The 121177-nt window shown below is 42.8% G+C and overlaps 1 protein-coding gene across 1 annotated transcript; it reads right to left on the bottom strand.

Moving 5' to 3' along the window:
• Positions 1–24728: 24728 nt before the first annotated feature.
• ripk4 (receptor-interacting serine-threonine kinase 4) lies at positions 24729–86276 on the bottom strand. The gene is made up of 8 exons (XM_048541500.2): positions 85972–86276; positions 41858–42149; positions 39767–39912; positions 39135–39184; positions 35054–35212; positions 34319–34428; positions 29499–29751; positions 24729–27144 (listed from the first exon to the last, which is right to left on the bottom strand). Exons 1-8 carry the CDS (start codon positions 86154–86156, stop codon positions 25937–25939), a joined length of 2403 nt encoding a protein of 800 aa, XP_048397457.2. The 5' UTR covers positions 86157–86276; the 3' UTR covers positions 24729–25936.
• Between the last annotated feature and the right edge of the window lie 34901 nt (positions 86277–121177).

The following is a 121177-nucleotide window of genomic DNA, read 5'->3' as shown; positions in this document are numbered from 1 at the left end:
ATCGGCTATCATCAGTCCGAGGAATTGGATGCTTTTCACTCTCTCAACATCAGTCCCATTGACATACATGGGAACATGCACTCCTCCTTTCTTTCTGAAGTTAATGATCGGTTTTAACTTTGGCTAACGTTAATACAGAGCCTATACAGAAGGAATTGTTGGCGGTGACACCTGGAAGCAATGAGAATATTGTAATCCTGGCTAAAATCATCAGACGCACCGAGAGAAACAGGAAGGAGCTCGCAGTTGTCTTTGTTGAGCTGGCTAAGGCATTTGACTTAATCAGACATATGAACCTACTAAAAGCCTTGTATTGCCCCTGTTTGCTGAAATAATTCACCCAGTTTATCTGTGACGTGTACACTGACAATTCAGCAATAGTTGAAGGAAACTATTGCTGAACCAACCCAATAAACATCTTTACAGAGGTCAAGCAGGCAAACTCTCAATTGCCAACATTGTTTGGTATCAGCTGGTTCACTGATTAGGATAGTATTTATTGCCCATCCCTAATTGCCCAGAGGGCAGTTAAGAGTCAACCACGTTGCTGTGGGCCTGGAGTCACAAGTAGGCCAGAACAGGTAAAGGATGGCTGTTTCCTTCCCTAAAGGACATTAGTGAACCAGATGGGCTTTTCCTGACAATTGGGAAATTCATGGTCATCACAAGACAGTTAATTCCAGATATTTTATTGAATTCAAATTCCACCATCTGTCATAGTGGCATTCAAAGCCACGGTCTCAGAGGATTACCTGGGTCTCTCAATTAACAGTGCAAAGACAGAGGCAATACCAGTGGGCCATCACTTCCCTAAAAAGCTCGCAGTAGTGGTATTCAAACCCACACCTCTAGAGACTGGAACTTGAGATCGTTGCACAGCGAAAAGTCCAGCTCTTGGTATACAGAAACATTATAGTCAGAGGCACTTCAGCGACTGAACTAATATTAAGCTATTCAGATTCAACTAGTAGCTCACTTCCATCAGCACGTCATGTTTCAAGTGGCCCCAGTTGTAATGGATTCTGAGACCTTTATACCCCGTAGGTCACAGGCTATAATACAACAATGATATCCTATACTAGTCTCTTAAAGATACACCACAGCTATCTGTGACATAATACAACAAACTTCTATCTCACTAAATTACTGCATCAATATTACTAGTATTGGCTGGAGGACTAGGCTGGAGTTTTACAGATTATACCAGTAGGTGGTGTCTGTTTGGCTTTCATTAGCAGATAATATTTCCATTTTGGAAGTTACCAATGTGAATCTAATATTGAGTAAATGCCAACAGGAGAGAACAGAGCTCGAGTAGATTCTTATGTGGCAGCAGAATGCTCTGGAAAGTTTACGACACACAGGCTACCTTCACAAGACACTAACAGAAATCATCAGCACAGTGTGTTTTAGAACATAGCGAACTTAGTTGAGAAAAATAAATTTCACCATAAAAGTTCAAAACTTTCCAGTTCATTACCTGCCCCATACTGAGGTGGGTGTGGCAATGAGGTGGGCAAATTTCTGCCAGGATTATCTGCCCATACTTTGCCTTGGAAAACTGGTATAGCCAGCACTTTGTCTGGGAAGAGCAAAAGAGCTCCAACTGAAGCACAACATTACAATTTATATGACTCCACTGTTTTTGCAATTATTATCTTGCCTGGAATGTCATCTGAATTTCTTCCGGATTGTATGAGGGCAATTGTGAAACAATCTGCCCGGCAGCAACTGACAGATCACGTGCAAGGCTCAAATTAATTTATCCTATTTAAAGTATACAGAGAAGATATAACTGGATTTCCATCCTGGAAAGATAGGTTAAAATGGACTCCACTCCACATGAATTGCACAAGGCATGTCCCAGTCAATTCCTGATTAAATGCAATCCATCTATGGCCTTGATACTTCAAAAGTAAGATGTCCAATCCAGTAGCGGCTGATTCTATGTGGAGAACAATGGGTTCTCTATGTAAGATTAACTACTTTGCATAATACCATGTCTCTCCTGACTCCTGCAATATGAAGCAAAGGACAAGTTTTCAAAGCTGAAAGTAAAAATCTGAGAGAGAAACAGCCAAGAACATTTCAAGTGTGTTAACAGGGTGTAGAGCTGGATGAACACAGCAGGCCAAGCAGCATCAGAGGAGCAGGAAAGCTGACGTTTTGGGTCTGAACCCTTCTTCAGAAAATGTGTGTTGCTGTTTTCAATAATTCCGCCTGATAATAAAGTTGTTTTATTTCTAGTTTATGCCCTGGAAGGTGGGGCAAAGTACTTGGAATGCGCACTGACATCTTCAAATAATTGAACACACCTTAAACTCAGATTGTATAATATCCTGTTATGGTTAGTTAGCTTTGCTGGGAGCTATTCCAAAGTGTGTTTAAGTAGAGCAATATACCAACTTGTTTTCCTTTAAACTTAATTCAGCCATGTCCTTGAAGTGAAATCTCATGTGACAGAAGTGTTTTCACTTTTTTCTTCTCTCTTCCTTCACTGTTTCTCTCAAAAGCAGGACATTTCAACTCTCCATTTTGTTTTTGAACCTATTGTCAGTGGCCTAGCTAGATATGAAAAAAAAATTGCAATTGTATAGTGCCTTTCAAGATTTCCCATTTATATCCAGTTGGGAGCAGTTATTGCTGTGAGGTGAGGAACTGTAGCAGCCAAATTGTCGGCAGCAAGGTCTCACAAACAGCAGTTTGAGAATGACAAGATCATTTGTGCTGACGAGGTGGACAATCATAATTTCTGACCAGGATTTAGGGGGATCATTCTCCTTCCCCACTTTGACCTAGTGCCATCAAATCTTTCACATCCATCCATGAAGGCATTGATGCCTCATCCCAAAGAAACTAACTCTGAGCATGCAGCCCTCCCTCAGTGCAGCACATGGAGCCTCAGCAAAGAGTTCTGCGCTCAGCTAATGCAGCTGAAAGTTTGCATTACACTGAACCCATCATTCTCAGATCAGAAAAAGTACTAGGGGGAATTCCCCTCTCCTGGACCCCAACTCTGTACTTTAAACCCTGGAGAACGGCCTTGTAGTTTTTTTGTTTATTCATTTGTGGTATCATGGCAACGAGGCTATCACTGGCTGGGCAAGCATTTATTGCCCATCCCTAATTACCTTTAAGAGGATGATGGTGAACTGCCTTCTTGAACCATGCAGTCATTTTTGAACAGGCGATGTTGAAGGAACAGCGACATATTTCCAAGCCAGGATGGTGAGTGGCTAGGAGGGGAACTTGAAGCTATCATTGTTCCCACGTATCTGCTGCCCTAGCCCTTCCAATTGGAAGTGGTCATGGTTTTGGAAGTGCTGTCTGTGGGTCTTTGTCACACTTTAAATTGCTACCAGCCATTGCTTTACCTTTTCCCAACACAGTTTAAAAGGGCAATGTTTCGCAGCAGTCAGGACAGGATAGCAATCCTCCATATCTTCGTTGTTAGACTGGGATTGTGGCTCTAAGTTTCACCATTAACCAACTTGACTTTCCAAGTCACTGAGTTAGGGAAACATTTTGTGAGGTTTGCAGCATTGCACTGTTGAGATCACCCTGTTTATTGGTTTAACAAGGTGAAGGTGGAAACAATGGAACAAAATGAATCACACAAAGACCAATTTCTGTGCTGCTGCCCTCTTTATAGTTAGTGAAGAGATCTAATCATCCATAAAACCTAATACATCCCTTTTGGAAAGTACAGCAGGCTCCCTCCTCCATATTTCTTCAGAACCTTGCCTCTATTATTACCTGTGTCTTATAATTCGGAAACAGGCACTCAGTCCCACTGATCTATTCCAGTGTTTCGGCTCTGTGCAAGCTTAACAACTGAAGATAACAACAATACAGACTGTCATCATTTCTTATTTTTCAAAGTATTGGCTCTGGGGGACGAACCTATCACTGGTGATGGAGAGAGCTGCTGTTTTGGCATCATAGCTGTAAGTCTCTCATGCTTCAGGTTGTCTCAAATGGGGAAATCCTAGACCCACTCCGAGCCCTATCTCTGTAATCCAGCATTTCCCCAAGGCTAATCCACTTAGTCTGCACATCCTTGGACACGACAGGGCAATTCGGCATGGCCAATCCACCTAATCTGCACATCATTGGACTGTGGGAGGGAACCGGAACACAAGGACGAAACATACATAGACACAGGGAGAATGTCAGCCAAGGATGGAATTGAACCCGACACCCTGTTGCTGTGAGGTAACAGTGCTAACAATTGAGCCACCACGATCTCAGTGACATTGGCTTGAATGCCACAAAATGCAGCTGATGGAAATTCAATTCAACTAATAAATCTAGAATTTAAATCTAATCTCTATGAAGAGGCCATGGCAATGTTCAATTGTTGTACACGCCCATCTGGTTCATTATTAAAGCCATTTAGGAAAGGAAATCTCTCATCCTTACCTGGTCTGGTCTACATGTGACTCCACACCCATAGCAACATGGTTGACAGTTAACTGCCTTCTGAAATGGACTAACCAGTCAGTTCAAGGGCGATCAGGGATAGTCAATAATCATTGTACTTATCAGCAATAGCTACATCCTGTGAAATAATTTTCCTTAAAATGGCATATTGCTTCTCTGATGTCAGTGTGAAGGTTAGGAAATGGGTAGAATGACGGTAAAGCGAGGAAGATCAATGAATCTTTGCATTTAGAGGGTGATTCAGAATGAATGGGCGAGTTGTTCACCTCATCCTCTCAATGGTCCAATTTGACCTCTGGCAGGTCAATATCAAGAGCATGACACAGACGCAGGGCGATAAGAATAATTCAGCTTCGCCTGAACAGGAACAAAAAACAGAAAAATCTATTGGGTCACAAGAACAGGGGTAGCAGGGAGGTGAGTATTGGGCAGAGGGTCAGCATGGGGGATGTGTGACACATTGGTATGACTGAGCTCTGAGCTGCTGGACACTTTTCTGTAGGTCTCTGGCCAAAGAACAGGCGTCTATTTCTGATGAAAGGTCTAGGCCCGAAACGTCAGCTTTTATGCTCCTAAGATGCTGTTTGGCCTGCTGCGTTCATCCAGCTCCACACTTTGTTATCTCGAATTCTCCAGCATCTGCAGTTCCCATTATCTCAGAAGACTGTGTTTGATTAACGTGTGCTTTACGAAATAGATTCTTCTGATCATTAAAAATGTGACTGTAAGATACAGTTAGAGCATCAGAACTTTCTGCTGTAAACACAGTACAATATACCTATATGTATAGTCAAATATAGCCCCTTTAAAAATAACACAAATCATTTCACAGCAGTCTTATCAGGCAAAATGTAACTCTGAGCTGCATAAGGAAGATGGATGATCTTAGGCAGCATCTTAAACAAGGGAGGAGACGGGAAAAGTGTTGGAGAGGATTATAAGAGATAGGATTTATAATCAACTAGAAAGGAATAATTTGATGAGGGATAGTCAAAACGGTTTTGTGAAGGGTAGTTCGTGCCTCACAAACCTTATTGAGTTCTTTGAGAAGGTGGCCAAACAGGTGGATGATGGTAAAGCGGTTGATGTGGTGTATATGGATTTCAGTAAAATATTTGATAATGTTCCCCGTGGTAGGCTATTGCAGAAAATACGGAGGCATGGGATTGAGAGTGATTTAGCAGTTTGGATCAGAAAGTGGCGAGCTGTAAGGGTGGTGGTTGGTGAGAAATGTTAATCCTGGAGTTCAGTTACTAGTGGTGTACCACAAGGATCTGTTTTGGAGCCACTGCTGTTTGTCATGTTCATAAATGACCTGGATGAGGGCGTAGAAGGATGGATTTTGTAAATTTGCGGATGACACTAAAGTTGGTGGAGTTGTGGATAGTGCAGAAGGATGTTACAGGTTACAGAGGGACATAGATAAGCTGCAGAGCTGGGCTGAGAGGTGGAAGGAGACTTTGGAAGGAGTAACAGGAATACAGAGTAGTCATGGTAAGATTCTTGGTAGTGTGGATGAGCAGAGGGATCTCGGTGTCCATGTGCATAGATCCCTGAAAGTTGCCACCCAGGTCGATAGGGTGATTAAGAATGAGTACGGTGTGTTAGGTTTTCTTGGTAGAGGGATCGAATTTTGGAGCCATGAAGTCATGTTGCAGCTGTACAAAACTCCAGTGCGGCCATACTTGGAGTAATGTGTACAGTTCTGGTCACCTCATTATAGGGAGGATGTTTTTTTAGATTCCCTACAGTGTGGAAACAGGCCCTTTGGCCCAACAAGTCCACACCGCTCCTTGGACCATCCCACCCAGACCCATCCCCCTATAACCCACACACCCCTGAACACTACAGGCAATTTAGCATGGCCCATCCACCTAGCCTGCACATCTTTGGACTGTGGAAGAAAACCGGAGCACCCGGAGGAAACCCACACAGACACAGGGAGAATGTGCAAACTCCACACAGACAGTTACCCGAGGATGGAATCGAACCTGGGTCCCTGGCGCTGTAAGGCTGCAGTGCTAACCACTGAGCCACCGTGCCGCCCAAATTGTGGAGGCATTGGAAAGGGTGCAGAGGAGATTTACCAGGATGTTGCCTGGTATGGAGGGAAGGTCTTATGAGGAAAGTCTGAGGGACTTAAGGCTGTTTTCGTTAGAGAGCAGAACATTAAGAATTGACTTAATAGAGACATACAAGATGATCAGAGGATTAGGTAGGGTGGACAGTGAGAGCCTTTTTCCTCGGATGGTGATGCCTGGCATGAGGGGGCATAGCCTTAAATTGAGGGGTTATAAATATAGGACAGATGTCAGAGTTAGTTTCTTTACTCAGAGAGTAGTAAGCATGTGGAATGCCCTGCCTGCAACATTAGTAGACTCGCCAACTTTAAGGGCATTTAAATGGTCATTGGATAAACATATGGATAATAATGGAATAGTGTAGGTTAGTTGGGCTTCAGATTGGTTTCACAGGTCGATGCAACATCGAGGGCCGAAGGGCCTGTACTGTGCTGTAATGTTCTATGTTCTAAAGGGAGTTCATTTCAAAAAGTATGACCAGCAACAGTGGAGAAAATTAAATCAGGAGTGGTCAGAAATCGGAGTTGAAACAGTTCAGAGAGGCACAGGGCTGGGACATATTACAGAAATAGGGAGGGGTGAAGCCACGGAGAAGCTCGTAAACAATGATTGGAATTTTAAAATCAAGGTGTTGCTTAACAACGAGCTAGAAAGTACTTTTCCTTTCTGAGAAAAAAACACTTCAAAGCCAATCTTTTTGACAAACTTAATCATCTGTCTTCATATTGCTTTGTGTAACTTGGAGTCAATATTTGTCTATAATATTTTCACACGAGCATTGCTGGTTACTTGCTCTTGAAAAATGTGGTAGTGAGCCACGTTCTCGAGCCACAGCACGCCATTTGGTACCTGGTGTGGTCTAGTGGTGCTATTGCTAAACTATTAGCCGATAGGCCCAGGTAATGTCCTGGGGACTTGCATTCAAATCCTTCCATAGCAGATGGAAGAATTTGAACCAGTAAAAGTCTAGAATTTATTAGATTCCCTACAGTGTGAAAACAGGCCCTTCAGCCCAACAAGTCCACACCGCCCCTTTGCAGCATCCCACCCAGACCCATCCCCCGTAACCCACACACCCCTGAACACTACGGGCAATTTAGCATGGCCAATCCACCTAGCCTGCACATCTTTGGGGCTGTGGGAGGAAACCGGAGCACCCGGAGGAAACCCACGCAGACACAGGGAGAATGTGCAAACTCCACACAGACAGTCGCCCGAGGCTGGAATTGAACCCGGGTCCCATTGGGAAGCTAATGATGACCACCAAACTCCTAATGCTCTCAGACATACAAGAGGCCCTCTGGGGAATTAGGAATGGTAATAAATGCTGTTCCAGCTAGAAATACCATCATCCCATGAATTTTTTTTTAAATATATCCACAGTAGTAGTGGACTGCTACACCAAGTGACGAAAATTGGCATTGCTGGAAAAGCTCAGCAGATCTGGCAGTATCTGTGGAGAGAATTAACTTTTTGGGTCAAATGGAGGAAGTTGTGAGGAAGGGTCTTTTCAGTTTTTATTTGCTACAGCAATTGGCTTGCTAAAGTATTTCAGAGTGCTTGCTGTGGGTCTGGAGTTGTATCTATCCCGAGTAAGACTCCTTTGCGTAAAGGAAAGAAATAAAATTACATTTGACCCATTATTAAGACTAGCTTTCAGTTAAGGGTAATTGAATTTAAATTCACCGTTACTGCAGTGGGATTTGAACTGATGCTCCAGGGCATTAGCCTGGCCTGCTGGATTACAATAAACAAAGAGCTGCGAGTGCTGGTGATCTGAAACAAAAAATAAAAATAGATGGAGAACTAGTCATAGAATCAAAAGGTCATACAGCATGGGTACAGAACCTTTGGTCTGACCAGTCCTTGCCGACCATAATCCCAATCTGAACTGGCCCCACCTGCCTGTTTCCGGCCCATATCCCCCGAACGTGGGAAGAAATTAAGGATTACTTACTCCAGTGGCATGATCATACAACCCACCTCGCACGATTGTGAAGACCCACTGGGGGTATGTTACAATGTTGATGGTGCTATACAAATGAAAGTTGTTGTGATGTGGGTTGTTTTAAATGGAAACGACAGGAGCCCACTGGTGAAAGAGAACGCCGTGAAGTTCCGTTTCGGGATGGCCCACCATATTATGAGCGACTTAAGTATTTAACAGGGTCAGCTGTACGGCCAAAGTCCAGGATATTTATTTAATTGGCACCTGATCAGCGGTGATTGCCGCCGATATAACACTCACCCAGAGTTTGGGAACATCCCAGAATCCCAATTTGGTTGGCTGTGCTTCCAGCCACAGACTTAATCAGGGTGAGAAAGGTAGCAGTGTCTCCAACAACTTCCACCCCCAACCCAATTAAAATACACCCCCACCAAACGCAACACATGGAGGGACGTTAAACATACCCTGTGGGCGTGGGGGTGTGGGTAGAAAATGAAGCTAAATGTCTGCACTTTATTTTTGTCTTCTGAATCGTTCGCTGGTGCCTGGGTAAGAACAAATCTCCTTATTAATGTTTCTCTTTACAGCCACACCTTGAAAAAAATGCATTTGCTCTCTGGCGTCCTGACAAACCTGTTCTTTTGTAATGTATTTAACAATGGAACATTGTCTCAACATGTTGAGATAGGGCTCTGCATAAAGCGAAGACAGACTGAGTGTGTGTTCGACTGTCGCGTACATTTATAAGGTTACCCAAAAAAATTGCAAAAATGTTTGCAACCTTCGAGCTAAGCCCCTGCATTGGGTTGTCTGAGTGAGGTGTTAACATTGTTAAATCCTTCCCCAAGTGTTATTATTAGTCTCGCCCCTCGTTGTCCTCTTCCATTGGAGTCTCCCGTCCCACAGAGAGAAAAAGAATAAACTTTAATCTTCAAAATTCCAATCCTTCAGCATACACGCCCTATTGGAGGTAACACATTCCACACTTCTATTAAGCTCTGACGGCACTCCAGAATAGACATTGGTCTAGGTAACAGCCTATTGGTATTATTGCTGGACCATTAATCTGGAGACCTAGACAATGATCTGGTAGTGTGGGTTTGAATCCTGCTATGGCAGATGTTAGAATCTGAATACAATAAAAATCTGGAATTAAAAACCTAATGACAACTATGAAACCATTGCCAATTGTCAGGAAAAACCCTCCGACACTTCCGCCATCTACAATCTGACCCAAGATATTTTTCCATCCCCACCCTTGTCTGCCTTCCGGAGAGACCACTCTCTCTGCAACTCCCTTGTCCACTCCGCAATCCCCTCCAACCCCACCACACCTGGCACTTTCCCCTGCAACCGCAGGAAATGCTACACCTGCCCCCACACCTCCTCACTCACCACCATCCCAGGCCCCAAGATGACTTTCCACATCAAGCAGCTGTTCACCTGCACATCAGCCAGTGTGGTATACTGCGTCCGCTGTACACGGTGTGGCTTCCTCTACATTGGGGAAACCAAGCGGAGGCTCGGGGACCACTTTGCAGAACACCTACGATCGGTTCACAGTAAACAGCTGCATCCCCCAATCGCGAACCGTTTTAACTCCCCCTCCCATTCCTTAGACGACATGTCCATTCTGAGCCTCCTGCAGTGCCACAGTGATGGCACCCGTAGGTTGCAGAAACAGCAACTCATATTCCGCTTGAAGACCCTGCAGCCCAATGGTATCAATGTTGATTTCACCAGCTTCAAAATCTCCCCTCCCCCCACTGCATCCCAAAACCAGCCCAGCTCGTCCCCACCTGCCTAAACTGTTCTTCCTCTCACTTACCCCCTCCTCCCACCTCAACTGCACCTCCATTTCGTATCTACTAACCTCATCCCGCCCCCTTGACCTGTCCATCCTCTCCGGACTGACCTATCCCCTCCCTACCTCCCCACCTATACTCCCCTCTCCACCTATCTTCTCTACCTATCTTCAGTCCGCCTTCCCCTCTCTCCGTATTTATTTCAGAGCCCTCTCCCCAACCCCCTTTTCTAATGAAGGGTCTAGGCCCGAAATGTCAGCTTTTGTGCTCCTGAGATGTTGCTTGGCCTGCTGTGTTCATCCAGCTCCACATTTTGTTATCTTGGATTCTCCAGCATCTGGAGTTCCCATTGTCTCTGTCAGGAAAAACCCATCTGGTTCATTAATGTTGTTTAGGGAAGAAAACTGCCAACTAGCTAGCAGTACCCTCATCCCAGAAATAAAAAAAATTATGATTGTATCTTTTATTCTGAATTTAAGAAAGTAGTTTTGTTCTGTGGCTACCTGTTAAATATTGTTATTGTGCTCAGGACTCAAGAAGTTAATTTATAAACTCAAAGGAATACAAACTAAAGTTAAACACCCTTGTGATTGAACTAATTTGAACCCATGGTATAATTCAGATGAATCTATTCTCTGACACAATTACCCTAAGAGAGATTAATCCACATTTCGATCAAAGCCAATATCTTATTCCTGGATACAGTGCCCGAACGCAGATGGATGACAAAATAATTCTATTCGTTTTAAAGAGAATTTTTCACCGTATGTTGGGCACTGAGGAACATTCAAGTTGCAAAGATAGTATATAAAGAAAAGAGAATGAAGTCAATATGTAAAACAGAGTGATATTTGGAATGAAAGGATTGAGAAAATTCAAGAACGATCAGTACTCTTAAAGTTTGAAAGAAAATGGTTCAGAGGAATGTTCTAAAACATGACTCCAGATATCCACAACTTTATTGCTTAAAATTGGTGCTGTGTTGTGAAGTGTTTTGCACTGAGCACTAATGTCAAAAGGAAAATGTGATTTGGGACGGAAGCCTTGGGAATCACAAGTCCAAGCAGCGGTATGTCAGCATGGTCAGAAATTAGGCCTCGGATCTAAATACACTGGAGCACGCCACCCACTACACCCAGGCTCCCCTTCCAATTGCTGAGAAGTACAAATTTTCATTAACACAAAATAAGATCACCCACGTTAACAGAAAGAACTTGCATTTATATAGTGTCTTTTACAGCCTCGAGATATCCCAAGATCAATCAATTAAATACGCTTTGATAAGTAATTACTTTTCCAGTGTATGAAACACAGAGCCAATTCACACAGCAAATTTCCCATAAACAGCAGTGTGAGACAAATAACTGAGACAAAATCTTGTTCTCACTAATGTTTGTTGAACAGGGCTGAGGAAAACTCAGAGACAGCAGGAACTGCAGATGCTGGAGTCAGAGATAACACCGTCTGGAGCTGGAGAAACACAGCAGGCCAGGTAGCATCAGAGCAGCAGGAAAGCTGATGTTTTGGGTCAGGCCCTTCTTCAGAAAGTGGCTTCATTTTCTGAATTAGACTCAAATGCTCCTCCAGTTACAAGCCCTTCAACCCCAGGATCATTCTTGCAAACCACCTCTAGACGTCCTCCAATGCCAGCGTATCTTTCCTGAGATATGAGGCCCAGAACTGCTCACAATATTCCAAATGCAGCCTGACCAGTCTTATCCAGCCTCAGCAGTACATTTCTGCTCTTGTATTCTAAACATCTTGAAATGAACACTAACATTGTGTTTGCCTTCCTAAATGCCAACTGAACCTACATGCTAACCTTAAGACATTCCTGAACTAAGACCCCAGGATTCCAAAGCCTTTTTCTGTTCAGAAGATCATTTATCCTGTATTCTTCCTACCAAAGTCCCAGATTGCTGCTGCACAGTCAGATATAGGACTGTTGCTTGAAGGCGAACATCATAAGCCAGTGATCAGAATGGTGAGGCCATATTAAGTCTTACCAATGCTTTGCCTATAGGTTCATCCCAATGTTTAGACCAGGAGACAGGTCCTGCAGCTATTTGATTCCATTAGGTTTGACTTCCTCTTTGTTGGATCAGGAGCAACCAGCAGCAAGAAAAGACTTTGAACATAGAACATTACAGCACAGTACAGGCCCTTCAGCCCTCGATGTTGTGCCGACCTGTCGTACCAATCTCAAGCCCATCTAACCTACACTATTCCATGTACGCCCATATGCTTATCCAATGACGATTTAAATGTACCTAAAGTTGGCGAATCTACTACCGTTGCAGGCAAAGCATTCCATTCCCTTACTACTCTCTGAGTAAAGAAACTACCTCTGACATCTGTCCTATATCTTTCATGCCTCAATTTAAAGCAATGCCCCCTCATGCTCGCTGTCACCATCCTAGGAAAAAGGGTCTCCCTATCCACCCTATCTAACCCTCTGATTATTTTATATTTTTCACTTTGCTATCAGTGTCCAGATTTACAAAAAGTACCTGAATGTAATCAAATGAACCTCAGGCTCTTTTGCACAAAAGTAGCTTTGATATCCTTTCCAGTTGGTGACTATATTTACCTGGGCTTCAAAACCAGTCCTTGAGCTTATTTTAGGGAGATTCTGGCTTTTTAATATTTTGGTTACAAATGTTTCATCACCCTGCTAGGTAACATCATCGCTTACCATACATCAAGAACATTTCAGAGATGACCACAAGACTACTCAGACCTCTGGGTATCAAGGTAGACCACAATCCAACAATCACAGTACAACAGCTACTGACAAATGTAAAGGATCCCATACCTTAAACCAGCAAAACCAGAGTAATATACGAGATACCATGCAAGGGCTATGAAAAACATTACATAGGCCAAACCGGAAAAAAACTGGCAATACCGATACACAAACACCAAGTAGCCACCAAGAGACATGACCAATTCTCACTGGTCTCACTACATACAGGCAAAAAAAGGGACATGAATTCAACTGGAACAACACAAGCCAATCCAAACAGAGACCAGGAAATTCCTGGAGGCCTGGTATTCCAACCAGAACTCCATCAACAAACACATTGAATTAGACCCTGTGTACAAACCACTGAGAAACAGAACCAGAAGTAACACCAAACACCCCCAACAAACCACGGCATATAAACAATAAGAGGGACAGAACACCAACGCTTCACCAGAGGCGCACTGACGATGTTACCTAGCAGGGTGATGAAATGCCTGTAACCAAACCCACCGGCTCAGCGAGCAAGTCTCCAACCTCAATCCACAACCCGAGCTACAAATCTTCTCGAAAATTTGAATATTTCCAACAAACTGTGAGTATCTCCCTGGCATTTAGGGCAAAGGGGTCCTACACCTGTTTCAGGTGACTGCCAAGGATGCCTAAATAACAATTAAAGAATTGTGCTATTGGATACATTTACATAGTGGCCCCAAGAAACAGACGCAATAAAATCTAATGGTCCTGCCACAGCCTGTGAGTGAAGTTTCATTTAAATGCTCCCAATGGAGCGAACATGAAGCAGACACATGGATGCAATTGAGACCACAAGAGGCATTTTTTTCAAATAATAAAGCTCTGAGTGAATGGTACTGTTAGCATCCTGTGCACATTCATGCGATGGCCCACCCAGTTGGATATGCTGCGTTTTTTTTACAGAGGAAAGTTAAGGTAACCTATTCCTGATTAAGTACCTCAGCAATCCTAGTCAGCAGCTTGAAAGCAATTGATGATGAATAAGTTCCTGCAGACTTGTACAAATGGTGATCAACACAATTTCTCAGTGAAATTAAGGATTCTTCACGACCTGGCCAGAGGGATCTGAAAATCACTGGATTCTTCCTCAAAACACGGTTGAGATTAAAGTGGCATCATCGTTCTGATCTTTTCTTGACACTGTTTTCTAATTGGATCAATGGACTTTGCCTGGGACAAGGGGCAGCAACCTGGAGCTCCTTATTCAGGTGAGGATTTCCACCGACCTCAGGCCATTTGTTGAAATCGCAGTCACAGCAGTAGCTCTGCATTCAGTGGCTCAGTAATCATTAGCTGCCTCATGTGGGCCCTGTCCCAGACTCTGAGAGACAGTGATTTGAGATTATAGTCTGCATCTGATGATGGATCCTAACAGGGTTTAGGACGGGAATAGGATCTGCTGGGAAGATGATTCTTTTATGAATTGAGAACAGTCACAACTTTTCCAATCGATTCTCATAACAGCAATTTCTCATCCTTGGGGCCATTCCTGTAAATCTCTTCTGCATTCTCTCCAAGGCATTCACATCCCAATTTAGTGTTGGGGCCAATGCCATCCTTAATACTCCTGCTGACGTCTAATAAATCTTTCATGCCAGTGCAAAATTATCTCTTTGCTTTTATAAATTATGCCCCTATCAATAAAGCCCAGGATACTGGTTGATTAGAAATGACATTAGAAATGTCTTTCCATCTTTAATGATCTGTGCACACACACACACATGGTCCTGCACTCCCTTTCGAGTGGTGCTTCTTATTTTATATTGTCTGCCTATGTTCTTCTGATCAAAGTTCATCACCTCATTAAAAATAGTGGAACTCAGGGTTATGAGGATAAGGCAGGAACAGGATACTGATTGTGATGATCAGCCATGAGCATAATGAATGGTGGTGCTGGCTCGAAGGGCCGAATGGCCTACTCCAGCACTTATTGTCTATTGTCTATTGTCTACCCAAGACGTTGGCAAAGTAGGATGCTCCAGACAGAGGTCCTCCTCTCTGTCTATTTTATTTTCTTTTACTGATTTCATTTTTTCTTTTCTTGAGTTTTATTTTCAATTTTTAACTTTCTAAACTTGCTCAAAGGGGATTGGAGGAGGCGCGTCCCAGACTGGGGCCCAGTGGGGGGAGGACAGTCCCAGAACAGTGCCCAGTGCAGGATGGCGAGTCCTGGGCCGGTGGCCAGAACAAGGAGGTGAGTCCCAGACCATGGCCCAGCATGGGGCAGTGAGTCTCGGTCCTAGGCCCGGCACAAGGAGGTGAGTCCTGGACCAGACACGAGCGCAGGGAGGCCAGTCCAAGACCGGGGCCAGCGCGGGGAGGTGAGTCCCAGGCCAGGGGCCAGCGTAGGAGGTGAGTCCCAGGCCAGGGGCCAGCGCGGGGCGGTGAGTCCCGAGCCGAGGGCCAGCGTGGGCAGGTGAGTCCCGGACCGGGGGCCAGCGCAGGCAGGTGAGTCCCAGAACAGGGGTTAGCACAGGGCGGTGAGTCCTGAGCCGAGGGCCAGCGTGGGCAGGTGAGCCCCGGACCGGGGGCCAGCGCAGTCAGGTGAGTCCCAGAACGGGGGCCAGCGCAGAGAGGTGAGTCCCAGACCAGGGGCCAGTGCAGGGTGCAATTCCCAGATCAGGGGCTAGCACGGGAAGGTGAGCCCCAGAACAGTGGCCAGCGTGGAAGGGCAAGTCCCCGACTGGAGGCCAGTGCAGGGAGCTGAGTTCCGGACCAGAGGCCAGTGCGAGGAGGCAAGGCCTCGTGTATTGAAGCTCGGTGTGGTCTGGAGGTTCAATATGGTCGCATGCATGTGACAATAAAGCTAATTCTAGTTTTAATTCTCATTTCTCTGCATGTAAATTCATCTGACACCGATCAGCCTACTTTACCAACTCGGCAATGTCAAGTTCTACTGTCCTCCTCACAGTTTACAATGCTTCCACGATGCAGTGTCTGGCCAGTCTTATAGTTCGCTGCTGTCCATTGCCACTGATCTTCCCTTCAGCTATGTCCTTCACTTCTGGGATCAGATCACGGGGCTGGCCTTGGTGTTTACCATAATATTGTATTTTCACAAGGGCTCACTTCGTACACTTATTGCCAGCTATCTCCAGTTTGTGAGTCTGTTGTCATGGAGTAACGCAAGATTTTCACTCATGCAAGTAAAGATTAACAGACTTTTGTAAATGTGGCTATTCACAAGGCACAATGAGAGAGGACATCTGGCTGGAGCCCTACAAGCTCATATTCTAGTTCCAGGTGACCTGACATTCCCGCGACATAGCTCCATTCACACATGCTCAGTACCAATCCTGGGAGTAAACATATGATTAACCCCTTACTGTACAATTGAAGGGATTGAGGGCCAGTTCTTTTGGGGCAGAGGATGCAGCATTCTAAAGAGTCAGTTATTTTTGGGAGACTGAGGGATAATTGGTGACTTGGGTCAGTCAGTCACAGGCTGACCAGATTCTCGGAACACCACAAGGGAAAGACGCTTCAGAACCAAAGCCAGCCATTCAACACCACAAATCCTTATCCCCAGGATCCTGCAGTTCAACTTTGTATGTGAGCTAGGTTAAATAGAGACCCCAGAGACGGCGGATTAACCTCTTGGACAATTGTCTGAGCAACTCTGGAGAAAATGTGTTTTATTCACATGATCATTTAAATTGGCATTGCATGCTATCAACACTGCATTTACAGCCTATTGTGTTGCCATAGACTTACTCAACCATGGAGCTGCTCTTTCATTAGAGAGAGACAACTGGTAATGATTTAACCTGAGGGTCACCATACTTCAGGCAAGGGGAAAGCTTGAGCGAAGAGAGTCCTTCCTGGGAACCTCAGCTGGTGATAGGAATTGAACCCACGCTGTTAACTTCATGCTGCTTTGCAAACCCATCGTCCATCCAACTAAAATGACCTCTGTATTTACGGCACGGTTACAAACATTCAGTTGACTTACAGTCAAAAGCACTTCCACTGAACCATGTCTGACACCAAATAGTTAGAAATAAAAGCAGATATGTTCACGAAAAAGACTATTAGTGATGCAAAGAAAACCACATACCACGTGGAATATCTATTATTATCAATGTTATGTTTTAGAATTGAACTTTGTGGTTTGCAACCAAAATGAGTTATGTCAGAACCTTGCTCATTTAGTGATGCGTTGAGTGTTCATCTAATCCCTTTCCCAAATGAATAAAGGCATGCATTTAAAATAATCACAGGCTGAGGATCGTTTTTCATATGTTGCTCTCCTGGTTTGACAAACACAGACTTGCTGCACTATTTTCTTTCCCCTCAAGTTGTTTTTCTTACAAAGGCTGCTGCAGGCACTGCGATTAGACACATAAATGACAGAGAAAGCAATTGTCTATGGGCGTACATTCTTATTCTGTGCACACAATGTCAAACGTATGCTTGGACAAATGTGCCCCTTTGTTAACTTGTCTCAGTTCAGTGAGTACAATCTGAATGATTGTCTTCAATTTGACTTCTACATGCTTCCTCAGAGCTATTGTACTTACCTGCATTAACAAGGCTGCATTGAGCTGGTTGGTTAGCTCAGTTAGCTGCAGACCTGGTTTTTGATGTAGAGTGATGTATGGACAGTGTAAGTTCCACTCCCCCAGTGGTTGAGGTTGTCATGAAGGTCCTACCATCTTGACCTTTCCCCCTTACCTGAGGTGTGGTAAACTACAGGTTAAACCGTCACCAGCTGTCGCTCTTTTCCTAATGAGAGAGCAGACTCACGGTGACTTTATTTAAATGAAGCAACATAATGCATGAGGATGACAGAGTATTGTTCTTCCAGCTGCCCACAGACAATCAAGGCATCTCAGAGTATTTTTTTAACGATTGTTGAAGGAAAATGGGCTGTGCTGAACCCAGGTCCCACATGATTGACACTCCAAACTGCAGAACTCCCTCCAATCCTGGAACAATTAATGCCAATTGATAAAAATCATTCCGAGAAACAACAAAAGGATCGAAATCAGAAAAGTTAGACCTGGAAAAATAGAGACTTTTAAAACACTGGATTTCATCTCATCATTCGCCTAAGGAAAGAGACCAAAGATAGAAGTGCAGATAATGTCCATCCCAAGCCACGGTCATAGATACACAGCATGGAACTAGACCCTTCGGTCCAACTCATCCATGCCAACCAGATATCCTATATAAATCTAGTCCCATTTTCCAGCATTTAGCCCATATCCCTCTTAAACACTTCCTCATGGTTTTCTTCCCAACACCTCAAACAGGGGTAAATTCCCTATGGAGTACCATTGAAGGCTGTGATTTCAATGAGGAAAATGGTTGGAAAAACAACTGGTACAAAGTAACATTTCCAGGGTGGAAAAAAATTCACCAAGAAGGAAAGATTCTATTCTATCCTGTAAAGATTTTCTAGGTTCTTGTTACCAATCATTTGATGAATCTCAATCAAGCTTCGCTTCCAAATGATGACGGCAGTGTAACAGCAAAGAAGGAAAAGGAAGTAAATCCTATGTTCTGTGGTCCATTAGTATGTGCTGCACAGTGTGTCCAAGAGACCTCTGAGCTAAGAATCTGCTTGTTTAGTCGGGTGAGGATCTGTAGTTGAAACTTATAACCCTGATCGGATGTCACTGTCAAATCAATGACTATAAACATAGAATTCACATTGGAAAAAGACACAGACATGTCAGAACATAACTGAGTGCTTAGTGAAGTGACAGAACGGACACAGAATGCCACTGTACTGTAAACTTGCAATAAACCTTAAACTTACTTCAAGCAGTTTCCTCGTTAACCCACCCTGCTGGCAATATTCAGTGTGAAGGCCCAGAATTATTTAACGAAAGAGCCGAAGGCAATGAGGGGATCAAGAAACTGTGGTCTGGATAGTACAACCTAAAAACAGCTACAAAGGGTCAGAACAGGCATGTTGGATTGAATGGCCTGTTTTTGTGCTGTGTCATATAAGCAGAATTTAATTCCCTCCACTTTGGTGAGGTTGGAGCTGGGGGATATTTAATTGGTTTGGAATGCAATGGGTAGGGTCTCTGCCATTCTATCCCTGTCTCAACTAAATCTGGGACAGGAAGATTAATGAGTGGTTTACTTGCCCAGGAGCAATTTGAGGCCATTAATTGGCCATTGTATACACATCATTCCAATGCTGGGTCCACCCATTTGCTGCTTTGGAAACCTGAGAAGCAAACACTGTCAGGCCTGTTGTGGTTTCCCAAAGGGGTTGCTCATTCAAAGATATTCAGCATGAGGCATCCCACGTCAGGGAGAGGAAGGGGCTTAGTGAAGACAGACACATTGAGAGCCATACCCCTGTTCTCATTTCCAATCTCCTACTCACCATTAGCCCTGTGCCCCTTGTAATTCCTGGATCTCTGGTCAGGACACTCCTGGCAGCTGTTAATGCTCCATCCGGCATTTACAAGGGAACGGGGGACTACCAGCTTTTGATTGTCAAGGAATTCTTAACAAGCGATATCTCCACCATTACAGTCCTGAATACTGGGGGCCAATGGTGCCAATGTAATTTTAAAAATAATTTGGATGTAAAATAAAGGCAGGAGGTGGTGGGCTATTTCTGTGAAGGTAATTCTTTTGTAAAAAGGTCAGAAAGCATTTTGAATCAGGAGCCTAAGCGCATTAATTCCCAGAAAATCTGTGATTGTGGTCAAATGTGAAGAAGGGCTCCTGTGGTATTAATGGATAAAATGTCCATACTGTTGAGTTTATGGCAGAGAGTAAACACATTTATTTTAGTTGAGTTTAGCATTGATTTAGTGCAGGGCTCAAGTTCAGATCTGACAGTTCAAGGTGTGTTAGTCCAGAAGTCAGAGCTCACTTAGAAAGGAGAACAGATTTCTTCTAACCCTGAGTCATATTTTAGTTGATCCAGCTGAGGGAGTGGCACGGTGGCTCAGTGGTTAGCACTGCTACCTCACGGCACCAGGGACCCAGGTTCAATTCCAGCCTCGGGTAACTGTCTGTGTGGAGTTTACACATTCTCCCTGTGTCTGCGTGGGTTTCCTCTGGGTGCTCTGGTTTCCTCCCACAGTCCAAAGATGTGCTGGGTAGGTGGATTGGCCATGCTAAATTGCCCATAGGTTCAGGGAGGTGTAGATTAGGTGGGTTATAGGGGAATGGGTCTGGGTGGGATGTTTTGAGGTTTGGTGTGGACTTGTTGGGCCAAAGGACCTGTTTCCACACTGTAGGGATTCTAATTCTATCTTTTAAGTTTGTGGGGTTTCTAAGCCAGGAAAGTTTAGATAGAAATCTTCAAGTTTTTGAAATGAAATGAACTGAACAGAACTGAACTTCCTCTGTTTTGAGGAAGGGTCACGGGACCCGAAACTTTAACTCTTTCTTCCTTCACAGATGTTGCCAGATCTGCTGAGCTTTTCTAACAACTTTGCTTTAGCCTACAACAGTTTGTTCATTTCACATGGAGTGAATCGAATTGGCTGAAGACTGGTGTCAGAATATTCAAGTGGTCAGCCTAGTACTGGAAAGTGGGATTATTGGAGATAGTAGCGTATTTTTTGGCAGCACAGACTCAGTGGGGTGAAGAACTTCTTCTGTACTATATGATTAGGAAAGAATTGTGACAAAGAACTAGTGAGTTTCTGAAGTAATGACATTGTTGACTTGCTCACTAAGCTGGCTTGTTCTCATTCAGTCATTTTGTCACCATGCTAGGTAAAATCAGTGCAGCCTCTGATGAAGTGACGTTATTCTGCTCTGCTTGGAATTTATACTGTCTGATATGCTATGGTGAGTACTGTCATTTCCGGTGTTTTTCTGTATGGGTTTGTATATGGGTGTATACATATATAACCCATATAAATTGAAAGTGACAGTATTCGCCATAACAGACCAGACAGTACAAATTGCAAGGAGAGTAAAATAACATCTCTTCATTGGAGGCCTCACTGATGATGTTATCTAGCATGGTGACAAAATGTCTGAGCAAGAACAAGCCAGCTTGGCGAGAGCAAGTCAACAATATCACCCACAACCCAAGCTACAGATCTTGGCTAAAACCTTCAAAGTTTCTGAAGTCATTGGGGATAGGGATGGTGGGATCCCTCAGATGAAGGCGGCTAGTAAGGATAATCAAGAAAATTATAGACTGGTCAGCCTGTCGTCAGTGGTGGGGAAGCTGCTAGAGAAGATACTGAGGGATAGGATCTATTTACATTGGGAAGAAAATGGGCTTATTAGTGATAGGCAGCATGGTTTTGTGCAGGGAAGGTCATGTCTTACCAACTTGATAGAATTCTTTGAGGAAGTAACAAAGCTGACTGATGCAGGAAGGGCTGTAGATGTCATATACATGGACTTCAGTAAGGTGTTCGATAAGATTCCCCATGGTAGGCTGATGGAGAAAGATGAAGTTGCATGGGGTCCAGGGTGTACTAGCTAGATGGATAGAGAACTGGCTGGGCAACAGGAGAAACAAAGCTGACTGATGCAGGAAGGGCTGTAGATGTCATATACATGGACTTCAGTAAGGTGTTCGATAAGATTCTCCATGGTAGGCTGATGGAGAAAGATGAAGTTGCATGGGGTCCAGGGTGTACTAGCTAGATGGATAGAGAACTGGCTGGGCAACAGGAGAGAGTTCTGGTGGAAGGGAGTTTCTCAAAATGGAGAACTGTGACCAGTGGTGTTCCACAGGGATCCGTGTTGGGACCACTGTTGTTTGTGATATACATAAATGATCTGGAGGAAGGTATAGAGGGTCTGATTAGCAAGTTTGCAGATGACACTAAGATTGGTGGAGTAGCAGATAGTGAAGGGGACTGTTCAGAGAATGCACAGAATATAGATAGATTGGAGAGTTGGGCGGAGAAATGGCAGATGGCGTTCAATCCAGGCAAATGCGAAGTGATGCATTTTGGAAGATCCAATTCAAGAGCAAACAATACAATAAATGGAAAAGCCCTGGGGAAAAATTGATGCACAGAGAAATCTAGGTGTTCCAGTCCGTTGTACCCTGAAGGCGGCAATGTAGGTCGATAGAGATCAAGGAGGCACATGGCATGCTTCCACTCATCGGACAGGGTATAGAGTTGGCAGGTCATGTTACAGTTGTATAGGACTTTGGTTCGACCACATTTGGAATATTGTGTACAGTTCTGGTCGCCACATTACCAAAGGGATGTGGATGCTTTGGAGGGGGTGCAGAGGTGGTTTTCCAGGATGTTGCCTGATATGGAGGGTGCTAGCTATGAAGGGAGGTTAAGGTTGAGTAGATTAGGTTTACTTACATTAGAAAGACGGAGGTTGAGGGTGGACCTGATTGAGATCTACAAAATCATGAGAGGTATAGACAGGGTGGATAGCAAGAAGCTTTTTCCCTGAATGGGGGATTCAGTTACTAGGGGTCATGATTTCAATTGAGAGGGTAAACGTTTAAGGGAGATATACGTGGAAAGTTCTTTATGCAGAGGGTGGTGGGTGCCTAGAATGTGTTGCCTGCGGAGGTGATAGAAGCGGGCATGAGAGCATCATTTAAGATGTATCTAGACAGATGCATGAACGGGCAGCAAGCAGAGAGATACAGATCCTTGGAAAATAGGCAACAGGTTTAGATAGAGAATCTGGATCAGCACAGGCTTGAAGGGCCGAAGGGCCTGTTCCTGTGTTGTCATTTTCTTTGTATGATGTCACCTCCAGATTAGGCAGATTTGACAATATCTCTCCTTTAAACACAGCTCAGCCCATTTCCCCAGTGAAACATCCCTCTTCAAAGCCATGCAAAATCACCATCCTCGGTGATCATTCTTCAAGTCAGTGAAAGCCAACAGGCCATTTTAACTGAGTTTGCTTTGGTCTCAACTAAGGTCCACTCTTGATCAGAAGTGGGAACTTTAAATTTTCACATCTGCCTGGTTGAAATGGAGGAAGATGTAATGCCCCACATCTCCGAAGGAAACGATACTTTATCCCAGAACTAGTCCAGGAACTATAACGAAAAGGAAAATACTGCAAAAGCCCAAAATCCAATGAAACCAGAAAAGGCTAGAAACATTTAGAAGGTCTGGCAGCAACGATGGAGAGAGAAACAAAATTAACATTTCTGTTTGTGATGTTTTGTCAGATTTGTAACATACCCACTTGAATCCACTCGCTGTGGCACCAGAGCCCTTCAAATGATACTTCATGCCAAACAGGCAAGAAAGAAAACTCGGAACACTTAAGGAAGGACAACAAATGTCTTTTTTTTATTATTAGTGTAATTACAGTGTTAGTTACAATAAGGATCAGTAATCTATGAAAGAACAAAGCAAACATTGCCTTTTATGAGATGTACTAAAGCGTACATATTTCCAATAATCGCATAGCAATTTAGATAAGTGAAAACTTAAAATGAAAAATCAGCACTACCACCTGAGACACGTTAAAATGTTATACATGATGGCCCACATACTGATGTGTTGAAATACTATTTACACCTCAATAATATACCCTTCCTAGCCAGCTAACCTCACTAGCAAGGGAGCAATGGGAAACATTCAGTCCCTGTGCATCCTTTACTGTATTATAGCTGCATGCAGCAAAAGAGTTCTCTAAATAAGTGGCAGCCTAAAAGGAGACTATCAGCCTTAACCAAAAGGAGAGTCCCTTTCCATTCACTCATGGCAATGCACAATACATCTAATTATCACCGATGCTGAAATGTTCAGATTGAACTTCACCTTAAAATGGCACAGATGGCTTTCCAGAAAAGGTTTTGGAACAGGCCAATTTCCTAATATCAGCTCGAGACCAGAATTACACCGTGAAATGCACAAGGCTTTATTCTGCTTGTAAGGTGGGTCTATGCCTACCCACAGGTTGGGAGGTGATGCAAAGGTGAAGGTATTTTGCTCCATTAAGGCAACACAGTCGGATTGGTGTAAACAGCACTCATATAAATTGCTAATGGTGAGGAAAGTTTACAAATTGGCAGGTGTTTACAAATTTCCAGTTCAGTAGAAAACATGACTTAAAAACACGTATACAAGTAATGATCTAAAATTTTGGATATACATTGGATTTTTTTTTACACAATGTGCTGCACTAGGGAAATTTAAAGTAATGCAAGTGTGATCGCTTATCCTTGTGGTAACGGCAAATCATTTTTAACAAGGCACTTCCTTCCTCCATGCCAAGTGACTCCTGGTGCTGCTTCAGCATCTTGCCCCTAGTAGCTAGTCATTAAATGTAAATTAAGGGACAGAGAAACATTTGTCTGAGCACATCATAGCCAAAACCAAACCTGTACATCCACATTTCCTAATTAGGATCACTGCAGAGAGAAGCCGCCACAATGTTCCTGGTTATTTGCTCCTGGCTTTGAATTGGAGTAGTGATGGGGAAAAAAAAAGTCTAACACCACCACTCACCCAGAAAAGAATAAAACATTTAAAAGGCCGTTAATACAAAATAAAAAAGAAGAGTCTACAATGTGTAATTTTTGTTTTAAAGTAAAACATTTTTTGGGATCAACTTTATACTGTGGCAAGAAAAAAAATGAAAATTATTTGTTTTATTCTTGTTAACAAAGTGTGGGACTGGATGAACACAGCAGGCCAAGCAGCATCTTAGGAACATAAAAGCTGACATTTTGGGCCTAGACCCTTCATCAGAGGGGATCTAGGCCTGAAACGTCAGCTTTTGTGCTCCTAAGATGCTGCTTGGCCTGCGGTGTTCATCCAGCTCCACACTTTGTTATCTTGGATTCTCCAGCATCTGCAGTTCTCATTATCTCTGATCACATTTTATTCTTGTGATGCTTTTGCCAAGATTCACTTGGATATCATTTTCTATTTAACTTATGAAATGTACAATTGCATTACTTCGCATGCAAAAATGTTGAATGTAAAGTAAGAGGGGAAAGGCTAGAATTGAAGTGTGCACAAACATGAAGGTTAATAATACATTACTGGCAAATATGACATTTGATTTCATGACCCCCCCTAGCAATAATGCAAGTCTAAATCACTGATGGATAGGTACAAGCAGCTTGCTTGTTACATAATAATTGATCCAAGGAATATAAAGCACTCCTTACCTTTATGCTACCACACAAATAATTTCCTCATGGTATAAGGAAACAGAACTTATTCAAATTGCATTTAAACTCAGTCATACAAGTTCCTGCACATTTGAGTCAACCATAACAATGCTACATCAAAGACATAATAAAACCAGCACAAATGTGCGTAATGGAGGATGATAGTTGAGGTAATCCCTCAATGTCCTTTACAATGCAGTGTGTGTGAAGGCTGTCACCCGAGTGTTGTTTTGTATTTTTGCTTCAAAAGGGTGAGGGAGTAGGCAACCTCATCAGTAACAAGATCATAGCAAATACACAGCTCAAGAGGAAGCCTTTCAGCACATCATGTCTGCAAAAATGATTTCCAAAATAAAAATGAATCTGCCAAGTTTACTGTCTAACATGAAGGTAACGTCTCTTATGGCACAAACATGGAACCCAGGTAGAATAGTCAAGCAATTGCACATTTAGAGTTCTGGAAATCTGCTTTGTTAAGCTATTCCATCATGCAATATTGTCTTCGCAGTTATCATAGGAGGACAATACAGATGTTTTAATATCGAGGGATTTGACAATGCTGAGGCATATTCTATATTGTGAAGCTCTGAAATCCAAGTAGAAAGCACCTCCTTCACAATCTCGAGATGTTGATGGGAATCTGTTGGGTAATTTTCTATCCACGCCCATCAAAACGGACTGTTCCATTAAATTGGAGGATTTAAACAAAACCAAATGCACAGTTTTCAGTTCAAACAGGCCGCGAGTTTTTGTTAATCTTGTGCAATGACTCAGCAGGTTCTGGGAGGCCTTTCCTTGTTGTCACCAGCCACCACCTCACAAGATTTCTATTTCAGTGTCTGTCAGGTACCGAAGAGCATCAATGACCAAGCCATTGCCAGATTCTTCAGCCAGGCTTAAAGGTGTCTGAAATTTTGAGTTGTGTAAATTAACATCAGCGCCATGAGCAAGGAGGATGTCAATACATTTTAGATGTCCACACTTGGCTGCCAAATGCAGAGGTGTTAGACCTTCGTAATCCGCAATGTTAACAATATTTTCTGTGCAGTTGAGAAGCTCCCTGACCACTTCACTGTGCCCTTTCTCTGTAGCAAGGTGGAGAGCTGTTCTCTGGAGGGAACCAGTGATCTCAGCGTTGGCCTGCTCTTCCACCAACATTTTCACAGTCTGGAGATGACCGCAATTGGATGCCAGGTGGAGGGCAGTCCAACCATCCTCAGTCACTGCATTGATGTCCACACCGTGCTTGATAAGAAGCCTGGAAGTGCTGGTGTGACCACTCTCGGCCGCCAGGTGAAGGGGTGTGTGGCGGCTCAAGGTTTTCCAATTCACAGTGCTCTTAAACTCCAAGAGGATACGAGCTGCTCGGTACTGCCCTCTCTGGGCTGCAAGATGTAATGGGGTCCTTCCGTCAGCTGTCAGCACGTCCCCACTTGCCCCAGCCTGCTTGATGAGAAGCTTTGTGATGGTGTGGTGGCCTTGCCATGCAGCAAAATGCAAAGGCGTCCAGTTATCCTTCCCTTTGGCTTGGGCATTAGCCCCGCGGCTCAAAAGAACACGCACTATGTTTTCATGGCTGTGCTGGCAAGCAACATGCAGTGCTGTTCGGCCTTCAAAGTCCATCTCATTAGTTGAAGCATTCCTGTCCAGTAGCAAGCGCAAAAGTGTTTCTTCACCGCTCTGCGCGACAAAGTGGAGTGGAGTCCACTGGTCTTCATCCTTGGCATTTATGTTTGCCTTCTTTCCCAGGAGCAGCTCAGCGATAACCTTCAAGTTCTTCTCTGCAGCCAGGTGAAGTGGCGTGGACCCCCGTTTGTTAGGTACATTTGGGTTGGCGTTGTACAAAAGCAACAACCGCACAGCTTCCTCGTTGCCCAGTTGAACGGCATAATGGAGGAGGCTCATGCCATCGTCCAAGACCAGGTCCACATCTTGAGGCTGCAGGAGCTTCATCAACTTTCCAATGTCCCCAGAAACAATGGCTTCATAGAGCTTCTTCTTTGGAACATCCGACATGGATTGTTCTGGGAGGGAAAGGAAAATGGAAGCCAATTAGTTCTTGCACTGCAAGTGCACAGATAACATTAACTCTTTATACAAAGCACAAACAAAAAGAAAAGTAGTAATGCGAGGAGTCTAATCGTCCATCCATTGATGAAATGCAGTCATAAAAAGGAAAAAACCCTATGAGAGGCAACCATGTCGTGATTTTGAGCAGAAATTTAACGTGCCTAAAGCATCAGCAGGGAACTCTCACCCAGTCCTGCTCCCAATTAGGGGAGAAAGCCCATATCCAATCAATTTGCAGAGGGCGACCCAATTCTAAGAACTGCCAGGCATCTGATTGGTCAACAAAGCTACCAGGAGAAGTTGCTACTGCAGGGACTGCATCCATTCTCAGGTGGATGCAGTGGTTAGGGAAGAAACGCTTTCATCCCCAATTAAGGCCAGAGTAGGCTGCCTTGTCAAACAGCACTTCCCCACACTCCTGCAACACACTCCCCCCATCACCATGTCACACTTCACCCAACCTCACAATGCAGAAAGCGGCTGCTTAAGATTGAGGGCAAGTGGAAAGTAACCAGTAGAATTGGTAAGTGGTAGGCAGTAGGAAAGTTACCCACAGAATCACTCTCAAACCACAAACCCACTCCCAGAGAGCAAAATTATTCCCAAAATCTGCATGCAGTGATCTTTGATATTAACTGTGGAATAATGTGATAGAATTAGATTATTGCTGCAGTTTTGACTGGGAGATTAATAATTGTCAAAGCTTTGAAAACCGCAGCAACTTGACGTTGGGTGACAGCAAGAACTGCAGGCACTGGAGTCGAAGTGTATACAGTGTGGAACTGGGAGGAACACAGTAGGTCAAGCAGCATCTGGGGAGCAGGATAGTCAACATTTCGGGCCTACATCCTTCAACTTGATGTTCTACATTTTCAATAGTACACTTCAGAATGCAATCCATGGGATCACAGTGTAAGTGTTTAACAATGAAGAGATTATTGCTATGGGTCGTCAGCTCTGATAACTGTGACAGTGATTTGAACAAATTATATATTTTATCTTGCAAAATTCAGTGGCAAGCTGCTCCCAGCAAAGCCACGCAGAATTGGTCATTTAGTATGAACCCAGCTCTGTGAATAGTATGAAAAGAGAACGGAAACTGTTATTGATTATATAAATTGGTAGCCATGGCTACAAGCACAATGAGAGCTTAATACCAAAATGTTTTCATGTTACCAATCAGGAAAAAGAACTTGCTAGCCCTAGGTATCTTTTTGCTTGCAACAAAAGGCACCCACAATGTCTTGGAGGTAAATGTTACCCAAAAGGTGTGCTGCTAAGCCATACATTACCAAAAGATTCTAAATTTATATTTGGCTTTTCAGCTAGATTTGGTGCTAAGTACAGCTCCAGAAACTCTCAGGCTAGGGAAAGAAAATGGGAAAAGAGAAAAGTGCAAGTTCCCACTCGCACTGGCGTTATCATTGCTGAACCTTCCAATATGCACATCCTAGGGTTACCATTGACCAGAAACTGAACTGGGCCAGCCATATAACACAGTGGCTACAAGAGCAGGTCAAAGTGTGGATTACTGCAGCAAGTAACACCTTCTGACTCTTCAAAGCCTGTCAATCATCTACAAAGCTAAGTCAGGAGCGTGTGAGGGAATACTCCCCACTTGCCTGGGTGACTGCAGATTCAGTAACACTCATGAAGCTTGACACCATCAGGACAAAAACAGCCTGTTTGACCAGCACAACATTCATTCCCTCTACCAGCTACCACTTGCAGCAGTGTGTATATTCAACAAGATGCATTGCAGAAATTCATCAAGGCTCCTTAAGACAGCACCATCCAAACCCACAACTACTACTAGCAAGAAGGACACAGACATCACCATCTGAAGGTCGCCTCCAAGTCACTCACTGTCCTGACATGGAAATACATTACTGCTCCTTCAGCGTTGTTGGCTCAAAATTCTAGGACTCCCTCCCTAATGCAGGTCTATCTACAGCAGTTCAGGACGGCAGCTCACCATCATCTTCACAAAGGCAATTAAGGATGCCCAGTCAATACCACTTCATGGCCATAAATAAATAAAAACTATTTTTAAAACGTGTCCTGAATCATGACCCCCTTCCATGGACAAAGTGTTCTTGGACAAGGCAAGGTGGCAGGGATCTCTCCAATGGCCAAGTTCCCTGTCAATACTCAGAGCTCAGACTCATATGGCAGAGACAACCTGGCACCTCCTACAGTCATGTGCCAGCACCTATGGGGAAATATAGCATGATGCAACCTAACACAATTGATGACTAATAACAAGGCTAAATAAGCATCACCATGTAGCTAAGTTTAATCAACTTACCACTCCCTCCAGCTTCCTTTCCAAAAGACAATGATATGGATCCCTGGGATGAGAACGCAGAGTCAATGGATGAGATCCCCGAGAGTCTCTTCTTGCTGTCAGCTATTTCACCATTTGCAGGGCATTCGTTCCCAGCTGATTCAAAGCCTGAGTCCAGCTGAGACAGTAGCTGCGAAAGGCTGCATTCATCACAGTCAGAGGCCCGTTTGTATTGCTGATTCGGAATTGGCTGCTCAACTGCTACAAGTCGATCCTGACATTAAAGGAAAAAAAAATCGTCATACATTGCAATATGCAAGATTCTGAATGGGCTCGATGGGGCAGGCACAGAGATTGCTTTTGGTTTCAGAGAATCTAAACATGGGTGCTCAGACTCTCTATTCAGATTTGCTTGTGCACCTTTTATTCTACGGTGCAGTGTCTGTCTAAAGCCAGCCCGGGGACAGTTGGAGGTTGGGTTATCAACTCTAGTGAATGCATTCTTGGAGATTTCATCACATTGCTTTCACAGGTGATTTGGGGAGGACAATGCTGAGGCAGGAAGTAAAAAGAAATCAGTAAATCAGCCAGTCAATCCCTGAATGGCAATCAAGCAACATTTTCTTCACCACCACTCCCATAAATCTCCAATGTATTTATATATAAACAAAAGAATATCACAGAACAAAAAAAATGCCAACTTTTTCAATGTTCATATGTTATTATTGCTGAAAAGAACCCTGGAGATTAATCTTCAATTCCTGAAGATTGACAACCCCTTAAAAAGGGCCAATGTATTCTCAGTCACCTTGTATTATGTTATGGATAGTGGTGTGCAAGTACGACCGCTTCAATATATCAAACTTACATTTACGTTATACCCTTCCCATCCTCAAGCAGTCGTAAATTAATTCAAGATGAATGAATTGCAATTTTTTTTTAAAAAGTACAAATAGCCCTGACTATGTTAGTAAGACAAAGCAGCCGCTTAATTCACAGGAAACTCTTACAACTTTGTATTCATTGAAGAGACGAGTGTGTCACTGGCAAATGTGTGTTTATTATGGTAAGCTACCTTGTTGAACCACTTGGTGTCTCACTTGGTGAGAAGGAAATTCCAGTCTTTTGATTCATGGCAGTGAAAAAACTGTGATATATCTATAAGCCAGGATGGTGAGAGACTTGGAAGGGAACTTGGTGGTTTTCCCATGATGCCCTTATCTTTCTAGGTAGTATAACGTCATAGGTTTGGAAAATTATCAGTTAGGAGATAATGAATTATAATGGGCTTGGTCATGGGAAAATCGCCTGTCACAAAACTGCAAGAATTCCCTCGCCTTCAAATTGGGCCCAAGTATTCTCAAAATACAACCTCCATAAGGACAAATCTCTGACAATGCAGCATGCCTCCACTACTGGAGCAGTGTCAGGCTAGACAAGTGCTGAAATACTGAATTAATACAAATCCTATTTCTTTCCCTCAATCCCATGTTCAACAAAGAGAAGGAATATCTTAAGAATAGGGGATGTGGTGAGTATTCTTTCCCACTTACACCAACAACTGACAGGATCAACTGTAGAATAAGTTTGATGCAGAATAAAGCTTTCTACACCAAAATTCAACACTATAACAAAGCAAAAAGATGTTGTAATTACTCAGCAGTTTTAAGTAGTTACAGTGGATGGTGTTTCATTAGAACTACCATCTTGAGATAAAAAATTTAATTCTCATTCTCACCACTTGAGTACTTGCAGCTTTTTATGCGTTTATTTCAAATCTCCAACAATCTGTTCTTAATCGCAGGTGAGGGGCTTTCCATTTCATTGGTGTGACCTTCCTTGACCTCTGCCAGCTACTCTAATGAGAGTTGAGGGTATTAAATAAAAGGCAACTTTTGACATTGGTTCAGTGATAATGGGAACTGCAGATGCTGGAGAATCCAAGATAACAAAGTGTGGGGCTGGATGAACACAGCAGGCCAAGCAGCATCTCAGGAGCACAAAAGCAGACGTTTCGGGCCTAAACCCTCTCTGATGAAGGTTCTAGGCCCGAAACGTCAACTTTTGTGCTCCTGAGTTGCTGCTTGGCCTGCTGTGTTCATCCAGCTCCACACTTTGTTATTTTTGACATTGGATTCACATGCCAGACAATGAACCAATTTTGGTAGGACAGACTTGATGGGCTGAAGGACTTGATCTGTACTTTATAATTCTATGACTATCTCCAACCATCTCCTCATAACATTCACTACCATTGCTGATCACCATTAGCATTTTGGAAGTCACCATTGGCCAGAGAATGAACTGGACCAGACCAATACATACTGTCACTGCAAGAAAAGGTCAGAGGCTTGGAATTCTGTGGCAAATAACTCAACTCTTGCTCCCCAATGACTGCCACTATTTACAAGGCACAAGTCAGGAATGTAATGGATTACTCTCCACCTCCCTGGGTGTATACAATGCCAACAATACAAGCTCAATTCCATTGAGGTAGATTTAAAGCAAAGCTTGGATAGATAGCTCATCCACCACCTTCAACATTCCATCACCACAACTAGCAGTGCATGCTGACATTAGTGTGTATCACCTCCAAGACGCACTGCAGGCAATCCATCAAATCTTCTTCAACATCTTCCAAATCCTTAGTACTCAATAAGAGCAAGTGCAATAATACTTGGAAACATTCCCACCCTCAAGATCCCCGCCAAGCCACACACCATCCTGCCTTGAAACTATACCACGGTTTCAGTCAAAATCCTGGAATTCCCCCTCTAAAAGTATTTGCTTTGCAGGGACCTCTCGTTCAAAGTGGCAGCTCACCACCATGTTTTCAAGAACAGTTATGGGTGGGCAACAAATATTCATCCCATAAGCTAAGAAAAACTTCTAACATCAAGGCCATTCCGAAACATGATTCAAAAGGTACATTTTACATAAAACTTTCTCTCATGGGTAAATGTAGATAAAGATGAGAGACCATTTAAATATCATCTAATGCATTGTTTCTGCCTCTGGTACATGCATGTAGCTCACACTTTCTTCAGCTAAAAATTGGCAGTGTATTTCTACCAGAAGCCATTTGGAGCTAACCAGCTCTGATTTTCCCTTATTCCACCAGGCATTGAGGTCCCCCCCAGCACCTCCTATGTAGTGACACATTGGGAGAATAATTTCCCCACACAACGCATTCTAAATCATGAGAGTGTTAGCATGTTGCAAGCAGAAAATACATGGACCAAATGTCGATCATCCGGGCACTTGGGGTGGTACAGTGGACCATTGGTTAGCACTGCAGCCTCACGATGCCAGGAACCCGGGTTCAATTCCACCCTCAGGTGACTGACTATGTGGAGTTTGCATGTTCTCCCAGTACCTGCACTGGTTTTCTCCAGGTGTTCCAGTTTCCTCACACAGTCCAAAAAAAATGTGCAGGTTCGGTGGATTAAACATGTTCAGTTGCCCCTCAGAGCCCAGGGATGTGTAGGCCAGATGGGGGAGTCACAGTAAATGCAGGGCTAAGGGGGTAGGGTGAGGAGGGTCAGTACAGACTCAATGGCTTCTTTCTGCCCTGTAGGGATTCCGTAATTCTATTTCTCCACCATCCTGATAATCCAACAGAATTTTACTAGGAATGTTATTTCATTGTACAGTAATCTTGTCTAACCTCCTTGCCGGAGGAGAAATTAGATTCACTGTCATTTTGTTGTCCTGTATTTCCTCAATTTAGTACTTAGATTGATCTAGTATCATACTTTGATACTAAGCCGAAAATTTGAGAACCTCACTCCCAAAGTTCTACTACTTATTTGTGGGGGATTCATTCTCTTGAGATCTCAGATCATGAACCTTCCTTTGCATACAATCTTTTGTTGAAACCCAACACGCCCTTATCATTCTGACTGACCCCCATTGTGGATTTCCTATAATCAGTTAAATATCATACAAACAGAACGTGGAGTTTGCCTACACTACTTTGATGACTACATTACAATGTTAGTAAATTTGATTACTTAAGAGAAAGTGTCCCAATCCATGCATTAATCAGCCTTTGTAATTGTTTCGGAGTGAGATATAGCGCAACAATGGCATGTATCATCAGCTTGGTTGCCTGGAATGTCACACAAAGAACAACTGCCCAAGCGAGAAATTAGAGGACTGCTGGGGCATCGTTAATCCTCCAAAAGGCAATGCCTTGAGCAAAAGGGGCAGAAAATTGAGAGTGAGACACACCTTATAATTACTTCTGAAATTTATTACAATTAATTCTGTTGAATGGCAGAGCAAGGTCAAACAGCTGAATGGCCTACTGCTGTCATTATTTTCCATGCTTCTAAATTTCTTCAGCAACATCAATGATGACCTCAGATATTTTATGTACAAATTGTTTTATTACTTTTGACTAAGCAGGAAGTAGCATTTCCCAGTCAAGGCTGGTTTTGCTTTCTTCATTCTTCCATGGTATATGCAAGCATTTGCTCACCATCCCAACTGCCTGTGAATTGAGTGTTAAGGGTCAATCACATTGTTTAAGCACAGCCACAGGTAAATCTGGGCAAAGTTCCTTCCCTAAAGTCAGTTCAAAAACCAGAAGGTTTCTCACAACTATTATTCAAATGTTTCAGATTCAGTAAACAAATTTAATTACAAATTGGTTGCTATGGTTTGATTTGAACCTTGTCTTGTCCAGTGACACTGAAAGTAAACAATTGTGTTGTGGCAAAGAGGTGTATCACTTTTTCTGTCATGTCTCAAGTACCAAATCCTGGCTAGCATTTCTCGGAGCTGTACTAACTTGATTCAGTCATCCTCTTTGAAGCAAAAATCCAAGTACATTTTACCTTTTTGCTTGCCTCATGAGATTGGCCAGAACTCATAGGCTGCTCTCGTGGTTTCTCTTGTGCTATCTCTTGCGGCTTGGTGCTAAGTTCTTCCGTTTCTGAAGTGATCTCTTTCAAAGCAAAATGAAGGATGTTAGTCTGCTTTGCATATTATCCCTTTAGATTGTAACAGTTGCTTTCACACATGCACTAATTAGACTACGTGATAATGGGAACCGCAGATGCTAGAGAATCCAAGATAACAAAGTGTGGAGCTGGATGAACACAGCAGGCCAAGCAGCATCTCAGGAGCACAAAAGCTGATGTTTCGGGCCTAGACCCTTCAGAGACAGAGGAGAAGAGCGAACGAGAGCGAGAGCGAGAGCGAGAAATCAAAGCAGTGGTTCATCAGGATAGGTTGGGGCAATGTTCAGTGTGAAAGAGAAGTACCCTAACATAGAGCCAAGACCAAACTCATTGGATTGAAATTCCTCGCAATACACAATTGAACATTATGCTTTAACTTCAGTGCAAGACAACAACTGCCCCAATTGGCACTGAGCCCAGGTCACAGAGGCAAGATGAATGGTTGGCATCAGTAAAGAAACAAAACACAGATTCAGTAAGAAGAGATTATCTGAAGCTTGTTCAAAATAGGTTGTGGCCAGAATGGGATAGAGATTATTTCCTGTTGGTGTACAATTTGTGGTTAATAACAACAATACTCTGTCAATCCAATTCTAAAGTAGTGTTCACCTTGAAATGTTGGGCGGTCACTGGGAGCCTCCTTCCAACATCGCTGCATTAACTTTAACAGGCCCTTGCATGCAGGTGGCCTTGATTTAGGAATCGCAGACAGATCAGGACGAAGACCGCTCACTACTTTGACCATAATGTGTAGAATATTTGTTTCAGCTGAAATTGGAAAACAAATAAATTGGAATAATCTTTATTAAAGCATAACCCCTACATTGAACAGGTTGTTTATGACATCTCAAAGTGCTTATATTGAAGTGCAGTGACTTATGCGGAGAAACAGGAAACATTCTGCATCCATTTTTACAAGCCAGCCACTTGACAAACAGCAGCAAGGACAAAGCTTGGCCAGGGCACTGGTAAGACTTGTAATTAAAGCATGAAAGCATTGTAAAGGTTGAGAACAAGATTCACAAAAAATAATAGCAGAGATGAGGAGCCCTGGTTATGCAGCTCAGTTAGAAAAGAAATTACAAAATCTTGAAGCGAAGGTTGAGGGGATATGTGACAGGGGTATATTCTTTCCTTTTATGGATTGGCATCACTGGTGAGGCCATCACTGGTCATGAAATCTCCAATTTCTATGAGTTGAGTGACTTGTTTGGCCATTTCAAAGGGCTGTTGAGAGCCAACTTCATTGCTGTGGATCTGGAGACAAATATGGTCTAAACAAAAAGTAAGGATGGCAGGTTTTCACCCCCAAAGAAGAAGAATTCATCCTTAAAAGTAGGGGTTTTATCAACCGGTTTGAACAGATATAGTTAAAATTCAGTGCTTGATAATGCATGTCAACACTGGAATTAATCTGGCAACAAATCATTGTAGCCAGAAATTTGACACTGAATTCCTACTCGAAAACAACCTGCACCTATGGTTCATATATTCAACAGAAATTGCTGGAAAAGCTCAGCAGGTCTTGCAGCACCTGTGAAGAGAAATCAGAGTTAACGTTTCGGGGCAAGTGACCCTTCCTCAGAAGGGAGATTCAGTTATGAGGAAGGGCCACTCAACCTGAAACGTTAACTCAGATTTCTCTCCACAGCTGCTGCCAGACATGCTGACCTTTTCCAGTAATTTCAAGTTTTGTTTCTGAACTGCAATTCTGTTGGCTTTTGCTCGTATAAATCTTAACCAGGTTTGAATACAAGCTGAAAGTCTCCTTTGCCTGTAAAAGGATCCCAAATGAAATTAGTTAAGGCATACTGTACAATGCTATTATAAGTGAATTCACAACAATCTAATTATTGGGATGTGCAGCATATAAACCATCATACTCTCATAGTGCAGCCATTTGCCCAAGATCATAGCTGGGCATCTTGTTGGTGGAAGTGTAGAAGGAACTTGACTATGTAGCGTGTAACTGTCATTTTTTTTAAAGCTCCCCTCCTCAATCCTTTAATCAATATTAAAAATGGATTTTAGAATTAAATTTCAAAGAAGTTTTTCTCCCCTCCCCAAGTTAGAGAATAGAGTCTACAGAAATGACAAATGTCTTGCAATATTACCATTAATCAGTGATGAACTAATGGTTATTCATTGCAAATGAATAGTAATGTGTCAGTTTCAAGACTAACTGGACTTTGAACTTTTCCCCATGAAGTATAGATGAAAGATCATAGTTCAAATACAGGACAGCATCTAAAGCAGTGCAACTAAAATTAGAGAGGCAAGGTCATTCGGCCAGCAGCAGTGTTATTTTAAAATGTATGAAATTTTAGGAGATGTTAAAGAGTTTCACAGTGCCAATTCCTGAGAAAAATTATGAATTCAAGTAGGATAGTTCCTCATTCCTACAGAGAAAAGGGGAAAAATTTAGGCTAGTGTGTGTAGTGAGTGTGTATGCATGGCCATTCATGAGAGAGAGTGTAGGATAACATGATTACAAAATGCGAAGTAATGTCAGAAGAACAGGGGGATATCCAGCAGTGAAAGATGGTTAGCATAAGGGTAATACTGAAAGCAAGGAAGTACATGAGAGTAAGCTAAAAAGGGAATTGTGTGAAAGAGCAAGATCATACCAGAAGCAGGAGATGACCTTCGGGCAATGATTTATTTTTTCCACACTGCTCGAGTGTGCTGAACAATGCTATGGTCTTTCAGGTATGAAAATATTACCCAAAAATTTGTTAGCACTTTGGTTTCGGGGAGGCTGGATCTTGAGCTATCAAGGAGAAAATAAATACATATAGGACAAATATGAGTTCCTATGGTTCTTTTGGATCTACAGAATAGAGGAGATATGAAAATGAATAGCTTTGACTTTGATAAAAGATGATCACGAGGCTAAGAATGTCAACTGATGACAAATTCTATGGCTGGGGTTTCGGCAATAGCCATAGAGAGATAGGGCTTTCTTAATGTTACAAAAAAGGTTAGTTTTATTGTCCAGAATGCGAATTTCAAAAGTTTTTGTATTGTTAATCAGATAGCACATTTTAATTGAAGCTTTTTTTTGGGCACTAATTAAGAAGATTTGCAAGATTACCAATTCAAGGAGAAGAGCAACATTAATATTGCACAAGCAGAGAGAGCTCATCGATTGGCAAGTGGAATCTGATTGGCAGAGGCATTGGCATACAGAATGCAACATCAATGCTGATTGACAATTAACTGCCAGGCTTTGTTTAGAATTAAACCAAGCAGGTTGATTCTGATCAACAGTCCTAACCCTGCTTTGAACTTGCCTTGTCTTATTCTGAGAAGATCAAGATCTTGATGATTCAGGGGAAGCATTCAGTTCTGTAACGCTTTTTGGCAAACTAACAGAAAATGCTGTAAAAATGTGGAAAGTTCATCAGTTTTCTTTTTCTGATCTTAGACTACAATTCAGATTGTAAACATTTCTGGAATTTAAGAGATTTGATACTTTGTGGGATAATATTAAAAAACAAGAAAAACCTCAAAAATCGACAAAATGTCTCTGAAACTCAATGGTTTGGAAATCTGTCTCACCTGCCCTCTGAGAGAAACTAAAGGCCATTATGAATCAACCACTCTAAACTGGGTTGTAAAAGCAGTTGTGGCCAAGAAACAGGTGTGACAACGTTCAGAACTATACATGGATTGAAAAAAAGAAATCAGCAATAACCCCTAATGGAATAAACTCTTTTCGGAGATAAAAGGGACAAGGAATTGAGTGCAATTAGCAATGCCGAGGAGAACAAAAATGATTCAGTCAAAGCAATGTATACAAACTGTTTTAATAATGGCTTGTTAACTTACTGCCTTGTGGCAATTAAGATTGCCCACATAAGGAATGTCTTGAGATGACGGAGTTAATGACAGGACAGGCTGTGTTTCAAACACTGAAGGTAACAAGGAGCAGAGAAATTACTTCTGGTAAGAAAACAAGCTACAAACTTGGTGACTTCAGAAGTGTCATAAATGATATCACAACACAAGCTAAATACGACAGGAAATCCTATAAGAATTCAACTTCGGTTTCTTTGCAGTAGAGCTCTAGAGAACCATATTGAACAAGGATATATCCAGAGACAGTCGCTTGGAATCATGGCTAAATTTCACCATTAATTGGATATTAGCTAAGTTGAATTGAGGCTTAAATTGCTTACTTGAGGCATCTCATTTTGGTTGCCGGATACAAAAAGATTTAAGTAACTGTTGCAGTACTTGACTGTCTGATGAGATATCTCAATAAATAGTCCCGAATTAAAGATAGCTTGTGGTATTTTTGCACATAATGCAGTCCACCACTAGCTTCTCAGGAGAGCTAGGAATGCCCAGAAAATGTAGCCTACATTACACTCCTTCAGAGTGGAAGCATCATTACACAGGCTGAACACAGAGTGGAGAAAAACACTTTTACGAAGGAGGAGAAACAAAGGAACCAGAACAATGCTCTGATCCATGACTACAGTAAGAAAGAAGAAGAAGAAGAAGTTTGTCATCAGTCACAACACAGGATCATATTTGCACAAAGGTGACAAACTGGTTTTCACAGGAGGAATTGAATAACATATCTTATTTAGTGGAAATTTTTGCCTTCTAAAGCACCTGTTGTCTGTAAAATTATTTCCATCTTGGTTTCCCTTTTCCCACAGATGTATCTCTGAGTGCATACCTGCAAAAGGCTTCTTCTGTGTTAGAATTCCCCAGATGACAATGGAAAAGCTGCAAGAGGCAAAATAGGCAATTGGTGAACCTTTGTAAAATCAAAAAGTAAAAAGGCAAATCTGAGAGTGAAGGAAGGAACAAATTAAAAGAGTTTCCCGTTGTAATCCAAGTTGGGCATGTGGACATGTTCAGCTAGCTGCATCAAAACTTTGGATATCACGTAATTAAGTACTCCTAAGCAGATCACTGACGCAGTATTTAAATTCCTCTCTCTATTATGTTGGTAGATGCATTGGGGGTCAGTTGGAGGGATGGCTGGTTTGTGATGCAAAATGATGCTAAGGGTGCAGGTTCAATTCCTGCACCAGCTGAGGTTACCATGAAGGTCCTGTCTTCTCAAACTCCCGAGACTTTGGGACGCCTCCAGTTAAACTCACTTAGTCATCTCTCCCTAATGACAGTGTCCTCTGGAACTATAGAGGCTTCACTTTCACTAGACAGCCCTGATGAAAACCCATACAATGCATGGACAAAACACAATGATGGTTCCAACAGAAAATTCAATTACTCCCTGCACACAAAAATTTCTTATTCTAGAGAATTTCATTAAGGTTGAGGAGGAGAAGGAAAGGGTCTAACCTGTATACATCATGCTTAATATCAGAATTCTTCTTCTGGTGTAGACGCTCTGGAGGAAGGTATGCAATTGTGCCACAGAAGCCATCCAAACTGATGTCTTGTGTATTAGACAATCCATTCCATCTTGCTAATCCAAAGTCTGAAATCTATGCAGAGAATTTACAAAAGTCAACAGTACGTATTTACACAGTGTCTTCAAATTAGATGATTCATAGATACATTATACAACAAAACATAACACCAAAAGACGACAAGATATTAGGGCAGATGACCAAATGCTTGGTCAAAAGCAGTCCTTCAGTTTCAGGGAGCACCTTGAAAGCAGGAAAGTGAAGTAGCAAGATGGAGAGGTCTAGAGGGGATTTTCCAAGTTTAGGCCCTAGGGAGCTAAACACACAGCAGTTAACGGTGGAACAATTAAAATCAGGGATGTTGAATAGGCCAGAGATGGGTAAGCACAGATAATCCAGAGGGCTGTAAAGATAGAGACAGGCAGAGAGACAGGCAGAGAGACAGGCAGAGAGACAGGCAGAGAGACAGGCAGAGAGACAGGCAGAGAGACAGGCAGAGAGACAGGCTATTGGGTGGGAGACATGATGAGGCCATGGAGGGAAATGAAAACAAGTAGAAGAATTTTATGAATTGAGGCATTGCCTAATTGTTTAATTTATTGACACACACTGATTTCCAAAGAACTGAGAATGAGGAAAATTGGAGACTAAAACAGAAATGGCCAGAGAAACTCAACTGGTCTGGCAGCATCCGTGGAAAGAAAGCACAGTTAGCATTTCAAGTCCAGTGACCCTTCTTCAGTGTAGTTCTATAGGATGAGTGGTAAATAGAATTTGGCATCAAAACAGTGATGGGGTTGGGGCAGAAACAGTTTTGGACAACCTCAATTCTATATAGCATAGAATGTAGGAGACCAGCAGGAGTGCATTACAATAGTCAGGTATGGCAGGTGGGCCTAATAGTTTCAACAGCAGATGAGCTGAGGCAGAGATAGATTCAGGCAAAATTATGGAGAGTTTCAGCAGCAGAAGAACGACTCATGTTCACGAATGATGAATGAAATTAGTTGATATTTCAAAGAAAGAAGGCTCAGGTTGCCTTTTTCTAACGTCAATATGAAAACGGAACGAGAGTCATATCACATTATTAATACAAGGAATGTCTCAAATGCTAGGCTCTTTATTTTTGTCATCAAACATTATTTTAAAAGCAAAAGACATTGAAGATTTTCCAACGTGACAATGGTTGGTGGCTCAACAAGGTAATCTACAGAAATCTAGGCTGCGGTCAAAACTAGAGAATATGCATTTATTCCTCTCAGAGAAGTGTGGAGATTTAATTGAGATGTTTAAATTTATGTGGGTTTGTGACAGACAGTAAATAAGGAGGAATCATGAAGAGTCAGTAACCCAAGGAGACAGATTTGAGATAGAGTCATAGACCATGGAAATAGACCATTCGGCCCAACTCATCGATGACAACCAAGTATCTTAAACTGAACTAATCCCACTTGCCTGCATTTGGCCCATATCCCTCAAAATCTATTGGGGAGGTAAGAAATGCATTTCTCTTGAAATACAGTGAGATGTGACGATCTGGAATCCATTGTTTGGAAACAGATCCAATACCTACCAAAGCCATAGCTGGAAATTACTTGAAAAGGAAAAACATGTGCCTGTTTATGAAACAAGAGCAGAATGAATGAGATTAATTTAGAAAGTCCTGTCAAGGAGCCAACACAGGCACAATGGGCCATTTCATTGTCAATGTGTGTAGCCAACAATTTCACACAGAGCTGTTTCTCAACCTCAGCATTACTACTGGGGAAAAGTGTTGAGGTGACACAAGAACAAAAGGAGAGTGGATCTCAGGCAGTTAGACACATTTAGATTAACCAAATAGAGCACCTGCTGAATGATCAGAGGTTAAGTTCCACAAATGCTTGGGTTACACAGCTGGAAACAGCAAGAATGGGATTGGGTTTTGGACTGAGAGAAGGAAAAATTGGATTGCTTAACACAGCAAGAGAAGGGAAAATAAAAGCAGAAAATAAAACCCTTCCGTTAGATCTCCACTTACCTTGACATGATGGTGTGCATCCAGTAGTATATTTGCAGGTTTCAGATCGAGATGTAACAAGGGCGGGGACATGCAGTGTAGAAAATTCATGCCCACTGCAGTCTCATGGATGATACGGAAACGCAGTTCCCATGGTAACATTTCCGAGGCCAACAGTTTTTCCAGAGATCCAGTCTCCATATATTCCATGACCAACCCCACTGGATCCTTGCAGATGCCATACACTGGGAGTATGTAGCGGAATTTTGCCATTTCCATCTTCTTAGCCTCGTCTAGCAGCTCTGCGTTCTCTCTGCAAAACACAAAGGAACAAACTACTATTCTGATCTAACATCTGACTGTCATGTGGAAGAAGTTTGTTCAAAAGAGGTTTTTAATCACAGAGGGGAAGTCATAATTTCAACTCCGTACAGGAACCAATAAGCTGTTTTACTTTGGTTTGGAGATTGCAAGAACTGCAGAGGCTGGAATCAGAGTCAATATAGCATGGAACTGGAGGAACACAGCAGGTCAGGCAGCAGAAGAGGAGCAGGACTGGTCGATGTTTCAGGTCCTGATGAAAAAAAGATGGAAACCTGAAACATCTACTTTCCCACTCGTCATATGCTGCCTGACCTGCTGTGTTCCTCTGGCTCCACACTAACTTTGATTTGTACTTCTCCCAGTTTGTCTGGTTTTGGTTAATTTGCAAATAAGTCAAAAAAAGAGCTCAAGGTTAAACAGTAAGTACCAAACTGATATGCCACATTTGGCTTGAAAATTGGTGAAGCATAGATTCAACGGAACAATTGAGGCTTAAAGGATTAATTTAAAGCAGGTTTGGGTCTAAAATCTTGTACTTCCTCATATGAAGATTAATGGTTTATCCAGTTAAATGATTTAAGCTGATTAAAGGCCTTGATAGGATTGGGGAAAAAGCTATTTTCCCTTGGTCAGGAAGTCCAGGACAAATGTTTCCAGTTTTAAAATTCAAGCTAAGCATTCAGAAGGAGAAGGTGGTTGTCAGGAAGCACCCCTTCAGATCTGTAATGAATGGAATTTCCCCCAAAAAGCAGAGGCTACATGACAACTGAAAATTACAAAAGGCAGATTTTATTTTCTGTTAAGAGAAGTCGGAAAAATGTGACAAATTATACACAACGTAATTGAATACTGGAGGGCTCAACACTAAAGTCACTTACTCCTATGCAATGGAACTCCACACAATTAAAATCTACTCCCACTCAAGTTCAGGTCAAGGCCACTAGAAAGATACTAGATTGATTGCATTCGCCTTGGCCAGTTGCAATGTAAGCCTATAAGCCCCATGCTAAGTGAGATAATGTACACTACACCACATTTTGAACTGGGCTTTCGCAAATGTAAAGAAAGTAGTTCTGCTGCATAAATGTGACCAGTGTTTTACTAGAGAAAGTACAACTCTGTTCTGAATATTTCAGCAATAAACTAAGTGTTTCATAGATATTTCTAGATTAACATGTCTGAACAAGTTATGACACATATCTAGAGGAATGTTAACTTTGACCTGGGTGGAAGCATTGACTGCAATGTCACAACTGGATCCCTTCTCCCTGGTTCAGCAAGTAATGAAAGACAGCCACCAAGACTCTGATCACTATCTCATCACTTCTACTTAAGGTTTATAAAATCATGAGGGGCATTGATAAGGTGAATGGTCCTTCCCCAAAGGTGGGGAGTCAAAACTGATGGACATATTTTTTCAGTGAGAAGTGTAAGATTTAGAAAGGATGTGAGCGGAAACTTTTTTTAAACAGTGGTTTTTCACGTGAAATGAAGTGGGTGTACAGTTACATTTAAAAGACATTTGGATAAGTTCATGAATAGGAAAGGTTTGGAGAGATATGGGCCAAGCACAGGCAGGTGAAGCTCGTCTAGTTGGGAACATGCTTGACATGGACTGGTTGGAGATGGACTCAATGTGGACTACTTCCATGCTTTATGGCTTTATGACTCTCAATTCACTGAGACAATGTTGGACTCAGCTGAGACTCTGCTGACTTACCGTATTTGTGATCAAATCTGATGAACAGCAACGGTATTGTGGAATAGTTTGCACTTGTGAAGTGGTCACCAGATGAATGTACCCATTAGATTCTTGTACAAGAACTGAGTTGCACTTAAGTTTATCAAGAGTCCATCAAAATATATCTTCACACCCAACATGACATATTAGAGATAGACTATTGAGCAAGAACAATGTCTTCTGTTGACATAATCCAGAGACTGACTGGAGCCAGGGGGATGGAAGTTAGATCTCCAAGACAAGATTGCAACATGAAAACAAAACATGCATAGCAACCGGATCTTAAACTCCAGCAAAATGAAGTCTAATGTAAGCTCATCACATCATCATGGAGGTGTGTCAGTAAAAAGTCTGCATGCCTTCGGCAATTTTTTTTACTAGACCTGTTCTGTAGAATTGGCAGGACTATTCATTTCGAAAATAATGTAAATTTTGCTGCATCTATTCCCATGTTACATTAACAAGGTAGTTTTCTGGAGTGTGGGTAATTTTTAAACAGTGGTTGTGCTATTTAGTGCTGGTAAAAGGGATGTCAGCACCTTGTTTTATACAGAAATATGTACCACCAATCACGGTCACAACAATATTTACAACTTGCTCTTTGAAACAGCTCACAAAATCTGCGCTTGCAAAATAAACAATGATCCCAGTGTCCTATGTCCAAGATCTCCAAAAGCTGCGGCAAAGTTCAGAGATTTGCCAATCCCTCTTTTGAAGGAAGTCTCTGACACACTCAGGCAAGCTTTATGGTCACTAGTTGTTATTTACAGCTGCATTCCTCTTGTGACAAATACCCAACACCGTGACATTCCAAAACAAATGCATCGCATGTATCCAAATATGTCTTGAAGTCATTTAACCCAATGTTACTTTTTAACTTGCAGAGCCTGGGATTGAATCCTGCTTAGAATATTGGAATGAAAGATTTCTGATACTCTCGACAATGTCGGTCCTGCCTGAAATGACACTAGCTAGTTTTCAATCTTTGTAGGTTTTTTTGGGGTCAAATACCATTGCCAGTACATGACACCGTCTGACAGTTTCCTGAAATATTGGCTCAAACCAAAGATCGAGCTTTTGTTTTAAAGTTTAGTAGCAACACTAACATTTATATTGCGAGAACATTACAAACATGTACATAGTCTAGGGTTTGTGCTTACTGATGTTGCTGTACATTTCATACACATAACAGACTGACTGAACATGCTATGGTGACCCCACTGCACCAAGATAGTGACTGAGAATATGTAGATATATTTATACAAGGACATTCCATATCATTGTACCATTCGGAAAAAGCACACTGTCTATATAGTTTTAACATCTATGCAAAAACAACACTGACCTCACAACAAACAGACCCTCATCTGGCATTAAACTTCCAGTCCCTGTTCTAAAGGGCTATTAGATGACTGATGCAGGAAACCAGAGAAGTATCAGGCACCTTCTGAAGATTGAGATAAGATACACTGTTAGGGCGAAGCCTGAAGGAACTTTATTTTCTATCTAACCTGACCTTGGCGTGGGTTCATGATGTTGACACAAGATATATGTGATATTGGAAGCATGTCACAGCCCAGCATAAGAGCAGAAGGACTAAAGAAATAGGGAGTAGGCTATTTGACCCCCTCCCCCAAGCCTTTTCCAAATGAACATGGCTCATCTGAGGCCTCAATTCCACTTTTCTACCAGCCTAACATAGCCCTCAATTCCCTGTCTAACTTTTTCATTGAATGTACTCCATGAAACAGCCTTCATTGCTCTCTGGCTTAGGAAATCCAAAACAATGAATGACCCTCAGAAATGGAATTTCTCTTCATTTCCATCAAGTGGGAGATGCTTTTTTCTGAAATTCTATCCAATGGTTTTAGATCCACCTCCCCCACATCTCCAAGAGCCAACATCCACTTTGCATCCATCCTGTCAACATCCATCAGAGTCCTGTATACCTCAAAATCATAACGGCCAATGAGTTTTAGGTCTAACCTGCTCAACATTCCCTCGCAAATTAACTCTTCATCCCAGGAATCCACTTCATGAACCTTCTCTGAACTATCAAAGCAAGCATATTGTTCCTTAAGAGAAAAGGAGACCACAACAAAACCTCAACTGGATAAGCATCACAATTGCAAACAAAACAAAAATATACAAAGACAGTTACAGGATTTTAATTCAACACAAACTGCAGAGAAGATTCCATTTTCTTCTCTCTTGTGCTCATCATCTTACCCAGTTTCTACTAGGTCTAAGGTCCCAGTCAACACTGCATGCCCCACAACATAGATTAGCCAAAATAACGATCGCATTCAGACAGCAATATAAAAATTGACCATTGTGAGTAATGAAGATGTCACTTAGGTGTAATAGGAGCTAGTGTTCTGAGGTTATATGAAGCAACATTACAACATCATTGCAAGGAACCCTCATAGGACACAGAGTTTTACTTCCCCATTTTAAATTTGAGGGAACTTTCCCCACTTGCTTTTTCACCCTGCCAGCTCCCTAACTACTGCTGACTGCCCACCACAGGAAACAGATGTCCTGCAATGTTGTATATCAAGGAACATTGCGTGAGGTATAGGTATGTTTGGTTGGTAATACCTGATTCAGGACTTTAAGTGATTAATGTTCCCATGAAAGACCACTGACATGGCGTTAACTACAGATGCTTCATGATTGACAGTATTTTGAGCACCTTCTATTTTTATATCAATGGCATGAGACTTTCACTTGTATGAAATGGAGGTGTAATGACCAATTTTTCTTCATTTGTGGTGTGGGGCATCACTGGCTAGGCCAACATTTATTCCCCATCCCTAGTTGCCTTTGGGTAGGTGGTGGTGAGCTGCCTCCTTCAAATGCTGCAGTCCTCCGGCTGTAGGTTGCTAACAATGCCATTAGGGGAGGAATTCAATTCAACATTAACTGGAATCACAGCAGGCCAAACAGCATCAGAGGAGCAGGAAAGCTGACGTTCTGGGCCAAGACCCTTCTTCAGATTTTCTGAAGAAGGGTCTAGGCCCTAAACGTCAGCTTTCCTGCTCTTCTGATGCTGCTTGGCCTGCTGTGCTCATCCAGCTCTACACCACGTTAATCTCAGATTCTCCAGCGTTGGTAGTTCCCACTATCTCCTCTCATTAACTGGATTCATCTGTTTCTGTAATTATGTAACAAACCTCACTCGAACCTGCCATTGGCCACAAAACCCTTGAGCTGGAGAGTGATAAATAACCCAGGTTTCCTCCGTCCTGAAAGTTATCCATTGATATCAGCTGTAAAGTGTCTGAGTGCCTGATACCCAGGACTTGCACCACAAATCATAAAGATTAAGAATCAAATTGGTACCAAAGAGTGAATGCTTGCTCAAAGAAAATCAGTGTTGACACAATATCCCAACTCCATCTATTCAAAGATAATGGGAACTGCAGATGCTGGAGATTCCAAGATAATAAAACGTGAGGCTGGATGAACATAGCAGGCCAAGCAGCATCTCAGGAGCACAAAAGCTGACGTTTCGGGCCTAGACCCTTCATCAGAGGGTGATGAAGGGTCTAGGCCCGAAACGTCAGCTTTTGTGCTCCTGAGATGCTGCTTGGCCTGCTGTGTTCATCCAGCCTCACATTTTATTATCTCCATCTATTCAAAGGCCAGTTTATTTTTCTTGCTGCTTTTCAGAAGGTTTAATGCTCATGTTACACATTATTGCCAATAATGTGCTCTCATGAAAGTCAAGTCAGGACCTGGTTTTCAATAGGAATTTTTGTTTTTCAATCAACAACTTGTATTGATATTTATAAGCCTTTAACATAATAATATCCTGAGGCAATTCACAGGAGTGTTTTGGAGCAGAATTTGATACCAAGCCACATAAGGAGAAACTGGGCCAATAATTAAAAAGTATGTTTAAAAACAAAGGAGAATCAAAAGGAAGAAAGTGAAGAGGTGTAGACCAATGGTTTGCAATTCCAACATGGGTTCAAATCCCACGCTAGAGCAGCATTTACTATCCATGCACAATTGAGGGACGAGTTAATAAATTCCAACTCCACTATCTGAGGAAGGGTCATTAGATCAGACGATTAACGTTTTGGATCCAATTAATAACAATGATGGCCCTCACCATCAAAGAGCCAATGTGGAATTTTCCCTTCACGGATGCTGCCGGACATGCTGAGTTTTTTTAGCAACTTGTCTTTTGTTCCCGATTTACAGCATCTGCAGTTCTTTCAGTTTTTGTTTACTATCTGCCATGGCAGGTTTCGAATCCAGCTCTGGAGTGCCTGGATTAATTGTCTCATGATGAGAAACCTTTCCCATTATTGGCATCATGCAATGTTTAAACATCATGCACACACAATACACTGAAAACCCAGTTGTGAGAGAGAAGGATAGGTCTACATTGTAGGTTACAACAACTTTACCACTTTCAAAGAAATTGCACAGCTTGTGCTCTTAACCAAGCCAAGATGTCAAGAATTTGATCAATGTGGGGTGAAAGATTGCAAAAAAAAAATCTAGGCCTCACATATAAGGAGTACACACAGTCTAATTGCCAGCACCTAAGAAAACGTTACAAAACAAACATCAACACAATACAAACCAGAGGGAGGAAAATAAAAAGAAAATAGTTCAACCCAGGAACTGACCAATATAAGACTTTCTTTACAGGTGCCACTTTTAGACTCCAGTACAAGGATCTAACACGATGATAAATACCATAGGAGAATCATCATCTCCAAGCCCCACACCATCCTATCTTGACTATACAATCACCACTCAAATAGTCCTGAGTGCACAAAGGATCACATGTCCAACCACTTCTGGATTGTCAGTTGGGTTTAGTGTACTTAGAGTCATGTTCTTTACAGGAACATTGAACTTGTACATGCATTACCCATGTTCCAACTCAACAAAACATGTAAGACCATTTGAGATAATGGAAACTGCAGATGCTGGAGAATCCGAGATAGCAAAGTGTGGAGCTGGATGAGCACAGCAGGCCAAGGAGCATCTTAGGAGCACACAAGCTGACATTTCAGGCCTATGCCCTTCATCAGAAGCTTGAAATTCATCATCATTTGAAAACACGAGCTTTTGTAGTCTTATTCCTTCTTCAGGAGGAAGACTCCAAAAGCTCGTGTTTTCAAATAAACCTGTTGGGCTATAACTTGGTGTCATGTCATTTCTGACCTTATCCACCCCCGTCCAACACCAGCACCTCCACATCCCAAATAATCTTGGCAGTTAACTCTCAATTAGCAATAATTGCAGCATTCTCCATGGCAATGCCTTTACAAGTCAGCACTTATTGGTCAACCCTCCTATCAGCACTCTCCTCTCACATAGTATGAAATGCTTGTTTTCCCCTTAAATGGATAGTCTTGTTAATTATCCTGATAAGTGAGACAAAAAAGATTCAACAAAAATGTGTCTCCTTCTAGGGGTATCACTATTCCCTCTTCAAAGCTGGGGAAGTTTGCTATTTCATACACAAGGTTCAAAGGTAATTCCCCATCAGCGCTCCTCTTAGGGCAGTTAGGAGATGGACCATAAGCTGCTTCTCAACCACATTGAATTTTATAATACCCTATCAGAATGAACCCAAGTTGAACCCGCCCTGTTCTGTGTCTAACCTGCTTTTATACCCTATTTTGTGTGCAGAGATGATGTTATTTGTATATTTCAAGCATCAGACATTGTATTTGCCCGTGGGAAAAGAGTACCAAAACTAGTATACATCAATATCACTAAAAAATGGTATTATAAATCAGAATCTCTGCCTCCCAGGCACCCTCATCATAATTTTTTTTCAATTGCCCTCTCACTACTAGGAAGTTTACGACTCCACATTGGCACTTTGATGGTGAGGGCCATCATTGTTATTAATTGGCTCAGACGATTATTGTTGGGAAGCTGTGACTTGGGAAACGTGCCATTGTTCCAGAAATACAGCAAATGAATTGTTGTTTCCCCCAGCTTTGTCTAATTTGTGAAATCATGTAGTACATCACTTAAAGGAGCAGCTTTACAATGTTGCACAACTCATTATTTTTAATGGCACTGGACCATTTTATATAACATTAGGAGATAGTAAGGGCTGCAAATGCTGGAAGTTAGAGTCGATAAAATGTGGAGCTGGAGGAGCACAGCAAGTCAGACAGCATCAGAGGAGCAGGAAAGTCGACATTTCAGGTCTGGATCTTTCATCAGGGTCAATTTAAGCTATTACATGGTGGCAATTAAATTGGAATAGTGACACCTTGCTTTTGAAATTGCGCCTATCTGGATGGCACAAGAAATGTAAGCAGCATAACATATGTTGTGGTTTTAGTCACCAACCTTTATTTTGGTAACCATTTTAGATTTGGCCAATCGAGTCCATACCAAACCTGAAGACCATTCCACCCAATCCCTGTAACTCAATATTTCCTGATGGCTAATCCACCTCACATTCACATCTTTGGGCTGAGGGAGAAGGAACCCCACACAGACACTGGAAGAATGCACAAACTCCACACAGACACTCAGGAGCGGAATTGAACCCGAGTCTCTGGTGCTGTGAGGCAGCAATGCTAACTGTTGAGCCATCATGGTGACATTTGGTAAACAACAGCCATTAAACAGCACCTCCCAACAAGTGTTTTGCTGTGTAGAAAGTGATTTTGCCAGTGTCAATTTACATCCAGCTTTCCCACCAGTCTCTTGGCGTACTCCAGAGAACACAACAAGTCTTCACAGAGCACCTTTAATTGAACTAAAACAAAACTCACAGGTGCACTGAAAATAAGATTTGACATCAACTCACACAAAGGAGATTAATAAAAGCAGATGAACAAAAGCTTGATCAAGAGGTGGATTTCGAAGAGAGCCTTAAAAAGGGGAAAGCAGGGGTGGCGCTGTTTAGATAGGAATTTCAGCATATAACCACCTAGTCAGCTGAGGGCATGTTACCAACAGTACACCAATTAAAATCAGCAGGTTTTAAATTGCTTGAATTCAGAAGATCACAGAAACATCAAAAAAAAAGGTTTTGGTCTGAAGGATGTTATAAAGCTAGGGGCAGTCTGGGCCAGAAAGTAGTTTAAAAAACAAGGATCTAAATTTGAAAAATGTAGGGATTGCTTCACCAGGAACCAATGTTGCTCAGTGGAATGAGTCAATGGGTTGGTATTATAGATTCTACATTTCAGATTCCTTCGTTAGACCAAGAAAATCAAAGTTTTAAACCACCAAATCAACATTAATGCCCACCAGTGCCCACAGTTAGTAGCCTCCATATCTCAGTCAGAGATTCTGGGTTTAAGTTCGGCTCCAAACGAATTGAGCAGAAAGCGTAAGTGAGCTGCACCATTTACAGTATTATCTCTTAGGCAAGTCATTAAACTGAAAGATGAAGAAATGTGTGATCATTTTTGAAATTTGGATTGTTGTGAAAAACATGGGTATATATAACATATGACGGATGTGTTGCGCTTAGTTTTAAAGTAACAGGTCAGAAAGTTGTTCTGGAGTAGTCACATTAATATAGCAGTTCCGAGAAGATATGTGACTGTCTTCAAGACTTGGGAAATCCACAGAATGTATAAAGGGTTTATACATTTGGGCTTATGACAGACAGTATAAACACATCAAAACATTAGTTTTGCTTTCAGTTAATTTCAGAAAAAAATAAAAGGGCTTTGAGAAAGATCAAGGACGGAGTTCAATGCAAGTTCTAGCTCCCCCCCCCAGCCACCAGAGTTTAGTTCAATTCAATGGGAAAAAAAATCACTGCAGGAACAGTGTCTTTTTCTTTCAAGTTTGCGCAACTTTTGGTAGATCGTCAGGTTATTAGGAATGAAAAGTTCAGAATTGTGAAAGGCTCATGCTGTTAAGACAGAATTGAAAATTGTCCTAAGCTGTTAGACTCATGCAAAGAAAGTAAATGGAGTCAGTTAAATAGAAATTTAAAGAGTTGAAAGAGGGGAATAAGTTCTCTGGAGCCATGGATAGTTTTGGGAAATAGGTTGAAAATTTGTTTAAATATTTGCCTTAAGATATACATCATATAGAGCTAGAGGTTGTTTCCCAAGAAAACAATCTACATCCTTTTGTAGAAGGACAACTGCAGCCTCGTGTGAATGTTTCATAGAATCCCTACTGTATGGAAACAAGCTATTTGGCCTATCAAGTCTGCACTGACCCTCCAAAGAGCACCCCACCCAGACTCGGCTCCACATCCTATCACTGAAGTCATTTCAACACAGAAGCCAGTGTCAGATCACCAATTCACCCTTTATTTACACATGGAGAGTCCTACAAATTGATTCCGGTCTCCTCAGAACCAGGTCTGAGTGAACACAAACTGACATTACTGTTGTTATTTCTCCCCCATCACCAAGCCAACCTTTATTTACATGCGCACAGCGTACTGGCTGTGACCAGCCAGTTCAATCACTCCCTTAAGTCAGGAGACTCTGAATCCCATGTTTAGACACCCCTGTTTATATCTGTTAGTCAGGACTCCCTGATTGAGGCTGTTAACCTGATCCAATCAGGGAACTCATTCTATGGAGGTCCACGTGGCTGACCTCATTCCTTTCACTACATCCCCCCACCCTTTCAGTCTGAGGACATAGGCAGATTTGTTTTTTTGTAGCTCCTCATGGGGTGTTTTAGTACCAGATCAGGTTCTCTCAACTCTGCCTCTGATATGGGCAGCTTGCGATGCACAGTAGCTCATCTCTTCCACCTGGAGTATTGAAGAAATTCATTCTCATCTTCATGAGGCAAAGGCATTAATGCAGTGACATCAGCTAAGTCCATCTCAGATTCCAAGGTATCTTCAATGCTTGGAGTGAGAACCCACAGGTTCCAGAACAGACAGAAATGCAATGGAGGATGTGTGAGTGATAATGGGAACTGCAGATGCTGGAGAATCCAAGATAACAAAGTGTGAAGCTGGATGAACACAGCAGGCCAAGAGGCATCTCAGGAGCACAAAAGCTGACGTTTCAGGCCTAGACCCTTCATCAGACAGAAATGCAGTGGAGGAGCCAGGCATGTTCCGTTCCTGCACCATTTGCAGCTTTCATTTGGTCCATATGCTTGTCCAGGACCATCGCACCTATCCAAATCTTAGGACATCACTGGGCCTGACCTTGCATCAGCCATGCCGGGCCATTCCCGTGGTTCCTACACCAAATTTCTTCCCCAGAAGTAAACTGTCTCTCTCACTTAACAGATTCTTGTGTCCGATATTGACCTTTCTAATGCCACTTCACCCTCTCTCCTCCCCACCAATATCTGCGAAGATCAGTCTAGTGTGGAGGGTTCTCCCCATTAATAACTCTGCTGGAGAAGTGGTGTTACAATCAAATAGGAACCAGGACAGTTTGGTATTGAATGAACATAGAACAGTACAGCCACTTTGGCCCGTGATGTTGTGCCAACCTATTATCGTACCTGAAGATCAAACTACCCTGTACTCTTCATTTTACTAGGAACAGCTGTAAGCTGTTTCGTTAAGCCGACCTTCAAAGCTTCAATGGCTCTTTCAGCCAGACCATTGGGTGATGGATGATATGGAAGTGTCCCTGTATGAAAAATACTATTCAAACTTTAGGAAATGCTCAAACTCCCAGCTGAAAAACAGCGGCCTGTTATCTGTAATTAACACTTGCATCTGTATGTTGCAAAAGATGCACAGTTTTTCTATAATTGTCCCCGTGTTTTAAGAATGAACTGTATGCACACCCAGCCATTTTGATTGGCATCCACAATGACCAAGAACATTGAGCCCATGAAAGGGCCTGCATAGTTGACATGTAAAACGAGTCCACGGTTTACCCAGCCATTTCCATACATGTGGGGGAGCTGTTGGCAGTAACTTTTATCCTTGTTGGTTCTCTGATCACTGTGCCACCAACACAGCATCTAGTCCTGGCCACCACACATAACATGTCACCAACATCTTCATTTTGGAAACCTCTGGATGACCCTGGAGTTCAGCCAGTATCTGGTGGCGACCTTTGTTTGGGACAATCTCTCATGCTCCCTATAACAACATTCCATCCTCTTCTGTGATCTTTTCTCTCTGGGTCCAAAAATGTTTCAATTCTGGCTGTGACAGCCCTTTGGTGCAGAACGATCTGGTCCTGTTGGTGATGGGGGAAACCAGAGTTTGATATTGTCAGCTGGGACTATAAGTGTGTCCGGAAAATTTAAAACCATTACAGATTCTTCCAGTCGCGGTACCCACGGGGGTATTTCTGCCAGTGGGGTGGGGCAGCTCAATACTTGGTCTCCCAAGTAGTAGGTGTTCTAACTTATATTTATATGCACTTAGTATTAGATCTCATTGCTGAATTCAGACTGAATTCATGGATGGCACTGCCTGGTCCTCTTAATACCTACCATGGCTCTAAAAAGGTCTATCATTACAAATTTACATCTGTAAATGTATTGGTGAAACTTTGCAAGCACACATAGCTCATGCCCAGCTTCATGGAGGATAGTGTCCCATGGCAGCTTTGTGTGCAAGTCCTCTGAGCATTGGCGACATGTCCAGGTGTAAAAAAAACTGTTGTTTACCATTTGTTTTAAATCTTTACAAGCCAACCTATCAGGCTTCACAATCAGTATGACCAGTGCAGTCCATTCCACAAACTGAGCTTGTTTAATGATTATAAAATGTGAGGCTGGATGAACACAGCAGGCCAAGCAGCATCTCAGGAGCACAAAAGCTTTTGTGCTCCTGAGATGCTGCTTGGCCTGCTGTGTTCATCCAGCCTCACATTTTATTATCTTGGAATCTCCAGCATCTGCAGTTCCCATTATCTCTTGTTTAATGATTCCTTCGTTTCCCAGCCTCCTGATTTCGGTCTCTACTTCTCCCCACAAGGCAAGTGGCACTGGGCGGGCCTCGCAGATTCATGGAATTGCTTCCAGCTCAACATGCAAGGTGGCCTGGTGTCCTTTGATTGTCCAGAGACATCCTGATAAATGTTCGGGTATTTATTTTCGTGCAGCCATTTTCTAATCGAAAAATGTTGAGCCAATCCAGGTGAATCACTTTTAGCCAATTTCATCCTATCAAGCTTGGGCCCAAGGCTTTTACTACAATCATTGGTAACTGAGCCAGCTGCTTCCCATAAGAGATCAGAACCGAAGATGTTCCCTTATTCTACAAATGAGTCCCCAGGTGTAGGTTCTCAGTCTGGCCCAGGTCTTGAACAAACTTAAGGGTTGGAGTCCAGAGCAAATTTTGTGAAAGACTGGTTCTGCAATCACTGAAACAGCCACCCTGGTATTGACCTCCATGAGACCTGGGTGACCATTTTACCAGAAATTTATTTGATTGGTTCTGGGTTTGGATGTTGCTAAGCAATTTCAATGTTCCAAAGCAGATGTGGGTGGATGTTCAAGGGTGTGCACTGCCCTGGATATCAGCCTACAAGTTCTCTTATTTAATTTAGATCTGGTGGGATGTACTGACAACCAGATGCTGTCACCAACTACAATGGCTCGCCAGCATGGATCCTGAAGAAATTTTTAACCATTTGGCCGAGGCTTGACTTTGTTTTGTGATTTTTGCCTTGGGCTGACCTAGAGTCCCTGTGTTCTAGATGTGTCCTGAGTGAGCCTATGCAAAAGCCTTCACTCAAGTGGAGCCCCCACAGCCCCCCCAAGCTCAGTCAGGTTGGTAAGGGTGTCCACTTCCTTTGGAATACCACGTAACTGATATGCTCACCTTGCCAGGTTTCTCAATGAAGATGACAGTTGTGGGGCCTGTTTGAAGTCCTGTTGGTCTTCACAGCTATTCAGCATTTTTGCATGGTTCCTTCATTAATCCCAAATGCCAAACCACGTCTCAGCATCTCATTAAGGGTTAAACCAAAGTCACATGCTTCTGCCAGACATCTTAATCTAGTCAAAAATCCCAATACAGATTCCCCAGTTCTTGAATTGCAAGCAAAACAGAAAACATCTCAGAATTAGAGGAGGCTTCGAGCTGTAATATTCCTTAATTGAATCCTTCAACTCTTGGAAGGATTTAGTATGTCGTGCTCAGTGAAAGTTAGGCTCCTAGGAACCGAGAAAAGCAGTTAAGGACAATTACTCGCTGCTTTCCTTCAGCTCCAGTGTCCTTTGCCTGGAAAAAAATAATGTGTTTTTTCCATATATTGAGCCTAGTCTTCAGTGACAGGATTGAACAAGTCAAGCTTCCCAAATAATGGCATGATGCCAGAAATACTTACCCCAACTCAAAGATGTCTGTAGTGAATGAATTTCTTCAGGAGATTGCTTTGCTCTCGTTGCCACTGAAAATGACTCCACAGAAGCTGGTATCCCATCACCAAATTACCCTTCATTTATAGAACTTCTGACACTCCTGTTTGTATCTGTCAGCTAGAGCTCTCTGGTTGAGCCAGATTAACATCTCCAGTCAGGGAACTCATTCTATGAGATCTACCTGGCTGACCTTGTTGCACCTGTGACCCCACATATTCAATGGATAAAACACCTTTAAAAGTAATTTGTTGATGGCCCTGGGCACTAACTGGCAAAGACGCATGGCCAATCCACCTAACCTGCACATCTTTGGAGTGTGGGAGGAAACTGGAGTGCCAGGAAACCCACGCAGACACAGGAAGAATGTCTGTGTGGTGTTTGCACAGTCATAGAAGGCTGGAAACAAACCCTGAGTCACTAGTGCTACGATTGAACAATGCTGACCACTGAACTAACCACAATGACTGGTGGCAGGGTAGTCACTGACAGTGAACTAAGCAAAAATAAATCTACTTAGCCAGTTTTCATTCTGAGCTCTGGCATAGCCAGTATTGCCATCAGCTGGCATATAAAAGATACCCTGACATATTTTGAAGTATACTTATTTGACCAGCAGTCAGAGCAAATAATCTGGTGATTATCGTGTTACTATTTGTGGGAGCTTACACGGTATAAAGTTTGCTGTCCTTCCTGTTGTTTTGCAACAGTGATTGCACTTCAAGAGTAATTTGTTGATTGTAACATTGGAACATCCTGAGGTTGTGGCTGACATTACAAAGAATTGGAGTTGGGAGGTCACGTTGTAGCTGCACAGGACATTGTTTAGGCCACTTTTGGAATACTGCTTTCAGTTCTGGTCACTCTTCTATAGGCAAGGTGTTGTAAAGCTTGAAAGTGTTCAGAAAAAGTTTACAAAGATTCTGCCAGGTTTGGAGAGTTTGAGCTACAGAGAGGGGTTGAATAGGCTGGGGCTATTTTCCCTGGAACATCGGAGGCTGAGTGGCAACCTTATATAAATTTATAAAATTGTGAGGAGTGTGGATAAGGTGAATAGACATGGTTGGTGGAGGTGGTGGGGGTGGTGAGGTGGGGGGGTGGGGGTGGTGAGGTGGGGGGGTGGGGGTGGTGAGGTGGGGGGGGGGTGGGGGTGGTGAGGTGGGGGGGGGGTGGGGGTGGTGAGGTGGGGCGGTGAGGGTGGTGAGGTGGGGCTGGTGAGGTGGGAAGGAAAGAGGCCAAAATTTGAAAGCATAGGTTTAAGGTGAGAGGGGAAAGATTTAAAAGGAACCTAAAGGGGCGACTTTTGCACACAGGGGGTGGTAAGTGTATGGAATGAGCTGCCAGAGGAGGTGATAGAGACTGGTACAGTTACAACATTTAAAAGGCATCTGGTTGGGTATAGGAATAGGAAGGGTTTAGAGGGATGTGGGCCAAATGGGACTAGATCAATGTAGAATATCTGTTTAGCAAGGACAATTTGGACTGAATGGTCTGTTTCAGTGCTGTTCCTCGCTATGGCTGTAAATAAAAGTCAGCCTTTAGTGTGTTTAAGAATGTGGAATTTGAGAAAGCCTTGGAAATTGGGAAACTTTTACAATCTGTAACAGATGTTTTTGCTGCTGCTGCAGCACTTAAAATTCTGGGATTAATTTTGCACCCCTTGAGGTAGCATAATATCAGGAAATTTTCCTAAATTAATCTTGGGGACACAGCCATTGTAACATGCTAAGGGATGTTCACGCAAAGTGCTGTGTGTGCACCACAAACAAGGACATGGGACAAGTGCAGAAAATTGGGATTAGCACGCTTTTAGTGGTAGTTTTATCAGAGTGGATTCGATGGGCCGAAATGGCCTTTTCTGAACTGCATGAGTCTATGAATAACAACATTTGATTTAAATTTTCTCAACGTTTTCCATTGGATATTTGTCTTCCACCTTGATTTTGTGTGTCTTTGGATGTGTTCAAGAGGTGTATCCAACTGGCATCGCATGGAACCATGAACATGTTAACAGTTTAGTGGGATTTTGTCTTTCTGACTAACCACCAGAATCATAGAACATAACAGCACAGTACAGGGCCTTCGGCCCGCGATGTTGTGCCGAACTGTCATACCGATCTCAAGCCTACCTAACCTACACTATTCTACGTACGTCCATATGCTTATCCATCATAACAAGATAAAACCTTACTCCTCACTCACTCCCTCACAGTGTCACATAAATGCAAGTCATTGCTGGCAGCTATTGCTTCGGCTCGAAAAGCACACTTGACAGCAGCAAACCCTCCCATCAACCACCGATTCCACTTCTGTTCTTCCAAAAACATCTCCCCGTCACAAACAGCATTCAAATCTCGGCACTGGGCCAAAGACACCATTTTGCCCACATGTAGCTATTGCCATTAGTACAACAAGTGCATTGCAGAAATCCTTGATGTTATTATGTCCAATGGGCTTCTGACTGCCGTGTGGCTGGTAATCAACAGTAGTCACGCACATCAGTTTACTGATTAACAGCCACGCAGAGATGTACATGATATATACTTCCCGTTCCAACATGCCCAATCTCGCACTCTTCTCTCATTAAACTTTGACTAATGTTCCTCAACTCAACCTGCTCGAGTGGCCCCAGTTCATTTGCACACGGGAATTAACATAGTTAAAACTTAGATCCACTACAGCTTAATTAAGAAGCCACCTACGTAGAAGGGAAGCACTCAGCAGCAAGCGTGTGCAAATTCCGAGGAGATTCTAAGGCACGGGGTAGCTTCCCTACCTCTGAGCTGGAAGGTCCACATTCAAGTCCCACCTGCCCCAGAGATGTGTCACAACATATCTAAACAGGTCGATTAAAATAAAACAATTACTATCCACCAAAATTCAAAGCAGTCTGGTTAATGAGCACCAACGGATTGTAAAAAAGGGAGTCTCGTGGCACAGTGATAGAGTCCCTACATCTGAACCAGGAGGCCCAGGTTCAAGACCCACTAGCTCCAGAACCATGCAATAACATCTCTGAACAGGTTGATAGGAGAATATCTGTTGATGGCAAATTTATTCTAAGGCGCGGTCGCAGTGTCCCTACCTCAGGGCCAGAACATTCAATTTCATGCCCCGCCACCTTTCCCAGAGCTGTGGCATGAGTCAGCTTCTTGATTAGTAAAAGGAATATGGGGAAAGAGCAAGAAAACAAGTGTGGGAAATGCTGGATCATCTGTGAATATACTGAATGGCGGAGTAGGCTCGAGAGGTCGAACAGCCTACTCCTGTACCCATCGCCTCTATCTGAATAGGTCGATTAAAATAACTATGCCAGATTTCACCCTAAAGTACAAGTCATTGAGGTCTACAGCATAGGAAAAAGCCCTTTGGCCAACCAAGTCTATGCCAGTCAAGCATTGCTCCAAGGTTAACAGTACCATACAGCACAGAAACAGACCCATCAGCCCAACCAGCCTGCGGTGACATAGTTCCTTGAAAGTGAAATTGCAGTTAGGCAAGGCAGTGAAGAAAGCTTTTGGCATGCTTGCCTTCACTGGTCAGAGCACTGACTGCAGGAGAGCGGACATCAGTTTGCAGTTTTACAGGACATTGGTGAGGCCACTTTTACAATAATGCGTACAATTCTAATCTGTAGAAAAGGATGTTGTTAAACTTAAGAAAATGCAGAAAAGATTTGCAAAGATGCTTCCAGGACATCTGCGCTGACCAGATATCCTAAATCGACCTAGTCCTATCTGCCAGCATTTGGCCCATATCCCTTTAAACCCTCCTACTCATACTCTCCAGATGCCTTCTAAATGTTGTAATTGTATCAGCCTCCACTACTTCCTCTGGCAGCTCATTCTACACATGCACCACCCTCTGCATGTAAAAGTTGCACCTCAGATACCTGTTAAATCTTCTCCCTCTTAGCTTAAAACTATACCCTGGAAAAAGACATTGGCAGTTCATCCTATCCATGCCCCTCATGATTTTATAAATCTCTGCCAGGTCAAAGGCTTAAAAGAAAAAAAAAACCCAGCCCATTCAGCCTCTCCCTATATTATTCAAACCCTCAAACCCTGATGACACCCTTCTAAGTGTTTTAATTAAGCCATCTAAATTCCAACAGAAATGAACTTCACCTGTCCAACTTTTCCTCATTCTGGAACATCTCCATTCCTCTTAATCTCATCGAAAATGCCAGTCTTACCTCTAGGTTTACTCCTAAGATTTGTACGCTATCCCTTCCTGTCTAAGCATCATGTCTTGTATCAATATCTTTTCCATTGACTTGGACTCAATGCTTTGAAATATTAACCTTCCTAAATGTGATCTCTTGCTTCCTCTGTTTAAGTTTAGCATCCTGTTCACTTCACTCGTTATGTGGCTTGCAAGAACACCTGCCTGAGCACAGGTTAGGTGGAGACTGTGCTGCATGGAGAGTCCCTTTCCTCCCATGCCCTACAAACCAGAACTCACTTCTCTCACCCCAATCATTGAGCCAAGGATTCTTCAATCCGGCTCCTGATTGCTCCTCACTGCCCTGCCAAACTCCAGCCATGTCCCACACCAAAACCTGCACACAAGTGATTCAGAGAGATGCATAGTCCACAAGTCGTCATTGTAAACAGCCATTCTAAAGGAATCCCATTCTGTAGACCAAAGCCAGCCAGCAGCAGCTCATATTTCATTTTGTTACCATTCACATTTTAAAGTCAACTAATAATGTCCAAACTTCAAATAAAAATGAGAAACAGCTAGGTAAATTAATCAATAAATTTCAAAAGTGCCACTGGCAGGCTTGCGTTTTACCCAAGTGGCTGTAGAACATTTGAAGAACTCTTAACCAAAAAGCAGTCAATTTTACCGTGCAGCGATTGAGTTATATTAATGTAATCTAATCATTGTAATTAAACAGATCAGAGATACCCAGGCATTACATTTACATGTTATACAAGGGCAGAAATCAGTTGGCCAGTTCTTTCGTCAGGGAGTAGAGGCTCTTTAGAGACAGCCAACACATGTGGTGAGTGTTGAATTTCTTCCAAGGGGAGAGAAGTTTGTGTTTCTGGCAGACATCACCTTAAACCTCAGTGGGACGTCTCCTATTATGTAAATTAGGCCAGTGTGACTCCATGGGCTAGTTCTGATCACCTAGGGGCCATTTTCCAATTTGGCAGTTTCTAATTTGTCTATCCCAAGTGATTGTCTGGCTACAGACGGAGTGGGGAATGTCAAGTCATACATGGAGTATCGCAATTACATAGGACAGTCTCTCGCTATCAGACATGTCCTTACATTTGTCAATAGAGAAGACAGCGCCAAGCAGTGTGCCCTTTTTGAAATACCTGCTAATTTGCTCATTTATTATTCGGAGATATGAAAAAAATATTCTACTGTCTTTTGCCAGCTGCAAATGTAACTGCCCCATGATTTTAAAATTTCTTCCCTGGAGTGTCAATTTTTCCCAAAAAAATTCACTGTATTCAGTTTTGTCTTTTCACATGCAAGGTTTCAACTATTTGTTCCATGGTAACAGAATGGCTGCTGAATAAATGTAAGGACACAAGTAGATCTCACCCCATCAATCTTGCTTCCCCTGTTCAATTATCTCCTGGCTGATAACCCATCCAGTTCACTAATGTCCTTTAGGGAAGGAAATTTGTCATCCTTTACTGATCTGGCCTATATGTCACTGATTGAGATAGTAAGAACTGCCGATGCTGGAGAGTCTGAGATAACAAGGTGTGGAGCTGGATGAACGCAGCAGGCCAAGCAGCATCAGAAGAGGAGGAAAGCTGATGTTTCGGGTCAGGGCCCTTCATACATCCCAGTTTTTCACCATTTTTAAAAAAAATCTGTTTTTCACAAGTGCATAAATTCAAAATGAACCACATTGTTCTACATCTGCCATGTACTTGCCCCCTCATTCAATTTTTCTAAATCATAGGGAAGCTTTCATGAATCCTTCTCACAAACCACAATCCTGCCCAAACCTGGGAAAGTTTCATTTGGCTTCCTCATCCTTGTCATTTAGTTTATTGTGAATAGCTGACCAAGCACTGATGCTCATGATACACCACGTATCACTGCCTGCCACTCAGAAAAAGACACACTTCTGAAGAAGGATCCCGACCCGAAAGGTCAGCTTTCCTGCTCCTCTGATGCTGCCTGGCCTGCTGTGTTCCTCCAGCTCCACACTGTGCTACGTGTCACTGGTGGTTGATTAACTCATTTGGCTGGATTGCAATGCAGAAATGATGCTAACAGCACAGGTTCAATTCCTGCACTGGCTGAGGTTACCATGAATGTCCCTACATTCTCAACATCTCTCCCTGTCTGATGGTGACCCCCAGGTTGAATCACCACCAGTTGTCTCTCTCTGATGAGAGAGCAGCCCTAACATCTGGTACATCTATGGAAGCTATTGTATGTCTGTCCAGACCTAAAGCATTACAGTTAACTCTTAACTGCCCTCTGCAATAAATGCTGGCCAAGCCAGTTATATCCAAATCCCATAAAATGATTGAAAAAAACATAGCTTTAACATATCTTCTCTTTTGACCCCTGCTGGAGGCAAACTCACATTGGTGATGGCAACAGTGTGATCCAAACCAACACCATCAAAACGACAGATGACAAAGTGTGGAGCTGGATGAACACAGCAGGACAAGCAGCATCTTAGGAGCTAGGGTTAATAAGAGCTGCATCTAGCAAAATTACCCTGCTGGAGGCAAACTCATATCACCAGGTATGCTCCCCCTGGATTTATAGGTCGAAAAATCAAATTATTAGTTATGTTACAAAAGCCCCTTTCACAGTCAACAAGTCCTGGAGTGATACTCAAACCCAGAACTTCTGGTTCAGAGATATGCACCACACTGCATCCACAAGACTTTCAAAAACAAAAAAAAAAGTGGTTTAAAGAGTTAAAACAGAAATTGCTGGAAAATCTCAGTAGATCTGACAACATCTGTGGAGAGAAATCATTTGACAATATTTCAGGTCCAGTGACTCTTCTTTAGAATTGGACCTGAACCGTTCACTCTGCTTTCACTCTGCAGATGCTGCCACACTTGCTGAGCTTTTACAACAATTTTTGAATCTGTTTCTGATTTCCAGCATCCATAGTTCTTTCAATTTGTTTTTTGAAAAGATTTAAAGACCTGAAAATATTTGGTTAAGTTGAGAATGATTTAAGTGGCAGCAGAGTGGGATGCTACAATCAGAGTCCCTTTGCTTGCCAGGCCCCTTATCCCTTTTCCTTCTCTTTCTCCCCTTCCCTCACGCCCTAGCCCTAACCCCCAGATTTTGGATTTTTTGAGGACCAGAGCAAGGCCTTGCACTTGGAGGTCTGCAGGCACGCCCCGTAGGCCCCAGAACACCACAAGCAATGTGCCCTGGAGCAGCACATTGGCTACAAGCCCGGAACAGCATGGAGAAGAGGAAGCCCTGCAGCAGCACATGGGAGGAAGCCCCTGGAGTAGCGCCTGGGCAGCAAGCCCTGGATGAAGGCTGGTGTGAGGGGGCAATCTTTACCTTAGAACATTTGTAATGTTAAACGCTTCATATATTCCTATTTTAAAACTTACTTCCAACGATGTTATTAAGCAACTACTTTTATCCCTCAGCTACATCCAAGAATTATACCAAAATACTTGTACCTAAAATGTTGCTATAAGGCAGCAGACGTTGTAAAAAAAATTTCATTGTACTCTTACATGACAGTTAAAGGATATTGTAGATGGGTATGTACCTGAATTAGAAGGAAGTGAGTGACTGGAGGTTATCCCCCCCCCACTCCATTATACTGGCCAAATGGAGGAATGTCAATTTCAATGGGAGAATAAATCTGACTTAGGTCAATCGGAAGTCAAGATTGACAGGCAAAACTGTGACCATTACCCATGGAATAACGGGGACCGCAGCAACATTGATAAGAATTTGACATGTGGCTGAAACAGAATTGCATCTGGATGTTTTTCAGGCTGGTATAAAGTGGCATTCTCCACAGAATGCCTTCAGGACCCTGGCTTCCTTTAAATCCTTTTGAATGACTTAAAGGTTATTTGTGCAGGGCACACTTTAGAAAACTTGGATGTAGCAAAACGTACAGGGGATAGTGATAGACTTCCAAATGACATGGATGGGCAAATGGAATAGGTGGATAAGTGGCAGATAATAAAGAAAATTCGACATTGAATTGTATTGATTGACTGGACTAGCTAGGCAAGGAGTTGTTGCCTATCCCTAGTCGCTTGTGAAGGCAATCATGAGCTGCCATCATGAAATGCTACAGTTTTTTATGCTGTGGATTGACCCACACTGCCCTTAAGGAAGAAATTCCAGGATTTTGACCCAGCCACAGTAACGGAACAGCGATATATTTGAGCCAAGATGGCATGTCTTGGAGGAGAACTTGCAGGTGATGGCATTCCCAAGTATCTGCTACAGTTGTCCTTCTAGATAGAAGAGGTATGGGTTTGGAAGGTGCTGTCTGAGGAGGTTTTGGTGAGTTTCTGCAGTGCATCTTGTAAATTGTACACACTGCTGCTACTGAGCGTCGGTGGTGAAGGCAGTGGTGGTTTGTGGATGTGGTACTGATAGAGCAGTCAGCTTTGTGTTGGATGCTGTCAATCTTTCTGAGTGTTGTTGGAGCTGCACCCATCCAGGCAAGAGAGAGTTCCATCACCAAATCCTGACTTGTGCCTCGTAGATGTCAGACAAGTTTTTGAGAGTCCGGTGTCAGTGATTTACTTGTTGAATACTTCCAAGGCTCTGATAAATAATTCATTTTGCCAGAAAGAGACAAGATAAATAAACTGTGTGACACTAAAATGTGATTCAGGACCCAAAATACCCATATATTGCAAAAATCATGGAAGGTTGCAGGGCAGGTTGGGAAAGATAAATAATGCACACTTGCTCCACAATTAGAATGTAGAGCAGAAAGCAAAGTGGCTATGGTGAACCTGTATAAAATGCTAATTTGACATTAGCTCAAGTTTGTATACAATTCTGGATGATATACTTCAGAAAGGACGCAGTCAAGATCTACAAGAATGCAGTCAACGATGAGGGACTTCAGTTACGGAACAGATTGGAGCAGTTTGAGCAGTTCTATTTAGAGAGAAGTCAAGGTTGAAAGGATATTTGAAAGAAAAACAGATTTTAAAAGTATCCATAACATAATTATAGAGAAACTGGTGCAACTTGAGAACCTGAGAACACTGACTTACAACAAATGGCAAAAGAACCATTGGTAACAGAAGGAAAAAATGTAAAAACAGCAAGTGGTTATGATCAGGAATGTACTGTGTGTGTGGTGGAACCAGGCTTTAAAAGTGACACCAGATAATTATGAAAGAAAGAAGGAAAGAAGGAAAGAAGGAAAGGAGGAAAGGAGGAAAGGAGGAAAGGAGGAAAGGAGGAAAGGAGGAAAGGAGGAAAGGAGGAAAGGAGGAAAGGAGGAAAGGAGGAAAGGAGGAAAGAAGGAAAGAAGGAAAGAAGGAAAGAAGGAAAGAAGGAAAGGAGGAAAGAAGGAAAGAAGGAAAGGAGGAAAGGAGGAAAGGAGGAAAGGAGGAAAGGAGGAAAGGAGGAAAGGAGGAAAGAAGGAAAGAAGGAAAGGAGGAAAGGAGGAAAGGAGGAAAGGAGGAAAGGAGGAAAGGAGGAAAGGAGGAAAGAAGGAAAGAAGGAAAGAAGGAAAGAAGGAAAGGAGGAAAGGAGGAAAGGAGGAAAGGAGGAAAGTGCAGGGCTACTGCAAAAAAAATGGAATGATGCTGTACTTAGACAGCATGGACATGGGTTGAATGGTCTTGTCCTATGCAGTAACTATTCTATGATTCTTCATTTATAAATTAATATGGATGGCCCTCTATTTTGTTATTTATCGATATTGGGCTTGATGTACTGCAGAGAGGGCCGTTAAGGTAGGGATGATACTGTGTCAGATTGATTTTAATGTAAACACGCGGGGGTTCTCTTTTGGACAAATAACATTATTTTAAATCTGTTCAACTCCTGTGAAGGGTCCCAACCCGAAACATTGGCTTCTCCTGCTCCTCTGATGCTGCCTGAACTGCTGTGTTCTTTTCAGCTTCACGCTGTGTTGACTCAGATTGGATACAATAGTCCAGTTGGGGTCTGACTATTTAGAATGTTTTTGTAAACTTCCTCTCTTTTGCACTCAATTTCTATCATTTTGACATACGTCATGTAAACACTTTTTTGAAAATGGTTTTCACAACTTGTCCTGCCCCACTCAAATACCTGTGTGGCTATATCTTCAATTCTCTTTGTTCCCTAACACTCTTAGAATTGGTTTCCTGTTTATGACTTCCTTTTTATGTCAAAAAAGGCCCCAATTAGACCATTTCTCAAACCTTCTAAACATGAAGAATAAAGCAATTTTTGTGAAACAATAGGGTCTTGTAGACTACGACATCACTGAAAAAGGTAAGCAATTACTGGCCAACGCCCACCCTCCGAAACTGACACAGAACAGAGGGGCTTGCTAGGGCTTTTTCAGAGGCCAGTTGAGAGTCCGCAAACTCCATTATATTACTATGAGGAAAGGTTAAAGAGGCTTAGGATTGTTTTCACTGGAAAGACAGCGGCTGGGCAGAGACCTGATAGAGGTCTGCAAAATTATGAGAAGCATAGGTAGGGTGGGCAGCCAGAGGCTTTTTCCCTAGGGTTGAAGTTTCAATTACAAGGGGGCACAGGTTCAACGTTAGAGGGAGATAGTTTAAGGGAGATGTGCGAGAGAAGTTTTTCCACACAGAGTGGTAGCAGCCTGGAATGCACTGCCAGAGGGGTGGTGGAAGCGGGCACATTGAAGACATTTAAGAGGCACCTAGACGGTACACGAATAGAGAGAGAATAGAGAGATTCGGATTGAAAAAGAGGCAGGTTTGTTTTTAGATTAGTTAGGGCATGATGGTTGGCACAGGCTTGGAGGGCCGAAGGGCCTGTTCCTGTGCTGTACTTTTTCATTTGTCCACAACTTTTGGTCTGCAGTCCCATGTAGGCCAGACTAGGTAAGAATGGCTGACTTCCTTTCATAAAGGGTGGTAGCAAACCTGGCAGGCTTTTATGACAATTGATAATAAAGAACAAGAATAGTACAGCACAGGAACAGGTCCTTTAGTACAAGGCTGTTCAGTCATTGAACGTCTTTCCAAACTAAAGGCTTTTCATCTTTAAACAGCTCATATCGTTCTACTCCCTGCCTATTCATATATCTGTCAAGATGCCTCTGAAACATTACAATTGAATCCACCTCCAATTCCGATGGCAAGGCATTCTAAGCACTTATTACATTGTGTAGAAAACCTACCTCTCATGTCCAACAAAATTACCCCCTTTTAAACATAAGTCCTTTCGTAATTGGCCTCTCTACCCTGGGATAAAAATGACTTGACTATCCGTACCTTTAAGTTCGTCTCTCATTCTTTGATATTCAAGTGATTAAAAATAAAATGATGATGCTTTCATGGGCACTGTTACAGAAGCTGGAACTATATTCCTGGTAAATTGAAATTCCAGCAGGCATTATGTTGGGATTTAAACCCACATTTTCACAGCATTGGGCCAGGCCTGCGGATCAATAGTTCAAATCATGCACTGTCCACTACCACTAAGAAAAGCAAGAACGATCATACCATAAGACTGCCATCATCTGACATGGGACAAATTTGTAAAATTCAGGAAAGTTACCAATTTCAAAGATAGCTCAATGACCTACAAAGTAAATCTAAAGGAAATCAAAGCAATGCCTAGAACCCCTTAGTATCCCTACCATTTCCTCTAGATGCTGTTTAAAACTGCCCCGATGAACAAAATCTCTACTTTAGATCCAATATTTATTCTGTCATTTTTGTGACTTGCCTGTAAACGTTTTTTTTTAAAAAGTATGTATATATTACAGGAATGGACCATGAATGCAGCCCTAACCAGCTACACCCACATCCTATGAATGAATAAAACAAATACCCATATGTTAGTTCTGCCTGATAAAGAAACACTAATTTTTAAAATTCCAACTCTTGTTCACAAATCCCTCCAAGGCTGTGCCTGGCCCCATCTCTGTGACCTCCTCCAACTCTGAAATCCATCGGGATCTGTCAGCTGGCCCAGTGAGGTTCATTTGAGCATCCTTGAGAAATGCATCAAGCATTTACTAGATACTATCTCCAGCTTTGTGCTTTGAAGAATTAGTGCCCAGAACACAGGCTAAATTCCAGCCTTGGGTGCACATTCTCCCCATATCTTTGTGGGTTGCCTCTCTCAGTCCAAAGATGTGCAGGTTAGATAGATTGGCCATGGTAAATTGCCCGTTGTGTTCCGGGACGCACAGTCTAGGTGGATTAGCCACAATTAATTTTTAAAATTCTGATTTTGTTTTAAGTGTTGCTTAATCAAGCAGAACAAACATCTGGGTATTTGTTTTAATGCATTCATAGGATGGGGGTGTCACTGGTATGAGCTGCGTTCATTGTCCATTCTTGTAATATTTACATATTTTTATATAAAATAACCATAGGCAAGTCAGAATAATAACAGAATAAACATTAGATCTAAAGCAGAGATTTTGGAAAGGCTTATGGGGACTGGGGACAGTAGTGATAGTTCTGGATGGAATGCTCTTTGAAGGGTTGGTACAGACTGAATGGGCCAAATGACTCACTTCTGCATTGTAGGGATTCTATGATGCTAAGAATTAGCATCGCACTAACAGAACATCAAGAGATCAAGGATTAGAAGCAGTTGCAAAATAAACTTGGATTAACTTTACAATGTTTGATTCGACAGGTATAGGATTGGTGGGTGTGGAGGGGATTAGTTGCCAATCTGAAATATTTTTCTCTTCCCAGATGCTGCCTGACCTGTTGAGCGTTTGCAGAATTCTCAATTTTTGTTTCAGATTCGAGCATTATGTGTCAGCACCGATTACCTGAAGAATGCCATGAGTCACTTTTCAGTGAATTTAGGGTAAAACAAAAGCAAAGAATATAGGGAGGATGTTGTTAAATTTGAGAGGGCGCAGGAAAAATATTTACAAGCATGTTGCCAGGACTGTATGGTTTGAGTTATAGCGAGAGGCTTAACAGGCTGGGGCTTTCTTCACACTGGAGCATCGGAGGCTGAGGGGTGACCTTATATGGAGGTTTATAAAATCATAAAGGGGTACAGATCGGGTAAATAGCCAAGGTCTTTTTCCCAGGCTAGGGGAGTCCAAAAATAGAGGGCATAAGTTTAATGTGAGTGGAAATATTTTAAAAGGACCTGAGGAGTTACTTTTTCATGCAGAGGGTGGTGCCTGAATGGAGCTGCCTGAGGAAGAGGTGGAGGTGTGTACAATTATAACTTTTTAAAAGGCATCTGGATGGGTAGATGAATAGGAAGGTTTTAGGTGGGCCAAATGGGACTAGATCAGATTGGAATATCTGGTGAACATGGACAAGTTGGATTGAAGGGTCCGTTTTGTGCTTTATGACTCTATAACTCCAGAATTGTAGATGCTGGAAATCTGAAACAAAAGCAACAGTTACACAAGAAACTCAGCAGATCTGTGGAGAGAAAGCAGATTTAACATTTTGGGTCCATTCAGAAGAAGGTTCACTGAAGTTGAAACATTAACTCTGCATTCTTTCCTGATACTGCCAGACCCTCTGAGATAACTGAGGGGAACTGGCATGAATACAGGCAGAATCATCACCCATCTCCAGCAGTCAATAAGTCATTGCCAGTGTGCGTGCCAATTTAACTTCTCCACTTTGCTGAGCTCAGTAACCCCACCTAGACAGAGCATCATCTCCCCGTAGACTGCCAAGCCTATTTTGTCTAACAGTCTAATTTTTGGGCAGTGCATTTAACTAAAATAAAGGCAATTATTCAGTAGATTTGAGAGTTCGGGGAGACCACATACAATACACCCAGAGACCTGTAAACACCACAATGTGAACAAGTAATGGTGTAGTGTGACAGAGTGTGGGCTTCAATAGCCATCCCCAGTTAGTGGTAATGAACCACCTTCTTGACTTAAACTGTTTCGGAGTAAAGTAACAAATGAACCTGTATTCACATACACAGACAGGGGGTGCTCAGCAGATTTCCTCACCTAAGCAGCACATAAGGTGAACCAGATGGGTTCAGTAGACTTATTGTAACTGTTAGATTTTATTTCTGGATCTAGCATAATTGATCAAATGTAATTTCCACAGCAGCTGTTATGAGATTTGAAGCTGGAAGACTAGACCAGACTCTAATGTTCTAGTCCAAGAACGCAACTAGATCACAAAAAAGTTTATATAGTTATGAAAAGAACATGATGTTGAAAGTTAATGGTAAACCATTAAGCAAATTTTATCCACTCTGCTGACAAAATTGCAAAATCAAGACTTAGCTTAACAACTGAAATTTAACCTGAGTGAAATGTCAATTGAATACTTGTGCACAAGTTAAGCTCATGAGTTGCTTGTACTTGAATTGAATGTCTTGGATTTCCTTTTAGACATCTGACAAGGTGTGGGGAGTGTAACTTTACCCTCCAAATGGGTGGAAATTTGAGAAAAATAGGAAGTTAAAATTTCATTTTGGAACAGGATCAACAACAATCCACTTCTAGGTTATACTGTGGGCAAATCTTTATTTGGGAGCCAAATAAATCAAAAGAAGCTGGTCTATTTTCCATGATAAAATTTTACAAGGAACAGAAAATAAATTCTGCTCCATTAAAAAGAAAAGGAAGAGCTTGCATTAAATTTTTTTCACGCCAATTATATCCAAACCACTTTAGACCCAAAACACTTTTTGGAGCATGGAATGTCTTTCGCTTTATAACACTTACAGCCAATTTGCACATAGCAAACTCCCTCAAATAATATAATTAATGACCATCTAATCTGTTTCAATCTGTTGATTATCTCTGCAATTTCCCTCAGCAATGAAGATCCAGACTCATTTCTTTGTTACTAACCCCTTCTTACCTGGTCTCCCACATTCTATCCTCCACAAACCAGATGCTAATCAAGATTGTGTTGTCCTTGTCTTAACTCCCAACAAGTCCAGTTCCCCTATTATCCCTCTGCTCTGACCCATGGTTGCTCCTGGTCAAGCAGCATCTTGATGTTAAAATTTTCAATGCTCTCTCCAAACCCTTCCAATACCTCACCCTTTCCTGTCTCTGCAGTTCTCCCAGCCTACAACCTTCTAAATCTTTCAGGCCTCTTGTATGTCTCTAGTTTTAATTCTTCACCACTGGTGACCACGCCTTCTGTTGCCTAGGCCACAAGAACTGGAATTCCTTCCCTAAACCTGTCCATTTCTTTACCTTTACTCTTCTAGTGGAAGATACATTGGAAAACCCACCACGTTGTCCGAGCTCTTATTGTGCACAGTTCTCATCACTGCACTGCCTAAAGTTTACAAGGCTGTTCCCTTGTTTGGACATTATTAGCTATAAGGAGAGATTGCATAAATTTGGTATGTTTTCACTAGAACAACAGACGCTGAGGGGGAAACTCGATAGAAAGTTTACAAAATTATGAGAGGCATGGGTAGAATGGATAGACAGAGCACTTTCAAAGAAACAAAGAAACTTACAGCACAGGAACAGGCCCTTCAGCCCTCCAAGCCTGCGCCGATCAAGATCCTCTGTCTTACCTGTCATCTATTTTCTAACGGTCTGTGTCCATTTGCTCCATGCCCATCCAAATATATCTTAAAAGACGCTAACGTGTCTGTGTCTACCACCTCCGCTGGCAACGCGTTCCAGGCACCCACACCCTCTGTGTGAAGAGCTTTCCACGCATGTCTCCCTTAAACTTTCCTCCTCTCGCTTTGAACTCATGACCCCTAGTAATTGAGTCCCCCACTCGGGGAAAAAGCTTTTTGCTATCCACCCTGTCTATACCCCTCATGATTTCGTAGACCTCAATCAGGTTCCCCCCTCAATCTCCGTCTTTCTAATGAAAATAATCCTAATCTATTCAACCTCTCTTCATAGCTAGCACCTTCCATACCAGGCAACATCCTGGTGAACCTCCTCTGCACCCTCTCCAAAGCATTCACATCCCTTTGGTAATGTGGCGACCAGAACTGCACGCAGTACTCCAAATGTGGCCGAACCAAAGTCCTATACAACTGCAACATGACCTGCCAACTCTTGTACTCAATACCCTGCCCAATGAAGAAAAGCATGCCATGTGCCTTCTTGACCACCCTATTGACAAACATTGTCACCTTCAGGGAACAATGGACCTGAACACCCAGATCTCTGCTCATCAATTTTCCCCAGGACTTTTCCATTTACTGTATAGTTCGCCCTTGAATTTGATCTTCCAAAATGCATCACCTCGCGTTTGCCCGGATTGAACTCCATCTGCCGTTTATCTGCCCAACTCTCCAGTCTATCTATATTCTGCTGTAATTTCTGACAGTCCCCTTCACTATCAGCTACTCCACCAATCTTAGTGTCATCAGCAAACTTGCTTATCAGACCACCGACACCTTCCTCCAGATCATTGACATATATCACAAACAACAGTGGTCCCAGCACAGATCCCTGTGGCACACTACTGGTTACAGGTCTCCAATTTGAGAAACTCCCTTCTACTACTACCCTCTGTCTCCTGTTGCCCAGCCAGTTTTTTATCCATCTAGCTAGCACACCCTGGACCCCATGTGACTTCACTTTCTCCATCAGCCTGCCATGGGGAACCTTATCAAACGCCATACTGAAGTCCAAGTATATGACATCTACAGCCTTTCCCTCAATCAACTTTGTCACGTCCTCAAAGAATTCTATTAAGTTGGTAAGACATGACCTTCCCTGTACAAAACCAGGTTGCCTACCACTGATAAGCCCATTTTCTTCCAAATGGGAATAGATCCTATCCCTCAGTATCTGCTCCAGTAACTTCCCTACCATTGATGTCAGGCTCACCGGTTGATAATTACCTGGATTATCCTTGTTGCCCTTTTTGAAAAAGGGGACAACATTAGCAAGTCTCCAATCCTCTGGGACCTCACCCGTGTCTAAGGACACTGCAAAGATATCTGTTAGGGCCCCGGCTATTTCCTCTCTCGCTTCCCTCAGTAACCTGGGATAGATCCCATCCGGACCTGGGGACTTGTCCACCTTAATGTCTTTTAGGATACCTAACACTTCCTCCTTCCTTATGTCAACTTGACCTAGACTAAGCAAACATCTATCCCTAGCCTCAACATCTGTCATGCCCCTCTCCTTGGTGAATACCGATGCAAAATACTCTTTAAGAATGTCACCCATTTTCTCTGACTCAGCGTATAACTTTCCTTCTTTGTCCTTAAGTGGGCCAATCCTTTCTCTAGTTACCCTCTTGCTCTTTATATATGAATAAAAGGGCTTTGGGGTTTTCCTTAACCATGTTTGCCAGCAATATCTCATGTCCTCTCTTAGCCCTCTTAATCCCTCGCTTCAGATTCGCTCTACATTCCCGATATTCTTGCAAAGCTTCGTCTGTTTCAGTCGCCTAGACCTCATGTATGCTTCCTTTTTTCTCTTGGCTAATCTCACAATTTCACCTGTCATCCATGGCTCCGTAATCTTGCCTTTTCTATTCCTCATTTTCACAGGAAAATGTCTCTCCTGCACGCGAATCAACCTCTCTTTAAAAGCCTCCCACATATCAAATGTGGATTTACCTTCAAACAGTTTCTCCCAATCTACATTCCTCAGATCCTGCCAAATCTTGGTATAGTAGGCCTTCCCCCAGTTTAGTACTCTTCCTTTAGGACCACTCCTATCCTTGTCCATGAGTATTGTAAAAATTACAGAATTGTGGTCGCTATTTCCAAAGTAGTCCCCTACTGTAACATCAACCACGTGGCCGGGTTCATTCCCCAGCACCAGGTCCAGTATGGCCCTTTCCCAAGTTGGGCTACATACATATGGCTCCAGAAAACCCTCCTGGACACACCTTACAAATTCTGCTCCGTCTTGACCCCTAACACTGAGCGAATCCCAGTCAATGTTGGGAAAATTAAAATCTCCCATCACCACCACGTTGTTTCTCCTACACCTTTACATTATCTGTTTACATATTTGTACCTCTATCTCACACTCGCTGTTGGGAGGCCTGTAGTACAGCCCCAGCATTGTTACTGCATCCTGCCTATTTCTGAGTTCTACCCATATTGCCTCACTGCTCGAGTCCTCCATGGGGCCCTCCTTCAGTGTGGCTGTGATATCGTCTTTGACCATTACTGCAACTCCTCCACCCCTTTTACCTCCCTCTCTATCCCGCCTGAAGCATCGATATCCTGAGACAATCATGCCCCTCCCTCAACCAAGTCTCAGTAATAGCAATAACATCATACCTCCAGGTACCAATCCAAGCCCTAAGCTCATCCCCATGACGTAAAAGTTTAAAACAAATGTGAGAGGCAAGATCTTTTGTGAAATGATAAGTACCTGGAATGCTCTGGCAGAGGTGCAGCAGAGACAGAAACAACAGCAACGTTTGAGAGGCATCTTGACAGACATGAATAGAGGGATACAAACCATGTAGAGGCACAAGGTTTTCAGATTGGAAAGGCATCATGTGTTTGGCACAGTTTTGGTAGCTAAAGGACCTTTTCTTTCCTCATATACTCATTCACAGGATGAGTATGTCGCTGGCTAGGCAGCATTTATTGCCCAGAGGGCAGTTAAGAGTCAATCATGTTGTTGTGGGTCTGGAGTCACATGTAGGCAGTTTCTTTCTCTCAGACATTAGTCAACCAGATGGACTTTTCCAACAATGGATTCACAGCCATCACTATACTCTTAATATTGAATTCAAATTCTACCATCTGCCGTGGTGGGGTTTAAACCCAGGTGCCCAGGACGTTCTGCGTCTCTGGATCATCAGCGACAATTCCGCTAAGCTACCTGCTCGCATGCTGTACTGTTCTTTGTTCTTAGCATCTGATCTAATGTTGCCTTAGATATGTCAGTGCAATACGTTTATGTTTCTTTTAAAAACTCACTTGTGAAATGCCCGAGGATGACTCATCACATTAGAGGTGCTACATCAATTGCTATTGTTGAAGTACTGCCAGCCTCACCAGCACTATTGTGTCTCATCTCACGAAATTTCCTAATTTAACTTTGCAAAGGCTTGGTAAATATTGCAGCACTTGTTTAGTGTGTTAGCCAAATCCCCAGACTTCAACAGATTGTCTGATGTACGTGACAATTAAACCCTCAAACATGCCATTATAAACCTAACCCTGTGCATAACTATCCTGGTGTCTGTCTAACTTACAGACTAAGGAGATATTAGCACAACTGACCAAAAGTTTGAGATAACAAAGGTGTAGAGCTGGATGAACGCAGCAGGCCAAGAAGCATCAGAGGAGCAGGAATGCTGACATTTCGGACCTAGACCCTTCATCAGAAATGGGGGACGGGGAAGAGGGTTCTGAAATAAATAGGAATCGAGGGGGAGGCGGATCGGAGATGGATAGAGGAGAAGATAGGTGGAGAGTAGACAGACAGGTCAAAGAGGCGGGGATGGAGCCAGTAAAGGAGAGAATGTAGGTGGGGAGGTAGGGAGGAGATAGGTCAGTCCAGGGAGGACGGACAGGTCCAGGGGATGGGATGAGATTAGTAGGTAGGAAATGGGGGTGCAGCTTGAGGTGGGAGGAGGGAATAGGTGAGAGGAAGAACAGGTTAGGGAAGCGGGTACAAACTGGGCTGGTTTTAGGATGCGGTGGGAGGGATAGATTTTGAAGCTTGTAAAATCTACATTGATATCATTGGGCTGCAGGTTTCCCAAGCGGAATATGAGGTGCTGTTCCGGCAACCTTCGGGTGGCATCATTATGGCACTGCAGGAGGCCCAGGATGGACATGTCATCTGAATGGGAGGGGCAGTCGAAATGGTTCGCGACTGGGAGGTGCAGCTGTTTATTGCTAACCGAGCGTAGGTGTTCTGCAAAGCGGTCCCCAAGCCTCCACTTGATTTCCCTGATGTAGACGAGGACACAACGGGAACTGCGGATGCAGTATACCACATTAGCAGATGTGCAAGTGAACTTCTGCTTTATGTGGAAAGTCTTCATGGGGCCTGGGATGGGGGTGAGGGACATGTCATCTGAGGAATGGGAGGTGGAGCTTCGAAATCTCTCCTCCCCCTAATGCATCTCAAAACCAGCCCAGCTTGTCCCCGCCTCCCTAACCTGTCCTTCCTCCCACCTCAAGCCTCACCTCCATTTCCTTCCTACTAGCCTCATCCACCCCCTTGACCTGTCTGTCCTCCCCGGACTGACATATCTCTTCCCTACCTCCCCACCTACACTCACCTCTACAGGCTCCATCTCTGCCCCTTTGACTGGTCTGTCTCCTCTATCCATCTTCGATCCGCCTCCCCCCATTTATTTCAGAACCCTCTCCCCCATTTCTGATGAAAGGTCTAGGCTCGAAACGTAGCTTTCCTGCTCCCAAGATGCTGCTTGGCCTGCTGTGTTCATCCAGCTCCACACTTTGTTATCTCTTTCATTCTGTTGCTGTTCTGAAGAAGGATCACTCCACTTTCTCTCCCCACATGCTGCCAGGCCTGCTGAGTTTCTGCAGCAATTTCTGCTCATCTATCACCATTAGCCAAACATGGCCCTTAGACAGTGCAAAGAAAATGAGAATTGTGCTCCATCAGGGGTGTCAAGCCTTTTTTCGGCTTTAAAAACAAGTAGGAAATGTAGTTGATTGGCTGCTGCACTCTCTCCCAAACGTTACCTGGTCGTGGCTGGTTCAACAAACACATGTCCCAACCCTGAAATTCTCTCCCTAAATCTCAAAGTTCCAGGTTCAATTTCCATCCCATATAAAAAGTGGAAGGCTGGTGCAGCAGGGCAGTACTGAGTTCCACAATGACAGACATTTTAGATGACTTGTTAAATCAAAACCCTTTGGCTACTTGGGTGGGACGTAAAAAATATCCAGTGTTACTATTTTAAAACAAGGCCAGGGGCCTTCACCCTTATCTTTTTCCTCAACAGTCAACATCATAACGGCCTTATCACATTGCAGTCTGTGTTTGCAGTGAGCAAAACAGTTACTGCATTCCCTACATTATAATCATGACTACACTTCAAAAACCTCCGATTGTAAACTGGACTGAGATATCACTGATGATGAAAGGTATTATGGAAATGCAAATTTGTCTTTGTTTTATTTTCACAAGCTTTAGTACAAACAATGAACTAATTTGAAAGCGTAGTCACTGCTCTAAGTACAGAAAACAGTTGCCAATCTAAGCACAGCAAGGACTTACAAACAGCTGTGTGATAATGGCCAGATAAGGTCTTGTGAGAATTTTAATGTGAGAACAATTCAGTTTTCACCTTTCTTTCTGAATGCAAACTGAACAAAAGTGATGCCTATTTTAGTATCTGTCTTTATTCAGAAATATACATGGATTTACACAGTCCAATCTATTTATGCACATTGTTTCAACCTACAGTCCTGCATTGCCATTAATCCTGATGTTTCACCTCAGAACTGCAAGGAGTTTTAAAGACACCAACCCTTTCAATTTAACTAGCACTTTTGTTATTAAAAAAAAATTAAACCTTTCTTCTGTGTCAGTGAAAGAAATAGCCAAGTTGTACATTAACTTATCTTAAAATAGCCCCACTCTCTGTTGTGCTCGTGGGTACTGCTTAAAAGTAGACTCAACACTAAAGTAATAGAATGAAGTGACTGTAAATTCAACTGTCCTCGTGACCAGTTGGACACTGTGGCCCTGAAAATGCTGCACTCAGTGATAACCCACCCAATCAAACAAAACGAAAGGCTGGCCACACATTTTATTTGCATTTCTTCAACAGTCATGCGACAGATTGTTGGGAAAAGATACAGCTCGTTCACTAATAACTTTTAAGGTTGAAAACTTGCAGACATTGTCAGCACAGGCTGAACAATGGTGGCTCAGCGGTTAGCACTGCTGCGTCCCAGCACCAGGGACCCGGGTTTGAGTCCGCCCACTGCAACTGTTGGTGTGGAGTTTGCACATTCTCCTCGTGTCTGCATGGGTTTTCTCCCACAGTCCAAAGATGTGCAGGCTGGGTGGATTGGCCATGCTAAATTGCCCACAGTGTTCTGGGATATGTAAATTATAAGGGATGGGTCTGAGTGTCAGCGTGGACTTGTTGGGCCAAATGGCCTGTTTTCACACTGTAGTGATTCTATGATTCTAATGACTGGCCAAAGACGAATAAACTCAATCTAAGAGTCAAGTTTGAGTCCAGTGCAACTACACACATTGCTACCATAACCAAACGCAATATTTTGAGTCATATCAAAATTTAAACAAATTTGTTTCTCTCGCTACAGATGCTGCCAGACCTGCTGAATTTGTCCAGCATCCTGTGTTCGTTTCAGATTTCCACCACACCTTTTTGCCTTTATTCAATGATTTTAAAGGCTATCTTTAAAGAGAACATTAAAAGGAAAACTCAACCTCTGTTTTATCATCTCATTCATGGAATGTGTGCATCACTGGCTAGGCCAGCATTTATTTGTTTACCCCTAATTGCCCAGGGAACAGCCCCTGCGGAACGTTGACAGTGGGAAGGGTTGAGAAAACATGTTTGGTGAAAGAGCAGGGTATGACCCTTTGGATTTGGAGACAAGAGGGTGGAAAGTAAAGTCTTTGTTTGTGGAAAAACAAGGACATGCCAGAGGCACCTCAGTAGAAGGTGGCATTGTCCGAGCTGATGTGATGGAATTGGACAGATTCAAAGTTCAGAATGGAGTCCTTTCAGGGAGCAGGGTGTTAGGAGGTGCTGTCAAGTCAGCAGGTTTTTACTAGGTATTGGTGAACAGCCTATCCCAGAAATGGGAATGGTGAAGTCAAGGTGTGAAAGGGAATGGAAGAGTCAAAGGTGGATCAGGTAAAGGTGAGAGAAGAATGGAAATGGGATGCAGAACATTAGGTTTTCCAATTCTGGATAAGAGGAGGAAGCCATAGCCAAACCATTATCCATGTACTGGAGGCAGAATTACACAATTATAGGAGCAGAATTCGGCCATTTGGCCCATCGAATCTGCTCTACCATTTGACCATGGCTGACATACTTCATAACTCCATTCTCCAGCCTTCTCCCTGGAACTCCTGATGCCGTTACTAATCAAGAACCTATCTATCTCTGTCTTATACATACACTTAATGACTTAGCCTTCACAGCCTTCTGTGGGAATGAGTTCCACATTTTATACTCTGGCTGAAGAAATTCTTCATCTCAGGTCTAAAAAGGTCACATTTCATTTTGAGCCTGTATTCTCAGGCCCTAATCTTTCCCTCTAGTGAAAACATCTTCTCCAAATCCACTCTATCCAGTCCTCTCAGTATTCTGTAGGCTTTAGTCAATCAGATCCCCCCTCCTCCTTCTAGACTCCATCGAGTATAGACTCAGAGTCCTCAACCGCTCCTTGCCTGACAAGCTCTTCACTTCCAGGATCATTCTTGGAAAACAAAAAATTGTGAAACACCTCTTGGCCGTCTTCAATGCCAGTCGATCCTTCCTTAGATATACAGCCCAACACTGCTCACAATACTCCAAATGCAGTTTGACCAGAGCCATACAGCCTCATCAGTACATCTCTGGTCTTGTGTTCTAGGCTCCTTAAAATGAATGCCAAAATCGCATTTGCCTTCTTAATTGCTAACTAAACCTATATGGTAATCTTGAAAAAATTCTGAACTGAAACTCCTAAAATTTCCTGGAAAATCTCAACAGGTCAGACAGTATCTGTAGAGGGAAAGCATTGTTAATGTTTTGGGTCCAGTGACTTTCCTTCCGGACATTCTGAAGGATGACCTTGTAGATGTTAATAAAATCATTAAGGGGAGAGATAAGGTGAATAGCAAATGTCTATACCCTAGGGTGGGGGAGGTTCAAAACTAGGGGGCATATTTTTAAAGTGAGAGGAGAAAGATTTAAGTAAGGATCTGAGGGGCATTGTTTTCACACAGAGGGTGGTTTGTATGTGGAATGAATTACCAGAGGCAGTGGTAGATGCAGGGACAGTTACAATGTTTAAAAAATATTTAGCTATGTTTATGAATAGGAAAGTTTAGATGGATAATGGGCCAAACGCAGGTAAGTGGGGTTAGTTTAGTTTGGAAAACTCAGTCAACATGGATGAGTTGGACAGAAGGGTCTGTTTCCATGCTGCATAACCCTATAACTGTTTATACAGATGCTGTCAGATCTGTTGATATTTTCCAGCAATTTTGGCTTTAGTTCCTGATTTCCAACATCCACAGTTCTTTTTCCTTATACTCCACAATAGGACAGGCATAACTGGGACACAGGCAGGCAGGCACCCATAACTATGCCTTCGATATGGAGAAAGTGAAACAAGTCTAAGAGAAGAGGTAGTTGTTTAAATTGAGAGTGAACTCAGCTAGGTGAAGGAGGGTGGTACTGAGGAGGAGTCACTTGACCCAAAATGTTAAATCTGATTTCTCTCCACATGCTACCAGACCTGCTGAGCTTATCCAGCAAATTCTGCTTTTGTTGTTGAAGATTGGTGGTGTAGGATAGAGAACGGCTCAGGGCTTCATTCAAGGCAGAAGCAGAGAGCCTTCAGATCATCCTGATGTGGGATGGACATGGAGAAGATTGCACGCTCATGGTGAAGAGGAGGAAACTGTGGATTTGATGGTAAGCATCAGAAGAATCAAGAACATCAGTTGGAAGAGACAATGGACAAGGGGTGGGGGTAAAAAAAAAATCAAGTTAAGATAGCAAGACATAAGCTCAGTGGAGCAGGAACAGGCTGAAACAATGAGTGTGTCAGGGCAGTCCTGTTTATGGAGTTTGGTAGAAAGGTAGATGTGGCCTATGTGGGGTTGGGATCCTTGAGGTGGGAGTAGTGGATGGGAGATTTCCAGTGGAGATGAGGTCAGTGACTGCTGGAAACTAGACTAATATTCAGTGGTAGAGTCACGATCCAGGGTAAGTTAGCTCAGTTGGCTGGACAGTAGTTTACAACACTGTGATATCAACAGTATGGGTTTAATTCCTGTATCAACTGAGGATACCATGAAGGACACTCTTTCTCAACCTCATCCCTCACCTGAAGCGTGGTGACCTTCAGATTAAACTGCCATGATCTGTCTCTCCCTCTCTCTGATGAGAAGAGCAGTCCAATGGTCTGGTAGGAATATAATGACTATGTGATCAATTGAGAGAAGAGAGAGTGTCTGAAGGCTGGAGTTCAACCTCTGGCAGGTAGAGGGTAGCATGCTAGCCAACAACTTCATCACCCTCACAGCAGGGTTGGAAGCAACTAGTCCAGGGGGAGACAGGTGGGACTGGGAGAAGGGAGCAGAGAATGTTAGCCTTGCATTCTGGGTAACTAGCCCCATAACATTACCACGAAACCACTGTCTCTCCCTAGCTTAGCCTCAGTTGAGTTTGAATGCTGAACTGGAAGGCAAATATTAATGCTACTCATTTTAGAACATAGAACATAGAACAGTACAGCACAGTACAGGCCCTTCGGCCCACGATGTTGTGCCGTGGAATAATCAGAATCCAAAAGTAAAAAAACCTAACCTACATTCCCCTCAATTCACTGCTGTCCATGTGCATATCCAGCAGTCGCTTAAATGTCACTAATGACTCCGCTTCCACGACTACCACTGGCAAACTATTCCATGCGCTCACAACTCTGAGTGAAGAACCTCCCTCTGATGTCTTCTCCATACCTTCTTCCTAACACCTTAAAGCTATGACCCCTCATGGCAGTCAATCCTGCCCTGGGGAAAAGTCTCTTGGAGGACATTTCTGCTCAGTCAATATTAGATGTCACACAAACAACCACAGCAACTCCCAGATAGAGGGGGGTGGCAGGGAGATCATGTCACCACCGACTTGGAACCTACTGCTATTTTCAGGTGATGCTAAGGGATAGTAAATAAACAAGAAATAGGGAAGACCTCAAGATATATCCTTCAGGGACTCCAAATGGAATGATGTGGGAACAGGGGTGCAAATGTTTCTCTGCCTTTGATTTCATAGGGGACAATGGAACCAAGTGAGTGCATTCCCTCTTGGTTGCTGAGCCATGGGCAGCAGTGGTCAACTGGTCAAGAACATAGAACATTACAGCGCAGTACAGGCCCTTTGGCCCTCGATGTTGTGCCGACCTGTGAAACCAATCTGAAGCCCATCTAACCTATACTATTCCATTATCATCAATATGTTTATCCAATAACCATTTAAATGCCCTAAAAGTTGTTGAGTCTAATACTGTTGCAGGCAGGACATTCCACGCCCTTACTACTCTCCAAGTAAAGAACATACATCTGACTTCTGTCCTAATATCTATCACCCCTCAATTAAAAGCTATGCCCCCTCGTACTAGCTATCACCATCTGAGGAAAAAGGCTCTCACTGTCCACCCTATCTAATCCTCTGATCATCTTGCATGGCTTCAGAAATGGGTCAAAAATGCAATTCATTCTTTCTTTTAAATCTCTCAAACCTCTTCAGTTTTATTGTGACAAAGGTAAACATGCCCTTCTCACCATTCTTGGCCTATCTGCAATCTTTAGCCCAGATACCACAGCTCTCCATGGATCAGGAACCAGGAGGGAATGCACTCACTTGCTCCACAAAATCTAACACTTTGGCCTGTTGCATTTCTCTTCTTCAGCGTGGACTCAGGCTCGTGGCCTCAAGGTGAAGCCCAGTGCAATCTGGGTTCAAAGGACTGTTATTCTGAAGAATAACATTTCTTGTAGAAGGGTCCAGACCCAAAAACTCAGCTTTCCTGCTCTTCTGATGCTGGTTGGCCTGCTGTGTTCATCCTGCTCTACAGCTTGTTATCTCTGCTATTCTGAACTCTTATTTCGCTAATTCATCATTGGACTTATTTCTTTACTTTTCTAATATTTTTCCCCCAAAAGATTTGTACGTAAGAATCAGTACCTCGGTGCCTAAGATAGTGCCATAAATGGTGGCTTGTAAAAACTTTTCACTGTATTCATGTGACAATAAAGCTAATTCTAAATCTCCTTATGTGGCTCAAATTGCCACGTTTTGTTTAACAATGCTCCTGTTAATCACCTCTGGTTGTAGTTTGCCCATGCTATACAAATTCTAATTGTTGATGATTGCCCACCATTCTCACCAATCCAGAGAGTCGGAGGGTGGTAAATGGAGCCTGGGGCAGTGAAGGCCTTTCCATTTCACTGCTAAATCTCTGACATTAGATGAGATTCACATTCAAGCCAGATAGAATCCAGTAACAGATTCATAACTAGTTAAAAATTAACTTAAAAAAAAACCGACCAGTCTGGTTGAAGCGAACAATTATTTATGGAATATCTTGCTCAACACCAGCCTGTAACACAACCCTCATGCTGCAATGCTCGGACTAAAAGAATACATAAAAACAGAAGAACAATACACTGCCAGAAAAACAAACCCAAGAGATAAATCGAACAAGAAAAACTGAAGGGTCAGTTTTTGAAGAACTCTCTGTCTCTCTCTCTCTCTCTCTCTCTCTCTCTCTCTCTCTTCCCCCACCACCACCTCCCCGACTCCCAACCCCACCCAATTCAAACTTAAAGGCCTGACATAATACAGGTAAAAACCTGCATTTATGTGGCATCCTGATTACATCCCAAGTCACTTCACAGAATCCAATAAAGGTCAACACCCAGGAGACAATCAGGCAGCTGACCGATTGTTTGATCAAGTTAGGTGTGAGAAAGTTAAAAAGCTGGAGAAACTGAAAAGCAGGAGGTTTAGAGGGGATTGGACGAAAACATTCTTTCGCCCAGAGTGGTGAGCATCTGAAATTCAGTGCCTAGGAGAGTAGTGGGTGTTGGTAACCCCACATCGTTGAATAAGGAAGAAATAAGGAGAAACAGATGGCAGCGTCTGCTCAGAGAGAAACAGAGTTTCAAACTGCATTCTGGAGAAGTCATAACAGACTCAAAATGTTTTTCTGATAAAAGGGTCTAGGCCCAAAACATCAGCTTTCCTGCTCCGAAGATGCTGCTTGGCCTGCTGTGTTCATCCAGCCTCACACTTTGTTATCTCGGATTCCCAGCATCTGCAGTTCCCATTATCTCTGATCACAATTTTAACCTCACTGCGAAGCCTCTTCCAGGAATGCCTAACTTGAAGAAGTTACCCTCCTCCCTCCGGACCAACCTCAGGGGATCTCTCTCCCACTGCAACCCATTTCTGATGAAGGGTCTAGGCCCGAAACGTCAGCTTTTGTGCTCCTGAGATGCTGCTTGGCCTGCTGTGTTCATCTAGTGCCACATTTTGTTATCTCAAGTTGTCAGCATGTCCTGTTTTTATTTCAAGAGTCCAGAATCTCAATACTTCACTTTTTAAACTGTCTCAGGCAGAGTCCTGGGGGAGGCAGTAGTGTGAGATGTTAGAAAGGGAATGTCAGTTTTTAGGGTTATGTTTGAATGCACGGCTGCCAGTGATGTAGATAATAAAATCTGGAGCAGGGGGTTTGGGGGAGGGGGGGGGGGGGTGGGGAAGAACAGTCAGCATGTCATATTCTGTGACCCCAGTCATGAGTACATGCATTGCCTTGGGTCAGAGCATGATTAGGCTTGTCTGTCTCTACAGTTCTGATTGGCAATCCTAACTTACATGTAATGATTTCCAACTGGGCCAGATAAAGTTATATCTGAAACAAAAACCAACATTTTGCAGAAAGGAGAGCTATTTAACCAGACGGGTATACTTGCAGATATCAGATCTTACTACACAGAAAAATACAAGTGGCACAGATCAGAGGAAGATGGGATTTAACTTTGATAAGTTTGAGCTTGGAAGAAATAACAAGATAAGGGGAGTACTCAATGAATGGCAGGACAGTAGGAAGCTCAGACAAAGAGGGATCTTGGGGTGTTTGTCAACAGAAAGTGGCAGGGCAGGTTAATAGGGTGGTGAAGGAGGAATATGGATGTTTGCCTTTATGAACTGAGGCATAGGTTATAAGAGCTGCCAGGTTATGTCAGAGCTGTACAGAACTTTTGTTAGGTCACAGCTGGGGTATTGTTTACAGTCCTGGCCACCATACCATAGGGAGGATGTCACTGCACTGGAGATTCACTGAGGCACAGCTATGGAGAGAGGTTGGGTAATCTTTGGAACAGGGAACATTGAGGGGGGAACCCTGATACAGGATGTATGACATTACAAGGGGCACAGACAGCATGCGTGGAACACAGCTGTTCCCCTTAATCAAAGGGTGGGGGAGTAAGGGGGTGCACTTTTAAAACCTGAAGAGCAGGAGGTTTAGAGGGGATAGGAGCAAAACAAACATTCTTTCGCCCAGAGAGTGGTGAGGGTCTGAAATTCAGTGCCTAGGAGAGTAGTTGGGGTTGAATCCTTGAATAAGTATTTGAACAAGTACTTAAAACTGTCACAGCATTTAAGCCTGTGGGCCTACTGCAGGAAGGTGAGACTAGTATAGACTCAATGGGACAAAGGGCCACTTCTGTACTGTATGATTCTGTGACTGTGTCATCAATGTCCACAGCTTAAATCCAATAAGTCGCACACACAGAGCAGGAGAAAATAGGGCCAACAATAAAATAAAACAGACAATGGAAGGGTTAAACTGAAAGTTAGCATTCCCCATGCAGTACGCAGGCAACATTCTCACAGGTTGCTGCAAGAAAGGTTGATAACTATTTTCATTTTGAAGAGCACGTTATCAAAGTCACATTCAACAAACAGCACACACCAACAACAGGAACATTCAAAATTTCAATACAGGACCCAGGTCAGTGACTTACTTCTCATCTACATGGAGACTCGGAGGACATTTGATGGCCAGCCATGTTTTCCAGTTAACGTGACGAATCTTGTAAACTTGTCCAAATCCACCAGATCCAATCTTTTCCCAGCTCATAAACTCATCTGAATCAAAAGTCTTTAGCAGCCCCATTCTCCAGGAGGACTTGTCCTGTTCCTCCATCATTTAAAAATTTCTTCCCACCTCAAAACAAACTTTCTCTACTGCTCCGTTCTAACTTGTTGCCTGTACGTATCTCCCTTTGTTCCTATCCTCAGTAATAGCTGCTAATGGTCAGGTGCTCAAGGTGTGTTCATTAACTCAGCACTAACATCACTTCCTGTTGCAGCAGTGAGGTGAGCCACCCTTTCGGAATTTGTAGGCCTCTCTGAGCCATTAACCCATCCCCCTCCAACTCGCAGCAACTCACTCAGCTCAGCAGAAGCACATTTATCAGTCTTCCTACTGACATCAAAGCTGTGCTTCTACCTGCAGACTATATCCCCTGAAACTAAAGGAGAACTGAAAACCCAAGGGCTAACCAAAATCACTGGAGGTCAAGTGACTATGTACATCCTGTACCAAACCCACCCCCACCAACCAATTCACTGTACCTCCCTCCCAAAAATCCAATGCACCTGACACAGTAAAGGGAGTAGGGAAGAACTCCCCTGTGAGTTCCTTATCCTAAAATTCATGATTAAAATGTCTATCCAGTGCTAAAACAGGTAATAGTCAGCAGAGAATTTTGTAATGGTTATGTACAGCAAAACAACCCAGGGATAATCCCAGGAGGCCAAGCAGCAACAGAGGAGCAGGAAGGCTGATGTTTTGGGCCTAGATCCTTCTTCTGAAAGGATCTAGGATTTTTTTTCTGAAGGAGGATCTAGGCCCAAAACGTCAGCCTTCCTGCTCCTCTGATGCTGCTTGGCCTGCTGTGTTCATCCAGCTCTACACCTTCTTATCTCAGATTTTCCAGCATCTGCAGTTCCTGCTATCTCAGGGATAGTTCCACCTGGACAATCCCTGTTATCAGCACGCCCCATGATAGGACCTCTCAGTGTAAGATAGTCAAGAATAAATCCAAGTCGAATTCGGGAAACTCATCTTTGCCCAGACAGTGGTTGCCAGTTATAAGAGTTAGGATATTTTAAAGGAAGGATAGATAAGTACATGAGGAATGAAGCTAATAATAGGCTGCTGTAATTGCTGAAGCAATGATAGACAATGGGGTTTCTGCAGGATATAAAACTCTAGTCTGACCGGGCTGAATGCCCCACTCTGTAATTCCATTTAAATTTACCGATTCTTTTTACAGAATCTAACCTCAGTACCAGGTGTAGTGACTGTGATGAGGTTAGCCAGGTGGACCTCATAGAATATGAGTTCCCTGATTGGAGCTGTCAACCTGGTCCAATCAGGGAGCCCTGGCTGAGAGATATTAGCAGGAGTATCAGACATCCTGTTCACTGTTCACTGTTCATCTATAATAGAGACCATAATATTGAATTGCCTTCTTGAACTGCTCCAATCCATGGGGAGGAAGGGAGGTATCTACACCCTCAGTGCTGTTAGGAACAGAGTTCCAGGATTTTGACTCAGCTACACTGGAGGAATGGCAATATAGTTTCACTGATTTTTTTTGAGATCATTGAGATTTTTGGAGAAGTGACAAAGAAAATTCATAAAGGGAGATCGGCACACCTTGTCTGTACAAATTTCACTGAGGCGCTCAACAATGACCCATGTATTAGACTGGTTGGCAAGGTTAGATCACATGAAATACAGAGAAAACTAGCCATTTAGATACAAGACTGGCCAGAAGGTAGGAGACAGAGGGAAATGGTGGAGAGTTGTTTTTCAGATTGGAGGTCTATGACCAGCGATGTGCCACTAGGATTGATGCTGGGTCCACTGCTTTTTGGCATTTGTATAAATAATTTGGATGTAAATATAGGTGACACGGTTAGTAAGTTTGCAGATAAGACCAAAATTGGTGGTGTAGTGGAGAATGGAGAAGGTTATCTCAGAATACAATGGGGCCTAAATCCGATGAGCTAATTGGCAGAGGAATGGCAGGTGGAGTTTAATTAAAATAAATGTGACATGTTGCATGTTGATAGGGCAAATCAGGACAGGACCTATACAGTTAATCATAGGGCTGTGGGGAGTGTTGCCAAATAAACAGACCTAAGGGTGCAGGAGCATAGTTCCACAAAAGTGGAATTGCAGGTAGACAGGGTAGCCAAGAAGGCATTTGGCAGGCTTGTCTTCATTGGTTAGTCCATTGACTATAGGATTTGGGATGTCATAATATACATCCATAGAGTCATAGAGATGTACAGAATGGAAACAGACCTTTCAGTCCAACTGGTCCCTGCTGATCAGATATTCTATATAAATCTAGTCCCATTTACCGCCATTTGACCCATATCCCTCTAAACTCTTCCTATTCATATACCCATCCAGGTGTCTTTTAAATGTTGTAATTGTACCAGCCTCTACCACTTCAGCTGGCAGCTCATTCCATACATGCAACACCCTCTGTGTGACAAAGTTGCCCCTTAGGTTCCTTTTATATCTTTCCCCTCCCCCCCCTTAAACCTAAGCCTCTCTAGTTTTGGACTCTCCCACCTTGTGGAAAATAACTTGCTTGATTACCTTATCCATGCCCCTCATGGTTTTATAAACTTCCATAAGGTCACCCCTCAGCCTCGAAACTCCAGGGCAAATAGCCCCAGTACATTCAGCCTTTTCCAATAGCTCAAATCCTCCAACCCTGGCAACATCCTCATAAATCATTTCTGAACCCTTTCTCATTTCACAACATCCTTTGTATAGGAGGGAGACCAGAACTGCACACAATATTCCAAAATTGGCTGAATCAATATCCTGTACAGTCACAACATGACCTCTCAACTCCTATACCCAATGTCCTAACCAATAAAGGCAGGCATATCAAATGTCTTCTTCACTATTCTATCTACCTGTGACTCCATTTTCAAGGAATTATGAATCTGAACTCCAAGGTCTCTTTGTTCGACAACACTCGCCAGCATCTTACCACTAAATGTACAAGTCATGCCCTGATTTGCCTTTCCAAAATGCAGCACGTCGCATTTATCCAAATTAAACTCCATCTGCCACTCCTCAGCCCATTTGCCCATCTCATCAAAATCCTGTTGAACTCTGAGATAACCTTCTTCGCGAAGGGTCTGAGGAAGGGTCACCAGACCTGAAACTTTAACTCAGTTTTTTCCTCCACAGATGCTGCCAGACCTGCTGAGCTTTTCCAGCAACTTTGTTTTTGTAACCTTCTTCACTGTCCACCACATCTCCAATTTTAATGTCATCTGCAAACGTACTAAACATACCTATCCTATGTTCATATCCAAATCATTTATATAAATGACAAAAAACAGTGGACCCAGCACTGATCCTTGTGGCACACTGCTGGTCACAGGCCTCCAGTCTGAAAAGCAACCCTCCACCACCACCCTCTATGGTGGTACAGGACATTGTTGAGGGAACTTATTGAATATTGTGTCCAATTCTGGTCTCTCTGATTTAGGAAAGGTGTTGTGAAATTTGAAAGCATTCAGAAAAAGTTTACAAGGATATTGCCAGGATAGGAGGGCTTGAGCTATAGGGAGAGGCTGAACAGACTGGGGCCATTTTCCCTGGAGTGTTGGAGGCTGAAGGGAGACCTTATAGAGGTTTACAAAATCATGAGGGGCATGGATAGGGTGAATAGCCAAGGTCATTCCCCTGGAGTAGGGGATTCTAAAATGAGTCGGGCATGGGTTTAAAGTGAGAGGGCAAAGATTTAAAAAGGACCTGAGGGGCAACTTTTTTCATGCAGAGGGTGGTGCATGTATGGAAGGAGCAGCCAGAGGAAGTGGTGGAGGCTGGTACAATTAAAAGGCATCTGGATGGGTACCTGAATAGGAAGGATTTAGAGGGGAATGGAATGGCTGTGTGTGTATGCATCTGCATCACATGGAGGGAATATAGGTGCTGCCCTGTATCTCCTACTGTGGTGCTTTCAGACAGTAAAGGTGGCAAATTTGTGGTCAGAGCTTTGGCAAGTTCCTGCAGTGCTTCTTCGAGATGGTACAGCCTGGTGCCACTGTGTATTGGTGATGGAGAAAGTGGAAGTTTTAATGTGATGGATGGGGTGCTGATTATACAACTGCTTTTGCCTGGATTGTGTTGATCTCTTTGAGTGCTGCTGGAGCTACACTCATCCAAGCAAGTAGAAAGTATTCCATCAGACTCCGACTTGAGTATTATAGATGGTGAACAGTTCTGGGAAGTTGAGAATGAGTTATTCCCCACAGAATTCTCAGCTTCTGATCTACTCTTGTAGCTACTGTGCTTATATGGTTGGTTCAGCTCAGTTTCTGGTCATTGCTATCTCCCAAGATATTGATCGCAGTGATAGTGATGGCATTGGATGTCATGAGGAGTAGAAAACTGGATTTTCTCTTATTAGAGACTGTCTCGCACTTGTGTGGTGTGAATTTTACTTGGTCCTTATTGCCCAAGGCCAGATATTGTCCAGGTCTTGCTGCACTTCAACGTGGGCTGCTTTAGTATCTGATGAGTTGTGAACGGTGCTGAACATTCTGGCTTTATCATCGAGGGATTGACATTGATGAAGCAGCTAAAGATGGTTGGGGCAAGGACACAAGCCTGAGGAACTCCCATAATGTTCAGGATGCAGATATAATTGACCTCTGAAAACCAGAAGCATTTTCCTTCGTGCTACGTATGACTCCAACAGCAGAGATTTTGCCTTCTGATTCTCATCTCCGGTTTTGCTAGGACTCTTTGATATCACATTCAGCACCATTCACAACTCCTCAGATAGTGACATATTCCATGCCCAAATACAGCAAGACCTGGACAATATCCAGGTTTGGGCTGACAAGTGGCAAGTAATGTTCATATTCTTGCATGAATGAAGCCACATTGTTGGCATCACTTTGCGTCACAAATTGTTAGTCCATCCAACTGAATTAAACCAATACCCATCCAGCTGTTAAACTGTAAGAGGGCGTACTCCAGGAACTATCCTGTATTTAACACATGATGCAAGTTCCCTGTTATTCAAGTGCCACACAACAGGAAGTTTTTAAACATGAAAAAAAAAGCAATAACCAGCTATAATTAGAGAGTGTAAACACATTGAGTAATGCGTTGTTGGACAGCACATTTGCAAGATTACACACGAAATTCAAAGCTGGTAAATAAATTGAGGGCAGGTCCTAATTATGCTTGGATTTAAAGCATCAACAGTATGTTGCATTTTCCACTTGAATGGAAAAAGATAGTTACAATCAAAGATCAAACCTTCACAGTGCACTGCTTTCAATGAATGTTGGACTGATGTTATTCAAGGAAGATTTCAGAAGAATGTAAGAACAGGAAAAGGCCACTCAAGCCCGTTCTGAGTCGTTCCAGAGTCTATAGGATCTTGAAAGATGAGTACAAATGCATCCATCATTTCAAGGACCACTTCTTTAATTGCCTTGGAGTGAAGATTACCAAGTCCTGGAGATTTATTGGCCTTTAAACCCACCAATTTTGCCAACATCATTTCCCTACAAATACTGATATCCGTCAGTTCCTTCCTCTCAGAAGACCACATGTTCCCAATGTTTTTACTTTCTGTCCTCCTTTGTGAAGGCAGAACCAAAACATTTATTTAATTGGTCTGCCATCTTTTTTCCCTATTTTAACATTCCCTGTTTCTGATTGTAAGGGACCTAGATTTTACCTTCAATAAACTTTTTCTTTTCATATACCTATAGAAGGTCTTACAATTAGTTTATATGTTTCTCACAAGACTTCTTTCATACTCTACATTTTGTCTCTATATCAATCCTGTTAACCTTCTTTGCTGAATTCTAAATTGTTCCCAACCTGTTGCTTTATTTGGCCAATTTGTACATCCCTTCCTTGGATTTAATAATATCCCTAATTTTCTTTGATCATCTTCTTTGAGTAGCTTTTCCCATTTTCCTGTTGTGCCACAGAGGGTTGAACAATTGCTGCAGTTCCTCTATACACTTCTTAAATGATTGCTGCCTATTCAGTGTTATGCCTTTAGGTAATGTTCCCCAATTTATCATCAGCAACTCACGCTCCATACCATCATGGTTTCTTTTATTTTGATTCAGTACCTTAGTCTCAGAATCAGCTTTGTCACTCTCCATCATAAAGCAGGGTTCTATCATATTATGTTCACTCTTCCCCAAGGAGCCTCACTCAGCTAGATTGCCAATTATTCCTTTCTCATTACACAATACCAAGTTTTGAATGGTCAGTTCTCTAGTTGGTTCCCCAACATATTGATCTAGAAACCATTTCATACAATCTCCAAAAATTTCTCCTTTGTGGCACTATTTCTGATTCAGTTTGTCTAATCTAGAGTGATAGCCTGAGAGCCACCAGCAGAGGCAATGGATTAGTGATATTATTTCTGGACTGGTAACGAGGTGATGCAGATAATGTTGTGGGAGAATGGGTTCAAATGCCACCATGGCATTTGGTAGAATTTGAATTCAATGAAATATCTGAAATTAAGAGCATAAGGATGACCATGAATCCATTGCTGATTGTTGGAAAAACCCATCAGTCTCACTAATGTCCTTCATTGGCCTATCCTTACCTGGTCTGGCCTAATGTGACTCCAGACCCAAAACAATGTGGTTGACCCAACTCCCCTCTAAGTCAATAAATGCTGCATGGAAACAATATCTTCATCCTGAGAGGTATAGACAGGGTGGATAGCAAGAAGCTTTTTCCCTGAATGGGGGACTCAATTACTAGGGGTCACGATTTCAAGGTGAGAGGGGAAACGTTTAAAGGAGATGTGCGTGGAAAGTTCTTTACGCAGAGAGTAGTGGGTGCCTGGAACACGTTGGCAGTGGAGGTGATAGAAGCGGGCACGAAAGCGTCATTTAAGATGTATCTAGACAGATACATGAGTGGGCAGGGAGCAGCGGGATACAGATCCCTGGAAAATAGGCAACAGGTTTAGATAGAGTATCTGGATGTGCGCAGACGGATGTGCGCAGGCTTGGAGGGCCAAAGGGCCTGTTCCTGAGCTGTAATTTTCTTTGTTATTTGTTCCTGTGAATGAATAATTTTTAAAAATGCAGATTAAATTTTCCCAGAAGTATATTTATACCTTTATTGCTTGTGTCTCTAATTTCCTGTTTAATGACTTCAGCAACCATCTCCGGCAACCACCTAGAAACCGATAACCATTTCAAGCCCACCAACTCCCACAGCTACCGAGAATACACCTCATACCACCCACCTTCCTGCAAAGATGCCACCCCGTATTCCCAATTCCTTCACCTCTGCCACATCTACTCCCAGGATGAGGCATTCCACTCCTGTACATCTTGGATGCCCTTGTTTTTCAAGGACCGCAACACCCCCCCTCAGCGGTTGAGAACACCCTCGGCCGTGTCTCCCGCATTTCCCACAACTCATCCCTCACACCCCCTCCCTGCAATAATAACCAAAACAGAATCCCTCTCATCCTCATGTACCATCCCACCAACCTCCGGATCCAATGCATCATCCTCTGACACTTCTGCCATCTGCAATCCGACCCCACTACCACAGACAATTTTCTCTTCCCACCCTTATCTGCTTTCCAGAGAGACCACTCTCTCTGTGACTGCCTTGTCTGCTCGACACTCCCCTCCAGCCCCACCTCACCCGGCACTTTTCCCTGCAACCGCAGGAAGTGTTACACCTGCCCCTACACCTCCTTCCTCCCTCACTCCCATCCCAGGCGCCGATACAGTCATCAATGTAATGGAGGAAGAGGCGCGGTTTAGGGCCCGTGCAGGCACGGAAGAGGGATTGTTCCATGTAGGTTTCAGAACCCCCTTCCCCTCCCCTATTTCTGAAGAAGGGTCTAGGCCCAAAACCTCAGCCTTCCTGCTCCTCTGATGCTGCTGGGCCTGCTGTGTTCATCCAGCTCTACACCTTGTTATCTCATTTTCTTGCAGTTCATTAATGGATTTAAAAGCTTGAGCATTGTTAAGGACAGACTTTATTCAATGAGTATGTTTTAACACATCCTGCTCCTATGATGCTGCTTGGCCTGCTGTGCTCATCCAGCTCTACACCTTGCTATCTCCAATATTTTACTTGTTTTACTTCCTTATCAGTTATGACAACAATGTGATTTTGCATACTCGGATTCTAAATGTTTCGACATGCAAACAAGCTTCTTTTTAATCAGAGTGGCTTAATTCATTTTAGTCTTGATTATAATCGAAGTTCTCTTGTGTTTATAGCCTGATCACAACGAGTAGCTAACTTAGAAACTGGAAAACCCCACAAAGTATTATGTAGAATCTAATGCAGATGAACTGGTTATTCAGCCCAGCTTGTCTGTGGAATTATCACACTCCATACAAGCAGCCTCCCTTACCTAACCTTATCAGCATTTCCTTCTAATCCCTCCTCCTTACAGTACTTAATGAGGCTGCCCTATTCACTGCAACTATTCATATGGAAGCCAATTCCATTCCAACCACATTCTGGGCAAAGCAGTTTCTCTTGATTTATTAATGTGGATAGCATCTCAGTCAAGATTCCCTAGGCACAGATGGAATAAGGCAGCGATAGACACATCATTTGACTATCAGTTAATCTTTATTTTGCTTTGCCCAAGGTGATCCAAGCCCAGGTCCCTCGCTCTATGAGGCAGCAGTGCCAACCATTGAGTCACTGGGCTGCCCTGAATATGTGTGATATGAGGGACTAAGCTTCGTACAAGTAGTTCTTGATGGAAATTGAGGTGTTTTGTAAAACTAGAAATTATTTCAGTGTTTTGTATTTAGTATTTACTGGTCGGCATGAGCATTACTGCAGTAATTAACCTCCTCCAAACATAAACATATCTCTAATATAGGAAAACAAAGGAAAGGTTATAAGAATTACTGAGGTCATGATTTACGTTAAAGATATATTGGGCACCACATTACCCCATGTTCGAAGGAAAGGCAGGTTTCTGTTCTTTGAAGGAATGAAAGCTAAACTTCAAAGGGAGGTGGGCAAGAAGACAGTGGTCGCCCTGGCATTATGAGTAGCTGCCATGGTCATTGGCTGAGGTGCCTATATAAGTAGTTGACATAAGCCGGTGCCCGAGTAAGAGCTATCAAACAACAGGAGGTGGAGACAGAGGGAGAGAGAGAAAAAACCAAAGGGAAACAGCCACCATCCTCATATGAGAAGTCTTCAAGTTCCTCTACATTAGCCCAAGGGAAGAATAAAGACTGGTCTCCAAAGGCTACCACCAAAAACCATAAGGCAACACAGGGCCCCATTATCTCACTCCTCCATTGTACCAATCAGCTTCAGGATCGGTGAGATGTTCTCATCAGTGGCGGTCATATACTTATATTGCCTAATTCATTAACGTAACATGTCAACACTGCTGCTTCTCAAAAGGCTGTCAGCATATGGCTGCAAGTAGTTGCCTGCTCGCATTAATGTCTCGGATTGTAAACCCTCCAGTCAAAATTAAGATTTCTCTGTAATGGCAGCTCAGAATTTGAGAAAGTGTTTTTGAGAGTTTATGCCTGCAGTGACCAGAAGCTCTGTATCGTGACATGGTAGAAACGTCATTCAAACTAAGATGGATATCTTCATTGGTCTGGTTGGGAAATGGATTCATAGTTTATGGTGAAACACATACACACCTCAGGTTAATCATTCACTGTGGCGAGAAGAGAGAAAATAGGTGCAGGAATGGGCTATTCAATACAATCATGGCTGATCATGCAATCTCAGTGTCACTATCCTGCCCTCTCCCCAAACCCCTTAATCACTTTAGCTTTAAGGGTTACATCCAACTCCCTCTTGAAAAGATCTAATGAACTTATCCCATCAGCTTCTAGTAGGAGAGAATTCCACAGGCTCTCAACTGTCTGAGTGAAGAGATTCTTCCTCATCTCAGTCCTGAATGGACTTAAGAATAACCTCAGCCCTTATTTTTAGGCTGTGACCCCTAGTTCTGATTTCCCCAACATCAAGAACTTTCTTCCCATATCTAAGCTGCTCAGTCCAATCAAGATTTTATATATTTCTTTGAGGCGCCCCTCATTCTTCTAAATTCAAGTGAATGCAAGCTCAGTTGACCATCCCTTCCTCATATGTCAGTCCTGCCATCCCAGTAAACAGTCTGGTGAACCTTTGCTGGATTCCTTCGATAGCAATAATATCCTTCCTCAGACTAGGAGACCAAAACTGCGCCCAATACTCAAGGTGTGGCCTCAGCAAGGCCCTGTATAACTACAGCAAGGCATTCTTGCTCCATTACACAAATCTTGTTGCTATGAAAGTTGGTCATTAGCTTTCCTCACTGCCTGCTCCACCTGAATGTCAACCTTCAGCCTCTGTTCCAACATGACATCCAGGTCTCGTTACACCTCATCTTTTCCTAAACTGCCAACATTCAGATAATAATCTGCTTTCCTGTTTTAACCTCACATTTATCCACATTATATTGCATTTGACAAGTATTTGCCCACTTAGCCAGTCTGCCCAAGTCACTCTGCAGCCTCTTAGCATCCTCCTCACAGCACACACTGCAGAAGACATTAAGGCGGGGGGGGGGGGGGGGGGGGGGGAAGCTAAATTTGGAAATATGACATTCAATACCTTCCTCCAAATCATTAATGTATCTAACGTATCTTGTGAAAAACTGATGTCCCAGCACTGAACCCTGCAGCACCTCATTCATCACTGCCTACCACTCTGAAAAGGATCTATATGTTTCAAATCTCTGCCTCCTGTCTGCCAACCAATTCTCTATCCATGTCAATACATTACTTCCAATACCATGACCTTTAATTTTCCTTAGTAATCGCCTGTGTGGAATCTTGTCAACAGGCTTTTGAAAGTTAATTATGCAACATCTACTGACTCACCCTTATCTACTCTACTGGTCACATCCTCAAAAAATTCCAGAACACTTGTCAAGCATAATTTCCCTTCAGTGAAGCCATGCTGACCAGAACTGATTCTGTCACTGCATTTCAAATGCTCAGTTATTAAATCCTTAATAATTGACTCCAGCATTTTCCTCACCACCAGTCAGGCTGACTGCCTATAACCATTTTCTCTCCCCCTCCTTTTTTAAACAGTAGTGTTACAATAACCACCCTTCAGCCCATTGGAACTCTTCCAGAATCTAGAGAATGCTGGAAAATGGTCTCCAAAGCATCCGTTATTTCTAGGGCCACTTCCTGAGGTACATTGAGATGCCAGCATTAAACCCTAGGGATTTATCAGGTGTTAATCCCATCAGTTTCCCCTATACCAATTCCTGACCAATAAGGGTTTCCTTCAGTTCCTCCGTCATGCTTGACCCTCTTTTGCCTAGAATTTCCTGAAGATTATTTGTGTCCTCCTTAGTGAAGAAGGGTCCAAACTGATCTGCCATCTCTTTGTTGTGCATTACAAACACCTGATTTGAACAGCAAAGGACCTACATTTGTCTTTATCAATCTTTCCCTCTTCACATATCTATAGAAGCTTTTACTGTCAATTTTTACATTTTTTGCAAACTTGCTTTTATATTCTATTTTCCCTTTCCAAATTAAATTCTTTGTCCTTCTATGCTGAATTTTACATTTCTCACAGTCCTCAGATTTGCTGCTTTTTCTGGCCAATTTATATGTCTCCTCTTTGGCTTTAACACTATCCTAGATTTCACTTGTTAGCCATGGTTGAGTTACATGTCCTGTTTTACTCTTACACCAGACAGGGATGTACAATTGTTAAAGTTCATCCATGTGTTTTTTAAACATCTGCCATTGCCTATCCATCATCAACCCCTTAAGTATCCTTGGCCAGCTTATTCTAGCCAATGCATGTCTCATACCATCAAAGTTAGCTTTCTTTAAGTTCAGAACCCTAGTTTCAGATTTAATTGTGTCACTCTCCATCTCAATGAAGAATTCTACCATACTATGATCACTCTTCCCCAAAGCATCTTGCACCACAATGTTGCTAATTAATCCTCTCTCATTACATAATACCCAATCTAGGATGGCTTGCTGTCCAGTTGGTTCTTCAACATATTGATCAAGGAAACCACCCCTCATACGTTCCAAGAAATTTTCCTCCATCGCATTGCTACCAGTTTGATTAGTCCAATCATTATGTAAATTGAAGTCACCCATAATAACTACTATACTCTTACTGCATGCATCTCTAATATCCTGTTTGATACAGTCCCCAGCATCACAACTACTGTTTGGTGGTCTGCACACAAGCCCCACTAATGTCTTTTTTCCTTTGGTGTCCTGCGGTTCCACCCAAACTGATTCCACATCATTGACTGTAATGTTCTCCCTTACTATTGTGTTAGTCTCCTCCTTAACCAGCAACACTACCCCACCTCCCTTCTGAATAACCCTGGACATTGCGTTCCCATCCTTGGTCACTCTAGAGCCAGGTCTCTGTGATTCCATACAAGAACATACGAGATATTGGTCTGGAGGTGGAGCCAATTTTGAAGCCATTGTAGCATTGGCCTTCCCACATACTCCATGTCAGTGGCCACACTTTAGAAAGGTTGGAGGTAAGGGAGGGGTATTCACCTGTGGAGAATGGTCTAACCTTCATTTGATTGTCTCACACATACGTTTGTCCAGTTAAGTATCTGCTGGATGACAGTGAGGACCAGGAAGCTCTGACTGACTTTACCATCCTTTCACAAGGGGTACTTAGAATAAGGTTAGAATGGCTGAGCTCAGACCATTCACCATTCATTCCTCTCAGTCTTATTTGGCAAGGAGGGTTAACACTGCTGCCTCACAGAGTCAGGGACCTGGGTTTGATTCCACCCTTGGTTGACTGTATGTGCAGAGCTTACATGTTCTCCCCAAATCTGTATGGGTTTCTTCCGGGTGATCCAATTTCCTCCCACAGTCCAAAGATGTGCAGGTGAGGTAGACAGGCCATGGAATAGAACATAGAACATAGAACAATACAGTGCAGAACAGGCCACTCGGCCCTCGATGTTGCGCCGACCTGTGAACTAATCTAAGCCCCTCCCCCTACACTATCCCATCATCATCCATCTGCTTATCCAAGGACTGTTTAAATGCCCCTAATGTGGCTGAGTTAATTACATTGTCAGGCAGGGCATTCCATGCCCTCACCACTCTCTCATTCTCCAAAAGCAGACACATCACTCTATCAGACTTGGACCATAAAAAATAGGAAGAGTAGGCCAATCCATAACTTTTGATTCCCCTACTAATCAAGGACCTATCTCAGCCTTCAATATACTCTGCCACCACAGCTCTCTGCACAAGCAGTTCCGAAGACTCAACTCTGAGAAGAAATTCATCATCAGCACCCTTTTATTCTGAGGTTACACCCTTTGGTCCTTGGCTCTGTCACAAGGAAACACTATTCTCAGCATCTACGGTTTGGGGAGAGGGCTTGGGGTGAAGTTGGAGAGCTGGTCGGAAAGTCAATGCAGACTCAATGGGCTGAATGGCCTTTTTCTGTTCCGTAGATTTTATGATTTGATGAGGGTGCCTCACGTAGCCTGTGGCATATAGCCTCTGCAAAGAGAGAGCAGACAGGATCTGGGACCATGCCATCTGAATTACAGCAACTGCAATAGTGCAGCTCTGTCAGTACTGTGCTGATGCGCCTGTCTGGATTTGATGCTCATGTCTTTCCAGTGAGGTCTCACACCAAAAGGCTACAAGGAAAAAGCAATCCCATAGTGCATGCAAGTATCTGCAAGTCTACACAACATGCTGAGGTTTGAGGGCACGTAACACAACCGGTTTCAAATTGCATCTCTTCAAGTTAATTTCATAGGGAGGGTTCTTGTAGGTGGAAATGTGGAGGGAACGCACGGCTATTCCTGAAGATATACTGACACTTTTCATCAGCTTGTTAGCTTGCTTTCTTCTTTATGTTACTCCCTGAATATTCTTCTTGAGTACATTAGTTTGATGCTATAGTGCCAGTTTGTGAAGGACCCCCTTGGCCAAACTGGTCCTCTGAAACCTCTGTAAATCTTGTCACATAAAAACTTGGAGAAAGTGTCAAGAACCTCTGCCTGACCATTCATATGTGAACTTTCTGATAGGGGATGCTCAACAGGGATCAAGAAATGGAGTTCTGCCTACTCCTCCTTCCCTCTTGTAGTGTACTTCTTTATTGAACTGAGACAGAGCTCCCCAAATGTCCAATTGTATGTAGACTAGGTGACATAGCAGTCTACTAATCCCAAATTCTGACGTTCAGGTTAATGTTCTGGGATCATGGTTCAAATCCCACCATAACAGCTGATGGAATTTAAATTCAATTAATGAATCTAGAGCATAAACAGTAGTCTCAGTGATGGATCTATGAGAAAAAAAACATCAATTGTTGTGAAAGCCTACAAATGCCCTTGAAATCTATCGTCCTTTCTGTCAAAAGGGAAGTGATAATTAGGGCAAGTGCTTTTCTAGCACTGCTTGTGGATCAAGAGGAGCAGTTAGGTGTCTCTCCTCTGTAACCACTCAAATTGACCTGCCGTAATCCATTCCTCCTTGAGACCCTCAGAGCTTCCCACACACAATCGGTTGAACCACTCCGCAATTTCTGAAATAATCCCTCCTTACATTCTCTAAGAACCCCCTCCATTTGATCTCACGGCCATTGTATTACTTCAATCCCTTCCATTTGGACAATATAATCGGCCCCATCAAGCAAACCCAATGAAGGCCAGGAAAAACAGAAAGGTTTTCAGAGAAACAAAGTGGCAATGACTATATTAACTATTACAGAGTTAACCAAGTATCACAAATAAAAGTGATGAAATGTTAAGACATGGAATAATTTGTGTTTAAAAAATAATCAATCAGTCAGAATGAACACGATCTTCAGGTGATTTATTTCTTGGAGCTGCAGGAAATTATTAGCAACAATTATCCCATTGACAGGGTTGTTAATATGGAAAGCATGGTAAAAAGAATGCCAGGCCTGTCATCATCCAAACAGAATAAAGTTACATGCTTGTTCTGAAGAAAGGTCACTGGACCCGAAATATTAACTTAGTTTTCTCTTCAAGGATGCTGCCAGGCCTGCTGAGTTTCTCCCGAAATTTCTGTTTTTGTTTCAGCTTTCCAGTATCCGCAGTTCTTCATTTTAATAAAGTCATGACTTTTCCTTCTTTCAACAAAATAGTTTGAGGATACCCTGGCTCATTCTTAAGGACTTGCTGTACAATTGTAGGTTGGGGGTGGATATGCTGGGGTTATAAGGTGTGGCATGTATTACAATTCCCATTTAAAACAGCCGCTCACTCATTCATTCACTTATGGTGTTAGTTTCATCAGCACAACCACAGCTCATAGTCTGTAATGACATAGTTCAGAATTCCAAAGCATAAGTCACCTTCAGACTCCATTCATTGCTATTTACGAACCAAATAGTCAAACCAAATATTACTCAGGGCCTTATATTTTATCATTTTGTTTGTCACGGTTAATGTAACTGATAACTTCTGTTTATTAATGGGTATGGCAAATATGCTTACTAGACAAAAATAACGGAAAATTCTGAGCACACTCAACAAGTCAGGCAGTTTCCGTGAAGAGAGTAATAGAATTTTGAGTCAAAGATTTACCAGGTTTCAGGATCCCAAAGTTGGAACCATGTAGGGCCCCTCTGAGCCCACACTAGTTGGCAGTGAGGCTAAATCAGCAAACTTCTAAGAGGCAGCTTCCTAATGAGTACCCTCTCATTTAGTGTTCCATTCAAGAAGATGGGCAGCCTCCTGAAGTAACATGGAAGAGTTTTAGGATACATCTCAAGATAGGTCTACACATTATTTCAATGTGCTTAAGTTAGAATTAGTAACGATTGATTCCTGGGTTAGTAAGGCTGACAGCCTGGATCAATGAGGACAACTACAAATGCGATGCAGTGACTCAGTGAAATGGGATGCACTGACTCGGGGAAAGGGGATGCAGTGACTGAGGGAAAGGAGATGCAGTGACTATGGAAATGGAATACAGTGACCAAGGAAATGGGATGGAGTGACTGGGTGAAGTGGTATGCAGTGGCTGAGGGTGCTTGGGATTCACTGACTTGCAAATGGGATGCAGTGACAAAGGGACATGGAATACAGTGCCTGAGGGAAATGGGATGCAATGACTGAGTGAATGGGCATGTAGAGATTCAGGGGTCTTGGGATAAAGTGACTGAGGTAAATGGGATGCAGTGACTGAGGGAAATTGGACGCAGCCACTGAGTGAAATGGGACGCAGTGACTGATGGACACACACACATGCACACACACGCAGATGCACACAAGCACACAGACGCGCACACAGATTCGCACAAACACACACGCACAGATACACGCACCCACGCACACACAGACACACACGCACACAGATGCACCCACAGACACACACGCACAGGCGCACACACGCACACAGATACACATGCGCACACACACACGCACACCAACGCACATACAGAGACACGCATGCACACACCCACGCAGACACACACAGATACAGACACACCCACAGACGCGCACACAGAGACACACACAGACACGCATGCACAGACAGGCGCACACACAGATGTGCACACAGATACACATGCACACAGATGCACAGACGCACGTGCACACATACACACGCATGCATACAGATACATGCACAGAGAGACACACAGACACACACAGATGCGCACGCACATGCACACAGAGACGCGCACACAGACCCGCATGCGCACACACGCATGCAGAGACACACAGACTCACGCACACACAGATACAGACGCACACACACACAGATGCACAGACACGCGCACACAGAGAGATAGACACACAGACGCATGCACACACAGAGACACACATAACACAGATATCCACACACAGAGACAGACAGAGACACACACGCACCCAGGCACGCACACAGAGCCACACACAGACACACAGATGCGCACACACACAGACGCGCACAAACAGGCGCACACAGACGCACAGATACAAGCACACAGACACATGCACAGATACACACACGCACACGCACACACACAGGGAGACACACAGATGCACACAGACCCACAGATACGCGCATGCACACACACACAGAGACACACAGATGCACGCACGCAGACACGCACACACGCGCACACAGAGATGCACACGCACAGATATGCAGACAGACACACAGAGACACACACAACACAGATACCCACACACAAAGACAGACAGAGACACACACGTACGCGCACAGAGACACAGACACACACACAGATTCACGCACACAGACACGCACGCACGCACAGACGCGCACAAACAGGTGCACACAGATGCATGCATACACAGAGAGATACACGCACACAGACACACGCATGCACACGCACGCACAGAGACGCACACAGATACACACGCACACACACACAGACACACACAGATGCACACACAGACGCACAGATACAAGCACACAGACACATGCACAGATACACACAGGCACACACACACAAACAGGGAGACACACAGATGCACACAGACCCACAGATATGCACGCACACGCAGATACACAGACACACGCACACAGATGCCCACAGACGCACACACACACACAAAGACGCACACGCACAGACGCACACACACACGCACGCAGACACACAGATGCACACACAGACGCACAGACACAGATACACACACACACGGAGACACACACATAAGCACACAGATACACGCACACAGAGAGACATGCGCATACACACAGACTCACACAGATGCACACACACACACAGACACACACACACGCACAGATAAACACAGACGCAGACAGACACACAGACGCGCGCACTCAGGGAGATGCACGCACAGACACACACACGCACAGACACATGCACACATAGAGACACGCACACACTCAGACACAGATGCGTGCACACAGACACACACGCACACAGATGCACGCACACACAGACACATAGATATACACACGCACACACAGAGACACAGGTGGACACAGACAGATACGCACGCATGCACACACACAGATACACGTGCACACAGACTCTCTCCCACTCTTACACACACACTCTCTCACACACACACACACACACACACACACACACACACACACACACACACACACACACACACACACACTCTCTCTCTCTGTCACTCACTCACTCATCCCAAAGAAAACAAAGATTATCCGGGGTGGGATTAGACAGCCATGGCTGACAAAGGAAGTCAGGAAATATATCAAAGAGAAAGAGACAGCCTATAAAGTGGCCAAGAGCACTGGGAAATCAGAAGATTGGGAAGGCTACAAAAATAGACAGAGGATAACAAGGAGAGCAATAAGGAAGGAGAGGATCAAATATGAAGGTAGGCTAGCTAGTAATATTAGAAATGATAGTAAAAGCTTCTTTCAATACATAAGAAACAAACAAGAGGCAAAAGTAGATATTGGGCCGTTCCAAATTGATGCTGGAAGGCTAGTGATGGGAGATAAGGAAAAAGCTGAAGAACTTCATAAGTACTTTGTGTCAGTCTTCACAGTGGAAGACATGAGTAGTATGCCAACAATTAGGGAGAGTCAGGGGGCAAAGTTGAGTACGGTAGGCATTATAAATGAGAAAGTGCTAGAAAAGCTAAACGGTCTAAAAATTGATAAATCTCCTGGCCCCGATGGGCTACATCCTAGAGTTCTGAGGGAGGTGGCTGAGGAAATAGCAGAGGCTTTGGTCGTGATCTTTCAAAAGTCACTGGAGTCAGGTGAATTCCTAGATGATTGGGAAATTGCTGTTGTAACCCCCTTGTTTAAGAAAGGAACAAGGCAAAAGATGGAAAATTATAGGCCAATTAGTCTAGCCTCGGAAGATGGTAAAATTCAATATGAGGTGTCTAAATTCCTGGAAGTGCAGGGTCAGATTAAAACAAGTCAGCATGGTTTTAGTAAGGGCAGGTCGTGCCTGACAAACCTGTTAGAATTCTTTGAAGAGGTGACAAGTATGTTAGACCAGGGAAACCCAGTTGAAGTTATCTTCTAGACTTCCAAAAGGCCTTTGATACAGTGCCTCACGGGAGGCTGCTGACCAAGGTGAGGGCCCATGGTGTTCGAGGTGAGCTACTGGCTTGGATTGAGGATTGGCTGTCTGCCAGAAGGCAGAGAGTTGGGATAAAAGGCTCTTTTTCAGAATGGCAACCGGTGACGAGCGATGTTCCGCAGGGTTCAGTGTTGGGGCCACAGCTGTTCACCTTATATATTAATGATCTGGATGAAGGGACTGGGGGCATTCTGGCGAAGTTTTCCGATGATACGAAGATAGGTGGACAGGCAGGTAGTACTGAGGAGGTGGGGAAGCTGCAGAAAGATTTAGACAGTTTAGGAGAGTGGTCCAGGAAATGGGTGATGAAATTCAATGTGAATAAATGTGAGGTTTTGCACTTTGGACAAAAGAATACAGGCATGGGCTATTTTCTAAACGGTGAGAAAATTCGCAAATCAGAAGTGCAAAGGGATCTGGGAGTGTTGGTCCAAGATTCTCTAAAGGTTAACTTGAAGGTAGAGTCCGTAATTAAGAAAGCGAATGTAATGTTGTCATTTATCTCAAGAGGGTTGGAATATAAAAGCAGTGATGTGCTTCTGAGGCTTTATAAGGCTCCAGTTAGGCCCCATTTAGAATACTGTGTCCAATTTTGGGCCCCACACCTCAGGAAGGACATACTAGCCCTGGAGCACGTCCAGCAGAGATTCACACGGACGATCCCTGGAATGGTAGGTTTAATGTGGGATGAACAGCTAAGGATCCTAGGATTATCCTCGTTAGAGTTTAGAAGGTTGAGGGGAGATCTAATAGAAACTTACAACATAATGTATGGTTTAGAAGGGGTGGACGCTAGGAAGTTGTTTCCATTAGGCGGGGAGACTAGGACCCGTGGTCCTAGAATTAGAGGGGGTAAATTTAAAACTGAAATGAGATGACATTTCTTCAGCCAGAGAGTGGTGGGCTTGTGGAGTTCGTTGCCGCAGAGTGTAGTGGAGGCTGGGACGTTGCATGCCTTCAAGGCAGAGATTGACAAATTCTTGATCTCAAAAGGAATCAAGGGCTACGGGGAGAGTGCAGGGAAGTCGTGTTGAAATGCCCATCAGCCATGATTTAAATGGCGGAGTGGACTTGATGGGCCGAATGGCCTTACTTCCACTCCTGTGTCTTATGGTCTTATAGACAGGTACATGGATGGGTGGGGAGCAAATCGACACAGACCCTTAGAAAATAGATGACAGGTCGGACAGAGGATCTCAATCGGCGCAGGATTGGAGGGCCGAAGGGCCTGTTCTTGTGCTGTAATTTTCTTTGTCCTCTTTATTTGTGCTCTTGCCTCTCTCTTACCTTTTATACCCACATTAATATTGCCCTCATATTTTATCATCTTCCCCCTTATTGCCTTTTTACTTGTCCTCTGCTAGTTTTCGAAAGGCTTCCCAATCCTCTGGCTTCCCACTAACCTACACCACATTTTATGCTTTTGCATTTGCTTTCATCCTGTCCCTGACTTATCTTGTTAGCCGTGGTTGCTGATCTTTTCATGATCTCAACTCCACTCTCCTGCCTGCTCCCCATTGCCCTTTCTCCCTATTTTTCATCAGAAACATATTTATTTCTTCCTTGAATCGGTCGATTGGTGCTGCCTCCATTGCACTCAGGGGCAATGAATTCCACAGATTCACAACCCTCTACTCATCTCCATTTTGAACATTCCATCTCTCACTCGATAGCTACAGCTTCTTGTTTGAGACTGTCCCACAATGGGGAACATGTGCTCAATGCCCATCTTTTCAATCCCCTTTACTATTTTATATACCTCAATCAGAACCACCCCGCTCACTCTTTCAAACACCAGCAAGTACAAGCCCAAGCTACTCAGCCACTTCTCATATGGCAGCCCTTTCATCCCTGGAATCAATCAGTTAAGCCTCCTCCGAACTGCCTCCAGTGCAAACGCATCCATCCTCTGTCAAGGGATCAAAACTGGACACAACACTCTGGTCTCACCAACACCCAAGGTATTAGGAAAAACACTTTGTTACTTTAATGATCCAGTCCTTTTGTGATAAATGCCAGAGTTCCATCTGCCTTTCTTATGCTATGCTGTACCCACATACCCACTTTCGGCTATTCATGCACAAAGACAGCCAGACAACTCTGCACTGACACACTTTGAATCTTCCTTCCATTTAAATAATAATTCGCCCTTTTTTTCCTGGACAAAATAGGCAAGCCTCGCACTTATCCACATTAACCACCTGCCAGATTCTGGTCCATTCTCCTAACCTATCAATATTCAGCTGTGTATGTTTTATTTCACATCACAGGCTGTTTTCCCACCTATTTCAGAATCATCCATGCATTCTGTTATGTTACATTTTGTCTCTGCTTACATATCATTTGTATAGGTTACAAACAGTTGAAGTCAGAGAACTGAACCCCGCCACACTCCACCAGTAATAATTCACCATCCAGGCAAAGGCTCATTTATCCTGACCCTCAGCTTTCTGTCAGTTCGCCAGTCCTTTATTCAAACCAAATTTCTACCCTTAATCCCCTTGGCTGTAACCTTCTGGTTCACTTTTTTACGCAGCAACTGGTCAAATTCTTTCTGGAAATCTCGATATGCCACATCCCTCAGATCCCTATACAAGATCCTCAATTCTGCCACCTCATCAGTTCCTGACTTCATTACAGCTTTTGTTCAAACACGGTCAAGAGTTGAATTCCGGAGGTGAGCTAAAGATGGCTACATTTGACCCAGTGTGGCATCAAGGAGCGCTAGCAAAACTGGAGCTGATGGGAATCCGGCAGAAACTCACCACTGGTTGGAATAATATCTGCACAGGGGACGATATTTTTTCATTCTTTCATGGGAAATAGGGCATTGCTGGTTAGACCAGCTTTTATTGCCCATCCCAAATTGCCCAACTAATATCTGGAGTTGCACGTAGGGCACACCAGGCCACGCAGTTTCCTTCCCTAAAGAACATAAGTGAACCAGGTGGGTTTTTCCGACAATTGACAATGGACTTACGATCATCATTGGACTCTTAATTCCAGACTTTCATTGAATTCGAATTCCATTATGTGCCATGGTGGAATTTGAACCAGGTCCTCAGAACTTTACCTGAGTGTTTGGATTAATAGTTTAGTAATAATACTATTAACTCATCGCCTCTCCTAATGGGAGACATTTTGGTTGTTGGAGGTCAGCTGCAGGTGGTCCTGAGGGTAGAGTCCTAAGCCGAGCCATCTTCAGCTGCTTTATCAATGACCTTCCCTCCATCATAAAGTCAGAAGTGGGGATGTTCACTAGTGATGGCAGAATATTCAACAGCATTCACCACTCCTCAGATACTGAACCTGTTCATGTCCAAATGCAACAAGGCCAGAATGATATCTAGGCTTGGGCTGCTAAGTGGCAAGTTGCATTTATACTACACAAATACCAGGTAATGACCATCTCCAGTAGGAGAAAATCTATAAATTCCCTTGACATTCAATGGTGTAACCATCACTGAATTGTCCGCTATCAAAATCCTGGGTTTTACCACTGAACAGAAATTCATCTGGACTTCTTATTTAAATGCAGTGGCTACAAGAGCAGGCCCAAAGCTAGGATTACTGCATCTAGTAACTCACCACCTGACTCCCGAAGCCTGTCTACCAGCTACATGGAACAAGTCAGAAGACTGATGGAATACTCCCCACTTGCCTAGACGGGTGCAGCTGCAAAAGCACTCAAGAAGTTTGACACCATTCAGGAAAAAGCAGCCTACTCCCTCCAGTGCTCAATGGCAGCAGTGTGTGCCATCTATGAGATGCACTGAGAAATCTGCAAAAGATCCTGAGATAGGACTTTCCAAACCTACGACAAATTTCATCTACAAGGACAAGGGTAACAGATATATGGGAACAGCACCACCTACAACACCCTGTCTAAGCCACTCACCATCTCAACTTGGAAATATAGGGTGGGAAAAGGGTGGGTGTGATGACATATCCCTCCTCGAATCACAACTTGACCTCAAAGATCTTCTGCACAATATTGTATTTCTGGTATTGAAGCCTGATTTAAGCTGTTAGCCTTTGATCATTTTAGCAAACTGCTTCAACTTTGAGGGAAGATTGTATTTAAATCCCCAGATCTCTTGCTCAGCTGCATGATTTAGCACTTTTTCATTGATTTTACACATTGCAACACAAGTAAACAAATTAAACTCCATCATTTTTCTTACTTCATGGGATGTGGGCAGTGCTGGTGGTATTGCATTTAATGCGTATTGCTAATTGACCTGGTGAAAGTTGTGGTGAGCTGCCTTCTTAAATCAATGCAGTCTTTCGGCTATACAGGCGCACAGTGCAGTTCAGAAGTGAGTTCCAAGATTTTGACCCTGCAATCATGAAGGAATAGGCTGATATTGCTTCAGGTCAGGAAGTTGCAAGATTCAGAGAAAACCCCAGTGGTCACATGCATTTGTTGCCCTTGTCCTTTGGGTGGTACAGTTGATCAATGTGGAAGAAGTCTGCCTATTCCACTCATCTGTTTATATCTTGTTTAAGCAATTGATTGTACTGCCTTTGTTCTCATAATCAAAGAGCCAACTGAAATTGACTGTGCCAGTCACATGTGCACAATCGACAGTTTGGTGAAGTGTTAGAAATCGGCTTGGGTCCTGGGAACGTATCCAAGCTCAAGGCAGAAAACTGAAGGACTACAGCAGCTGAGGTAACAAGGTGTAAAGCGGGATGAACATAGCAGGCCAAGCAGCATCAGAGGAGCAGGAAGGCTGACGTTTTGGGCCTAGAGCCTAATTCAGAAATCAAGACCCTTCCACAAAAGGCTGTTGCCCTTGAATCAACTGTTAATCTGGGCACAAGAAGTTGCTTTGGAAATGACACCTACATCACCTCTGACACTCAATTCAACTGCCAGCTGGCCTTTATCATACATGCCAGAAGGTAACATCATAGACGTGTTATGTTATAGAAACATAGGGCAGCACAATGGCTCAGCGGTTAGCACTGCTGCCTCACAGCCCCAGCGAACCGGGTTTGATTCCAGCCTCAGGCGACTGTCGGTGTGGAGTTTGCACGTTCTCCCCGAGACTGCATAGCTTTCTTCCGGGTGCTCCGGTTTCCTCCCAGAGTCCAAAGATGTGCAGGCTAGGTGGATTGGCCATGCTAATAATGTTCAGGCATGTGTAGGATTAGTATATGGGGATGGGTCTGGGTGGGATGTCTAAGGGTTGGTGTGGACTTGTTGGGCCAAAGGGCCTGTTTCCACGCTGTAGGGATTCTTTGATTCTTTGAACATTCACTGGAGTTGAAAAGACTGTTTCACAGAAACCTATTAAAAAAAACCCTATAAAATTCTCTTGGGATTGGATAGGGTAAACACAGGAAGGAGTATCCCAATGATTGGGGTATCCAGAACCAGGAGTCAACAGTTTAAGCAGATTTAGGACTGATATAAGGAGAAATTCATTCATCCAGAGATTAGCGAGGCTCTGGAAGTTTCTGGCCACAGAAAATGGTTGAGGCCAAAACATTAAATATTTTCAAGAAGGAGTTATAGAGTGATAGATTCATATCTCACGGAAACAGACCCTTCAGTTTAACTCATCCATGCCAACCAAGTTTCCAAAACTAAACTGGTCCTACTTGCCTGCATTTGGCCCATATTCTGTTAAAAACTTTCCAATTCATGAAACTATCCAAATGTCTTTTAAATGTTGTAACTGTACCTACACCTACCATTTTCTCTGGCAGTTCATTTTTATACAAACCACCCTCTGTGTGAAAATGTTGTCGCTCAGCTCCCTTTTAAATTTTTCTCCTCTAACCTTAAAAAATGCCCCCTAATTCTGAACTCCCCACCCTTTGCTATTCACCTTATCTCTGCTCCTCATGAATTTATAGATTTCTATAAGGTCACCCCTCAGCCTCCTACGTTCCAGGGAAAAAAGGTCACAGCCATTCCAGCCTCTCCCATAACTTAAAGCCTCAAGTCCCTGGTAAATCTTTTCTGAACCCTCTGCAATTTAATAATATCCTTCCGACAGCAGGGTGATCAGAACTGTATTCCAAAAGTGACCTCACCAATATCCTATACAACCTCAACATGGTATCCCAACTCCTGAACTCAATGTTTGACAACAATACCCAGGGCACTACCATTAACGATTTAAATCCTGCCCTTGTTCATTTTAACAGAATACAATATCTCACATTTATCCTAATTAAACACCATCTGCCACTCCTCATCCCATTGGCCCAGACTAAAGGGGTCAAAGGGTATGGGGGGAAAGCAGAAACAGGGTGCTGAAGTGGATATTCAGCCATGATGATATCAAAGGGTCGAAAGGCCTACTCCTGTTCCTATTTTCTCTGTTCCTAGTTACTTTATGTTTGCAAAGTGTAATAATTATACATTCCTGCATCATAGTAGACCTATAAACATACAATACAGGAGCAAGCATAGACCATTTGCTCCTTCAAGCCTGCTCAACCTTTCAATCTGATCATGGCTGATCATCGAACTCAATGGCCTTTTGTCATTTTTACCTACATCCTTTGATCTTTTTAGCCTCAAGTGATGTATCCATCTCCTTGAAATCATAAAATGTTTTTATGCTCACCTGCTTTCTGTGGTAGATATTAACTGGACTCAGAAGGAAGTTCAAAATTTGGCTTCTCTCAGCTCAAAATGGATATCCATTTATTATTGCGCTGCTGGTTGATACCTTGATGTGTGTAATCTGGTTACCATTTTCTACATTATAGCAATGAGTACAACTCATGACCATATTTGAAATGCAAAGTACTTTAGTAAAACTTAAAAAGTTATGAAAGGAGACTAGCACCATTCACAAACAGTAGACATCTCAAACGCTTTACAGCAATTGAGGAACTTTTGTGGCCATTGTTGTAAAATAGGATGAGTGACAACAAGATACTGTGGATGCTGGAAATCTGAAATAAAAACAGATAATGCTGGAGTAACTCAGCATCTGTGAGGAGACTAACAGAGTTAATGTCTTGAGCTTGACATGACTTCTTCAGAATGGAAAGGAGTATGGAGAGGATCCTGAATCAATCAGAAGAAAGTTCAATATGCACCATTACAGGATAGGTCTATACATTATTTCAATGCGCATAAGTTAGTATGTTCCTTCAAGATTCCAATGTGTTCCAAAATTGAAGATGTCCTGCCTTTTTCTCTGATGGGATTTCCCCATTAAAAAGCCAAAAGGACTGCGGATGCTGTAAATCAGAGACAAAAATAGAAATTGCTGGAAACACTCAGCAGGTCTGGCAGCATTTGCGGAGAGAAACCAGAGTTAACATTCCGGGTTGCGTGACCCTTCATCAGAACCCTTCCTGGATTTCCATGTTAATCTTTTGACCTGTTCACCTTCACTGCAATCTCTTGGAGGATAAAGCGTTTACTAAAACTCACTTTCATAGCCACATCTCTTTCTTCAGTGACTGCACCCAGCTCTTCCTTTCTCCAAACAGATTCTAACCAAGTCCCATCTTTCATGTTTCAAGCCCAGCCATGGGTTGGGATTACAGATATCTCCAGGCATAAAACATTCCACAGACAGTTGCTCTCACTGCATCCTGCTATCCACACTCAGTGCCATGTGTTGCCACATGCACACTGTTAACCTCTCAACATAGCTATGGAGAAGGAGAGGATTAGGCCAAATGGGAGGATATTTAATTGGGGAAGAGGAAACTATGATGCGATTAGACATGAGTTAGGAAGCATGGACTGGGAGCAATTGTTCCATGGCAAAGGCACTATAGACATGTGGAGACTGTTCAAGGAACAGTTGTTGAGAGTGATGAATAAATATGTCCCTCTGAGACAGGCAAGAAGGGGTAGATAAAGGAACCTCAGATGACGAGAGCGTTGGAGCTTCTTGTCAAAAGGAAGAAGGTAGCTTACATAAGGTGGAGGAAGCTAGGGTCAAGCTCAGCTCTAGAGGATTACAGGCAGGCGAGGAAGAAGCTCAAAAATGGTCTGAGCAGAGCAGGAAGGGGCACGAGAAAGGCTTGGCAGAACAGATTAGGGAGAACACAAAGGCATTTTACACTTATGTGAGGAATAGGAGAATGGTCAAAGAAAGAGTAGGGCCGATCAGGGATAGCATAGGGAACTTGTGTGTGGAGTCCGAGGAGGTAGGGGAAGCCTTAAAAGAGTTTTTTGCTTCTGTCTTTACGAAGAAACGAACTTTGCAGTGAATGAAACCTTTGAAGAGCAGGTGTGCACGCTGGAATGGATAGAGATAGAGGAAGCTGATGCGCTGAAAATTTTGTCAAACATTAAGATTGACGAGTCGCCAGGCCCGGACCAGATTTTTCCTCGGCTGCTTTGGGAAATGAGAAATGCAATTGCTTCGCCACTTGCGAAGATCTTTGCATCCTCGCTCTCCACTGGAGTCGTACCTGAGGACTGGAGAGAGGCAAACGTAATTCCTCTCTTCAAGAAAAGAAATAGGGAAATCCCTGGCAATTACAGACCAGTAAGTCTCACGTCTGTCATCTGCAAGGTGTTAGAAAGGATTCTGAGGGATAGGATTTATGACCATCTGGAAGAGCATGGCTTGATCAAATGCAGTCAACACGGCTTTGTGAGGGGCAGGTCATGCCTCACAAACCTTATCGAGTTCTTTGAGGATGTGACTAGAAAAGTTGATGAGGGTCGAGTTGTGGATGTGGTGTATATGGACTGCAGCAAGGCATTTGTTAAGGTTCCCCATGGTAGGCTCATTCAGAAGGTCAGGAGGAATGGGATACAGGGGAACTTAGCTGTCTGGATACAGAATTGGCTGGCCAACAGAAGACAGCGAGTGGTAGTAAAAGAAAAATATTCTGCCTGGAAGTCAGTGGTGAGTGGTGTTCCACAGGGGTCTGTCCTTGGGCCTCTACTGTTTGTAATCTTTATTAATGATTTGGATGAGGGGATTGAAGGATGGGTCAGCAAGTTTGCAAACTACACGAAGGTTGGAGCTGTCGTTGACAGTATAGAGGGCTGTTGTAGGCTGCTGCAGCGGGACATTGACAGGATGCAGAGATGGGCTGAGAGGTGGCAGATGGAGCTCAACCTGGATAAATGCGAGGTGATGCATTTTGGAAGGGCGAATTTGAAAGCTGAGTACAGGATTAAGGATAGGATTCTTGGCAGTGTGGAGGAACAGAGGGATCTTGGTGTGCAGATACATAGATCCCTTAAAATGGCCACCCAAATGGACAGGGTTGTTAAGAAAGCATATGGTGTTTTGGCTTTCATTAGCAAGGGGATTGAGTTTAAGAGTCGTGAGATCTTGTTGCAGCTCTATAACACTTTGGTTAGACTGCACTTGGAATATTGCGTCCAGTTCTGGTCGCCCTATTATCGGAAAGATGTGGATGCTTTGGAGAGGGTTCAGAGGAGGTTTACCAGGATGCTGCCTGGACTGGAGGGCTTATCTTATGAAGAGAGGTTGACTGAGCTCGGACTTTTTTCATTGGAGAAAAGGAGGAGGAGAGGAGACCTAATTGAGGTGTACAAGATAATGAGAGGCATAGATAGAGTTGATAGCCAGAGACTATTTCCCAGGGCAGAAATGGCTAACACAAGGGGTCATAGTTTTAAGCTGGTTGGAGGAAAGTACAGAGGGGATGTCAGAGACGGGTTCTTTACACAGAGTTATGAGAGCATAGAATGCGTTGCCAGCAGCAGTTGTGGAAGCAAGGTCATTGGGGACATTTAAGAGACTGCTGGACATGCATATGGTCACAGAAATTTGAGGGTGTATACATGAGGATCAATGGTCGGCACAACATCGTGGGCTGAAGGGCCTGTTCTGTGCTGTACTGTTCTATGTTCTAACACTCCCTCAAGTCATCATTCTTTGTCTCATTCAGCACTTCAACAGCTTTTTCCTCTTCTTGTCAGGTGTTAATAAGCACAAGGTCCGAAACCCAAGGGTAGCAATGTTCCTCTAGGTTCTTCCTTCCCTCTAACTCCATCTATCTTCTAATCCCACCTCTTGCCTTTATTAATTATACTCTCTGACCATACCCACTCTGATGCTAAATGATCTATGCTCAGCAAAGCACTTAGTTTTATCCATTTGCAGCCCCACTTCAATGAATTTCAGGCATGACACGTTGGTGACCTCTTCTTCCACAGCCTTCACCTCCATGCCATTTCTTTGAACTGGAGTCCTCTCGACACCACATGGTCCCTTTCTCCAATCTCAATGACTTCCCCTCCCTCTGGCCTTTTACTTGCATTTGCTCTCTTAATATAAGAACTGCTGATGTGACATTGGCAGTCTTAATTTCTCTGCTCCCTCTCCCACTCTAACCTGTCTTCCTTTGAAATTGCTCCATTCCCTCAGGTCCAATCGCAACCTTGCTATCAAACCTGCTGATAAGGGCAGTGGCTGGTATCTTCTGGTGTTCTGACCTCTATCTGCCAGAGATTGAGCTCCAACTCTCTGACACTTCCTCTAATCTCCCCAGACGATGATCCACCAGTGATCCATCGAGCTGTTATTTATAGGACTCATTGATATCACCTCCTCCAAAGGTCTTCTTTCCCAAACTTTACATCTCATACACTGGGAAAATCAAAATGGCAAAGACAGTCATGAGGAGTAATTCATAAAATGCATTTGGGATAATTTCCTAGAATAATACATTTGGATGTAATCGGGGTCAGGCTATTTTTAGATCTGGCAAAGTGTAAGGAGGTAGATTCAAAAAATAATCTCCAACTAAAACATCCTCTAGGGAACAGCAGCTATTACATGAAAGAACTTCGGCTTTAGTTTGAGAGTGAGCAATATGGGTAAAATACAACAGTGATAAACTTAAATAAAGGTCATTACATGATAAGGGCATTCAAATGTGGAAAAGATTTTTGGTAAATCAGAGAACTAGGCCACAATCACTGCCGGTAGATATTAATGACTTGGATGAAGGAAATGAATGTACTGTCACCAAATTTACCAATGACAGAAAAATAGATGGCAAGGATGACTTAAGGAGTCCTTAGAGGAATACTGACAGGTTGAGTGGGCAAAAGCTTGGCAGATGGAATGTAAAGTGGGAAAATGAGTGATTATGTACTTTGTAGAAAGAATTGAATTTTATTTAAATGGGAAAAGACTGCAGGAAGCTCCATGATGGACGGATTTGGGGCTCCTGGTGCATGAATCACACAAAAAAAAACTAGCATACAAGTTCAGTAGTTAATAAGGAAGGCAAACTGAATGCTGGCCTTCATTTCAAAGAGAATGAATAAAAAATAGATAGGCCTTGCTAAAACAGTACAAGGGCACTAGTCAGATCACAGCTGGAATATTATATACAGTTTTAGTCCCTTCGTCAGGAGGTACTGGCACATAAGGCAATCCAAAGAGGATTTAATAGGTTGATCCCAGGTATGGAGGGACTGTCTTATGATGAGAGGTTGAGAAGGTTGGGCTTTTACTCATGGGAATTTAGAAAAATGAAAATGGACTTTATTGAACCATATAAGGCTGTTATGGGCTTCACAGAGTAGATGTGGAGAGATTGTTTCCCTTTATGGAAGGGTTTAGGATCAGAGAACATAAAACTTAAGTGAGGAACTGTCTTTTTTTCTCTCTCAGAAGGTGAATTCTTTACCACATTTAATAGCACAGCAAAGTTGATGGTCCATACAGCCTATTTTTAGATTAGATTCCCTCCAGTGTGGAAACAGGCCCTTCGGCCCAACAAGTCCGCACAGCCCCGTGGAACATCCCACCCAGACCCATCCCCCTATAGCCCTCACACCCCTGAACACTACGGGCAATTTAGCATGGCCAATCCACCCAGCCTGCACATCTTTGGACTGTGCGAGGAAACCCATGCAATCCTAGGTTTATGTTTATGGCCATTTACACTTATTTTATGTGTCTATCAATCCTGTATTACCATTAGCACTCACTTTGTGTCTTTTGCTCTGGGCACTCACATTATCTGTACCACTTACCCCTCACCCACTTTATCAACAGCATAAAGCTAACCACACGAGCCCACTGGAGCAGCACATGGGCTGCTCCGGGGGCCCGCAGCCTAAGCAGCAAGTTCCAGAGCAGCGCGAGGAGAGCGTGTCCTGGAAAGAGAATGACGTGGCTGAGGCAGTCCTGGAACCTACCTTGCAGCAATTGAGTGCCACTATGGAGTAGGTTGGAGGCTTGGATCAGAGCAAGGATGGTTGTTGAACGGGGATCTGGCGCGTGTGGTCAGACCACGTTTGGAGGCCCTGCACTGAGCTGCGAGAATGCAAAGTATATTTGACTGTTTTTTTAACCTGCCTGCAAAGTCAATCCTTCACAATGTCTTATTTCTAACTTTTTTTAAAAAAACTGTCAAATAATGCAACTACTTTTTATTTCTTGTGTATCCAAGATTTGTACCTAAACACTTGTACTTAAGATGCGCCATAAGAGGCAGACATTGTAAAAGCTTTTTCTGAAGTACTGTACTTCAAAATGGAGTACACGTTTTGACAAGGAGTCATATCAGACTTGAAAAATTAACTGTTTCTCTCTTCTCCAGCACTATGTTTTAATTAGTAATCAACTTGTGCAAGTAAACTCCTACAGACGCTATGTGTTAACAGGAACACAATCTTTTTGTGATATTGACTAAGACATACACTTGCTGGGACAGCAGTGATAACTCTCCTGCCCAACTTTCAAATTGTGTAATAGAATCTTTTATGTCAATCTGAAGACAGTGGAGAACATACAGTACTGCACTTGAGTGATTTATTTTGTACTTAAGTGGGACTTGAACTCAAAACATCTGGCTTACCAGCAATTGTGTTTCCAAAACGTCTACAACTTTCTGAGCTACATCACATGCATAATGATACTTTACAAATGCAACATATTTATCGTAAACATTATAAATGATCTGTTGTATGATTATATCCAAGGTTCTCTCCTTCTGCAGGAATGAGGTAAACCATACTTCTGGCTGTCAATGGAAACTGGATTAAAGTTCCTGTGTGCTTTTAATATCACAAATAGAATTCAAAATTTGAAACTGTTTGCAGATAAAATTAATCTGTATGGAGCTTTAGTATCATGATGGATCCATCAGGAGGAATGGTAGCCACAGAAGACACTTCTTTAATTGGCAACATGACAATATCAGCAGACACAACTGAGATACCTGCAACAGCACCAACTATAAAATAAATGAGGAAGTGACTCAAACCAGACTCCACACCCATAGCAACATAGATGACTCTTAACTGCTGTCTGCGCAATAAATGCTGGCCTAGGGGAAGCAATGCCAACTGGTATTATTGCTCAACTATTAATCCAAAAACCCAGGTAATGTTCCAGAAACCCAAATTCAAATCCTCACCATGGCAAACAGTGGAATATGAATTCATCAAAAAATCTGGAATTAAAAGAATTGAAAGACTACAAAAAGGATAGAATAGAATATCATTTATTGTCACGTGTTCTCCATTTTGACGTTCAGCGCTTCAAAATGTTTTTACAAAATCTGCCTCTTAAGTACAAGTGTTTAGGTACAAATCTTAGATACACAAGAGAAATGAAAAGTAGTTGCATTATTTAACAGGGTTTTTTAAAAAAGTTAGTCATAAGACATTGTTGATTGTCTGGTTCACTAATGTCCTATTGGGAAGGAAACTGCTGTCCTTACTTGGTCTGGCCTATATATGACCCCAGGCCCATCACAATGTGGTTGACTCTAAACTGATGGGCAATAAATGCTGGTCGAGCTGTCAATTCCCACATCCCATGAGTAAATAAAAAGAAACTAAAAAAGTAAGCAAAACTATGTTGGAAAGGTCTGACATAGCCAGGCATAGCAAATAAATGTCATTGTAAAGTGAGACAAAGGAAATTATTGAGTCATGGGATGTGAGTAAAATATTCAAGACGTTTAATGCACCAGATAGAAAATGCTTACAAGAAAAAAACTGAAATACAAAAATAATGGAAATAATGAAGTTTAAAAAGGGCAATTCTATAAAAACTTATTTAAAACTCCAATCAAAGTAGTTGCTGATTTTCTTTCTGATCCAAATCAATGCAATATTTCAAGTAACATTCAGCAGAATAACAGAGCAGAGTGTGAGTTATGAAATTAGCAAGGGTAGGGGTTACACTAATTCTGTGTAACAAATTGAAGATACAAAGAACAAACTTCAAAAGATAGCAACAGTAAGTCTTCCTTTTTGTCTTAGTCACAGCAACTGGAGAAATTAACGACACATTATTAATCCACACACTTCTTACCAATAGATTTGGCTCTTCCAAAATGTATTTTCTTCTTTTAAATGGGAGCCAAACACAACCCATCCAACATTTTACACACGGTATATCAATGCCGTATAACTAATGCTGTCATAATTAATCAGTAAATAGCTCTATCGCCATATCACATAACTATCAGTGCAACAGAAGGTGACTCCCATTCAAATTCAGCGACCAAGCTGCACAAGAGATGTGCAATAATAGGAAGATTTCACAGTAACATATCAACAAATGCACTGAGTAATATTGTCAAGTTGAAACAGATCAAACATGAAAACAAACTGAACACACTAAGTGCCAGATTCTTTAATTTCCCATCCCTAGTTTTCTCTCTCATAGTTTGGACTTTGAGATTATTTAGAAATATCCAAGGCAGCAGGGACACATTCAGTGGACAGAGACTAGGTGAATGAAAAATGTCATCATAACCATCATAAAAATATTTACATTTCCAACTATATACATGTGTGCAATATGCACAAATTATGATTTGTAAACACAAGTGTGCCTATCAGTAAAGAAAATCATTTCAAAAACCCTCACAAGGGGAAAAGATACAAAACATTTCTGATTTTTGAATTAAAAATTTGTAAAACATTTTTATCTTAACTCTGTATACTGCTCTTAAGGACACACGTCAGGATTATGCCATTATCGGTAGTCTTCTTTTCCGTATTAATCTAAACTTATTGAAGACTCTATTAGCAAACTGAAAATTTAGGTGAATATCAGAAATAATCATTTAGCATGGGTACAAAGAGTAGAGTTTGTTAATACAGAAAGCTACGTCAACATTTATACGCAAAACTTGGAAAATATGACCAATAAAAAATCAAGGTATTCCAGGAACCTCACACACACAGTCATCAGAATTCATTTTAATTTTGCTATGTTGTGCAGTTTGCACATGAACCAGAATTAATTCAAGTCTGACCAAAAACTGATTACAAAAAGTACTGAAGACAAGCCGTTCACTGCTCAAAGGCAGGATGTTTACATCAATTAGGACTCAGGGATGCATGAGTCTAGATGTAAAAGGTGCCTCAGTAAATTGGCTGGTCTAATCTGATAACATTACAATTAGCAACTCCACTTCATAAGAAATTCACAGTTTGTGAAATACTTCATAGGAACATGTATAGGAAGTATGGTAAGGCACTGCAGAAATTCAAGTTTTTTTAAATTATGTGATCCACTTTAGAAACTCAGTCTAATATTATGATTAATGGCTTCAGCAGAATGGGGCTATGGGCAACGGTGGAACCAGGCTAGAATAGAGGTGACTCCCAGATATTTGCAGTCTGAACTGTAAATCATGAATGGTTTGTTAGAGCTGTGTACTCCAGCCATCAAAGCTGAACTGCAGCTAGCAAATGTTCTATTATCTGGCGGGAAAAATAAGTCAATTGCTCATAAGGACACAGATCTGATCTGAAATGAGATTCATTCACAAATACAAAAATATACTTGGCAGAAGGTCCAACCAATGCATGCAGTAAACCTTCTCTGTAACTGTTGGCATTTACTGAAGCAATCAGGGCCTCATCAAACCCAGTGCATCAAGTTAGGAGGGAAAGGAGAAAAGGGCAGGCTGATTACAAAATGAGATAGCTTATCACTTGACCCTGAGAGAATGTAAACACCCTCTGCTTGAACTTTCTACAAAACACATATAAATTGCTCTTGAACAGAGAAAACATAATGTAAGGAAGAGTTCCAAATAAACAAAAAATCTTCTGCTTTACTGGGTGTGGCTCCACAAAACATGATTGGATGACATAC

The sequence above is a fragment of the Stegostoma tigrinum genome, chromosome 12 (assembly GCF_030684315.1).
Source record: "Stegostoma tigrinum isolate sSteTig4 chromosome 12, sSteTig4.hap1, whole genome shotgun sequence".
NCBI lineage: Eukaryota > Metazoa > Chordata > Chondrichthyes > Orectolobiformes > Stegostomatidae > Stegostoma > Stegostoma tigrinum.
This window is presented reverse-complemented; position numbering and strand designations above follow the sequence as displayed.

What these genes read in the sequence shown, in the direction of transcription:
- ripk4 (XM_048541500.2), bottom strand. Translation starts at nt 86,156, where the DNA reads ATGATGGAGGAACAGGACAAGTCCTCCTGGAGAATGGGGCTGCTAAAG. An exon ending in ATTAAGCATGATGTATACAG is followed by an intron (nt 39,185 to 39,766) that starts GTTAGACCCTTT and finishes TGCCTCTTGCAG; the next exon opens with CTTTTCCATTGTCATCTGGG. An exon ending in ACAGAAGAAGCCTTTTGCAG is followed by an intron (nt 35,213 to 39,134) that starts GTATGCACTCAG and finishes TTCCAATTTCAG; the next exon opens with CTGAAACAAATATTCTACAC.